This window comes from Camelus ferus, chromosome 31, assembly GCF_009834535.1.
Source record: "Camelus ferus isolate YT-003-E chromosome 31, BCGSAC_Cfer_1.0, whole genome shotgun sequence".
In the NCBI taxonomy this organism is placed as follows: Eukaryota; Metazoa; Chordata; class Mammalia; order Artiodactyla; family Camelidae; genus Camelus; species Camelus ferus.
This window is the reverse complement of record NC_045726.1, coordinates 11,226,979-11,332,607: the sequence shown is the minus strand read 5'-3', so window position 1 is coordinate 11,332,607 and position 105,629 is coordinate 11,226,979. Positions and strand designations below refer to the sequence as shown.

The 105,629-nt window shown below is 39.1% G+C and overlaps 1 protein-coding gene across 5 annotated transcripts; it reads left to right on the top strand.

Annotated features, from left to right (window-relative positions):
- Nucleotides 1-29,283: 29,283 nt before the first annotated feature.
- On the top strand, nucleotides 29,284-105,002 carry PPP2R2A (protein phosphatase 2 regulatory subunit Balpha). 5 transcript variants are annotated; one of them, XM_032471062.1, is made up of 10 exons: nucleotides 29,284-29,582; nucleotides 31,430-31,504; nucleotides 76,096-76,193; nucleotides 89,318-89,483; nucleotides 94,801-94,913; nucleotides 95,603-95,780; nucleotides 97,896-98,060; nucleotides 98,942-99,111; nucleotides 101,297-101,388; nucleotides 104,002-105,002. In XM_032471062.1, the coding sequence occupies exons 1-10, from the start codon at nucleotides 29,576-29,578 to the stop codon at nucleotides 104,279-104,281; spliced, it is 1,344 nt and encodes a 447-aa protein (XP_032326953.1). In that variant the 5' UTR covers nucleotides 29,284-29,575; the 3' UTR covers nucleotides 104,282-105,002. The 5 variants fall into 5 exon arrangements, with proteins under 5 accessions (XP_032326953.1, XP_032326952.1, XP_032326954.1 ...); XM_032471061.1 differs by lacking the exon at nucleotides 29,284-29,582 and adding an exon at nucleotides 30,976-31,032; XM_032471063.1 differs by lacking the exons at nucleotides 29,284-29,582; nucleotides 104,002-105,002 and adding exons at nucleotides 30,981-31,032; nucleotides 102,577-102,763.
- The last annotated feature ends 627 nt before the right edge of the window (nucleotides 105,003-105,629 follow it).

Genomic DNA, 105,629 nt, shown 5'->3' with positions numbered 1-105,629 from the left:
ACACGGGAATGTACGGTGAGGGCCTGTCTATTCATTTCCTCTCCTTTATGAACGAGGTAGAAAGTATTATTTGCCATGTTCTAGAGGGAGCGTGAAACAAAGGTGCAGAGAGACTGGGAACTTTCTCAAGGTCACAGGATGAGTCAGCTGGAAAGAAACCCTAGAACAAGGGCTGCACCTCTCCAAAGGAAGCCACAGAGGCACGTCCGTGTGAGGGCACGGCGTGTTCCCACCCAGCTCCCTCGGCATCTGTGCTGTGCCTTTCCCTAGGAGCTCAGCATGCATGGCAGACACAACACGACTTCAACCTCTCGGCACCCATTCTTTCCTCAAATAGACAAATGACAAGTCCCCAGGGGATCCTAAGTGGTCTATCTGAGAGCAGGTAATATGTTGAGTGAAGCCGGCCATTGACCCAAGAGCAGTGTCTTTTTTGACTCTTGTCTTGGGACGTAGGGCCAGTTAGAGAGGAGGTGGGCTAAAGGCTGAAAAGTGGGCCAGTCCATTTAAAACCTGAGGGCTGACCCCAGCTCTGCCTCTCGCCTGCTGTTTGATCTGCAGCAATCGCTCAACCTCACTGAACCTAGTTTCCTCATCTGTAAGATGGAAATGTCATGATACATTTATCTCTCTCCTCAACACATGCTTGTAAATGCTAAGAAAAACACCTGGGAGAATTAACCACAAATCCACTGAAAATGGTTACTTTAGAGGAAAAGGATGGTACCGATGGGTTTCTGTCTGTACCCAGGGTGCTTCTATTGCATTTGGAATTGCTTAAAATGACCTAGGCAAACAAAGCATAAAAATAATAATGCTCTCATAAATTACTGTATAAAAAGCACGCAGCATAGTGATTGCCAAATACCACCCCCTCGATCAAAGTCAGTTTTACACTTCAAAATGAATCATTACGTCCTGGGGTGAAAAAGAGGTAGAATTAAGGCAGGAAATCAAGGAATCAAGAATAAAACGATAACACAAAGTTTCTAATCAAGAGCTAGATTTTTCGGGAGACAATGAATGGAGAAGAAAGAGTACAAGCCGTGGGTTTGAAAAAAAGACCCGGTTTTGAATTCAGTCACAGCCACAGCTGCATTCGATGCCACTGGAGAAGTTCCAGCCTCTCTGGGCCTCAGTTTCCTTATCTGTAAATGGACATCAACATTCTCCCCTCAGAGACTGACAGTGAGAGTTCTATGGGACAAATGTGAGACATGGCGGGGGAGGGTATAGCTCAGTGGTAGAGCTCATGCTTAGCATACACAAGGTCCTGGGTTCAATCCCCAGCCCCTCTTCTAAAAATTTATAAGTAAACCTAACTACCTCCCTCCCCACCAACAACAAAAACATTTTTTTAATTAAAAAAAAAAAACCACATGAGATGCTTTAGAAGGCACTGAATGCTATTACAGAGGGTGCGGGCCACAGAAATAAAAACTTTGTTTGCACACACGGAGCTCCTGTTTTACCTGTTTCCAGCAGGTAGAATGTTCCTGAAGGGTATTCCAGGATCCTGTCACCAGGGATTGCCTCAACTGTTTAAGCCACAAATTATTCTTTTAAAAATATTTTGTGTTGTATCCTTGAAAGTTGTGATAAGGGTAGAGCTTTAATGGTCTCACCATAACAGCAATAAAATGGTAAAGATGTGAGGGAAAGGATGTCGGAACTAGCCTGACTGTGGAAACCATTTTGCAATACCCACGTGTATCCAGCCCTCACATGCTACACCTTAAACTTACGCAATAGTATGTGTCAATGATAACTCAATAAAGCCGGGGAAAACGGCTTAACAAAAATACGCTAAAGCCAAGAGAACACCTTGAACACCAGCCAAAGTGGATCTACCTTTCAATCTTTCCGATCTGGACCGGCTTTCCAAGGATCGGATGCTGACCTCGGTGACCCTGGGGCTTCCTGGACTAACTGCAACCTTTACTAACAGATGTCTTTGAAGAGCGAGGACTCAGCAACGGTAGTTGGAAACGTGCTCGCTTTCCTCCGGGCTTCTTGTTCTGATTCCAAGAGTTGCTCCTGGGGAGGAATCTGGCCAGCGTGCTTGCTTGGTGTACCTGAGAGATCTTTCTAGAGGTAATTCAAAATCAGGATGGTTTTTGTCCACTTCAAATCAGAGCCATTGGTTTTCTGTTTCTTCACCTGTGAAACGGAGCCGCCTCGTTGTAGTGACAGCGTAAAATCACAGCTTGCTGTGAGATGTGAGATGCCCTATGTGACAGGGTTTTGCAAACTGGGGACAGTAAGCCATCCAGGAGAAAACGCCCACGGCGAGCTGAGGTCCCAGCGCTAGAACTGAGGGGTCTATTCCCTTGTCTGAGGAGAGGCTCAATGAAGACTTTCCCTAAAACCCAGAGGAGTGTTTCTGCTTTTGAACTTTATTTATTATTATTATTATTTTTTTGCCCCAAATGTCCCATTCCTTCTGACCTTAATCTCAATTGCGGGCTTTCAATTTTGATTCAGGCGTTCCACCTGTGTTTGCGTGGTTCCATCATCTCTGCCACCTTTCTTCCTCTTCTCTTTGCTGCCATGGGCGTTTCCAGGCAGCACGGGAGAGGGCATTTGCTTCTGACCCGTGGGGGTGGGGGAGCCGAATTTCTCAGAGGAGGCAGAGGGGGACGGGGACTGGCGGGTGCACCCAGCCTCTCTTGCTAATTTCACCTCTTAGTGATACCACGAAGGGTGACAACCATTTCCTAAAAATTTGTCTTTTCTCATTCATCGAGTGCTTCCAGCTTGCCAGACTCCGTGCTAGGTGCTTTCCCCCCACCCCACTTCTTGCTTACAATCCTCCCAACAGCCCATCGGAGGAAATGTCTACTTATTTCACACAGGAGGAAAGCAAGGGTCTAAGTGAGAACTTCAGTCACTTGTTTGAAGTTACACAGCTAATTAATGGCAGAAGTGGGATTCAAATTCAGGTGCATCTGATATCAAATCTTCCTACCAAGCCTGCTAAAACTCTTACGCGACTCTAAACTCTTAAATCTGACCCCACCTCCCTACCATCGGCAGGGCTATCATTCATCAAGCCTGGGACATCCTTTTCCCTGGAGAGAGAACCCCAGCTGACTCCTGCCTGTCCTTCAAGACTCAGTCCAGGAGATGCCTTTGCTGTGAAACCCTCGCCAGTATCCCCAGAGTGACTTTAAGACTCCCTCTAGGTTCCCACAGCCCTAACTCTGTGAATTTTTATGTTTCAGTTGCTGGTTTACTTGTGTGTCTCCCTCACAATGTGACCAGCAACCAAAAGGCACTGTGACACTTTCTGTGCATGTCCGGTGCTTAACCAGTGCCTGGCACCGGAACGTAGTTGGCCCTCGGTACTTGTCTGTTGAGTCAATAAATGGATTAATATATAATCAATACATGCACGGCAACAAAAGCTACAACAAAGAACAAGCCAAAGCTGCTCCTTACTTCTTGTACCCTCATCTGTATCGACGCCACCAACCAAGTAGCATTAAATCAGTTCAACAGATTTATTGAGCCGTGGGGCGGTGGAGCTGCGTGCTGGCACTCTGCATCAGAACGTCTCAGATGCGAGGACCCTGGGCTCAGATTTCCTGTCTGTAAAAGGAGTATAATCAACATACCGTTATCACAGGGTTGCCATGGGGTCAAATCGCAGGATGGCTGCAAAAGCACTTTGGAAACCTCAAAGGGGTACGCAAACCTGGGCGGTCGCTATTTTGTTGTTACTGTGTACAAGGCACTGTGTCAGCTCCCAGGGGATGGCTTAGAGGCGAGTCAGCTACTGCCCACAGGACACCCGCCCATAATGATGCACTCAGAGGACTGTGAAATAAGGCAGAAAATAATAAAAGAAGTTCACAGGCCTAGAGGGGTTCAAAGGAGGGAGAAATGAGGGGTCGGGGTCAGGGTCAGGATGGGCATCGTCTAAGCGGTGGGAGCTGACAGAGGCTTAGTAGCAAGGTCCCCCCTCGCGATTTCCAGTCATAGGCGGTGTCAGGTACCGCTGAAATGCATGATGTTTGGACGTAGGGAGCTTTTCCAGCGTGTGGTCAGTGAAGGCATCAGAGACCTACGCTGGATCTCAGAGTGGGCTGGAAAGGAGGAAAGGGAGGAGGATGGAAACGGCAGGACTGCGCTCAGAGGGCCTGGGAAATGCCGAGAAGACCAGGGCAGAGGCGTCTGTGCTCCAGCGCATCCTCCTTCCATGACCCCAGGCAAGGCACCAAAATCGTATGAAGTGTCACACTAGGTCAGATCAATAGCCCATTCAGCATGCTATATTTGGACTGTAGCTCCAGGGGATACTTTGGGAGAGCCTCTGGTTGTCTTATTTGGATAATCACTATCTTTAGTGATTAGGAAGATAAATTATATACTAACCCATTATGAAGCAGTCATTCATGAATTTTTATTAACCCTATCTGCCTCTATAGGCAAACATCCCCCAGAAAGATCATCTTAAAGGAATGTTCTATAATACAAAGCTGCTTCCATGAGTTCTCAGATGACTGATAGAGGAAAAAAAATTTTTTTAACATAAAAAGCAACCCTAAAAAAAAAAATTCCCAAAACTATAGAGACAGAAAGCAGATCAGTGTTAGCCTGGAGCTAGGGGTGGGACTGGGGAATGACTGCAAATTGGCACAAGCCAAGTTTCGGGGGGAAGGAAGCGTTTGAAATTTATCTTACAATTGTTGGATTTTATGAGATGTAATGTAAGTGCTTAAAACCTATGTAAGTGCTTTCTCCAGTCCATACCCATAAAACATTATTCTTTATGAAGAAAGATATAACAAGGGCAGAAATGAGAATAGGAGGAAACTCAAAATAATCATGTCACAGGAGAAATGTTTCAGGGACCTGGGGGTGTTCAACCAGGGAAGGTGAGGGGGAAAGAGGAAAGAAAACCTGGGGGCACCTGGCGGTGTGTGGGGAAGGGATAAGAGGTTGAACCAGCTAAAACAGATAAAGGTTGTAGCTTGCTCTGCGAAGTAGGGAGCCCCCCGACACGGGGAGGGATCAAGCCTAGACCAGATGCCTTGTTGTTGGATGTTGCAGGTTTTTAAACAATTGGTGAGGTCATGGAGTACCAGGACTCGAAGGCCCTTTCTCACCCTCCAAGTCTCTGATTCTGTAAATGGGCTGAAATGTGGGTTTGCCCCTTACACTGGGAGGACTGAATGAACATACCAGGCTTCTACGTCTACAGAATTGTGTAAAATGTCCCCACAATGAGGCTGGGGAACCAAGATGTCAGCAGTCAGTGCTACCTTCCTTCCCCTAGTGTTTTATTTCTTTTTTCTTTTTTTGTCCAACTATTTTTTTTAGGGGGGGGATATAATTAAGTTAATTCATTTATTTATTTATTTTAATGAAGGTACTGGGGTTTGAACCTAGGACCTTGTGCATGCTAAGCACATGCTCTACCTCTGAGCTATACCCTCCCCTCTCCAGTGTCTTATTTCTTTACAGTACCTAGTGGTTGAGGGTCAGCTCTGTTGTGTCTTTGAGTCTTAAAGGCCTTGACTTGGCATCCAGAAGTTTCCGTCCGTAGAATTCTGAGGTCCCTTTCCAGACTCACTTCAACATTCCCCACTGCAAACCACCTGTTCTGGGCAAACCGAGCGACACACAGCCCCCCAGACACCTTTCACATTTTCCATTTTTCGTCTTTCTTCAGATCATCGCCCCTGCATGAAATGCCCTCCTCTGACCCCAACACTTGCTGAAGTGTCCTAAGCTGCCCACAAGGCCGAGGTCTGGCTGCTTCCGGCCTCTGCCCCGCAGGTGAGATGATGGTGGAGGTGTGTCCCGGGCGGGCCTCATGGGGAGCCGTCCACCAGCAAAGGCCAAAGCTGGTCATTGGAGGTTGAGGCTACAACAGGCCCAGGGTGAACACAGTCGTGGAGACGGGGAATCCAAAATAGGTCAAGATCCAAGGGATGATGCCTTTGGGACAGAATTGGGGGATCCAAACAGAACACTGATCCAGTTGGCTTATTTTTCTTTCAAAGCTTTAACTTACATATACTTTATATGTAATATTAAGAAAGTTCAAAACAGAATAAAATTATATTATCACCACTTAAATCGTTTACTTACGTAATTACCATTTTTCTTTAAGTTCTAAGGTGTATTCTGATTTCATTCTTAATTAAAATGATGCCCTTGTTGGAAATGTAATGGTCACTGAAACATCATTTCGTAATTTTAGGCAAACCGGAGACGGGTAATTATAATTTCCCAGTCTGAGGATTTCAGGAACCAACTTATTGAGTATTCTCCAAAAGGCATCCTCTTGGCCTTTGAGGGTTTCTATTTTCAAACTTAAGAGGAAAACTTGAAAATGAGGAGACTATATCCCGGAGGGTTTCAAAATTAGAAAATGTTATAAAAATTCAGTTTATATTTTTATAATTATTCATCTATGACCTCTATAAAAATTTTACCTTCTTATTTTAAGATACCATTATATAAAGGCATGTCAGGCACAAACCCCATGTGCATAAGTATCTAATAAGTGAAGTAAAATAGTAAACGCAGTTACACTATTCCTGACAACCAAACCCACTTTTGCTTTCCAGCCTTTGGTGACACAGTTGGATAGCTTGTCAAGTTCAAGTTAATTACATCCTTGGAAGAAAAAGTATCTTTGGTAGCAGAAGACTGCATCAATTTTAGGTCCAATTCCTGGAAATTTCTCAATAATCAATATGGGATAACCAAGATCCGTGTATATCATCTTCTCTCATCTCAACTCTGATGCTGTTTATCCTCAGAGAGGTAGCCTTGTAGACGAGTGGATTACCAACAGCAGCATCAATCTTGTCACAGTCAGGGAAGCCCAGACAATGTGCACGCTTGGCATAGGTTGGCTGTGGTTTGAAATCACTGATTAACCAGCACTCAGCATCTTTAAAAAGAAAAACATGACTCCTGGCTCCAACCTCATACGTGGTTTAATAGCTCTTTAAAGAGATTTTTTTTTCCTCCAATTGTAGCGATAGTATTAATAGTCAAATTGGGGCCACACGTGGCTGGTTCCATAGTGTAAGGATGTGATATAGGTGACAAGGTGCGTTTGTGAGTCTCCATAGAGAGACTGAATGTCACAGATGTTATCAGTGGACAGGCAGAATCTGTCAAGGCCAACGTAATGTAGAGGGGAACGTAATAGCTGGTGGATGTTGGAAATGGCCATGGACAGCAACAAGAGACAAATGTGTGCCTTTGCAGTGTTTAATCCAAATTTCAGCCTCATCAAAGGGCAAGCCTCCTCCAATACCAGCTCCAGATCCGTTAGCATGGGAGATGGGTCCAGCTCTGCCATCAAAAGGATGTGAGTCCCTATGAGCTCCTGTGTCAAACACATGATACTGGCAGCCTCATCAGGGTTCCTCTGTCTGAATGGCAGGGGTCACATCACTCCATACTTCAAAAGCTTTGTGGGTGGCGTGGTCAGCATCCTTCCACACCATGGCAGGAGTGTAAATCTGTAGGGGACATGACCATGTCCAGACTGGATTCCCCATCATTGTGCTGGAACTGGTGACTACTGGGTACTCCGCAGCCAGGTGTGGACATCATTGCCAGAGGAGATGCAGCCAACAGCCCAGTCACACTTTGCCCCAAGAGCTGCCGTGTTTCCTGGATTTTGCATGACCACCGTGAAGTTGCTAATGACTCACTTTGAGCACTGGAGTTCTTCCCATCTGGAGAAGATGCTAGGGTATCTTTGTGCAAACACCACATCGTTTTCTCCTGGACTTGTGCTGCAAGGCAGAGCAGCAGCTCCAAAAGCAGCAGCTTGAAGGACCAGAATTAAGAAAAGAAACTTCATTTTAAATGTCTCTTGAAGTGTTTAACCCAATGTACTCTGCTCCTTTTCAGTCTTCAGCTTTTGTTCCTGTCTTATACATATGCAGGCATTTCCACCCCCGGCGTCCCTGAATGTCTCTGACACCAGATCTCAGGGAACACTCCCTCCCCTGGTTTCCTTATTATCTGCAATTCATACTTAATGATACCTTATATTATTACTTAAATTTTCGTAAAAATGATCTGATTTACCAGCTGGATTGCGAGACCCTTGAGGGCACAACAGGCCAACCTGAATTTCCAGATGTATTATTATTGTTGTTGTTTCTTTGTTATTTTTTCATTTTATAGGCTGACATCTCCCTTCCACCTCTCACTCTCTCCTTTGACTTTAAACCTCCAACTTTAGACCAAAAAGGTTTTCATGGGTGCATTCAGATGGACAATCAGGTAAGGAACAAAGAAATACTGTTCAGCCAGAGGGAAGGCAGCCCCCACACTGGGGATCAATGTCCGCAAATAATGGCATCGTAAGTATCTCAGGTCAAACCTGATTTTTAAAATCAGGGCTCTGATGGGAGGGTGTAGCTCAGTGGTGGTGAACATGCTTAGCATGGCCAAGGTCCTGGGTTCAATCCCCAGTCCCCCCATCAAAAAATAAATAAACCTAATTACCTCCCCTCCAAAAAACAAAATAAAACAACAACAACAAAAAATTAGGGCCCTGTGTATCTACAAATGTATATTCAGAGCTTTTAGGCTTTACGGAGCATTTAGTTCTTGTTGTTATTAAAGCAAATAAATTCTGTTGTGAGGGGTCCAGCCTACAGGTTCCTTCAGCATAAAAGGACTTAATTCAAACATTTTACTGGAAGTCACTCCATACTCTACTACGGCTGTTATTGGTCTTGCCCACTAAGTGGGCAGCCGTCGAACTTTTCCTGCACCCCCTTTACCCGTAGGAGGCCCACAGACATGCTTATAAGTAACCCCAGTACAAGTGGAGGTGGTTAGCACCCCAACACACACCACCTGCCATGGAAGTCCTAGAGAGGCGCCACTGCTTTATCTTTTTTTTTTTTTCAAATTTTCCAAATAATTTTACTTGAAATTGTGTGAAATAAATATAGAAATTGGAAGAGCTATTAACAGTCTGCTTTACAAAGACGTTTCCGCATGTAGCACAGCTAATCTCTTCCCATTCCGCCGGCCCTTTTGGCACATTTTTACTGTAGTTCCAAGGAGTTGGTCCAAAGTAGCCTGCCTGGACCCCTCACCTCCTGGCTGCTCCCTTTTCTCTCCGTGGAAGGAGCCATCTTCATTGAATACCCAGAAGGAGCGGTTTTATTATATTTTTTTCAATTTTTTCGTTTTATTTTTAAATCTATGAAATCCCCAAAGTTGTATCATCACAATTGGAATAGCAAGACTGCTTTATCTTTTATTCAGGTGACTCACTCTTGCTTTGGGTATGGAATTGTGTTTAAAAGTGTCAATTAAAATAAAATAAAATAAAATAAAATAATTAAAAAAAAAAAAAAAGGGCCCTTAGAGGTTATTTAGCTCAAACTCCCAACAAATCCTGGGATTCTCATGTATATCTGGCCCCTGACCACTCCCAGTGTTGGCGGGTCACTAGTGTGTGAGGCCGTCCTGCCCGGTGCTGCATGGCCAGGGTGGTCAGGAAACTTCCCATAGCACGGGTGAGACAGGCCTTCCCAATGTTTGTCTGAAATTCCCCCCCGTCTGCTTTCTTCACTGAGTGTAATGTGTCCACCTGCCAAGGCAGATCCAGCCCTGGGGGCACAGGACGCACGTGGTGGTGTACCGCTGACTATCAAAACCCAGTGTAGACTCTGTTGGAATTTGCACTGCAGCATAACCTTTTTCTCCTTCCTTCTTCCTTTATTTCAGATAAGTCAGACTTACAGAGAGTTATACAATCGTTCAACTTCTAGGGGACTTTGGAGGTCATCTGGATCATGAGTTCTCAACATAGGCAAAAAAAAAATTACTATTTTTGTATGCAAAGCAGAAATGTACACACAGTTCATAAACAGACATACAGTATATCTGGTGGTATAAAATTTTTATGGGAAAGGGCGATTAGGGAAAATGTATCTTTAAAAGGGCTCCTTAGGGGTGAAATAATGGGGAAAAAAATTGAGAAACACTGACAGATCAGTGTCTTTAGAACAATTAAATCAGAGTCTAGGCAGGGAGGGTATGGCTCAGCGATAGAGTTCCTGGTTAGTATACACAAGGTCCTGGGTTTGATTCCTAGTACCTTCGCTAAAAAAATAAATCTAAGAGGGGCGGGATCCAAGGAACACTCTTTTAAACTATTTTTCTACTACAGTACAGCCAGGACTGAGAACCACTGACCCAGACTAACCCTCTTCTCTTTCACAGGGCAACCGAGGACCAAAAAAGAGAAATAATCAAACTAGACAGGAGTCCCTTGGGTCTGCTATGTCAATGTTGTTTCCACCCTACTTTGGTGTCTTTTCCAACTTTTATTCTACACAGTTTTACTACGTATTAGCCTGCTGACAGTTTGGTCCACATTTTTAGACCAAACTTTATCCTGACAGTTTGCATGATGACTTACGGCTCTCTTGTAAAAGTTGAAAATGTACTACGTGCACATGGTTTTGAAAAATTCAAATATAAAAAAGTACATTCTGAAAACTAAGTTTCTGTTTCTCAACCCCAACTCCAGTCTCCCTGTCACCAACCCCCTTCGCCAGAGGCAGGCTCTGTGCCAAGTGTCTTGAGAACCCATCCAACAACTCCTGGGCCTCCTTCTATTGCTTTTAAATAATGAAAGCACTTGATAATAACACAGACGAGAATAATGCTCAGATCAGGGCTCCCGAGTGTCTTCACTCCTACTTCACTGTATCCTTCTCAGGGTTTGGTAATGACAAGTTCACATCCTTCTCTAGGAGTGAGAATAGCATCATTTTGCACAGCGCTACGATTATACTTTCATTTTGTACCGAATCTGCCTGCACCGGAAATGTCCCGGCTATAAAACAGGGCTACAACAGGCTGTCTCATTGTCCTGCTCTAAGGCAGCAGGCGTGCTAAGTTTTCCAGCATTTCACAGAACAATCGACTTAGAGGAAAAACAAAACAAAACAAAACAAAACAAAACAAAACAAAACAAAACAAAACAAAACAAACCTTGCCTATCACAGAGTTCCTTTCCTTTCTTTTCTTTTCATTTTTTGCTTTTGTCTTGAAAGCAACTTATGGTGAAAAAGAATATGAAAAGAAATGTATGTATGTTCATGTATGACTGAAGCATTGTGCTGTACAGCAGAAATTGACACAACATTGTAAACTGACTATACTTCAATAAATATATATATACAAAAATATATATACCAATTTAAAAAAAGGCAAATTGATCCAAATCCTGTGTAACTGATACAGTTAGTAAACTGCAAAAAACCTGGTGATCTTTCAAATGCATACAAGCATCTATTATCTTTGTTGGATAATTTGGATAGTTGGACTATTGGTTCCTCGTTTTTGTAATGAGATTTTTTAAAATAGAGCACCTGTCTTCCTTCACCAAGATATTCCTGATGTCCCCAAAAGTGACCTGGGGCAGTGACAAACAATCATCTATAGACTCTTATTCTAGGCTGATGACTAATCTCCAAAACTCTGCGACTTTTCTCTGCCCAACCCCCAACTCCAAAGTGTTACCCCAAGGAGAAAAACAATTTTATTTTGCTGGGAAGATAAATTTTAAAAACTGTTCTCTTGGAATTTATCCCTACACAGAACATGCTGACATAGAAGTGATAACAGTTAAATTTAGAAAGTTCTCTCTCGAATCAAAGAATACTCCAGTTGAGAGGAAAAACAGAGCTCATTCTAGCCTGTTATTTCATTTTACAGACAAGGAAATCGAAGACAAGGGAGGTTAACTGGTTTGTCCAAGGTCATGTGGGAAAAATCACTTCTTTTTCTTAATACGTAGTTACCAGGCGCTGACCATGTGCCCTGCATGTTCCAAGCACTGGGGCACAGCAGGGACTGGGTTCCATCAGGGACAGGAGTGGCGATGCCGGGGCCAGAATTCAGGTTCTGACCTCTCCCATCCTTCACCACAGTCCCCTCGGGGGACTTCTGGCTTTGCCTCCTCAGAGGATCAGCGTTCAGAGTGATAAAAATAAGACAATTTCCAGGAAGATGGAGCCTCATTTTTCTCAGTCCCTTCTGGCAGGAATCAAAGGACATTTGGGAGGAAGCCAGGGACACAAATGCGTCCTTATTTGTAGTGACAACACCACAGTCCCAGGGCCCATAGGACATAGGCCTTGGGTGATTTTATGGAGAGCCCTCCTGTGGTCATGCACCCCTCCATGTGAATCAAGACGGAGTCAGGGAGAGAAGTGGACACGGTGCCCGCAGAACACACAGCAGGAGCACGCTGACCCACTCAGGGATTACAGCCAAGGCTCCGTCTCCCCTGAAAAGTGCTGGAGACATTTCACCCACAAACAGACCAGCCCTGCAATCCGACTTTCAACCAACGACTCACTGGTTTCTGAAATGTCTATTTATTTTCACTTCATGACTTAACAGGAATAGTGTGAGTTAAGATGACACGAATCACTTAGAGCCTTTCAGATGGTGAAGCACCAGCCTAGACAAAAATAATAAAACAAATCATTCAGGCAGGCACAAGGCATGCACATAAGCGTATGCAGACACACATGTGCACGCACACACACACGCACACACGCTGTAGCTAAAGCTCATCCTTGCAAAAATAAAATCTGACTGTAGGAAACCTCTAGGACACTGACTCTAGACTATCTCTATGAATGATGATTCATTTTGTTAAACATTTTTTTTTTCAGATAAATGAATAAACCTTAAGGACCTCATGCTAAGAAAAAGAAGCCAGTCACAAAAAGACAACTAGCGTATGATTCATTTATATGAAGTCTCTAGATTATTCAAATTCATAGAAACAGAAAGTAGAATGGCAGTTGTCAGGGGCTGGGGAACAGGCAAATGGGGAGTTGTTTAATGGGTGCAGAGTTTCGGTTTTGCTGGGCAAAGAAGTTCTGGGGATTGATTACACAACAACGTGAAAGTACTTAATAATATTAAATGGTACTCTGAAACATGGTTACAAAAGTAAATTTTACGTTGTGTGCATTTCACTACAATTAAAAAATTTTTTTCAAATAGAAAAGCCATAATACTTGCTCTCCATCAAGGGTTTTTACACAAATGAACTTGTTTACAGAACAAAAACAGACTCACATAGAAAAACAAACTTACCAGGGGGGAAAAGGGTGGGAAGGGATAAATTGGGAATTCAAGATTTGCAGATACTAACTACTATATATAAAATAAACAACAAGTTTCTTCTGTATAGCACAGGGAGCCACACTCAATATCTTGTAGTAACCTATAATAAAAAAGAATATGAAAACGAATTATATGTATCACTGAAACATTACGCTGTACACCAGAAATTGACACAACATTGCAAACCAACTATACTTCAATTAAGAAAAAAAGATGTTTTCTATCATATATGAGGTACTGAAAATAGGTGTCAGGGAGGTAAGTTAAGTCCTTGAGGGCCTGTGAATTAAGCTGACAAAAGCTAGAATTGCAAGAGAAGAGACAATGTTTATTCACATAGGCACTCAGGAGCTCACAAAGAAAGTAGTTCAGTTTAATGCCTAACGTTAGCAGTTTACATACTTGATTTAATAGAGGAAAAGGAGGGGAGAGAAAAGGGTTCCCATGGAAAGAACACGTGGGTTTCTTTAGGAAAAACAAAGGGGCTTTTAGGAGAACAAAATGAGAGAGAAGGTAGTTTTAATAACGTTCGCTTGTGCAGGTATGAGTGGTCCTCCGCATCTTTGGAGCATGAAATGCCCTTGGAGACAGGATTCCTGGGAGCTTCATTCTAGGTCCCCCTGCAAGTGGAACCGCCCAGAAGAGGGGAGTTAACACAGTCTCACTCCCAGAATTTCCTTTCAGTCGAACAAGGGGGGTGGGGGGCACTGGGGTCAGACAAAGCCTCTTTCTGCATCTGTTCATTCTCAGATGTCTCTTCAACTCAAAATAATTTTTTAGGTCACTATGGTATCATTTGAATTGCTTTGTAGGTGTGCTTCCAAATACTAAAGGAGGAGCTGTTTATAATATTTCCCCAAACTTGAATCATTATGTACACCAAATGAACCTCTTCCCTCCTGGCAATGGGTTCCAATAAATACACACACACACACACGTAACATACATGCATATACACACACGCATACATACCTATATACACACATATATACATATATATGTATTTGTGAGACTCTTAATTGTTTGTTCAATTTTAGCCCACAAAAACCTGAAGCTGAAAGTTCAAAAGATCTTTTGAAATCAGTTGTCACTGGCGAGGAGCGGTGAAGTGAAAAACTTAGGAGAAAATACAGTTTTACATCTGGGATGCATCAGCTGGGTGACACAGAGAATTTGATTTTCGCTCTAGATTCTAGAGCCCAGAAGAAATGAAATTTGAAGATCATGCCCTCCTTGAGGAGATGTCCATTAATTCTCAGGACCAGAACAGGTCTGAGATGCTTTTAGAAAGAATGTTTGTCTACTTAAGGGCATTTTTCAGTATTGTTCTGGTTCTTAGAATTCCGTGCGCTTCAGTACTGCACTGCAGGTATTTGGAATAGGCCGCCATTTTCTAAGGTGTTTCCCAGGCAGAGCTAGAAATTTTCAAAGCCTCGCCCCTCAAAGTATGGTCCTGGACCAGCACCACGTGGGAATGGGTTAGCAATGCAGAACCTCAGGCCCCACCTCCGACTTACTGAGTCAGAATCTGCATTTCAACAAGATCCCCAAGGGATTCCTGTGTCCCTGAAAGGCTGGTGAGAAATGTGGAGTCCTGGGTTCCACCTCAGTGAATCTTCCCGAGAGTCTGAAGCCCACCTGGCCTGGAAGTCTCCAGTTACTTTAAACGTTTCGTGTAAAAATAGGAAATTTCATATCAGTTCCTACGTTAACACTGACTGCTTCTGGAGGAAAGAACGAGGAGAGAAACTTCTGCATTATAGCTTTTACATGGCTTGAATTTTTTTAAATTATGTGTCAAGATTATCTTTACCATGGTAGAGTAATCCTGAGCCGTTTCTAAGCAGCACATTCCTCAGACCATTACGATGTACCAACTACTTTCCTCTCCATGATTTCCCAAATACACTGAACAGCCTTACTAAGAAGTGACACATCGAGATGTCCCTATATTACAGACGGAGATGCTGAAGGAAAGAAATAAAGGCCATGAAGAAACACTGAAAATTAGAGCCCAAAATAGGATCCAAGTGTTTAAAATACTTTTATTATGAAAAATGTCAAACATTACAAAATAAACAATACTATAATGGACCTTCATGTACCCATCACTCCTCACCACCTACTCCCCGTATTATATATATATATATTTTTTTTTAAAGTAAAATATACATACATTGAAATGCATAAATCTTATCAGGATCTTTTTCCCCCTTAATTCCAATCTTGTTTGGCAAAAATCTGGTTCTGTTGCTTCCCAGATGTAAATGCTATTGACGGATTTCCTGCTGTTTCCTACACAGAGTTGAATCATCCTTCCCTCGATTTAGGTTTAGTTGGAGAAGAGGAATGCTTTTGTTTTCAGTCGGAAAGCGTGTGGGGTGCCGAGTCCGGCCACTGCATTGCCACCCGTGCACAAGTGAGACCCAGGCATGCACCTTTACACAGTCCTCTTGGCCAACAGGCAAAAGGCTCCCTTCAAGATGGAAGCTCAGAGCGCCTTGGCCGTGTTCCACCCCGAGCAAGCCTCACACCACCCTGAGTCAGCTACGTGGGCCACCATAAATCCACTCAACAGTGCTCATTTATTCAGTCCTACTACGTGCCAGGCGCTGCCTGCACAGGACCCCATCTCGAAGAGGTCCAAACTTGTAAGACTCCCTTTTCCCTTTAAAAGCTGGGAAAGAGAATATCAGCTTGTCTTCCATCTCGTTGCAGGAGATGAGTCAGCAGAACAGGAAATTCTCCTCGCACAGATCCCGTGGGCTGGGTGTGTGTGGTATCGAGCGAGGGCTGGGAAGGGAACCGGCTTCTCTGCTGGAAGCACTTTGAAAGGTGAACAATGCAAGTTGACCGGTGAATTTAGAAGTGTTGACACACACACCTCGCCAATTAGAATGGTCCCAACACGTCTGAGGGAAGAGCTCAGCTGCTTCCAAATAAGGAACAGGGCAAATAAGGAAACTGGTTGTTGCCAAAGTCTAGGTGGCTGCAGAGTGAGCGGCTGGAGGAGTTACCTCCCTGTGAAACTCAAGAGGCACCTGAGCAGTAAGCCCGGCTTTCAGGATGTTTGAGGAAGGAGCGAGTTAAGGTGGGGTTCAAGGAAAGCCCTGACACTCCAGGGAAGCCCCAGTGGTGCAATTTTGCACACGAAGTGAATGACAGAAGGAAGAAGAGCTGTGAGCATTGGAAACGCCTGCGTGACAAGGCCACCGCTGGCCTGAGCTCTAGCGACAGAGCGAAGTCCACCGTGGGAACCCCAGCTGCAGCCTGGGCTCCGCTCCTCACCAGCTGTGAGCTTGCAAATAAGTCATTTAATCTCGGCGGGCCCCAGTATTCTCCTCTGCAGAAAGTTAAAATGCCATAAGCTCTTCCATTTCTAAATCCTGTGGCTCCTTTACAAACTCAAAACTGGTTTAGCATTAACCCCACTTTTTCCCTTCCCTTCCATTCCTTTTCCAGTGAGACAGGGACAGAGAAATAGCTGAGTGTGACTGGGGGCAACACCAGGACTCTAAAACAGCTATTCCGTGGGAATCAGGCCCTGGGTGCTGTGTGTGTGTGTGTGTGTGTGTGTGTGTGTGTGTGTGTGTGTGTGTGTGTGTACACATTTCTATTGGGTGAGGCCCTGGAGAGCCGGCGGGGTGGGGAGGGCACGAAGCCAGCGCCAAAGGTTTCAGCTTTGTGGAAAAAGAAATACAGCAAAGATTGAGGAGGGAGATTTTGCATTGGAGAAGGAGGTGGGGGAGGAGTAAGTGTGCTGAGATTCCAGCAGGGAATTAAAAAAAGGATGAGGACGCAGTTAGGAAGGGTAGGCTGCCAGCGAGCCAAGAAGTAAAAATATGCCGGGGCTTTTAAATAGGGTGTAGCCGGAGCCGGTTAAATCCTACTCTTCCACTCCGACTGGCCTTCCCCTCACCCCACCCGGCCCCATTCTAAATTCTTTCAAGGCTCGGCTCCCTCCCCCGCCTCCCCCGCAGAGAAATGATATAGGAGCCGGGAGGAAGTGACACATTTTCCTGCTTGAATGGAGCAGGCCCTGCAGCCGCCTCTCGGCGATCGTCAGCGAGCTTATCTCGCCCCGGCCATCGCAGGCGCCCGGTTCCTCAAACAATGCTTTCCTCTGGCTGAACCCTGGGTGATGACTCCAACGCCTAGGAAAGCTCCGTGCTTAGAGGTTCAGGGCACCCCGTGCATGGTTCAAGTTCCTTTTGAGTGCAACTTCCAAGTCAATAATCGAGCACGGAAGATGGTGCCTAGAGCTTTGTCAGACCAGTGGAGGGGACTTGGGCAAATGCGGGACCCTTGGAAGGTGGAATAGGAGAATCCAAGGGTTGGGAGTCCTGGAGACCTGAGTTTGCAAGCCAGCTCTCTCGCTTACTAACTAGCTGTGTGACTTTGGGCAAGTTTCTCAGCCTCTCTGAATCTCTGTATCTTCCTCTATAAGAGGAAGGGGGATTGGTAATAATAACTGCCTCAAAGGGTTGAATGAGCCTTTAATAAGGCAGTTGGTGTGACCTGCTCAGAGCATTGTAGCTGTGTGAAGAAGCCCATCAGCTTCCCCTCCCATCTTGGACACCCCCCACCCACTGCTCCAACCCGCATTATTCACCTACTCCTTAACGGCACTTTTGTTTTAGTATTTTACCCGCTTAGCAATTAATTTCACACAGTTGTGTTGTAGTTTAATCTCATAGATCTCGTTCCCTCAGCGACACCGAAAACTTAAATCAGCATTTCAGTCTAATGTCTCATAACTAGCTCTCAAACGACGAAGTAAACGCTATCCTAACAGAATAACAAAACTACATAAAAACGGAAAGTGATGGGGGAAGGAATAGTTCAAGTGGTAGAGCACATGCTTAGCAAGCATGAGGTCCTGGGTTCAATCCCCAGTACCTTCTCTAACAAATAAAAACCTAATTACCTCTCCCCACCAAAAAAAAAAAAAAAAAAAAAGGAAAGTGACATGAAAAGCATCCCAGTGTGAATGGCCCCTAGTTCTCCCTGTTCCCACTTCTGTTTTTGTCCTGCCACAAAAGAATCTCTCCAACAGAGAATTTATCTTACCCTGTTGGTGCTGACAGCCGAGTGGAGACGGGACAGTGAAGGGGCTGTGATCATCCATTGACTTATACCAGTGTGTTTATAGTTACTCTTCATTTTTTGTTTCTATTCTGATGAAAAATTTTGCAGTTTTTACATTGTTACTGAATAACAAAAAACCTGTGACATTTCACCACGCTTAAGCCATTCAGTCAACTTTGGACAGTTCTATTGTGTTTCGGACACTTGTAGAAACATGTTTGACTCCTCTGGGATGGTGAGGATGTCACATGTCTGCCTTTCCATTCCTCCATGCTTCGTTTATGTCACTGTGTGACTTCCAGTGCCAACGCAGGCAGACAAGATCAGGAACATGACTGCATGGTCTCCCTAGGATATTCTGTTTGGTGACAGAGGAGAGCGTGTTCTCTAGGAGTACTGGAAAGAGGCTTCCTAGTGAGTCACTGGTAAAGGAAGTACATGCCACTGAGTTGCAGAAGAAAGTTCAGGATTTCACAGTGAAATTCCAAATTGCAAAGCTTTGGCTGATCAAAAAAAAAAAAAAAGAATGTGACCTGCATAAATATCACAGCACTTTGCATCAGTTTTTAGGAGCTGGAGGTCACAGATATTTTGGCTTTGGCCGCAGAGTTCATTTTTCTGGAAGGACCTGAGGCTTTCCCTGAAGGACATCCAAGTTCTTCCTCCTTTGAGCTCCAAAGCTGTGAAGCACATCTCTAAGCATGACCTGGAGGAGGTAGAATCTTTGGGAACGAGTATGAACTGTATTTCCTGTGGAATCATGTATGGAATGCCAGCTGATGGAAGTGGCATAAAATGGCACATTTTTCATGACTGTGGTTTCAGACTTTCTGCAGAGGAATTCAGCTAGTGACAAAGAAGTGTGGGGATGGCTCTTCCACGCCAAACCAAAGCAGCCTGCTTGTTGTCTTCAAGGTTTGGAGCTATCTGTCTGCCTTTCTTCCCAAACATGTCTCCTGTGAGCACTTAGGAAAAAGGTCACATTCTCAACCAACTGTTGTCTAGAAACTCTTGGTAAATAAATAGAAAGAGAGCACATTTCATTGCCTCATACTCCAGTTCCCTCAACTATGAGATAGTGTCATCCTGGTTGTATTTTTGTTCCCCTAATAGTGTCATCCTGGTTGTATTTTTGTTCCCCTAAATCTCTTACCCAGTAATGATGGTAATGAGGCTGAAAACCATTACTTGCTTTACAGCAGTTCAAAATATTTGTTCCTAGTTGTCCAATCAGTCATCTCCCTTCTGCAACACGTAGGTAAGGACTAAGGACGGACCCTGGAGTCAGACTGCCTACGTTTGAATCACAGTTCTGCCACTCGTTAGCTGAGGGACCCTGTCGAATTATACTCTCCGCGCTTCTGTTTTCTTACCTATAAAATGAGTATGATGGTCCCTGCCTTCTGGGGCTGTTGTGAGGTGCAAATGGGTTAATACACGTCAAGGGCTTGGATCAGTGTCTGGCAGTGCTGGTAAGTGCAAGGCAAATATTTGCTGCTTCCGTTACCGTTGTCACTCCCTTCTGAAAGCACTTAGTCAGTACCAAGAACAAAAACTGGCCAGGCTGATTCTTCCCACAATGTACCTGTGGGCCAAAATGGGCAGCATTAACCCCATTTCATCAGGGAATAGGGCCTAATAAAAACACATTACCTTATTGGGAGTTGTCCGTTTGTAACCCAGAGCACGGACTCCTGGGGACTTATCTTAAAGGGCCAGTATTCTACCAACATAAGAATATTTGCTATCCCAAATGAATCATCTCATATCATCTTTTTCTTTCCAATAAATCAGTGGTTTTTAATATTTTGGATCACGATCTCCTTTAAAAATCTGCTACAATCTATGGGCCCACTGCTCAGAACAATGCACATTCACATATGCATAGAACATTTTGCATGTAATATTATGGGGTTCACTGACTTCAAGTTAGGATTCCCCTGCTATAGACCCAGGAGGATGAGAAAGAGAAACTTCTGGAATAGATCTTTCCAAAATTCTCTGAAGCCAGTCTCCATGGTGACTGTTTCAAATGCCGAATTCCAAGGCTACACCTTTATAAGATGCACTTTGGTATCCCACGATATTCACCATTATTTGCAACTTCCCTTCGTGCAGTGGTTCTTAGTCTTGACTGTATGTTATGTTAAAATCACATGGAGAGCTTTTAAAAAATCCCAGTGTGTGTCCGAAGCCACAACTTAGATCAATTAAATCAGAATTTCTGGAGGACAGGGGCAAAGCATTGTGAGTGTTTCAAGTTCCCAGACCAAGGCTGAGAACCACTGTTCTACTGCCTGCCCGTAATTAAGAGAATAATTCTGTTAATCTGGGCATTCCCGCCCCTTACAAACCCGTGTCTTCTGTCTTCCCGTGACACTCCTGTGTGGGGTATGACGATTTCCTCTTTAAGCCAATAATTGGCTTTCACCACATGTTTACTGAGTATGTCACTAAGAAATATATTATTCAACTACCATGTAAGGAAGACTTTATTTGACTCAGAGGTTATAATGGAGAGAAAAAGAAGCAGAAGAAAACAAGAGCTGCCTTCGGTAATTAAACTCCATCCAGTCTCCTGAGTCTGCTTTACCAAAAGAGCAAAAGACAAAGAGGAGGTGGTGGCCAAAAAAAGTTTTTTTTTTTAATTTTAAAGCTGACTTCAAAGAGGTAGATGACTCAGTGCATAAGGGAAGACGTCCAGAGACGAGGCAGAAGCATCTAAGGAGTGATGTTCCTTTCATCGTGGGAGGTGAGGAGTAAGGTGAAGACTGCGTAGGTGGGACTGAAGAGGCAGAAAACAAAAGCTTTTTCTACAGTCACACCTTTAGAACTAGGAGAGACCACTGAAAGCCTCAAGCACTATTTCTTTCATGTTATGGAAGAGAAAGCAACCCAAGTTGGTGATGTCCCTGCCTGAGGTCTTGGCTAAAAGTGGCTGGGTCAAGTGTGGGTCCAGATCTGCTGAATTCAGAGGCTTCTCTCACCCTCTGTGATGTCAGACTGATTGGGGCTCCCGGGGCCAAGACCAGGTGAGCAGAGAAAGTGAATGTAGCTCACTAATAACCTGACCATACCCCTTATTGTCTAAACCGAGACACTTTCAAGGGTACAAAAGGACAACAGGCTACCCTGGACTTATTTCTCCCCAACACTTGTATGTTATCTTTCTTGTTTCACATTATCTGTCACCATAGCAATAATTCCACCATCAGTAATCCTTTGTAGAGAGTGACTATCAGTAGCTTTTCGATGCCCTTCAACTCATCTGCCAGCTCTTCCAGTTGAGAACGCTGAGCTGTCAATCAAAAGAGAATTTGGTTCTAACTTCTGTTACTGCTCTTTTTCCTTCTTCCATCTGGATCCTAGCTTTCCTGTGTGGAAACACATGGACTCTAGATAGAATGGTCTCACGAACACGCCTTCAGTGGTAGTAAGCTCTCAGATGTGTGTCCTGAACCTCATTCTCCTCTTCCTTCCTTGTGGAGTTTCTGGGTATGAAACCTGCCCTCTGTAGGACGCCTCTCTGAGTTGACATCTCTGTTTCCCAGAGAAGCAGTGTTCTCCTTCCCTCCATAGGATTCCTTTTTGAGGAGACAGTGCTTTGATTTCTGCGACTTTTTTGCTTGCTAAAGGAGAGACCAGCCGTCTTTCCAAATTAGGCTCTATTTGCTTCGGGCTGGATTTTAATATCTGCCAAATCTTGGTCAGTGACATCAGTGGTACCTCTCGTCAGTTTTTTGTAGGTGATGCTCTTCGGATTTACTCTGTTAAAATTTTATCTTTGGGGACTTTCCAAGAACAGAGTACCATCCTCCTTATCTGAGAGGAATGCTATTTCCAAACGGGCTAATTATACATCTCTCCTGCACCACCTGGGTTTTTCCCCAAGGCGGTCCAAGGTAGTTACCAGATTCTGAGATATTTGGTAAGCACTTTATGATCTCTCTGCACTGATGCAGAGTGAATTTCTAACATAAAACTCTTGGGATTGGCTTTTGGGAATTCATTTCTAATCAAGATCAGGACAGGACAAGCCGAGGCTACTCACTCCTTATAAAGTATGCAGATCTCAGTTATCAGTACTTCAACGTCCACCCAAGATGTTGGTCTAGGTCTACCTGAAGATGTTGCTGTCTCATCTTCAGATTTCCTAACGAAGCACCTGGTTAATTCAATTATCTGAAATCAGTGACTTACCAAGCTCTGGCACGCTTCAGTTACTTTGCTCTTACTGTAGACTTTGGCTAAATTAAAGTAGCTTAAGCCCATTTATTCTTGGATGTGTCCAGACATTAGCTGTGGCACTGTCTCCCAACTGGGTTGGAGCTGTTACTACCTTATCATGTTGTCTTGATTTTGACGAGCCTCTGTCGCCGACACAAAGCAGCGTTTTCCCCTGGATGAGCTGTTTGGGGCCATAAAATCTACAGCGATAAAAGAGGCTGAATCGTTGAGGTGGGTACCTGTGCTGGAGGGAAATCTTCTTAGGTTGGAAAGGACTGTGGCAGGGAACGGAGGTGGGACTGTCAATAGCATCCTTATGTGACCTTCAAAAGAACCACAGATTTTTCCTTCTGCAACTTGGTTGGGACTGTGAACTTTGCTGTGGTGGAGGAGGTTAGATAGTGGAGGTGGGTGCTTCAAATAGCATTTGCAGAGTGGTGCCTCATCTAATTTCCCTGGCTGAAAGCAATTTTGAAGTTTAACTTTTGTCATTGCTTTATTGCCTTCCAAATTAAGAAGTTATTAAATTTAAATTTTTATTGCAAAGCTACCAACACACCATGTCAGAGAGGTTTTTGCAGGTCTATTAAGTGTAAGCCAGATTTGATTCATTAAGCTTTCCATTTTCTCTAAAGCCATCTTCAAGTGTTTGTAGAAGCATTCATAACCTTTCTTTGGGGTTGGGGGAGGAGGGGTCTGTTCTAAAGATGAGGGGTACACTCGTACCAGGCCATATTTTGGAGCCTCGTAGATTAGTTTACATGTTTTAGCCCCCAAGGAATTTTTATTCGGCACATTATGGTTTGATTGTTTTTCAAATGTGTGTGCTTGGGAATGTATCTTCTGTAAATCCTCTGGACCAAGGTAAACAGTTGAGACATAAGCAGCTGGGTAGGATAATGGAAGGAACAGAAAGAGGGGCTCCCAGCTCCCAGCCTTTCTACTAACCAGCTAGGTGACCTCGAGCAAGCCACCCACATTTAATAACAAATGCCTTAATCTCTTAGAACCCGTCATTTATCTTATGACTGTCTTTGAGATAATATACCTCACAAAGCTAATGTACTGTCCGAATGCAGAATATTATTGTTGATTTTGTTGTCATGAATAATAATATGAGATTTGAAACCTGAATTATGGTAAAAACTGAAATGATCAAGGCTTTGGCTCACTCAAAAATCTGGAAGGTGGCCACAGGAAGCCTGGCTTAGGGTATCCCCTTCCCCCACAGCCGTCAGGGGCTTTTAGTGCTTAAGGCAGACTCAGTGTTGGACCAGAGTTTGAATTCAGCAGTCCTGTTGCTGAGGTAGGTATTGTGAAGTCTGTGTCGACATCAAAGGCTATTTTCCGGATGGTTAAGTGACAAACTGTTGCTGAGGGGGTGGAAGCAACAGGGACTGAACTTGGATCCAGTAATCAGGGTCTTGCATATATCAGACTCAATAGCTTATCCAAGTAGTTAGTGTAAAACTGATGAGTAGAAAGTCTGATGGAAGCACACAAAGGATATAGCATTTGGGGCTGAATGTCCCTTGGGTAAGAATGTGTGTAAGTAAGGAAATGTGCGTAAGTAAGAATTCGTGGAAATGCTGTTTTATCAATGTTGTCGATGAGTCCAGCGGAATAATGAAGGACAGTGCAGAATCGCCAGTCATATATTTTTCAATATATAATAAATACGATATTATCAACTATGGTCATCACACTGTCCATTAGAGCTCCAGATCTCACTCATCCTACATAATGGCAACTCTGTACCCTTTGACCAACGTCTCCCCACTTCTCCCTCCCCCCAGCCCCTGGCAACCACCATTCTACTCTTTGCTTCCACGAGTTTGACCTTTTTAAAGTTAAGTATAAGTGAAATCATGCAGTATTTTCTTTCCGTGTCTGGCTTATTTCACTTAGTATAACATCCACCAGGTTCATCCATGTTGCTGCAAATGGGAGTGTCTCCTTCTTTCTTAAGACTGAATAATATTCCTGCATCTACATCAAAAAATTTTTTTATTCATTCTGCCGTTGACAGACTCTTATATTTGTTTCCATATCTTGGCTATTGTGAGAATCGGGCCAGTTAGTGTCTGAAGTTCCCTCCGACTTGGAGCCTACACATTTCTGTTATTTAGACACAAAACATATACTGGTGTCATAGCTAAACTCAAATGCCACTTTGAAAATCTACAACATGAAGTAGACATACTTCAAACAAATAAGCCTTTTGAATAATACTTTGTATACATCACAGATCATTTATGATCATTTATAAGCAACACTGAAAACAGATTTCAGAGATAATGTTTAATTTCATAAAGTTTGCATTGTATACCAAAGAGACATTCAGGTTGTACACAGTTATACAGTGTACCTCCCATGAAAGCATAAAAGATTTTTGGTTGCAATTTACAAACAGAAGGTAATGACATGAATTTAATAATCTTGAAATACATGTACTGTTAAAAGACCAAAACAAAATGTTTCTTTATTTTATGGTAAAACCATGGATTAAATCACTTCTGTGTATAATGGACCACCACCTTCACTTTAATGTGGAAAATCTGTAACATAGAATTTATCCTCATGCTCTTCTACCAGCATTAGACTTGACCTTAAAAATTAAGTTTATTCTTCTCCCTGATATATGTTGATTATAGAATATTTGGAGAAAAGCAAATGTCAAAGGAGAAAAAATCACCCATTGTGCCACCGCCCAGATACATTTCCCTGAACACCTTGTGCCACTCCTTCCTGTATTCTCCACTCTACACATTTTAGGTATGTTTGCTGTACCTACTCGCGATCATGTATTGTATCTGCATTTTGTGTCCTGTTCCTAAAGCACAAGCAATTTCCTCTGTTACCGCAAACATTTGACAACTGATAATCCTCCTGGTGGATTTACTATCGTTTTCCTTAAACACTTGCTAGTGTAGGATATTTTGGTGATTTGATAGTGAGTTCTACACCTTGAACATTGTGGGATGAATTGTCGTTATATCAGACGCTGCAGAGTTTGGGGAAACTGCCTTCCAAGTCGAATTTGCAGATATTAAAAAGGTATGTAAAAAGCTGACATCTGCCTATAATTTTCCCTGTAAAGTCCTTGAATCTGTTCCATGTCAGAAAGCATGGCTCTGGTGGGTTTGCCAGAATTTTAAACCGCATCATTGTCTAATCAGGGACCTCTCTTTTTACCCTTGAGTTGATGGCTTTTCCTAGACACCCCGAGTTCTAACGGCCTAGAGGAGAGATCTAAATCATGTCATTCCTGTTTACTGTGGAGGAAGTTTGCGTTATTAACTCCAAGGGAAAGAACAACTTTCAAGGGCTTCTCCTCCGATAGTGTAATATTCTTTCAAAAGCCATCTTGCAGAAACCCATGGGTGAGTCCCATTAGCTCCATCCTGCTGGTGACATTGTGGGTGTCCTTAGTGCCTCTCAGCTCAGGTTGGAAGCAAACCGTCTCCGGGCCTTACAGACTCTGCAGGACCTCACTGGGAAAACCCAGAGGGAGTTTTCCTCCGGGTGTGCCTAAGTTGAACTCAGTTCTGCTGAGAACTCTTCCTTTGTGCACCTCGCATGTGGTCAGGTGCTGAAGTTCTGGCTCAGGCTTATGTGAAAAAAAGGCTTTCATGCATGCATGTGTCTCAGGTGGATGAGGGAATGGTGTCCTATGGGATTCTCTTGGATAATATATATTCAGGAACAAAGGATCAGCTGGAAGTAGTGGGGACGATTCGATCTATAAACAACTTACATATTTAGCTAACTATTGCCTAACAAATGTAGATCGGAATGACCAAGATAATTTGTAAAATGTCTCTTTCTTCCAGGATTAAGAAGGGTGAGTGAAAACATTTATGGGAAGCTTTAAGGAGCCAACATGTCAGTGGTTTTCTTCCCAAGCCAGAGAGATTTATTCGTTCATCCATTAACCCAACAAATTATGTGGCGGTTGATATGGAAGTGAATAAGACATACTTCCTACCCTCAGAGAACTCAGTCTAGTAACAGACACATATTTAGATAATTCTAACATGATCTGGTAAGAGAGAAGTGCATTTGATTTTATGAGGACATCTTGGAAAGGCACCTAACACAGCTTCAGGTGGGTAGGGAGTGGGGGAAAATATCAGAGAAGTCTTCCTGGAGGTAGTTACATCTGCATTGGTTTTTAAACAACCAGAAAGAGTTTCCTTGGCTGAGGAAGGAAAGAGTGATGGGCCTGTGGGAATGTTGGGATGGGGGTAGGGTAAGTGGATTGTGACATTCCAGGGAAAAAGACAGCATCTGCCAAGGTAAGGAGGGGATGTGGCGTCAAGACATATGGTGTGACAGTGCTTGTTTTGAAATGTCTATTGGACATCTGTAGAAACATCAAGTAGGCAGGGAGAGGTGCGTGTCTGCAGTTCCAGGATGAGGACAGAGCTGGAGGGCTAGATTTGACAGTCAGTGGTAAATACATGGTATTTCCATCTGTAAATTCCCCTAAATACTGAGGCTGCCTGGGAGAGTGCACAGTTAGAGAAGAGGACCCAGTGAGACAGAGCACCCTAAGATTTAGAGGGTGGTCTGGGAGGAGGAGCCAGCAAAGGAAATTGAAAAGGCTGGCTAGAAAGTTGGAGGGGAACCGATAGTGTGTCAAGAAAAAAAAAAAGGTTCTCAATAAGCATGGTGATCAGCAGTTTCAAACGCTTTTGAGACGTAGAGAAAGAGACCTCCAAAGAAGTAACCATTGGATTTGGTAACATGGAGAGGATTAATGACCTTGACAGAAACTGTTTACGTGAAGGGGTAGGGACACAGCCCTCCTGCAGAGGATGGGAGATAGAATGTAAGATAAGGAAGGGGAGATGAATAAGAGTAACCCTTGTCTTTGTGCTAATGGGTTTCCTGGCCTCTCTTCTTAAGTGCCATTCAGAAGAAAGAGAGGCAGCTTGTGGTCCACTGAAATGACTGTCCAGGGTCAAAAAGTGCCAGGTCACTCACACCAGGGCTCCAGGGGGCACTGAGCCTTCCTTATTAGGCCCATCTCAGCTTCCATAGGCAGAGAGCACTTTCAAGACTCTATATAATATTCCTAGAATCAGCACATTGTCAGTGCTATATGAAACTTTGTTAAACTTATCCCAGTTTCCAGGCAAGCATCTAAGAAGAACAAATCATTTATGTAGACCAAATCACTTTTCAGGAAGTGTGAAGATACAAATCTAACACACGGCAAAAACTGAAGGATAAAAAAGAAAAATGACTTGTGTATAGAGGTGCCAGTCCTCTTGTTTAATGATCCATTCTCTCTTTCTTTCTCTGAGCTCTGGTTAAGCTTTTCCAGAGTCTAGGATCGAATTATCAAACAAGGGCAGAGAAAATAAAAAGGAAAACGAATGATACAGACATATCCAGAGAAATACATTAAGGAAATCAACCAGAATAGAAGTCAGCACAGCACACAGTGCTGTTTTCTAACTGTTTGCACAGGTAGCTGAAGGATGACAGATACAGGATACATTTTTAGTTTTGGTTTGTTAATCGGTCAAGTGAGAAATGTTAATGTAGGAAAAATACAATGGTGCAGCTGTTCCTTGCGGAGAAATTTTGAAACTTGTTTTTATAGTCAAACTGCTCTGCAGATCAAGAATAAGGCAAACAAAAATTTAAAAAAGGAAGAATAAAGTAGAAAGTGGAGCTAATGGGGAGGAGGTATACAATAATCATGAAGTTCTCCTTGGCCTCTGAATGCCTTATACACCTTTCTGCCATAAGGTCAAATTTTGGATGTTTTTACAGGTGTCTGTCACGTGGGAAATGTGGTTATCTATCTCTCAGAGGTATTGCGGAGACTGAGATACGTCAACTGTACAGTATGTTGTGACTGCATCTTCAGTGCATCTTTGAATGAAGTACACATCCCTTCTTGGCTGATGACTGGTGTTTCCAGTTTCTTTTTTCCCTTATACCTTTTAACTCCATTGAAGGTGCTTTCAATACAAATCTAGTCATAACCGCAGCCAACGTTTATCATGTACTCAAAATAAGACATTTAATCTTCAAGACGATCCTGTAAGGTAGGATTGTGCCCTCGTCTCGCGCGTGGAGTCAGCATTCGGCAGCCTGGCTTCAGAGCCCAGCTCTTAACTGTTTCTCCACTTTCAGATGGACAGACCTGGGCCACTTCCTGGGCCACATTCTGCTACTAGCAAACTCAGCCTTCTTTTTTGAAACCACTCTTAACTGCCTTCAGTTGCCAAGGGCTCTCTCGCCTCAGTTCCCAGGGCCCATGAGAAGGTAATTTAATTCACCCGGATGGCACCAGCCCAGCTACGTCCTCCTCAGAACCGCGAACTTTCACCTCGGCTGAGCAGCGAGTCTGCACCACCGTCGCTGTATCTCATTGGCCTCGGGGCTGCCCCGAGGGGGTCACTATTTTAAGTAGCAATACGGGTATTCTCTAAAAAGACACAGGACCCCACCAATCCCTACAGCGAGCACGTTAACTGGACCACTGAGCCGACACGGCGCGAGGGTGTGGGTACCGACGTGCAGCAGGATCTCGGACTGGGACGGGCGAAGTGGACACAGGAGACGCAGCTGGAGACCCGCAGCGCGCGGGCCAAAGCGCCGCGCAGGCCAGGCCGGCGGGGACGCAGAGGGCGGGGCGGGGCGGGAAGGAGCGGGGCCAGGAGCCCGCCCGGCCGCTCCCCGCCCCTTCCCCTCTGCTCCCCGCCCCAGCCCTCGCCCCGCCCCGCCCCTTCGGCCCAGCCCGTCGGCTCCGCCCACCGGGTGACGTCACTGGCCAGGCCAGCCGGCGCCATTTTGAAAGTGGAGTCGCCTGCCCTGCCGCTGCCGCCGCCGTCGCTGTCGTAGCCGCCGCCGCCGCTGCCGGAGAAAGAGCAAGAGCGGGGAAGCCCCAGAGTGAAATCCACCATCCTGCCGGCTGGTCTGCCCGCCCCTCCTTCCTTCTCCCCCGACCCCCGCCCCCTCCCCCCACAGGTGCCATCCGCCGCCATCCGCCCTCTCTACCCCCCCATCCCCAGGTGAGGGGGGTGAGTTCAGGAAGCGGAGACCCCGAGGAACCCAGCAGGGTCACCATTTGCAGCGCAACATGGCAGGTAAAGGAGAAATCACCCTCTCCACTGACAAGGCACCGCTTCCTTCCTCCTCCCTCCATCACCCCCTAGCGACCGCCTGTGCCTCTCGGAGAGCCGCGGGGCGCCCCTCGGATTTCAGGGAATTGGTCCTGTGGGGTGGGGTGGGGGCAGGGAGGGTTCTGGGGAGGCGAGGGGTCGCTGTGGCATCGAAAAGGCTTTTAAAATGAGGGCTGGAGCCTTGGCATGGGTGGGGGTGGGGTGTGTGCCGGCGAGCGAAGGGGTAAGGCGTGGGTGGGGCGGGGTGGGGGCGAGTGCGGATCTGTCCCCGCCGCTTGGGAGCCCGGTGTAACCTCCGCCCCCACCCCCGGGGCTTTTTTTTGCGGCTCTTCCTTCATTTAATGCCTATTTTCCCCCCTGCCGCAAGCCTTGGATGTTTATACAAATAAATACATTTTGCAACGAGAAGGAAGAGTGCTTTTTACAAGTTAAAATACAATGGGGACGTATGTGTATTTCTTTCCACTGTGGATACGTTTATTTTTTGAGACTGTAAGTCTGAATTTTTTTGTCTTAAGCCATTTTCCCTGTCGTTTCTTACCCTTCACGTCCAAAGAGTGCAAGGCCTCTAATCCAGCAAGTTGCATGAAAAAATGTAATTTAAACTTTCCGTTTTGCATGCTAGCTTTTGTGCAGATGTCCTTTTCCCAAAAGGGTTTCTGGGAGTTAGTTAAAATAGTTGTGTGGAGTTCAGTGATATAAATAGCCTAGGGGGGGAGAGATTTAGGTAAAGGCTTGGAGATGGTGGGGGGAGGATGCAGAGAGAAAACCAGGATGGAATATTTAGCCAGGAATGGAGGTGAAGGAAGAGAAAAGTAATTGCTTTGAGGATTATTTTCGTCTGTTTTGGTGTTGCTGACTCTCTGCCTTCATCCACTAGAATCAATTTTAGATCCAGAGTCGGTTTCTTTCTTCATAGATCCAGGACGTTTCCTCCTCCGTGCTTGGAAGTGAAATTGAAACATTCGGGGGCTAAACCCGTTTTCCGTGCTTTTATCAATGTTTAGATGGATAATTTATCCTGTAAAAAAGTTAACGTGTCGGTTGACTTACAGTTTGCTATAAACAAGTTGCTTTTTAGCCTTGTTGAATACTTAAGTGAAATTAAAATTGCTTTGCACAGGATGATGACAAATGAGCAAAATTCATTCTTTGCGGGGTCCTTTGGATTGTGAGGGATTAGGGTGAAGGGAGGCAGAACAGTCTTCCTTTGGCAATCTCTTCACCAGCTTTCCGTTCAGTTTCTTTTCCTCTCTGTCTGGAGCCAGTGATTTGCTGGTAATGAAATGCAAAGAAATGGGTGGTGAGGTCGTGTTTGCTGTGTGTGCTCTGTGGTGATAGGGTTCATATGAATCATTGCTCCTCACCCAGGCAGTAATGTTCCTGAAGTTTTCTCTTCGTTCCGTGTTTAATGGTAACTTTACTAACTCTTCTGCAGGCTTTTGTACCCTTAAAGGAAAACTCTCTTAACTCTGGTATTTACTTTTTTCTGGTAGGTCTTGCTTGAATGTAAGGCTTTTTACTGTATTTGAGGGGAAGGGAAAATGGAAGGGGAGTTTTGAACATATGTACAATGTTAACGATAGTACATGGCCTTTAAATATTTGAGACCTGGAATATCTCTCTCTTTTTTAAAATCGGTACTAACTGTTGGGTACTAACCTTCTTCCAAGTTGGTGCTCTGGGGTGGTGGTTGTATGTGTGGGCAGTACCAGGCTATTAGTGTCATGCCAACCATGGATACCATCCCTGTGTTTACGAGAGTAAACACGAACAGAACTCAGTTTTAATTGGTATGTTTTCTTTTTCAGGAGCTGGAGGAGGGAATGATATTCAGTGGTGTTTTTCTCAGGTGAAAGGAGCAGTAGATGATGATGTAGCAGAAGGTAAGAAGGCGTTTAATATTGCAACATTTGGATAAAGAATCTTCAAAATCTCGATTGCTGAAGGATTTCGTTGCAGCCAAGTCTTAAAGTTTAAAAACGTTTTATGTTTGTTGTCCAAGGAGTGGAAAGACAGTTTTTAAAGTCGCCTTTCTGGGAAATAGTCTTAAGTCTTTCATTATCTATGCCTTATTTTATTGTTATTTTTCCCTGAATAAACTAAGGAACCCTAGATGATGATCTGTATAAAACTGACACAAGAAAAATCTAAGGTCCATGTGGAAAAGGGGACCTTGCTGTGTAAATTCCTGTATACAGATAAATGGTGATGCATTTCATGGTTGTCCATTGTGTTTAGATAATTGAGTTAAATAGGTGCCATCAACGTTTAGCTCAGAAATATTCTTGATAGCATCTTTCACTTTTGAGGGAAGATTTTTAGGGTTTTTTTTTTTTTTTTTTTTTTTCAACTTGCCTACTTTGAGAGCGTGGTGTTGATTGGCATATTCTGTGAAGAAGTGCTGATTCAAATGATGCATTTAGTTGTCTTCTAAAGGTTAATTTAGGTGGATAAGAAAAGGTTATTATGGATAGATAACATGCTTCTGGGAGCTTACTGTGCAGTTGGAAGCTGTATTTGATCAGTTGAAATACTTAGTGTCTTTATTTTTCCCCTACATTTATTAGTGTATTTCAAAATTTCAAAATTTTGAAACTTTAGGATTTTGCGCTCATTTGAGATGGTTTTAGGTGGAGGTGGTCTTGAGATGGAGGAGGCATTATTTCCCATAAGGTCATTGGATTATTTCATTGTTCAGAAACACTAAAGTTTGAATTTTAATAGTATTCTTTGTCTTGAGTTACAGTAGGAATTTTCTAACAAAACTTAGATAAATTAAAACATGTAGTTTTGATTTTCAAAAATTCATCTAGTGAAAATTTATAAATCATCTTTAGATTGTATTGTCCTCAGATTAAGATCCTATTTCTGACCTGTCAGTGTACTGTTTGTCTTGAGGATTTTTCCCAGCGATGGTAGGGTGGTGGCCTTGTGTGGAGCCAGCTGAATGCTTGAATTTGCTTGTGTTAGTGTCATTCTTGATGAAGTGTCTGATCAGAGTTTGTTGAGTCCTGTGGGGAACCAACTGGCATATGTTGTTCTTCTGAATCAGAGGACTTTCACATTTCTTTCTCTTGAACCCTCATCTGTTTTAGAGATGAGAAACTGGAAGCTTAAAGAAGTTGAGGCTCATTGTTGGCCATACAAATAGTGCAAATCAAGGTTTTCTGGTGAAGCCTTTGGCGCTTGACTTGTTCAGAGAAATAAATCCTAATTCAAGGGAGGAGTCAAGTGTTACTCATTTTGTAACTGCATTACCTGTTGAACAGTAGGTACTCAGATACTGGATCATTAGTTCTGTGCTGTTGTGTAATGCTCACCAAGTTATGAAAGTGCTGAATACTTGAAAAACATTCCTTGGTTGATCTCCACTTACTGTTAGGGGCCTCCTAGACACTGAGCACCAGGGGCTGCAAGGTGTCTAGAATATAACCCTGCCCTGAGGGGCTCACGGTTTACTTGTGAAACAGGCGGAAAGACTGAGTGCGTGTTACCGAATCAGAAGAAATTGATGATTCCAAACTTACCTAACTGAACCAAACAATAGTTTGTGATACGCGTGATGGATAGTTGTAGTTTTCTGCTGGTCCCAAGTAGCTGCATTTTGCTACTGATTCATTAAATAATTTTAACCTGAGGTTGTTAAATACTACTTTTAACATACAGTGCATTCCTAGAATCTTAACATGCTAAAGCTCGGTATGTCTGTTTTAATAAAAACGTAACTTGTTCTTGTATCTATGTCTATACAAATGTATTGAGTATAAAAAGCATCCAAATTTCAAATGACACAGCTTTAATTTGGGGATTTTTGCATGCTATAGTTTGTATATCATAGTCCAGTTATGTTTATGTTACCAAGGGAAGTTTTACTTTTCTGAAATAAAATAAGATTAGTACATTTTCCCCTTGGTTTAGACAATAAGCTCTAAACGGGTTACATCTGACTCAACCTTTAGTTTAGCTTGCCTGTGTTTTCTGTTAATGATACATCCCAAGTTCTTTTCCATGGAAGGCTCCAAATTGTGTTTCCCCTCCTGTATGCAGCAGCTGTCATGGCATACATACCCTTTTTACTTCCGTAAGGCTTTAACCTTCTTCCCATGCCCACTGTCACCTTGGTTGAGGTTCTCAGTACCTCTTATCAGGATTGCAGTGACTTCCTAAATTATTCCTGCTACTTGTCCTATGTTTTGCTTCTAAGTTAATCTTAAGTGCAGTCCCAGTTTTATTTTCCTTATTAATCTTTAGTGTTCACTGTATCCACAGGATTATGAATTACATTCAAACACTGTAGCCTAGAACGTGCGACTTCTTCCCTGTGCGGCCCCTGCTTCTCTCAGTGCATTTGCTGGTCTGATTTTGATCCAGCTAGATGGATACTGCTCTTCAAACAGTCCTGTATCCTCTTACTTGTGGGTCTTTTTTTTTCTGTTGTTCCCACCTTGGAATGCCTGACACTCCTTCCACAGTTCTCTTATCAGAGTTGTATTCATCCTTCAAGTCACATCTGTAACCCTTTTACTCATCTCTCTTTTTTGGAAATATTTTAAAAATCTTCCTTCATAGCACTTTGTATCCATAATATTTAGTACCCCGGTTGTGCTGTCAGCTGAGTGCAGGACTGCTGTGTCTTTGTGCTCTGTATGGGACATTCTATATATAAACTGCTATGCTTAGAACAAAGCCTGGAACACAGTAGGTGTTCACTACTTACTGAGTGAGGGAATAAAATTTTACTGTTACGAGGTTATGAAGGAGGCCAAGAACGGGTGAAAGGTAGGGTGGCGGAGACATACTTCTGGTAATCATGGATTTGTTTACTTGACAGCTTTGTAACTGAATCGATGATACCCAGCTGTATAACAGAAAAAGAAAGAAGTCAGGAGACCTTGGGGTTTTATCCCAGTGACAAACTAGGATATGTCACCTTGGATAAGCACTCCTCTGGGTTCCAGTGTGCTTAGCCTTAAGGTAACAGAACTGGATTAGGTGATTTCTGTTGTTCCTTATACTCTAATCTGGTTAATTCTCAAAGATGTCTTAGAAAAGAAACAGCCCCGCATTATTACTACTGGTAAATTGTTTGAGATGTTGGACTCTCTGGAGGCCTTAATTTAAAAATGACTTCACTGGACTTAGTAAGTTCAGGCTCAGCATTTTTCCCTCAGTGTATTACAAAACTAAGGCAGAATTTTGACATTTGACCCGATACTCTCATTGTCCTTCAAGGACACTTGCAGCCTGTGTTGGGATACACTGTGCACCGGGCTCTTCAGGCACTTTGAGTGGTTTACCTTTGGTGTAGTTACTTGCCTGGGACAAGGATGAGGCACCAAAATCGCTATCACTGGGATATTCTCATATCATGTAGTTTTTATTTTAACCTTCATGGTAGCAGTAATGACATTTGTATCATATTTTGTACTTTACATTTTCCCTTTATTAACAGCTGTTCTCTCATGAGACAGCAGGTCAGAGCAGACTCTGGTGCTAGGCCACATGGTTTGACTCCTACCCAGTCACCTGCTAAGCTGTGTGATCTTGGGCAAGTTAAGTCAAACTCTTTGTGCCTGTTTTCCCCCTCTGTAAAATGAGGGTTGCAATAAAATCTGTCTTGTAATGTTGTTTTGATGATTAAATGAGTTAATATACCTAAGACAGAAACCCAGCACATAAGGGTTCAGCTATTGTTGTCACGTGAACATTTATGACAAGTAAGGGAGAGTAAGAGAATGAGGAAATTGGGCAGTTGTCTGTAAAGGCCACTAACAACTTCTCATCGGCCAAGGTGAAGAAAATGGTATGTGTATGTTTTATACATATTCTTTGATTCCACTAATGTAAAGTTCAAAAACATTGAAAAGTAAGCCTTAATTTTAGAGACACATTTGAAGCTGATAAAATTCTAAAGAATAGCAATGAAGTAATTACTACAAAAGCCAAGATAGTGGTTGCCTTTAAGCAGTGGGAAGGAGTTGTGAATGCGAGGGTGTCTGGGAGGCTTGTGCGATGGCCAGTTGACCTGGATGGTGATTGTTCAGATGTTTGTAGTAACTGACTAACTTAAACATTTTTGTTTGGATTTTCTGTGTTTGTTTGTCACAATAAAAAAAATTTTTTTTAAGTCCAATACTGTACTAAAGGGTTTAGAATGACAATGGCAGTCCCTTCCACACCCACTCCATAATCTTCCCTAGTCCTTCTAAAGACAGTTATGTGAAACTCTTCAAGCTGTATTCCCTTGTGCTTAATTCCATTTTTTTGTGAGTAAGATATTTCTATTTTTCCTCAGTTTTAGACATTTCCAATTGACTTCCTTCCCTAACAGATGGAGATTAAGCTGTTCACATTGTTACTGCCCCCATGCCCAGCGCTCCATCGCGTGTATGGTTAAATAAAAAGTCAGTGCGTAGATTGTTATGACCGTGCTCACAGTTCACAACTGAACCAGTACCACTCCAGGGTTGCTCATTTCTTTAGTATCACTTCATTTTCCTGAAGCTAATGATTACCTGTTTTTTAATTTGCCTAGTTCTTTTAGCATTTAAAAAAAAATTTCATTATGGGGATTTTGAACGTTACAGGAAGTAGATGGAATAGTATAATGAACCCCCATCACCCAACATCATCAACCTGTGGCCAGTGCTGCCCTATGTATATCTGTATCACCTGACCCCTTTCCAGTTCTTTGTTACTTAGTAACATAAGTATTATTGGTTTTGTTTTTAAAAGCTAGATTCAACAAACTAGAAAACCAAGTTCATCATTTTAAAATGAAACAGTAAGGAATTTTTCCTCAATTTTTTTGCAGTAGCAATTTTGGTTATGTTAATTTGTTCAGATTTTACTTGTAGAAATAAATTATTAAAAATTCAAATACACATAGATAATATGAAGTGTGTAATTCTGGGTAAAAAGTAAGGAACAACCATTAAACATGGTTATTTTAATTTAATGCAAAGTTTTATTATTTAATGTATAATATAATTAGCATTAAATCATAAATATTTTCATTATTATAATGTAAGTATAATTTTCCTCATCTCCATATTTGACAAATTTAAGCTTTCTTACAAAGGAAATAATTTTAGGATATCACTTTGTTACAGAAAGCCTGTGAAACTTGGATCCAAATGCATTGAATCTTTTCAGCACTTTGCTTCCTGTTTATTTTTGGTAGGATTTAGGCTTGTGGACTGGTTCTTGGAAAAAAATTTTCAGTGGGAGAGTCTAAATACTTCCTGAATAAGGACATAAATAAAATTTGAGAAACAAATAATCTTTGGGATAACACATAAAATATGATGGTTTTAAATCCATTCAGTATGTCTAATGAGACAATATAAGCAGAATTTAAAATCATTTGTGTTCTGTGTTTCTTAGGTAGTATGCATGTTAGATTTAGGTAGTAGGGTTGATTAGTAGAAAAAAAATAGTAGAGCCCTGTTTGCAGATTTCAGAATATTGGCACATCAGTTATATTCCAAAACCTAATGACTCATAGCAAAAGTGTTACTTAATCTAATCACTGGCATCACTACTGACAGAAGTCTGGTATAAGGCAGTACAGTCACTTAAAAGTCGTGAGCATTTGCCCATTAAATAACATGAATGGCCGTATTTATCTCGTGTTGGGCAGTGTCCTTGTTTTCTTTTAAGATACTGAAATTCTTTTTATTCCTTTATTGGCTAAGAAAAATAAGAGATAATGACTTTGAAAGAGCATTAGCTGACATTTTGTCTCAGGTTATTAAAATAAACCAACAATTAAACTTAGGTATTTCTTAGTACTTTCTTTTAGTGAAGTAAATTTTAAAATTCTTGAAAATTGTGGAATAAGCAGAATGATGAGAGATTGTTTGAAGCAAAGAATTTATTAAATCAGTAAAAAAAGATTCCCACATACTTTGTATTTGCACATCTATATTTGCCTAGTTTAGTTGAGCTGCAGAAGAAAGGTAAACCTCATTTTAAGCTGCTTTTGCTGTTGAATAGGAAAGTTGAAGGGTTGGAGATAGATGTTTTAGCTAATATCCTCAACTATAATCCCTTTGATAATGGAGATTAAAATTGAGTAATCAGAGGTCTGCAAGTTGCTTTCTTAGTAGAAAGAAAGACAAGTAAAGGCCTGGTAATATATAATGTAGATTTTTTGACTATGTGCCAGCTACTGTTTTAGGTGCTTTTTATATATTAATTTACTAATCTTTACAAAAACTCTGTGAAATAAGTAGATGCTGTTTTTCCATGCAGATGAGGAAACTAGGCTAGGAAAGTTAATTTACTGTGTATCCTTGAGCAGGTGGAGCTAGAATTCTTACTTCAAACTTTTATTAAACTTCCCTAATGTAATTTTATTTATTTCAAAACTTGAGCTACTTCTTTTACTTTAGGTGAAGCTGTTTGAGGTTGTTGGAATGTGACTTGTTTAGAGTTTATTCGTAATGCCTAGTAGATTACAAGTAAACTCTAATTGTTGTTTTGAACTAATTAAATCCAACTTGGAGATTTACTGAACTTTCTGCTAGTGGAATTTTTAAGACGTGAGATAAGGGATTTTTGAACCTTCGTAAGTGTGTATGTAAAGCTGTAATGTGTTTGCTTGTAATGTTTCTGGACAGAGGTGGTCCATAACCATCATGAAAACAGCAGTCATTTACTCCATTTTGAAGTGGGGCCTCGCAACCCCTCAGCTCTTTCAAAAGGTCTCTGAAGTTCAAACTTTTCATCATAATACTGAGACAATAGTTACCTTTTTCACTGTGTTGACATTTGCACCAGTGGTACAAAAGCAATGGTGGGCAAATATGCTGGCATCTTAGTGTGCGTGTATCAAGGCCTTGGCACTAGACGGTACCAGTAGTCAGAGTAGACTTCATTGCCATGTACCAGCAGTTTTAAAATGTCAGTTTTACTTAGGAATGTCTTTGAAGCCATAAAAATTAGTTTCGTTAAGTCTTGACTCTTAGAAATACTGACTCTTGAGTACATGTGTGTTGAACATTGTGTGTGACAGAATGGAAAGTACACCTGAAGCACTTCTATCACAGGCCTAAGTACAGTGGTTGTCTGGAGGAAAAGCATTGGTGCATTTATTTGAGTCTCAAGCTAAACTAGCTGCTCTTTTCATGGAACATTATTTTTACTAGAAAGAGCTACTGACAAACTATAGTTATTCAGGCTTGGCAGACATTTTCTCAGATGAACAGTGAATCTGTTGCCTTGATGGATGGATGGTATTTGTTGCCCACGATAGAATTTGAGCTTTTGAGGAAAAATCAAAATTTTGGAAAACGTGTATCTGTCATCCTAAGCTTGATAACTTCCAAATACTTGATTTTTCAGATGAGATTACTAGTAATATTAATGACTGATTTTTGATATTGTGTAATGAAATCTGTCAACATTTGGAAGATTGCATAACTGAATCAGTATTTCACAAATGGTCAGTGCCTGTGATGTGAAAAAATTATGCATATATAGGATATTGGATTTTAATGTAACAGATAGCTGGTACAGTTTCAGATTCCACAAACCTTTAAGAAACTTGAGTTTTGTTTGGTGTAGTATCGAAGGGATATTCGTAACTACCTGAAAAGCGTATTAAACTATTCCTCCCTTCCCAACCGCATACCTGAGTAATTACATACTTCATATATAATTAACCTACACAACACAGTGTAGTATATTGAATGCAGAAACAGGAGAATCCAGTCATCTGTTAAGCCAAACATTAAAGAGACTTGCAACAATGTAAAACAGTGCCATTCTTCTCACTGACTTTTTTGGAGGGATGGGGTGGGACATAGTTTTTTTAAATTAACTTTTTGGTTGATGTGTAGGGCTGCTTATTACATTTTTAAATGAATAAATATTTTAAAATTTTAAGTCTTTGGGGTCTTCAGATTTTAATAGTGTAAGGAAGTTATGCCATCCGGAAATAATCTGACAACTGTAGGTTATGCTATTAATTTCATTGTACTATACCTGAGTCTCACGAACCACAGATGAGTGATCAGAAAGAATCATTAAGTGCTGCTTTTGTGTATGAACATTTAAAGCTTTCTTACAGAAACTTTCCTTGACCTCAGGTTATTTCAGCCTACTCCCTTGCTGTTGTTTAGGTACCAAATCAAGTCTACCTTGAGCTCTGTCATCTGGTGATTTTGGTGAAGGATGCATACCTTTGGGACTTTAAAATAATCTTATTTTTAAATGTATCTTTCCCTTATGGAGATTAAATACTAGGACATATTTGCCAAAATACTTTAGCCCTAAAAGTTTTTTAGGACTTTTCCCACTGTATCTGCTGAGGTCCAACTATCATTAATACTTAATGTAGGATTACTGAATTCCTTAAACCCTAGTCTAGTACCGTTTCTGGGTTGACTACCTAGTCATCAGAAATGGGTTGGTGCTTCCCATTCTTAAGAATGCAGTATCAACTATTTATTGCTTTTTTATTTGCAGTGTTTTTGTGGCTATTTTTATACTCTTTTTAAAAACATTTGCCAAAGTATAAAGGAGTTTTAAAACTAGCTTCACCAATTTTCCACCCATGTTTAAACATTGAATTTATTAAAAAATAAACAGCTAGTTTTTTATTAATATGAATATTTTTAGATAATGTTAACTGTAGTTGATTCAAATGTCATCTAGATTTTTGCCTGTGGCATATGTGGAGTTGCTGGGAATTCATTATTGAATGCTTCTGCGTGCCACTATACGAGGGTCAGACTCTTGTAATTTTAGTTTCTATAGGTTGACTTTCTCTTTGAATGTTTAAATATCAGCTGGGATTTTCTCTTCTGAAGTCCTTAAATGGTCTCTTTTATCCAGTTTAAGGGGGTTCATGGACCAATGACCCTGTTTAAGAACCTCTGCTTTAATCTAAAATTTTGTCTATGGTTATATGTCTGTATGGTTAATTGGAGGAATCAATGATATTTTATATGGTAATGATAATTTTTAGACTATTACAAGGGTATTCTTTCTTAGGAATCTTCTTAGTACTTACTGTTTCTGATACATATTAGAGGGATGCAGTCTTCTAAGATACTGGACTTGACAGCTTTAGTGTATTTCCGTAATAAAAAAACTGTTGTCTCCTTAACCATGGGTAAAAATATTAGAGGAATATATTGGGTTTTGAACCAGTTGCTTATTTATATTTCATTCAGAAGAAGAATACTGAATTCTTCATTAGCCAGTATTAAGAGAGAATCCAAAGTAGGTAAAAGGGATTGGTGGGAAGTTTTTTTTTAACTGCTTGACGATCTGGAGCAGTGTTACTTTTTAGAACTTGGCATTGTGGAATTTCAGGTCTGCCCTGTGTGAAAGTGGACACAGAACCTTTTTGGTGTTACTCTGTGTGTCTGTCTGTCTCTCTCTCGCTCTCTTTTTTTTTTTTTTTTTCCAGCTTACCACAAAGAGTTTTTGTGGGCCTGGAGTAGATGTGTTCTTACGATTGCATAAGAGGAATCTTTGATATTTTCTGTTGACTAATAGATGGGGAAGGCTCTGTTTCAAGAGAAATAAGCTATTGTAGACAATAAATAATTCTTGTCAAATTCCTTACTGAGGGATACAACATTAAAAATGGTTACTATAGGAATTGGTATGTAAAGACGGGATTGCTCCTAGTCTTTTTTCTCCCTGACATAGAGAATTATCTTTTTCTAGCAGCAGAATCACTTCATTAAGTGAAGTATTTTTTAGCTCTCTAATATTTTAATGTATTTTTTATGATAAAAACACAAACATAACGTTTACCATCTTAACCATTTTTAACTGTACAGTTCATTAGTGCTAACTGTATTCACATTATTGTGAAACAGATCTCCAAAACTTTTTCATCTTCCAAAACTGATACTGGATCCATTAAACAACTCCCCCTTCTCTGCTGCCTTCAGCCATGGTATCCACCTGTCTGTTTTTTGTTTCTATGAATTTGACTACTTCAGATACCTCATACAAGTGGAATCATACAGTATTTGTCTTTTTGTGACTGGCTTATTTCATATCCTCAAGGTTCATCCATATTGTAGCATGTGACAGAATTCCCTTCCTTTTGAAGGCGCTGAATAATATTCCATTGTATGTATACTACGTTCAGTTTTTCCATTCGTCTTTTAGTGTACACTTAGGTTGTTTCCACCTCTTAGCTATTGTGCATTCCTAGCCTTTTTATGTTCAGCTAGGGTTCTGTGGAGAGGACCATCATAAGTACTTTCTGTAAGTGATTAGAGGTGGTCAGGAAGGAAGAGCCCTGGGCAGAGCATGAAAGTATCAGATTAGAGAATATTAAAAGAAAACAGATCGGAACTGCTGTAATACAGATTTGTTACCCAGATTAACAGTTTAAATGAAGACAAGAACTGGGTTACTTTATTTTGTAGGCTATTTCAGGATAAGATTAGGCAAAGTCTAAAATTTTGACCAGAGTTAAACCTCATTTTTTTTCAGTTTCTGGTTTAAAAGTAGAAAATCCCACGGATTTTATAAGTCACATTTCATTACTATGAAACTAAGAATAGAGATAGTCAGTACATTGTTTCATGTGTGTTTTAATTAGGCAGAGTCTTCAGCGTAATAGGAAACTTTGATAACTGCACTGCATTTCTTAACAATAGTCTTTGAGATGGACATTATTGTCATTTTGTACACAAGCTCAAAGAAGTTGAGCAATGTTAATGTAAGATTATGAGTTAGTAAAACTATTCTGTCTGCTTTTTAGGCTTCCACATTGCTTCTGTCAAGTTCAATTAATAAAAAAAAAACTATTTAATTAAATCTAAGTCTCTGGTTCTCATAAGGTGTGGAGCTGAAGTGAGACCCTAAGTATATTCATCTGCAAGTCAACCAGTATACATTGAGTGCCCAGTATTGTGGGAAATTTGAGGGAAGTAGAGAAGACATGGTTCCTTTAGTTTAGATATATTAAAAAAGTCAATTTTGTTAAAATAAGCATTTTCCATAACACGTTGTGGCCTTTGTTATTAACCTGTTCACATTACTAGGTGATGCTGAAATGTGAGTTATAAATTATTTCTCTCTTTGCAGGCTGACATTGTCCTGCTTGATATTGGGATGCTATTGTAGTACAAACACTTACTTGTTCCAGGGAGTGTTAAATGAAAGAATCACATATGTCCCAAGTCTTTTTAAGATAGAAGTATATCTTCTGGTGGTTTCAAATGGTTGTGAGATGAATGTATTAATGAATATTATTGGAGATTGCTCCAGGCTTGTGATAGCTTACAAGCCTTTTTCTCTCTTTCCTCTGTATCCTGTGTTTTAAAATCTTCATTTTAAGTTTCTCAGTTTTTTAAAAAGTTCAACACAGATATACTGTGTAACCCAGCAGTTCTACTCCTAGGTATGTACCCAAGAGAATTGAAAACTATGTTCACAGAAACTTGTATGTAAATGTTTATAGCAACATTATTCATAATAGCCAAAAAGTGGAAACAAACCAAATGTCTGTCAACTGATGATGCATACAGAATAGGTAAGGTACAGTGGAATATTACACAACCATAGAAGGGAATAGAGCACTGATAAATGCTGCAATGTGGATAGACTTTGAAAACAAGCTAAGATTAAATGAGATGATGCACGCAAAGTGCTTACACTAATAGCCAATTAGCTATGTTTCTTGAGCACTTATTTTATAAAATAGATCAGACATACTTGTTTTTGACAGGCAAAGGAAGGCCAGAGGGTAAGGAGACAAACAGTTGAAAACTACTGTGTGTTTTCTTATCTGTGAGTGAGGATAATAGTACTTGAATTGTTATTCAGAGGATTAAACGTACATACGTGCTTAGTTTTGACACCTACGGAGTACTCAGAAAATTCAGTAGGTGCAGTTATTTAGTTACTTAATGCATGATTAACAGAAATAACAGATTAACAGTTAACAGAAGAGTAAAAGCATATTTGAAGTCTGCAGATCAAGATCAGCCAGTTGTTTTTACGATTTGGGGCAGGTTATATGCATTTTCAATAGGTATATGTTGCATTAATGAATACAACGTTAGTTTGGTTGGGGAGGAGTTTGGGAAATCCAAAGAGAGAAGTGGAAAGATCAGTTTCATCATAATTGGGGTTAGGCTGGGGTCTGGCATTTTGTCTATTAATTTGACTAATGTAAAATTAATGTGTGGCAACAGAAGTTCAAGCTTTTCTTTTTCCCCCCTTATTTTCCAGTTTTTCTCAAGTTCCGCCAGTGTTTTGTTCTTCCCCATGATTGCTTACTCCATATCTTCTCTCAAGAATAATATAATTTGGGAGTGAGGGGGGCTTGAAACAGGTGGTAGAGTCCAAAGCATCCTTCACTGTTAGTTTCATTTTCCCTTAGTAGGTAAGAGTGGAATTTGGGACACCTCGATGTGCAATACCAGGAAAATGCCGGTGTGACTATTGACCCTTCTGCTGAGGGTCTAAAAAGCCCCATTCACCCCCTACCCACTTGTCTAAGGCAACGGTTTATCATAAGTGCTTTATCCTTTTACATTATAACTGTTTTCTCACTACTCTTACCTCCACTCCTCAGCTGTTTCTGTGATCTGAATCCTTTACCAAACCTTGAGTAGCCTGACAAAGAGATGTAGAGCTCATAAAAAATTCTGTAGGGGTCTGAAGAGAAAGCAGGTTTTATTGTACCAATGAGCACCCTTATTTCTCTCCTCCATTCCTTATTCAGAAGTGCGCTGTTTTATTGTCAGAGGAATGGTATTAGCCCAAAACAAGTACTTCTCAAGCTTTACGTGCTTGTGAATTTCCTGGGAATCTTGTTAAAATGCATGTTATGATTCTGCATATAGGTCTCAGGTGGAGCCTGTGATTTTTGCATTTCTGACCAGCTCTGGTGCTGGCCGTGCTGCTGCCACTCGGGCAGCCCGCAGGCTGCATCTGAGCGGCCACGCAGCTCAGAGTCTTTTGTAGAGGAAGGGGCACAGGTAGGGTAATGTCTTAGTTCTTTAACTCAGTATTTCTGACAGGCTGAATAGATCCATTGTGCTGTTCTCACATCAGTCAACATTTGTTCAATAAATGAGTAAACACCTCCTGGGGAGCTTTGTACTAGTTGTTAAAAGAACAGCTTGTGTCATAGTGCTACATGTTAGCCATCCCTAATTGTTAGATTAAATTTGTGTTTGTATTTCAGTTTAGCTCAGGCTAAGCGCTTACTATACTTACTAGGTTTGCTTTCACTAATAATTTGCTTTTATAAGTAGATTGGCCCCGAGTACTGTGAAAAGGATAAATTTAAGAAGTGAAATCTTAACTTCTTAATTGGTTGTTTCATAACCTCTGACACAGGTTTTTAATAAGTATAAATGGTAACCTTTTAATTTTTCTGTTTTTGATTTTCCTGTTTGCTTTATTAGCCTTGAGAAGGTACCTTTTCAGTCTCCAGTCAGGATTTCTCCCTCCCCAGCCACCTAATAATCTTAGTTTTAAGGTTGATTTTTATTTTATCCATATAGCTCATGCACACAGTTTAACAAGTCAGTAGTTTCAAAACACTTTTGAGGAAAATTAACAGTTTTCTGTCCCTCCTCACCTATCCTCATCTTGACTCCCCTTCCTCAGACTCTTCTAGCAGTTTCTTCTGGTGTTTATTTTCCTGTTTTTAAACAGTGTGCTCGTAGAGCTGTTGCTTTATCAATTTTAGACATCCTCACATGTAAATGGTAGCTAAGAATTGAGCTCTCTTCTGCCCTCTTACTGCTGCTCCCTCAGGATTGTTGTATCATTATTGTTTAAACCAATGTTCAGAGTTGTAGCAGGCTAATTAATGCCCCCTTCCACTCCCTTCCCACAAGATACCCACTTACTAATCTAAAAGTGAATATTGTATGGCAAAGGGATTTAAGATGTGATTAACCTGAGGATTTTCAGGTAGTTTATTTTGATATATCCTCCTAGGCCCTAAATGTATTCACAAGGGTCCTTGTAAGGAGAAGAGGAGGAGATGAGATCTAAGGAGGTAGTAGATATGATACCAGAAGCAAGAAGAGTGATGCAAGGAAAGGGTTTGCGAGCCAAGGAATGCAAGTAGCCTCCAGAACTTCAAAAAGGTGAGAAATGTATTCTTTCCTAGAGCCTCTGTGACGAGCTAGCCTAGCCAGTAGCTTTAGTGGGGTGAATCTGATTTTGGACTTCTGACTTCCCAAACTGTCAGAAAATAAGTTTGTGTTGTGTTAAGCCATCAAATTTATGGTGATTTATTACAGTAGTCATAGGAAACAAATACAAGAGTGGACAATATTATGTCCATGTAAATACTATTCACTGCTGCCGGGTAGTGAATTATGATTCTTTCTGCGATAATGGTGTTTTCTCTAGAATTAATTACCAGTTAACTTTTTAAAAATTAAAAAAAACCAACTTATTTTGTGGGGGGAGGAGGGTAATTAGGTTATTCATTTATTTTTTTAATGGAAGTGCTGGGCATCCAACCCAGGACCCTATGCATGCCAGCATGTGCTCTCCCACTATACCCTCACCCAATAATTACCATGTTTTTTTCCGTTTTTTTTTTGTTTGTTTGTTTTAATCTACCATCATTGTTTTCTTTCTAAACCTTTCTATAGCCTTTCAATGTAATTTTCTACATAGTCAAAGGAATCATAGTCTTTAATCTTCTGTGAATCACCCTCAAATCCTCTGACAGGAGACGAGATCTCCTGACAGTATTTTGAAGCACATCTCATGTTCTGCCAGTTTCACTCACGCCTTGAGCTCTATCCCTCTGATGCTCCTGGGTGTTTTCTAAGTTTATTGCGCAGCCTTGGGAATTACCTTTTGTTCTTAACCTTTTCACGTCACCATCGTGGGACTTCCTTGTGCCTTTTCTGTCTTGGGTCCCCTTGTTCCTGGCTGCCATGTTTTTTTCTTTTCTTGGTTTACTCTCTCATCTTATTAGTATACAGCATTCAGGATTTCATGAGAAAGATTTCATGAGTGATAGTTCTTGAGATCTTACCTGCCTGGGAAAGATGTCTTTATTCTGCTCCCACTTTCCTGGGTGTGACTGTTAATTGGAAATCATTTTTCCTCGGAGTTTGGAAGACATTTCTTCTGTCTGCTAGTGTCCAGTGTTGCATTTGAGAAGCCTGGTGCCGTTCTGTTCACTATTTCCTCTCACACTGTCCAGATGTGCCGTGGTGTGAGTCTTTTTTATTAGTTGGGCTGGTGCTCATTGGGCCCTTTGAACCTGTAGATTCATTTCCTTCAGCTTTTTCTTCTGCTTTGATTCGTTCTTTCTGAAACTCCTGATAGGTGAATCTTGGGCTTTCTGCATTGATCCTCTAGGTTTTTTGTTTTGCTTTTTCTTCTCCTATTTTCCATCATCTTTGCGTTTTGTTCTTTCTGGGAGAGTTCCTCAATTTTGTTTTCAACTCTATCACTGATTTTTACAGTTCCAGTTACTATATTTTTAAAAGCTTTTTTTTTTTTTTTGAGTATTCCTTTGTCAGCAGCCTGTGTTTTGTAAATGGAGTATCTTTGAGAAGATGTATCTAGTTGGCATTCCATTTCCTTTGAGTTCCTTTTTTTCTTGTTTGTTTAGTAGACTGCAGTTTCTGGGGATCCTTAGTTGTGAGGTGCTCAGAGTGGATTGCAAACACGGTGTTTACTGGCGGAACTAATCACCTGATGGGCTTTGCTGTAAAGCAGTGAGCCCAGGACTGGTTCATTGAGAAGGAAATCCCAGTCCTGCCTCAGAGGGACATGCGCATCGGTGTGGAGAGGTGGGTGAGGGCCTGTCATATCTTAAGCCTGGTGGCTCTGAGAGCCAGGACCATCAGCTCGTTGGTATGCATCCTTTCACCTTGTCTTCTTTTCAGTTTGGTGCTTCGCCTTCAGCCTCAGCTCCAATTGATTGTCTTCTTTGCTCAGTTTCTCCAGCACTCAAGTAGTAGGCCTCTCTGCGTCTTATTTAGATGTTTCAGCCAGGGGCCCTGTTTTGAGCCCCGTGTCTCACTGTGGTCCTTTCCTGACCCCTTGTAGGGTCTGCCAGGGGGATCTGCTTGCCTTTCTTTGGCACCCCTTCCACGTACTCTTAGGTTTCAGTTTCCTTTATTTTGCTAGGTTACCTACTTTCTTTTCTCCAGCACATTTGTTGTTGTCTTCTGCTGTTTCCCTGCATGATCCTTTGTTCTTACTGTCTTAAAACTGTTTTTATTCATTTATTGTCATTTTGGGGGGACCTAAAGGGGAGAGATAAATGAAGTGCTTTGAATCTCCACGTTTAACATGTTTCTTTCACGTGCTGAAACGCTTGGTAATCCCTTTCTCTGCCGTGAAACAGAAGAATTCACAGAATTCGTAGTTCTAATTTTTTGAAACATAAAGGTAGATTGGGTTGTTTTCTCAGATATAAATGCTAATGTTATGTACTATTATTCTTAATATACTAAATCTTCGGAAATTGTGTAATTATTTTCCTCAATTACAGCAAAAATGAAAGAAATTAAGATACTTTCATTTTCAAACCTTAAGGAGTCAGCCAAAAGGAGTGAGTTTTAAAAATTTATTCTCATTTTTGAACTTTGAAATGTATTCTGATACATTCAACTCTACAAGGACCAGGTCTTTATTTACTGCTATTACCTTCAACACCTGCAGCGGTGTCTGGTGTACACCGTATGTGCTCATGAAATATTTGTTGACTGGATGCATATGTGAAATTTGTTCACATTTAAAATGTCAGAGAAAGCCTTAGCTTTATTAGATATGAATGACTTTTAAGGTTTTTTTTTTTTTCTGCTCCTGAATCCACTTCTAATTAATTGAAACATTTGTCCCAAAGTAAATAGAATAAGATTATAGTCAGTTTCTGATTGCAGGGCAGCTAAAATCATTATTTTCTTTTGGGAACATTATTTGTTCTTGTAACCAAGGTGTAGAATTAGAGAGAAATAGTTTTTCTCTATTTTTTATCAGGAGCACTTGTCCCCTGACATTAGTACTGTAACTTTGTACAGTTAATACCAGGCTGCCTCTGCCCACCTCTGAGATCTTTTCTGTCATCTCCCCCTTGCTCACTAGTAGCTGCAGCCACAGGAGCTTTCTTGGTGGTCCATGAGCATACACAGTCTTGTTCCTGCTGAAGGCTTTGAACCTTCCTTTTTCAGCCTGGAATGTACTTTGTCCACGTTTTGCATGTTCTTCCTTAATACCTGTGCAGATTAACTGATTCCCCTCTCAACCCCCCAGTGCACACAGTGTTACCTGTTTTTTGCCCTCTTTTCCATTTGTATTGGCATTTGAAATAATCTTGTGTGATTGCTTATTGCAGACTTCCTCTCAGATGTAAAGTTTTCACGCATGAGAGAATGAACTCTTTCTTTTGTTCTGCCACTGTATTCTTAGCATCTTGAATAGTCTCAGACACACAGCGATTGTCTGTTGACAACATAACAGTTGAGTGGTTAGATATATTGTGCAGGGTGTTTTCAGAGATCATCCCATTTAAAAATACTTAAAACTTCAATTTTTTATTTTACTAAACGTATATACTTTTTTTTAACAAAATAAAATATAGTAAGCTAAAGAAGTTAGTAACATTCACGTCATTCTTCTCAGTTTTGTGTACTAGTAAAAAGAGGCCAGAGAACTAGTCACACAAGCTATTATAGACCAAACTGCTGTAAAAGACCCATATGCGCAGTGGTTCCCAAAACTGGAAGCTTATTTCTCTCACGTAACCCACCAGTGGTAGAGAGGAGTCGCAAGTGGATAAGCTGCTTCTGCCAGAGATGATCCAGCATCCCAGGTTTCTCCTGTCTTGTCTTTACCCTTCCAGGGTGTACTGCTCTTACTGCATGGCCAGATCTGGCTCACATCTGGCTCACATCTGTGTTCAGCCCTTGGGAGGGAGGTAAAAAGAGGAGGACAAGGAGCTTCTTTTTTAGGATGTGACATGAAAATTTTGCACTCATATCTCATTGTTCAGAACTTGGTCATGTGGCCTTAGGAGAGCCCAATAAATAAAACCTCTACTTTCCTGTTAAAACTCTGTGTGGTTAGCTGGGGGCAGGGGGTGGCAGGGTGGTGGGGAGTACCAGGGTGTCTAGAACTAAAGGGAAAAAGGGGGAAATGGCCGCTTATAGGGCCAGTGAGTCTCTGCTATAGCTAGTAGTTCTTACAACTTGTACTTACGCCTCTTTACTTCTTAGTTCAGTGCTCTTTCCTTCTTACTACTTCTGTACCTAACATTAGATATTTTCTTCAAGAAATTAAAAATGTTAAAAAATGTGACTGTAACTTTCATTGTCAGATAAAATGTTGGTCAATGCAGAATGGAATATTCTGGGGAAGTAACAGAATAGTAACAAAATTTTTAACCTTGATTGTGTCTTGATGAAAGGGGGATGGAATGTAGGCCTACATCTCCTTTTTAAGAGGCATGAGTCCCCTTCCCCCAGTCACGAGTGCCCTATATAGCCTGGTCAGAATAGGGGAGATTATCTGGCTTAGTGATGGTTTTGGAGGAACATGCCAGTTTAGATCTTGGTTTTCATACTGGCTATGTAGGAAAAGGCTGGTCTGGCATTTTTTCTTTATAGATGGCTTCATAGTTTTAGGCCTAACTAAATATGAAAGGAGGTCAGACAGAAAATATTAGATCTATACAATGAAATATGAAGAGAGATCTGCTGGGGGCAGGAACCAGAGGGTTGGTTCTGTGAAAGGCTTCACAGCCCCTTAAAAAGACACCCAAAGAAGAGAGCTGCTGGTTTGGGGCTTTTTTTTTCACTACAGTGTATGGGAGTGTACCTGGAGCTGCTGTATTCCCTCTCTCTACTCCCTTCCTTCTCCAACTTTTTATTTTGAAAAATTTTAAGCCTACAAAGAAGTTAAAAAATAAATACGAAGGTAACTATCTGTTATTTTCCTTATGTTCACCAGTTGTGAACATTTTGCCACATTTGCTTTATTTACACCTGCATTCCTGCCCCTAACTTTTTTGAAAGTACATTGGAAACAGTGTGATGCTTTACCCCTGAAAAACTCAGGATTTATCTCTTGAGAACAAGAATATTCTCTTATACAACCACAATACCATTATGACGCCCAAGAAATTTAGCATTAATTCAGAAATGTTCTGTTACACAACCCATATTTAAGCTTCCCTGAGTGACTCAAAAACTGTCCTTAAATTTTTCTTTTTCAGTCCAAGATCTAGTCAAAGCATTCTGATAATTTTGAGGAGTCAAAGCTTGTTATGAAATACCTCACTTTCTAGATTTTACCAGTTTGCTCATAATTAAATCCAGGTTAAACATTTTTGGTAAGACATATTGCATAGGTGTACATAAAGTGTACTTCCTAGCGCATCAAATCATGTAAATTTGTCCCATTATTGATGACTCTTAGTTTGATCACTTGGTCACGTAGTGTTTGCCAGATCTATCAAAAAAGAACCTTTAATCCCTGTGTAATTAATAAGCAATTCATTAATGGTCCTTGCCTGAGACAGTTATTAGATTGGTGGGTGCAGAGTGGTGATTTTCTAATTTCCTATCCTTTCTCCTTTTTGGTTTCAGTGTGCACTTGTCCTTTTTTTATTATATGTATTAACAGTCTGTTAATGCTGCCCAGTGTGTTAATGCTGCCCAGTGTGTTAATGCCACTATTTCTTTTGATCCTCAAATTGTCCTAAATTTGGCCAGTGAGAGACCCATCAAGTATCTTTCCTTTTACATTCCCAGTCAGCCTTTGATAGTTCCTTTTTTTTTTTTTTTTGACGCAAGATGTTTCCAGTTGTACTTTTTTTGTGTGTCCCCAAACTGGAATTATTTTTCTCAGGAGCTTTGTGTTCTTTTAGTAGGGAATGGTATTTAGAAACTATCATGTGTACTAAGTGTATTCTTTACCACTGGAATGTCTTTATTCCTAGGCCCTGTCATTTTTTCTAGACAGAGCTAGAGAATTAAAAGGATTTTGGGGTTTTGTTTTTAAATCACAAGTTCATATAGGATAAAGTATGTAGTACCTTGTTTTTTTCAAGAGATAATTTGCAAGTTTAAAAAAATAGAGAGGGAACCTATAGATTTAAAAAAACTTAAAGGATATATCAGTCAGTTGTAATTTGAAAATTATTGGATCATAATTTAAATAGGTAAACTATTTTTTTTGACCTAAGGCAATTGGAAATTTGAATGTGTGCTGGATATTTTATACTTGTCCTATTGATTTTTTCAGGTGTGGTAAAGTACTGTCGACTTTTTTCAGGCATGGTGTTTGGTTGTATTAAAAGTGGTGGTCTTAGCTTTTAGATAAAACTTCTGAAATATTTACGGGTAAAATAATTTGATATTCTGGGATGTGCATGAAATAATATGGGATGACTTTAGAGATGAAGCAAGACTGGCCCTGAGTTTGTAATCGCTGTAGCTGGTGCTGGGTGCTGGGGATTCGTTGTGCTGTGCTCTTCTACCTGCTTTCATATATGATTGAAATGCTCTGTAATAAAATTTTTAAAACACCAGTTTATTTAAACTGATCCTGCCAGTTTAAATTGACTACCACAGAACTCTTCCTTACCCCGCTATTCTATATTTATATCTTTTTCTCCCATGATAGGAACCCTGGATCCCAACCCCGTTACTCTCTTTTGACAGAGTGTAAAGAGGAAAAGAACCTGGATCTGCAATTAAATAAGCCAGTGGATTTACTAACACTGGTTTTAATTGCCCTACCTTAGGGCTTCTTGTGGCAGATAACAAGTAATTTTTTAATTCTGATAAAATATACGTAAAATGTACTATTTTAACCATTTTTGTGTGTACCGTTCAGTGTCATTAAGTACATAACATATTATTGTGCAGCCTTCACCACCATCCATCTCCAGAACTTTTTTCATCTTCCCAAACTGAAACTCCATACCCATTAAACGGTAGCTCCCCAGTTGTCCACTTTCTTTTCCCCTGGCAGCTCCCATTCTACTTTCTGTCTCTATGTATCTGACTACTCTAGGTACCTAATAAAAGTAGAATTATATAGTATTTGTCCCTTTGTGACTAGCTTATTTCACTTAGTATGATATCCTTTGTATCAGTCTATTCAGGCTGCCGTAGCAAACCACTGCAGCCTGGATGGCTTAAGCAATAGTTTATTTCTCAGAGTTCTGGGAAGTCCAAGATGCAGGAACTGGTGGATTCTGTAAGGGCCTGCTTCTTGGTTCACAGACTGCTGTCTTCTCACTGTGTCCTCACATGGCAGAAGGGGTAAAAGAGCTCTTTGGGGCCTCTTTACAAGGACACGCTAATCCCATTCATGAAGGCTATGCCCTCATGACCTAATCACCTCTCAGAGGCCCCACTGAAGGTTAGGATTTCAACATATAAATTTGGGGGAAACACAAACAGTCAGTTCATAAAGTGCTCAAAACTCATCCATGTTGTATATAGCATGTGTCAGAATTTCCTTCCTTTTTGAAGGTTGAATAGTCCATTTATGTATATACCGTTCTGTTTATCCATTCATCTATTGATGTACATTTGAGTTGCTTCTACCTTTTGGCTATTGTGAATAATGCTGCTCTGAACATTGATGTTCAAATATCTGATCAGGTCTCTGCTTTGAATTCACTTTGATGTATGTCCAGACATGCAGTTGCTGAATCCTAGGATAATTTTGTGTTTAAGTTTTGAGGAATTACCGTACTATTTTCCACAGTGGCTGCACCATCTTACATTCCCAACAGCAGCAATGTACAAGGGCTTCAGCTTCTCCATGTCCTCACCTACACTAGTTATTTTCTGTTTTTGTATTTGGTAATAGCCATTCTAATGGATGTCATGTGGTATCTCATTATGGTTTTGATTTACATTTCCCTGATGGTTAGTTGCACTGAGCATCTTTTCATGTGTTTTCTGGCCTTGTGTATCTTCATAGAAATGGCTTTTCAAGTCCTTTACCTATTTTAAAGTGGGGAATTTTTTTTGTTGTTTGTATGAGTTCTTTATATATTCTGGATATTAATCCCTTATATGATTATGATTTGTACATATTTTCTCTGTTTTATGGGTTTTCTCATTCTGTTGTGTCCTTTGATGCACCAAAATTTTTACTTTTGATGCTCAATTTATGTATTGTTTTTGCCTGTTTTTCCACTGTCATAGTCAAGAAATCATTGCCAAATCCAATGCCATGATGCTTTTCCCCTGAGTTTAAGAGTTACAGTTTTAGGTCTCATGTTTAGGGCTTGGGTCTGTTTTAAGTTAATTTTTGTAAATGGTGTAGTGTAAGAGTCCAACATCGTTCTTTCACATTTGGATGTCCAGTTTTTCCAACACCGTGGGTTGGAAAGACCTTGTCAAGAAGCATTTGACCATATGTAGAAGGGTCAGATGTGACTCTATATGCTGTAGAATAGTGTCTATTTCTGGACTCTGTTCCGTTGGGCTATGTATCTGCCTGTATTCCAGTCTCACACTGCTTTCATTTCTTAGCTTCATAGTAAATTTTGAAATCAGGAAGTGTGTGAGATTTCCAACTTGGTTCTTTTTCAGGATTGTTTTAGCTGTTCAGGTCCCTTGAGATTCTATATGAATTTTAGGATGGATTTTTCTATTTCTACAAAAAACACCATCAGGTTATTGATAGGAATCACATTGAATCTGTAGACCACTTTGGGTAGTATTAAACAATAATATTAACAATATTAAATCTTTCAGTCAGTGAACACAGATGTCTTTCCATTTATGCTTTTATTTTGTTACAGTAGCGTTTTGTAGTTTTCATTGTATAAGTATTTCACCTCATTAAGTTTATTAAATATTTTATTCTTTTTGATACTATTGTAAGAATAATTGCTTAATAATTTCCTTTTCATATTGTTCGTTTCTAATGAACAGAAATACCACTGATTTTTGTGCTAATTTTGTACCCTACAACTTTGCTAAGATTACAGGTAACTTTATTCCTTAAGTGAAGTGCTAAAATGTTTGAAAATACTATTTCTTTGACTTAGAATATATCATCTAGAAATCTGATGAGATCAGACCCAGGGTTTAACCCTCAGGCACTGTGCCTTTTGTATCTGTACAAGGTGGCTGGTTGTGTAGGTTAGATCCCAGCAGCAGTATGTAGTGGCCTTGTGTCACTTGATGTTTTTGTGTTAAGTACTTTCTTAATTCTGTTTCCCACGTATTCATAAGGAGAAGACAAAGAACCTGAATTCTGATTATCCAGTACCAGAGTATCAGAAAATTTGTTGACATCTGATTGAGTTTTTGTTGATTCTCTTCCTCCCCTCTTTGTTCGTATTACGAAGAAATAAGGTGAATAAATTATCTTAAGAGGCATGAGGATGGAGTAGAGGAATAATATGGCATAGGAAAATATTTTTTATTGTTAAACCAAAAATGGATATTTTAGTTTGTGAGTTAAAATACTGTTGGTATTTTGACTTAAGATTTGTCTTTAAAGTGTTATGTCATCCCATAGTGCTAGGTGCCCCCTGCTGGACATAAAGTTGTAGGGGCTTCTTTACAAACCTCTCTGATGAGTTCATCCTGCTGAGCAGCTGTGTCTGATTCGTTGTAAGATACTGTTAAAGTGTGTCTATGCTTACTGAGTTTTCTGATCATATCAGACTGAACTAAGTTTGATGACTCTGCAGTTTTTAGAAATCAGCAAAATGTAATTGCTTAAATAATGACCATGGTAGAGTATATCATGAGAATTGGTATAGATTGAAGTGTCTTTGTTTTATCCAACAGCAAGACTGATTTATGTATATATATATGAATAGGAAAACCAACAAGCATTTCCTGTCACGCTTAGCAAAACAGTCCTTGAAAGAATGTGTAAAGTGCTTGAACAAATAACTGTGTTGACTTTCAGTGGCGGATGATGATCTAAGCCCTTGTGTTAAAGCAAACAGATGAACACATACTGAAAAGACCAACAAGCATAATGTGGAGAGTCCAGTCTCTTTAACCCTGGAAGAGTGCTGTAGCTAAAGTAAAATGAATTTTGGCAGGAAACGGCAGAAATGAGAAACATAGCGAGGGAAGTCCTTCCTGGCTGACTTGGTTCATTTATGTAGTTGAGAATCCCCCCTGGGGTGTGAGTAAAGGAACCTACTTTGAGCAGGCAGAGCTAGAATTGAAGGGGGTCCACAGGCAGTTGGTTGGTGAGATATTTTGTACTTTAAAGCAGGGATTAAAAACTGAATGCCTCAGAGTGGTTCTTACCACAAGGATTATGACCAGTGGAGAGGGTCTGGCTACCCATCGTTGGCAGGAGAGAAGCCAGCCGTGAAGCACAGTGTTGAAACTCCCTGCTCTGAAGCTGCCTTCTTCGACTTGCAGCTCTGCTACCTGACCACCTACTGCTGAATGGATAAGCTGGCGAAGGATAAAGTGTGGCAGGCAGCCTCTGAGATGGCCCCCAGTGACCCCTGCCTCCTGGTACTCTGTCTTTTATGTTATTCCCTCCCTTTGAGTGTGGACCTGGTGACTTGCTTCTTCAAGTATGGCATGAGTGGTGGGATGTCACTTTCAAGGTTGGCTGCAGAAGGGCTTTGGCTTCCGTGTTGAGCTGCCCTCTCATTTGCTCTGAGGGAAACCAACTCTTTTGTGAGGTTCCCTGTGTAGCTCATGTGGACAAGGAGCTGGTGTTTCTGGCCAACAAGCCAGTGAAGACCTGACACCTGCCAGCAGCCATGTGGGTGGCATGGTTTGCAAGCAGATCCTCTTTCTCTCTGTCAAGTTTTGTAATGACAGAGGCCCTGGCTGACACACTGACTCCTGCCTTTTGAGTGATCCTGAGCGAGATGCGCCCAGCTAAGCCACATGCAGATTCCTGATCACAGAAACTATGAGGTGGTACTTGTTTGTTGTTTCAGTGGCTGAATTTGGGGTAATTTGTTAGGCAGCAGTTGAGAATGAATACAGGAAGTAACAACGTATACATCTCCCTGTCCGCAAAGAATTGATCTTAGTTCTAAATATTTTTTAGTTGAACCCAGCACAGTTCCCAATATTGCATAAACACAGACTTTTTGAAGTTGAATACACAAAAAGACAGACAGACTTCGTAGTCTGAAAAGTGAGAGACTTACTGCGAAAAGTAAGAGGAAAATGTTGAAATTTAAAGAACAACTAATTAGTATTCTCAAGGAGACTAATGAGCATTTCAAGAAAAAGTATCAGAAATAGGAGAAGGAGTCGTAAGTGAAATAATGTGATTCTTAACTGTTGGCTCTTTCGAGGCAGATAGCAGCAGGGCTCTAGAAATATTCCCACAGTTCAGAGGAAAAAAACAAGGTGACAATTACAGATAAAAATTTAAGAAACACAAATAATAGGTTCAGTGTAGAATACAAGTTCAGAATGAGAGAACAGACCAAAAGTGCCCAGGGAATATATCTGACATTTATTGAGCACTTACTGTGTGCCAAATGTTTGGCAAGTTGAAACCTATTTAAAGTTCTCTACAACTTCCTTGTGGTAGGGCTGGTTAATGTTATTTTCTTATCAGGTAACTAAAGTGTCTGCCAAGCAAAATGGGGTCCACACCTAGAAATAGCCTAATGATTCCTTCCTTCCTTCCTTCCTTCCTTCCTTCCTTCCTTCCTTCCTTTCTTGTCTGTCTTCCTGTCTTCCTTCCTATCTATTTTTAAGTAGGAACCTAGTGAATTTTTAAATTCTAGGATGTAGAAATAAATAATACAAGTATTGAGACAAGAAACAGATTACCTGCAAAGGAAGATCTATCAGGCTGTCGTTGCATTTGTCCTCTGTGTGCTAGAACTGTGCTGTCCAGCTAGTGGTAGCCACATGCCATGTATAGCTATTAAATTTAATTGAAATAAATTCATTTTCTCAGTATCACTGCTCACAGTTCAAGTGCTCAATGAATAGCTACATGTGGCTAGTGGCTACCACGTTGAACAGTGCAGAATAGACCATTTCTGTGATCACAAAAAGTTTTGTTGGACCATGCTGTGCTAAAAGACAGCAGAGTGGCATATAGAAAACTCTGAAGAAAACCTAAGAATTTTAAATTGGTGAAACTGTCCTTCACATAGGGCAACAAAATAGCATTTTTCAAGCTTGAAGTGACTCAAAGTATATCACTCAAGTGCTTTTCTTGAAAAAAATACTACTCTCAGTGCACCCAGCCAGCTGAGAAGTCAGCAGCTCTGGAACATGATGAGTCAGCCCCAGAGTCCTGTCTGGTTAACTCTTTGTTTCCCAGAATAACCCAAGTCATATAAAAGTAAGGGGACATCTTCATCAGTGGCAGGCATAAAGAGGATGCCCTTCATGGGTCACATTTCAGACTGTTAAAGCAGTGATTTCAATCCTAGACAGCGTAGCGCCAGAGCTGTTTCTCCTTCTGGCAGCTGTAAAATAAAGCCACAGAAAACAAATTTTAAGGATGCTAACCCACTGAAACCACTTTTGTCAAAATCACTCAAAAATATCTGTATCAGCAAATCCAAGTTTAATTCTCAACCTTCTCTTGATCTCTGTGCACTTTTTGACACAGTTTATTACTGCCTCCTTTTAGAAAGACCAGCTTTGCCTGACTTCCAGATAAGTTCTTCCTACCTCCCCAGTAAGTAGTTCCTGTGCAGCCTCCCTTCCCGACTGGTTCCTCCTCTTTTGTCCTCCTTGTGAGAGAGCCTGAAGGCTCAGTCCTCAGACCAGGCCTCTTGTTTTCTTATCTGTACTTGCTCACTAGGAAATCAGATTTAGTCTTTAAATGCCTCTGTTAGCTGATGATACCCTAATTGGTATCTCCTCTTCCCTAAACTGGCACATCTGTCTGGCTGCCTGGATGACATTTCTACTTGCTTATCAGGTCTAAGTCAACGCCAAAGATGTGAAAATGGAATGTTTGGCTCCTTTCTTACCCCAAACCTGCTCTTCCCTGGTGTGTCTCTCCCTCATAAATAGCACTGACTTTCCTCCATTGGACTTGGTTCTGAAACTGTGGACTCATCATTTGACACCTCTGTCCATCAGCAAGTTCTGGCAAGGCTATCCTCAGAATGTATTATGAATTCATTCATTTCTCTATGGCTGCCACCGACTTCAGACCATCATTGTGCTTCGGCTAATGCAGTAATTTATGAACCATTCCTCTTCTTTTTTTTTTTTTTTTTTTTTTACTGTATTAACACAATAGATAAGCACTTTGAAACGTAAGTTAGAAACTTTCCAGGGACTTACGACTCTTACAACAAATTCACAGTCCTACCGTGGCTTACAAGGATGAATATGGTTTGGCCTGTTAAATGCTCTATCTCTTCTACCACCTTATTTTGCATTAGTCTTATCAATGAAATAAAATGAACCGACTCATTTCTACTTAGGCCCTCTACTTGGAATGCTTTCCTTTATAAGTTTGGATAACTAATTCCTTATTCATTTGGATTTCTGCCTAAGTCATCTCAGAGAGGCTTTCTCTGACTACCCTACTATATTTTTATAGTACTTAGCACTACTCATTGTGTTTTATACTTATCATTTACTTGCTTATAATATGCCCCCATCACTAGAATGTATGATACATGAGGGCAGGGATTTTTTTTAATCTGTCTTATGAAGTCCTATATCCCTGGCACCTAGAAATGCTGGCACGGCCTGGAGTGTCTAATGTGTGTTAGATGCTCAGAAAAATATTTGTCGAAGGAATGACTCTTCAGAATTTGTTGAAAGAATGAGTAAAACAAAAATATACATGATTTATGAAAAATAAGATCAGTTATCAGAATTAGAGGAATAAACCTTTAGTTCAAATAAAAGGACTTTCAGTTCTCTTTCAGTGAGATTCATGAAAGAAACGGCATCTTTGAAATAGAATCATGTGAAAATAATTTCAAATTACTTGAAAAACATGACTACAATTGTTTAAAAAGTTTAGCAGAGACAATGAATTGCATTGTAAATTCAATTGAAAACAAGGTCCGGAAATTACCACCTTGAGCCAAACTAACCTACCAGAACCAAGAAGGAAAGAATAAAAAAGGGGAAGATGAGCAAAAAATTTTCAGAACTAAATTTCCTGTTTTTGTAATAATATGTGTTCCTTTTGGTGAAGAGTTTTGGTGAAATTATTCTTGACATAATCTTAATTTTTCCAATGGAGCCTAACTTTTTTCTTTAACCTGAAGTTAGACCTGCCTTTTAGATACTGTTAAATAATATTTAGTGTGAGGTAACTGTCTACTGATGGTGATAGTTAGCCAGCATGAGAACCTGGACATAAATTATCAGTTGTCAGGCCTTGCTTTATTTACTTTATAAATGAATTTTAAAGTCTATACACTTTTGTCCCCTCTTTTGCCTCTATGCTTTAGTTTCTTCGTCTGTTAAATGGGTGTATTAAGACAACCAGCTTCACAGGTTTGTTGTGAAGGTTAAATACCTAACGTACTGTAAGTGAATTTTAAATGTTGGGTAGACACAACATTATAAAATGACTATAACTCAAAAAATGTTTAAAAAATAATAAATGTTGGGTACTTATAATACTATTATTACTGTAATAATGCTGATTCACTCAGATCACTGTCATTGCTTGCCAGGATTTCTGGAGTAACTAGATTGGTTTCCTCTACTTACCCTTCTCCCAGTTCCCAGTCCACTACAGCCTAAGTAGTCTAAGGTGCACAGCTAGTTGGATTACTTGTATTTAAAACTCCCCAAGGGGCTCCCTTTTGCCATTGGAATAAAGTCTATAGCACTTTTTTGTATCATATATTAAGGTTCTCTAACCTTTTTCTCTAAATATTCTGCCCCATTTTACTCGGTTTGTAGGTGAGCTGGAGGAATTCTACCAGAAAAATTTGCGTTGGATGTGAGTCTACTAAGACGTGCTCAACAAAGTGCTTTCTGATTTTTACAGCATGACCATCATAATCCTAGTTTGTAAAGATTTTAGGCAGGTATTAATAACTAGTTACCCGTTCTGGTTATAAAAATAGTAAGGCATGCAGAGATGCAGGAGCTTTGTGCAGTCCTGCTTGTGTGTATAATCTCCACAAGAAACTCTTTGCATTGCATTTTGATAAGGCAACTTCATAAGGTGAGTTGCTTTGTGGACTTAATTATGAGTCAGTTAAAAGTTTGTGAACATCTATGAAGATGGTAGCTAGGTTTAGAATGGTCAATTTATAGCTCTTTCTAACAGTATATATAACATTAATATACCAAGGCTGGTTTGTTAAGATCACACCTGTAGACTAAATGGATTAGCAACCGTTTATCTTTTTGTTCTTTATTGCAGGAGGGTATGGTTCCATTACATTTTATCCAAACATGATATCAGATTATCCAGGAACAAGTTAAAAAGAAGGGAGACTGGTTCCAGAACACATCTCTGGAAATTACCCTCTGGACCCTCATGGCAACTCTCATGGCAACATTGCAATGTAGGTTCTGTATGAGCATCAGCAGCCAGTGGTCTTTGTTGAGCTTATCTCATAACGTGATCCTGCTCACTGAGTCAGAGGTTGAGAAAGGTTATTATAAAGGCCGTAAGCAACTTAATTTCTTCTTGGGAGTCATGGTGTAAACAAGGTGATGTTTTGACCAGGACACAAGAGCACAGGATCCTCTCCTCAACCAGTTGTGCTTCCGTCTGAGGCCTCTTGAGCGCATCTGCCGGGCAGCAGCTCACGGGGCAGCCGTGACACTTGGTGCCTAGTTTGGGCTTTCGCCTCGGGCTCCTAGGAGCTAAACCTGACCAGTTGGAGAACTTTTTTCCCTACGCTAGATTGACTGACCTGAATGGTCTAGAAGTAGATGAGGGTAAATGCTTGTTTCTGCTTCATGCAACAAAGCCCAGACCTCAGCCCACACCTTGTTTACCAGTGTGCCTGCCGTGGGCCTCATTCAAGGCTCATTTCTCTGCATTTATTATTTATTTAGCCCTGAAAGCAGCTCTGACATAGGTATTTAAAGATGAGGAAACTGAGTTTTTAAGGGGCCGAATTACTTCCTTGGGTCATACAGACAGAAGTGGTGATTTGACAGTGGGGAAATGACCAGGCTGACTTCCGGTCGTTTCCTACACAAGCTCCCTGCAGATGTGGCCCCAAGACTGTGGTACAGGTGTGCTGAGGTAATGATCCCCAGTCCTCGGTGGTGGGTGCCTGAGAGGGGCTCAGCTGACTGGCGTTCCTGCGCAGACATGAGCGGCCTCCCCTCCCCTTGTTACTAATGTGTGCACAAGTAAGGTCTTCCCTCCCGGGAAGGAGGTGGAGATGCACTGGCCTGCTCCGCTGATGTAATGCATCGGCAGGAGCGCTCACAGCCGCCCTCCCTGCAGCCTTACAGCCCACAGTAGTTTGCCCTAGTCAGTGCCAAGTAGGAGAGGAGGAGTCCAGAAGGGAGAGAGGAAAGGTCGGGGCCTCCTCACCCTAGGAGCAGGTGAGCAGGTCAAGTATTACTCAGTTCTTGGGGGCAGGAAGTTCCTAAGGGATGACACACACTTGACTTGCTCTTCAGGGTGCCGGAATGAAATGTTTTTAAGTTTTGAACACACCAAATTTGTGGGAGGAGTGTCCTGACCTTTGGGAAAAAGTAACAAGAACTTTGAGCTCCCTCTAGAGGTCAGCAGTGATAAAGGAGCATCAATAGTGGCCTGTAAGGAAACAGTGATAAAGCGTGCCTATCCTTTATCAGGAAGCTCGCATTTCATAGCTGCATTGCCCAGTAAAGTACTGGGGAGTAAGTACTTACCTTTGAGGAGAAATTTGGGTGAATCATATTCTGATAAGTATTGGGGTCAATCCTGAAGTCCAGTGTTTGCTACATAAGCATATTAAATGAATAGAGGAGGGAGGTTCGTGCAAATGGGTCGTGTGTCCAAACAAAATAACATGCTGCTAAATGAGAGCTCTTAGTGTTGAAACAGGCCAGATCAAAATGAGAATTAATTTCTGTGCTGTTACGCACCAGACTATTTTGACAGAGTGTTTTGACTGTAACAGAGTAGTTTGCCTGCTCACCCCTGCCTGCCCGGCATTTGAAAAAAGAAGAGCAGTGAGTACTGGAAGATTAGTATTAGGAAATCCAAGTTGTAGACATGTGCTGAAACTTCTAAGCAGGATGACACATACAGCTTCCTAACTTTTAGAACCTCGGCCGACCAAATGAGAGTCTGTTCCGGGATAGAAATCTTAGTCGTGGTCAGATGTGCCAAGGATGAGAGCCAGTTATGTTGCTGAGCTTTGCTCTAGTCACTCCTCTTGTTCTCAGATATTCACACTTCTCTTTAGAACTTACTGAGAGTTCAGTTCTTAAAACCTAGCATGTAACTGTGTTACTATAGAATGAAAGAGAAGTCATCTATAATTTGTGGTAATGTTAAGAATATATGAAAATTACACATTTTAAGAAAAATTCCAGAAATTCTCAGAAAAACAGAAGGATGGGAGTATGTCAGAGGGATTCAGGAGCCAGCTTGAAAGAGTTCTCAGTGGCCAAATCTGGAGCAGTTGAGCAACACAGTAAATTACATAGTATTAGATTATAACCCAAAATACGAAATTAGTATCTGTGAATTCCTACTGATAAATGATTGATTGGATAAATAAGTGAAGGATGAGACAAATTTCCCATTTGGAAGAGTTCCAAGTAATTTACATAGATAGTCTTCTTCAAAGGTGTGGTGGTTAACACACACGCGCGCACACACACACACACACACACACACACACACACACACACACGTTTTTCCTTACCGAGTACCTTGTTGGGGACTGAGTGACTGTGGTGGAGAAACCTGGCAAACGTGGCCAAGTATTCTCAGTTATCATCAATAAGTCATAGTGGTAGGATGACCCCTTGATGTGATGTGGTAAGAATGACACTTCATCTTTATGACCTTCTTGCCAGTCACTCATAATTGCAGTCCGGCCAGGAGGAAAGCGCATTACTATCCCAGATTGAGGGGCATGCTGCAGAGTACCTGATCAGTACTCCTCAAAACTGTTAAGGTCATCAAAACCACGAGAAAGTCTGAGAAACTGTCACAGACCAGAGGAAGCTAAAGAGAAATGATGGCTAAATGTAGTGTGGTATCCTGGCCATGAAAAAGAAGGCTAGGGAAAAACTGGTGAAATCTGAACAAGTGTGGAGTTCAGTTAATACTGTTGTTCGAGTGTTAATTCATTGGTTGTGACTAACGTACCATAGTAATGTTAGGTGTAAACACTAGGAGAAACTAGGTGAGAGTGGATCGGAACTCTCTGTACAGCTCTTCTGTAAATATAAAATTAGGCTAAAATAAACGTATAGAAGACAAAAGGATCCAGCTCAGTTAACTCTTCTGCCATGTAGCTTTTGTTCTGTGATATTTGAAAAATGGGAGAACTTTTCTGTTACGTGTTTGTGTATTATCACTTGCAGTTAAGTAGTTTCAGACTTGATGTATGAAGGTGAGGACAAGCCCACCTCATGAAGGTGTGAGAGTCAGGACGGTGACCCGGGAGTCTCCGGGCTGTGCCCTCCTGCTGCAGCAGGGGTCCGAATTGAGCAGAGCAGAAAGCATCCTGCTTCATGATCATGGTTCCATTCCGACTTCACCGCTGAGGAACTTGTAACTAACTGGAAGTAACATTCATTAAATCACTACTGTTGATAAATTCCACGTTCAAAAGGAAAGAAATCTGGGATCCGTTTTTGTCAGAGTGAGATCTCTAGCAGGTCCGTGGTCAGTGGATAGAGTTATGCAGCTTTTGCAGATGTGTTTTCCTTTTAGGTCTTTAATTTCCACGTTAGAAGTTTCCTTTTTCTCCAGCCATTATTCCTTTTTTTTCCTTAGATGTGTCTGAGTGTATGTTGTATATATGCTCTGTGAAAGGTAAATCCTCTGAGGAGATCATCCATGTTTCTTTGCAGATGAGAAACTTGAAGTTCATAAAGTTTAACTGACTTATTCATGGTAAAATTATTACTTACCAGCAGAGCTGAGACTTTTCCCAGGCATCTTGTTAGTCTTGCTTAATGGTTAAGGGAGAGCCAGGACTTGCAGGGAAAGGTGGAAAATGGAGGAAGGTTTAAGGAAAAATTAAAGGAAAATGTGGGAGGTTATTGGCAGAATAAGAACATTTGATGTTTCTCTTATATTCACTAACACTTTGATTTGAAGACAATAGTGAGTATCTTTATACATTAAAAACTTTTTTTGGATTATTTCTGTAGGATGACTTCTGGAACTGACTGCTCTAAGGGAATGAATGCTTTGCGGCTTCTGAGATAAATTATGAAATAGTTTTCCACAGTAATAATATATACTTTATCTACAATGTAGGCAAATACCAGCCTTTTGAACAATTTGTATTTTCTCTCTAGGAGATGGAAAATGGTGTCTTACTGAAAATTTTATTTAATTTGATTTGACTGGATATTTCTTTATGTTTTTACTAGTGAATTGTTTTCCGATATTGTATGAATTATTTTTAGAAATAAAGTATTTTTCCTAGTCCACTTCTATTTAGTTATTGTGTAAAAAAAAGTATCGTTTCTTTGATTACATCTGTAGGCGTTTTCTGTTGTATTTCTACCTCTCTGGAGATCTCATATGAATTAATTTTTTTCTTTTTTCTGCCAGTGGGGCACATACAGAAGGGCTCAAGGAATGGGGAGAGGAAAGAAAGTGCTTCAGGCAAGGTAGACAGTATACCTAAGCTAAAGCAGTAGTGAGCGTGGGCATGAGTATGTATGTGGGAGGTGTGAAACCATCAGCTTCACTAGAGAATTCGGTGACTGCTCTGGTACTAGAAGGTAGGATGGTGCACTTAAGGGAAGTGCTCATATTATGGAGGAGACTGAATGCCAGGCAGTACTTCAAAAGATCTTGTGGTAATCCTTAGAGGACTCTGAAGGTTTTAGAGCAGGAAAGCATTTTGTAACCAGTAAGTAAAACGTAAGAGACAGATTTTGCAGTGTCTGGGATGAGATTCTGGTATCTGGATTTTGTTCTTGTTTTCTTATTGTATGTATAGTTTACATATAGTGAAATTTATCCTTTTTATGTGTAGTTCTTCAAGCTTTGATTTAAAAAGAAAAAATACAGTCACTACCATAGTCAAGATAAAAAGCAGCCCCATTACTCCAAGAAGTTCCATGTCCCCTTGTAGTGAACTCTGCCACACCCCCATCCCCTAGCAACCACTGATCTCATCTCTGTCCCTCCAGTAGTGCCCTTTCCAGAACGTCAGATAAGTGGGATCATATAACATGCAGCCTTTTGAATCTGGCTTCTTTCGCTTAGCATAATGCATTTTGAATTTTATCCATGTTACCACTTGTATCAGTTTGTTCCTCTTTATTGCTGAGTGGTAGTTCATTGTGTGGATATTTTGTTTATTCATTCACCAGTCGGATCATTTGGGTTGTGTCCAGTTTTTAGTGATTACAAGTAAAACTATGAACATTTGCATTCAGATTTTTGTGTGAACATGTTTTCATTTGGTTTGGATAAACCTAGTAATGCGATTGTTGGATTACATGGTGTTTGCTTTTAGCTTTATGAGAAACTGCCAAACATTTTCCCCCCAAGTGGGTGTGCCATTCCCCCAAATTGGGTTACATTATTCCTACTAGTTAAATGTGAGAATTACAGTTGTTCAATACCAGCATCAGCCGTCATCGATTTTTAAATAAAAGTTTAGTCATTTGAATGGTGGATAGTGCTATCACATTACTTTTGTTGTGTTTTAACCTTGTAGAGTTTCATCTGTTGTCAGTTTCTATCTTACTTTTATGCTAATTCTGTCATGTATCTGTTACCTGGTCTCCCTGTCTAAATAAGCTCTGGTCACCAATTCCATAATACTGTTTTATTTATGTTACACAAGTAGAATCAACCATGATTTGTAGCTTTTTTTTTTAAAACTCAGTAGTATAATGTTGATAACATTCTTTCTCAATATAAGTAGTTGTTTTTTTTTCTTGTACTGAGCTTGTGAAGTACATACGGACAGCCTTTGGAAGCATGTACTATATTAAAATTCTCTCAGAAGTGGGGGTTAAGAGTGATGATTATCTTCTTTTACAAAGTAGTTATATTTGTGTGATTAGAAAAAGAGTAAAGTTAATTTTAATTATAATTCCATTACTGAAACTGGTCTTACAGAAATCATAGTATATACAAATATGTCTGATACCTATTTTGCAATTTGCATGAATTTGCTAGAAGATTGTTATTATCCATGGTTATGTCTTGTGGAATTTCAAGTTTTTTATTCTTTCAGTTTTTGTAAGTTGGTTAGTTTTATAGCGATCATTGTAATTTTTTTAAGCAAAATATTTATATACTTAGTTTCCTGAAAGTCTTTTAAAATATCTTCATTGCACTACTGATTTTTATCTTTGCCCTTAGGATTTTAAGGTTACCAAGTGGTTGATAGAACCAGTGGTTATTAATCTTTCCCTGATTTTATTGTGGTTAGAGAATGTGGCCTTTAAAATTAGAAAACTTTAAGGAACTCCCTGTGGCTAAGTGTGTGAGGTGGTTGGGTTTTTTTAATTGTATAGCTTTTGGGATGAAATATGTATTTTTATATTGGTATAAAGCTCTCTGTGTATCAGTTACGTTTTCAAGTGTCTAGCCCTTCTTCCTTCCTTGTCCCCCCTCTTTTTTTAGTCTGTCATGCATGGAAAGGGATATGTCTGGCTTCTGTTACTATTGTCAACTCTTCTGTTCCTAATAACCCTGAAATATATAAAGTGTAAAAGTAAAAATCTTTGGCCGTAAAGATTGATGACCATTACATCTTCATATCTTTTATCAAATGTGTGCATATCATAAACTCTTGTCCTATTGAGTTCTTTTTTTTTTACCTAATTTTACCAATGATAGGAGGCATTATGGGCATTTACTATGCACCGGCCAAGTGTGGTAGCTATTTGGCAGTTTGCAAGACAATCTTGAACGAGAAAAAGTTGTTCCGTGCTCTACATGATTTAGAATATTCTGCCAAGTGTTCTAGTGTTGGAAAAAACTTTATTTTCAAACCCTAAAACCCAACTCTCTTTTATTAAGTGTTTTTTCCATGTGTTTAATGGGCATACTAAAGTTTACTTAGTAAATCAGGGAAAGATTATGCTTTGAAAAGTTGGAATTTTGCAAAGAATTCTTCATGATTTTGCAATCACATCACTAATGCAAGACTATTGATCGCTATTGAGTTGCCACTACTATGTACTTTAATAAATTTGTGTTTATAACTGATCCCTTGGTTTGACTGTAAAATAATTGGTGTCATCATGCTTGAGCATTTACATACTGGTCATTTTGTCACATATTCCCCACCTGATTTTCCTGGACTGCAGTGATGATTTGTTAGAACACTTGATACTATTCTACAAGTCAAGTCTTTATTCTTTTTTCCCCCCTCTTTGCTTCATTTTGTTTTGATTCTATTAATAGGCCTTCAGTTTTTTTTTATCTTTTATACTGTGGCATCCAACCTGTTGACCCCATCCAGTATGTCTTTCATTTCAGACAGTATACGTTTCATCTTCAGATGTTCCTTCTTTGTCTTTTGCCTTTTGTTTCTCACAATGTTTATTCTATTATTCTTTGTTCTTGAGCATATGGGGCATATTTACAACAGCTATTTAAGGTCCTTATTTTAAGGTCCTTGTCTGCTGGAACCTTAATTGCTTCTTTCTTGTCACTTCCGGTTCTGTTTCCATTGGTTTGTTTTTCTTTTGGTTATGGGTCATATTTCCCGCTGCTTTACATTCCTGGTGGTTTTACGTGCTAGACATTGAATTTACATTGTTGAATGCTGGATTTTGTTCTAGCATATAGTTAAGTTACTTGAGATCAATTTTTGAACATTTGCTAGTAGGCATCGTCAGGACAGATTCAGTCTTGTGCTGAGTTAGTCTCATCCCTCAGGTGATACTCTTCTGAAGACTCTGATGCCTTATTAATTAGGTTGCTCTGCTCTGGCTGAGTGGGAGCCCTATTTATTCTGAGCTCTTGTAAGCTTTCTGGTGGTTCTCTCCTAGGCCTTGTGGAGTGTCACACCACACATCCTCAGATCAGTATTAAACCAAAGATTCCAAGTGATCTCTCTGTAAATCCCTTGTGCTTTCTCTGTGTTCTGCTCACAAAGTCTAGCTGCTTCAGCTTTCCCTAACCCCCAGTTACTGACTCCACAGTCCAGTGAGTTTGCTGGTGTGTGTTTGGATTCCTCCTGACTCACCACGCTGTCCAGGCAGTAAGCTGGGGCAAATACAGGGCTTGCAGTTCTAAATTCCATGCTGTCTGTAGTCTGAAAACAATTGTTTCATGTATTTTGTTCCATTTTCTAGTCGTTCACAGCTAGAGGATGAAGCCAGATTGTCTTATTCCGCCATGGCCAGAAGCAGAAGACCAGTTAGATTTTTTAATTTTGACTTTGTCTTTCACTTCAGTCATTTAAAAAAGGAAGTACTAAAAAGAAAAGGAGGCTGATTACCTGGTAGAGTTTTGCGGGAAATTAAATATTACTTGTAAAATGTACAATTCAGTATAGCCAACTTGCTAATAAGTTCATAGTCTTCTGGGCATGAAAGTTTCATTTCACATCTAGTATACCACGCTGGCAGCTGCTCTTGGAACAAGTCTTTGCAGACACTTGCTTTTTCCCCCCCAGGGCAATCTCTTTTGAGATAATATTCACAATGCAGAATTTTAAGGGACAATCGTTATTCATAGGATTTTTGTGAACCTCATGATTTTTTGTGTGAACTTTTGTGAACCTCTTGCCTTGAGATTTATGCTGTCTTGTGTTGCATAAGGCAGATATGCTTGAGTTTTTAGAGTTGTTTTTTTGTTGCAGCAATGTTTATAGTATTTTATGAATTTCAACCTTTTAAATTTTCTTCTTTGTTATTTAGCTTTAAAGCCTGATCATATTGAGAAAAATAATAGGATCGGTTTTGTCAGCATTCAGTAGATGCTGTGTTAATTGTTTCAAGTGAAACTTTTGGGAATCTATAATCTAGATGGTTAAAAATACGTAAGCACTTCCTTTCGGTTGATCCTTCCCCCTTTATTTTTAAAAGGAAGGGAACATCTTTATATATTTATTCAGTCTTTATGTCTTGGAATTCATTTTATAATAGTTTATTTTGCCTTATGATATTCCTTCTTTGGTTCTCTTAAACATTTACTAAATCTTTTCTTGGTTAACTGTTTATCTGTTGTGATTACATTCTGTTTATAAGCCTCTTTGGAGGGTAGAATTTACATTGTGGGTAACCTAGAATAGCAAGTGCTGAAAAAAATACTTAGTTTTATTGTAGGGACAGACAAGTAATTATAATGTGGTTATTAGTAAATAATATAAAGTCAGTGTAGTTTGACTTTAAATGTTTTTTTGAACACAGTCATTTTGGCAATGAAAAAGAAGCAGTAAACTGAACACTTACACATACTCCTTTATTCATCACGCAGTGATTTGTAGGATTCTGTGCTGCCACCGTGTCCATATGGTTGTTCACACCTGCTGAATTTGATTCCTGGCTCTGACACTTGACAGAGGTGTGATAGACAAGTTACTTAATCTCTCAGTGCTTCTCTACACTCTCCTATTAATTGTAAATGATACCTAATATTATTGTGGTAGTATAAAGATTAAATGAGAAAAAATATATGTAAATGCTCAGTACAGTGCTTGGCACATTTTAGTTGCACGTATCCGTGTACAGTGTGTGCTTTGACATTACTTTGTTATGTCTTTGTATCCACATAAATCATATTTGTTCTTTTAATGTCAAGCATTTATGTCAAGCAGGGGGTGACAAGCATTTCCTGTAAAGGGCCAGATAGTAAATGTTTTCAGTCTGTCCCAGCTATTCAACCCTGCTGTTGTCAAGTAATAGCAGCCAGAGACATATAAACAAATGGCACGACTGGGTTCCAATAAAACATTATTTACAAAAACAACTGTGTGCCAGAGATTACTTTATATTTTCTCATTATTGAATGTTTGCAATACATTTAGCTTATTTCATTACAGGCACATCTCAGATGCTGAGGGTTTGGCCCTAGATGACTGCAGTAAACAGAAGTGCATGATTTTTTTGGTTTCCCAGCTCATATAAAAGTTGTTTACAGTATGCTATAGTTAAGTGTGCAATAGCATCATGTCTACAAAAAGTACGTATTTTAATTGAAAATATATTTTATTGCTAAAAAAAAATACTGACCACCACCTGAGTCTTCAGCAAATGGTAATATAAAAGATGGCCAACCACAGATCACCATGAAAAATAGAGTAATAATGATGGTGTAAAAGTTTGATATATCAAGAGAATTACCAAAATGTGACAGAGACACGAAGTGAGCAAATGCTCTTGGAAAAACAGTGCTGATAGAGTTGGTCACACAGGTCTGTCACAGACCTCCAATTTGTAAAAAGTTCAGTATCTGCAAATCACAGTAAAGGGAAGTGCAGTAAAATGAGGTCTGCCTGTACATAGATAATTCACCTATAACCACGTTGGTACTAACTTTAATTGGTTTCTCCCAATTTGTTTATTTGAACCATAGTCCTCAAATGGAATTATAAAATCAGTGATTAACCCCGTAAAGCGTCTTACAGTGCGAGAGTTGATTTAGAGGATGTCAGAGCTAGTAATAATTTGGTCACTTAATACATAGTAATTACTGTTAACTGCTACCATTTATATATACTATTAATTTTCCCTCAGCTGATTTTTATGCTGAGTGTGTTACATTTTTGAACCTTTGGCTGTCTGATTGTGTCCTGTTCTGCTTATTATAGGGCACGTGAAATAGAGACAGTAGGTAACAAGGGACCGGTGTAGCGTGCCTGACGAAGTGAAATCAGACCAGTACAGTAATACTGCTGTTGTCATTCCCACTGCCGCTACCGAGTACCACTCCACCCTCAAAAGAAAGCAATGATTTCACCTTCTTAGGATGAAACCTGGGTGCTGATGGTTTAGAAAGAAGAGGTTGTAAGAAATTATAGAGTTCCATAATATCATAAATCCCTTGGTTTTTATTAATAGTATATATAATTTCATAACAAAGTTCAAAAATAGTGTTAAATTTTTTCATCAAAAATTTTCACCTTTTAAATCTTGCCTTTATGTTGCACAATTTGAAAGTCAGTGTGTGCCTAAAATGACTGTTAACTTTAGTGCACGGTAGGGCAGTTGACTGGTGTTCTGAAAGGGAGTCCTTCCTTATTAAACTATATTAAAATGTTCTTTTATATGATTGACAAACGCATTGTTTTCATTGTGAAATAACATTTTTATTGGTCATAGGAAAGATTCTTCTTTTTCTCTTTAGAAGAGAAAGTTTTTCCTTCTTTGATTTTTGTAGTTGGTTTATGGGAACAGACCTAGTTGATGTGTTACACTGGACCACGCCTTGAGTTCAGCAATATGGCGCGAACAGTGAGGTTAATATTGTTGCCTTTTTAAAAGCACGTGATGGTTACTTTAATCTCAAGAATGAAGTGTTCTCAAGTTTTTGAAGCTTTATTCGTTAATAGCATCCAGGAATCTAAATTTTCATGAAACACATTTATATCTTCAGCCTCCTCTTCTGTGGGTCAGCTGTGTGAGAGAGAGAAAGTGTAAGGTAGCCACTAGCCACATATGGCTTAAGTTGAAAATTGAGGAGCCACATGTGGCTAGTGGTTACTGTACTTGGGCAGTGCAGATATAGGACACTTCCACTGTAACAGAGTTCTGTTGAACAGTGCTGTTGTAGACTTTCTGCAGTCATCTTCTCTGTAATTTTTTAAATGTTTCAGAAGTCTGAACATTAGAAGAATATTTCCTAGGAATAGAGTTGTTATTTTTCAAAAACATAGATGGCATTATTTGACCAACCTCTTGGGTACAGCGTGACATGGGAGACTGTTTTTAGATTCATACTTCCTCGCCTTTTGCGCAGGATGACACACTTGAAAACAGTGATGTTTTGCATGGCACACTGAGTTAAAGAGCGTGCTCACAACTGGAGGTTACAGATTTGGGTACTTGCAGTATCCGGGCAAACCCATATCTGCTTCTTGGCACACCAGTATGCAGAGGCACGTACAGCTCAAAGCTCAGTTTCATAGCATACTCTCTAATGGATTCCTGGATGTTTTTCTTGAGCTATAAGCAGAATTTTGTTTTATTCTCCCTTTTATTCATCCTTTTTATAGGTCATATTCCCAGTGAGACCTTGTGAAATCTAGGCATTTTACAACTCAGGATCTAACTTTAAAAGCATCATTCATACACGTGGAGATTTAATAGGTGCTTATATATATGGTGGCTCTCACACACGGACAGATGGCCATGCATCAAGAAACTGCGGTGTTTCTTTTCTCCCCGTTTTTGGGAGAGGAGGGGAAGGAACATCATGGCAGGTGCCTATTTAATTTTATCATACAAACTAGGAAAATAATTTACCTATCTGAATATGGCTATATTAAATATATACAGTACAAAATCACAGCAGGAGGCCACGAGTCTGTCTACCCACTACTCCCCCAAATGAAATTCATCTATACTATTTAAATGAACAGCAGTGGCTTGGTTAACTATTCCTAAAATTATCTGTTTGTTGGCTTTTGTCAAGATAAATAGTCACAAACACTAGGGTCTTAAGACTATCTATAAAATGAGGACATTGTATGCCTTTTACTCAGTATTTCTCTCTCTCAAGGATTTAAAGTCAGTTGTCTCTTATGGTGTAAATCTTTGGTTCTTGTTGTTTCCTGACGTTCAGCCCCTCTCTTGGTAGGTCAGTTGTTTCTAGAGTTCCTCAGCCCATCTCAGATGTACCTCTTAAAGTTTTGTGCCTTTGCTGCAAAGCTACAGAGCTGGTTCGATGCTAAGCCCATATCACATCCCTTTACTGTGGAATTCAGTTGTCGTAAAATAACCATTCCTGGCTTAGGAAGTGTCATATTGTAAGAGCAGATGTCTTATTATTCCTGTTGTATTTTGTAATACATTGTTGGTCTTTTTCTCTTCTCTGATCTCCCCCTCCCATGCATGTGCACTCACACACAGAATTTCTCCTTTCTTCCCCTCCCCACCACGTGTTCAGTGACCTCTCTGTAACTGGCTCTGTGAGTCAGTAATATCTTCGGCACTTTGGGGTATTGTGCCTGCTGCTTTAATACTTGATTCTTGTTCTGTCTTCTGAGAATAATATAGATGTGGGATCCCACCCACCACCAGCCCCATTCCAGATCTCCGCAGTCCTCTTATAATGCTCTCCTTTCTGACTTAGTTACTTCTAGATCTTCCCCTGTCCAATTCACCTAAGGGAGATGGAGGTTTCTCGCCTGTTGGAAATGGGGCACACCCTGCAGCACAGCTCTCCTCCCTGCCTTTCACTGCTGCTCAGCAGAGAGGCCTCCCAGGCTCCTCATACTGTGATCACTGACATGTCCCCTGGCAAATGTTAGCTGACAGCCCATCTACCTGATAAGGGGTTGTAATTTCTTTAATTTAGGTGAATGCAACAATTTGGACCTGGGGAAAGATGAAATCATTTAAATACTGAGCCAGCTTTTCCTGCTATTCCATTGGGTGAACAGGAGAATGAATCTGGAGTTGGTGTCAGGTGTGAGTATTTCCCCAAGCCAAGAGCATATTCTGGAACTCAGAGGTTAGATATTTCTGGTACAGCATGACTTTATATTCAGATTAACTAGTTTGTTTGACGGATTAGCCAAAAAAACTCAAACTGTCAATGCTGTAGAAAAAATTGGCTGAATTGGACTTAAAAGAATAAGAGTTTGCATCTCCAAGTGGTGTCTGTCTGAGGGATTTGAATTTGAAAATAATTTTTAATATGTATGGTTTTTACCTTATTCCCTGATTTTAGAACCTAACCTTCAAATAAGAGGTAACTCTGTTTGCTGTTAGCTCTTAGCTCCTGCTTATTTCCTGTCTGCAACTGTAATGTGCTTTAAGTGCGGGGACTATGTATGTTTCGAATTCTTTATTATATTCACTACAGAAGTAAATACAGTACAGAGCACCTAATAGAATGGCTTTTAAGTACTTATTGATGTTCAACATTACAAAGAAGTACAGTATATTCAGTTTTACACCATGGTGTTACATACGCATGCAGGGCAAACACTAGATTTATCCTTTTCTCCTGATACACCAACCATGGTGCGCTGTCCAGGCTAAAGTTTTTAACCTGGAGGTGGAGTGCTGTCCAAACCCTATGAAATTATATGCAAATTTTTGTGTGCTCTCAAATACGTACTATTCCTTGGGGAGAACATGTGTAACTTTCAGTGGGTTCTCAGAGAGTTCCAAAAAGATTAAGTGCCTTGGATCTAGACAATGGCAGAAGCAAGGAAAGCTTCCCCCAAATCAAGCTCGACTTGGAAAAATTACTAAAATGAAGATAAAGTGTAGTGGTGGACAGGTTATTGATATATAATAGATTGGTCAGTAAGGTTTTTAATTTAAGGTATATAGTGTTCTTTCTTATATAAAGTCACATTCTTAAATTCTTACAGTAAGCTGATGTAGACAAGAAAATGACTCAACTTTTGTGGTACAAGTTTGCTTATTTATTTAAAACACATATAATGGAGTTTTTCCTAATTTGGCATAATGCTTTATAGTCAAGAACTTGTAGTGATGGTGAATTGGTGAAATAGTGAATTGTATGGTGTAATTGCTTTCTCTTAATGCCCAATTCTGTAACTTAGATTTTTCTCCTTAGGAAAATGGCTCTGGTGTCAAAGAGCAAGGAAAAAAACCCTGATATTTAATTTGAACTTGACTGTGAAGTTACCACCCACTTTGGGTGTAACATGACTGATTCTAGTAGCCCCTGCTGTGTTTGGGAACCACAAGAAGAGCTGAGCATATTGAAGGTGCACAGCACAAAGCATTTCTGGTATAAGTGTGTTCTGTTTGCAAACATTTGTTTAAGTGGCCATAGTTTGAATTTATTTATCTATGACTGTTAAAATTCCAGCTGAAATTATTTTTACATTTAAAAAAATTTCCCATTTTAGTTATATCTGTCTTAATTTTATAGACCATCTTTGGGTTTGGCTAAAGAAGTTTATCATAAGTATATAAGAAAGAAAATTAGCACAGTAATTGTTAATGTTTAATGGTGCTGTCATAGAATGATTCACAACTTGATTTCTTTACATTCATGAATTTAGTGAAATATTAATAAAGCAGTAGTATTTATTATTTGTTGTGTTCCTGTTTGTTAAAATAGTGTCATACTGGTTTATTCTGGGGAGTTTTCTTTTTTTTTTTTTTTTTCTTTCCTTTTTTTGGTGTGAACCAAAATATTCATAAGAGAACTTTAGAATTACTTTATTTCTGATATCAGGTTGATATATAGACTTGAAATATATTAGGAGAAACATGCTATGTTCTCACTAAGAAACTGTAGTAAGTTGGGAAAGAAGAACTAATGTATTTTTTTCATTTTTGTTTCAATTATACAGCAGATATAATTTCTACAGTAGAATTTAATCATTCTGGGGAATTACTAGCAACCGGAGATAAAGGTGGTAGAGTTGTCATCTTTCAACAGGAGCAGGAGGTAAGTGTTTAAAGTTTAATACCTAAATTTCAGTTTGCTCTTGGGACTGAAGCTTATGCTGGAGAATCTCATCAGAGGATGTTGGTAAAAAAAAAATTTTAAGAAAATGTGTTTATCAAGCAGAATATCCAATGTGTAGATAGCTTTGGTTCTCTTTAGTTTTATATCTGTGTGTGTGCTGTTTTGATTTAATTGTAAAGATATTTGGCTAGAGAAAGGGGTGGGAAGTGTGGAATAAAAGATTTTAACTGATTTTGAAGCCTTAGCCCTCCTCTTTTTCCTCTTAAAATTCCATAAAGCAAAATTGCTTTGACGTCTTCGCAATGCATAGTTTTCTTTGTGTAATTGAGGGTGGGAGGCTAGTTTAAAGAAAAAGAGCTGCTCAATTATTTTGACATCAGTTCATACTAATACTGTTACTGTGATTTAAGTATAAAGGTTTTGTGTTGCGTGTTTATGCATGCAATGTAATTTATAAGCTCAGTAACCCTCTTACAGTAGAGTTGATTTGAAAATTGTTTCCCTTTCTCTTTGAAGAAAGGAATTTCTCATTGCAGAATCTGTGTTTAAAGTGAGTTTGGTTTTGTTTTGGGTACAGCTTAGGCCCACTTCTAATTCTGACTGACAAGATTTCTCACTGAAATTTTATGCAAAACAAAATGTTCACACTAGATTTTTCCCTTACTCTCTCCCTCCATTTGTAGGGCAAAGTTACACCTTTAGAATTATGTTTCCAAACATCCTGCACCTGTCTGTCTACAGTTTATTTTAAAAGAGTTTAAAAGTAATGTGGGTAAATGCAGGATTTTACAAATAGATGTCTAAATCATAACACAGAGTTAGCTTTTAAAGGATTGTGAAATTCCTTAAATAAGCAAGAATCTAGTAATAATACTACTACTTTGCACTTCTATAGCGCCTTTGACCTGAGGATCTCAAAGTGCTTTACAAACACTAATGAATTAATCCTCACAACACCCAGTGAGGTAGGTAATTTAATTTTAAAAGAAATGATTAATAGTGTCTGATTAGAAGATGCACAAACACTAAATATGTCTCCTTTTATTTATTATTTTTTCAGTTGGAAGAAAATATGAAAATAAGACTCAAGCTTTTCTTGACAAAGAATGTTCTTTTGGGAAGAGGGGGCAAAATCAGTTTTCTATTCCTATTTTCAAGCAGCTAAAAACTTGACCATAAGAATCTTGAAATACTTAGAGATATAATGGAACCTTACAGATCATTACAGTTTCTCTTTATTTACAAATGAGAAAGTCAGGATATTAAGAGATGACCTGATTACTTAATGGCAGAATTAACAACCAGAGCCCAGAACTTCCAACATGTCATCTTTCAGTGTGCTCTGATGCCTTCCGTGTCAGATAACCAAAATGTGAGTGTTAATTTTGTCATTCAGAATTTAGAGCTGACTTTCCCATAGGCATTCTCTGCCTGACAGTGCTTTTTTTTTTAACTTAAAATTAATGGCTTTCTACACTTTCTGTTTTAAAGAAACGTGTTTGAAGAAAAACATATAAAATTAATTTTCCGTCCTAAGCAGTCCCATCTTGAAGGGCTTACGTTGAGGGTTTCTGAGCAAGCCTACATTTTTAATGGGAGCTTTACATTGTTTAAAAATATAAATTGTCATTCTTAATTGTATTTAGGAGTTCAAGACAGAAATTCATTATCTAGAACCTCAGATTAGTAGCATGTCTTTTGAGAATTACTTAGTGTAAATGTCAGTGTATTTTTTAAGTGATAGATTAAATAACAATGGTGGTAATTACTGATTTTTCCTTTCTGAAACTTGATTTTGTCATAATATTGATGCATTTTACCTAATTTATTTTCCACATTTTTAAGCCCTGTCTTATAGTGGAACTTCTAACATAGTGCTGTCTTCAGGACATTCAGTGTGGGTGTCATTGATTATAAATGTCTGTACCTTACACCTGGAGGCGCCTTTATTTCAGTACCTAACATTTTAGATTAGATTTTCTGAATTCATAATTATATGTCTTTAAAACAGTGTTACAGTTTGAAAAGTGGAAGAGAAGTTAGAGATAGTCTTTTCCTAACATTAGATAAATTCCAGCAAAAGTTTATATAATACAGTTATATTGCATAGCGTAATAGCAGAGCCCTGGGATTAGAACTTGGATCTCTAAATTTCAGTCCAGCCTTTTCTAATAGCCACAGCTATTATACACACATTCCAGGGTACACTGGCACTTAAGTGAGTGTTTCTTAGACCGTGATGGTGATTCTAGCTCTCTCTACAAAACACGGTGGCATTTGAACTATTGTAGCTTTATCCTCTCACCCAGTGGCAGGGTTCCTTGCTAAACTTCACTTGACTAGAGACCAAATATTTCCACTCACTCTTTATTGTCCTTAGTTAAGAAGAAAAAGTCATACTGTAGCAGGAGTGAACCTGACACATCAAATTTGCCATCTTTAACCCACCCTTCTATCTCACTTCTTTACCCTTCAGATGTGGCAAACCCCCTTCCTGTCATCTTGTCGGGTACCTTTTACTGCCTGTTCTGTGTATATTCCCCAGTCAAAGAAACAGTGGTCATTTACAGGATCTTCATTCAGTTCAAGTATATTTCAGCCTGGTGATCCTGTAACATTTTTTGCTGTCATTTAATATTTTTGTAAGTAACACGTTTGAACAGTTTTCTTTTTAATAGAATCTCTGTGATAGAAACAGAGTCTGAAGGGAAATTGAGGCACAAGGTGAATTGATTTCCATGAGGCATCACATCCATCACGTACGTGGTCAGTAAAGAGTCCAAAATTTTGACGTCTAGTCCAGTGTTATTTATAGCATTTCCTGAAATAGGTGACCCATTTTACTAATTTTCACAGCTTATATCTGATAACTTTTGACAGCAAGGTAGCTGGTGCATTATATTGTTTTTGATACTAAAAATATGGGGGAGAGTCCAGTCAACTGTTAGATTGTGGTGCTCTTCAGTTTTTAAAAGATCTTTGTTTCCTTGGATGCTTGAGTTAGGTGATAAGCAGTTGTTGAAGTAGTTGGTTTTCTGTTGGCTTTGGATTGCTCAGAGCTTCAGCTTCTCTGAGGCTTTTTGATGTACATGAATAGCTTATGTGGGTGGAGGGTTGATATTTTTAGGGGACAGTTAAGGAGAAAGGAAGTGGGGGGTATTTGTTTTTTGATTTCTAGGTTGTTTTGCAGCCTTTGTTTACTGTTTTCTACAACTGCTGGCAACTTTCTAGGATTTCTTTCTCATTGTTTTTGTTCTTGATGTCATATTCCCCAAACCCCTTAACAGAATATATAAGAAACCTCAGCATGCTCATCTCCAAAGATCCATAGTGTTGATAGTATGGTTACATTTTCTAAATTATTTGGAAAGACTAGAATGGGGCTCAAAATCAACAGGTTTTAACAGAATTCGGTCTCATTTATAGAAAGGAGTTGGTTTAGTTTGATGTTTGTTTAAATGAAGGAACAGAATCTACTGTTTCAGGGTGATGTGGCAGCATTCACTTAATGCGGTACTTACTGTGTGCCAAGCGGAATAGCAAATTTAGAAACGTCAGTGAGGAATGGTTGAAGGGATCAAGGCTGTATAGCCAGATGAAGAGCCTGGGAAGAGTCTTGATATTTAGGGATTCACGTGGAAGAAGAGAGTAGTTTATTTTGTGTATAGAAATAAATAACAGCACAGGAGCTGGATGCCCATCTGTCAGGAATATTTGTGGCAAGAATACAAGAAGTTCAAGAAAATACCACTGTGGTTTCTTCCAAATCAAAGTATCTATAAAATGAGGTTCCTTTTCTAAGCTACCCAGCCTTAACTATCTTCATTTTTCGTTCAATTTTTGATCAAAGTTTGTGCTTTCAGAGTAAAAAATGTTAGAATCACCTAAAAATGCACCTAATCATCTAAAATTTTTAACCAAAATGTTATGATGCAGATTCCTAGATTGCAGTTCAAAACCACTAAATCACAATTTTTGGAGGCCTGAGATGCCCATGACCTTTTTTTTTTTTTTTTAAAGTCCTCCGGAGACTTCACCTAAGAGAAAATTGTAAAATTAAAATTGACTGCATTCTAATACGAGAATAATGATAAAAGCTCTGAAATACAGCTTCAGGTTTATATTATCTAAAAATACATTTAAACAGTTTCCCAAGATAGATCATGTATATCGAAAAATGCATGGAATCAGAAGTGTTCAGTTATTGTTCCATGAATTTCCACAACAAATATACTTGTGTAACTATCCCCTGGGTGAAAAAATGGGATATTACTGGCACTTCAAAAGCTTTCTCTACTCTCTCTGTCGCTAGTACCCTCCTCTCCCCAAATAACTGTGAATTTGTCTTGCCTGTTTTAAACATTATATGTATATGATGTGATCATAGAAATTAAAGAGCTAAAGTTTATGGGGTTTCCAAGAGTTCTTAATCTTTTTTATGCCATAGATTCCTTCAGTAGTTTGGTCAATTCTGTGGACTTCTCAGGAATGTTTTAATTGTATAAAATACATAGGGTCACAAAGGAAGCTATATTGAAATACATTTTTCAAAGTATTGAAAAAACTTACTATTTGTGGTTTTTGTGGATAACAGCTGAAGTGTGATTTAAAAACGTCATTTCTACAGTGACAAGGTCACAGGTATTGCTGATACTGTGGTCTGTTGCTAAATGCAAAATTGAAAGAAATGCTGAATTTTAGCTAGAAGTTAGTAAAAATAAATATGTACATTTTTTCCACATTCAGGTTCACAAAACCCCACAGACCACCGGAAGTGTTGAGTGGGTCCCAAATTTACAACCCCTGGTAATGCAGTCTCCCTTTACAAATAAAAAAACTGGGGGACTCAGACATCAGCTTTACTCATCTAAATTCATACCATTAACAAAGACATTAACCCTTACTCTAGAAACCCACGCGTCCCAGTTCCTTTCCCCGTCCTGACCCGGGCACAGCGGCGGCGGTATCTGTGCCGGACCCTCTGCCAAGCTCCCTGAGTCTTACTAATCTTCACAGTAAAATAACGAAGATGTGTACACACTTCCTGTGTCTCAGTTTATTACAAATTTATAAATGAATTGAGACTTAGAGAAGAGTATCTTTTCGAAGGTCACACATCTAGTCAAGTGGGTAAAAAAAAGCTAATTCTGCATAAATTGAGATAAATATCCACGATACTGGATATCGTTTAACAATGAAAAAATTGATTTTCGAAATGCACCTTTATCAGACAGGATATAATTTTATGGAGTTGTGTTTAGTCTTCACTGTATTTTACTTTTTCAGTGCTTTAAGGATGTTGAACTAATTATTTCTTCCATATTGTGACTGAGTTGTATAGACAGGTTTTGAAATTTATTGAAAATGTGTTCTTTCTTAGATACCTCTTTATGCTCTTTCAAAGTAAACACGGTTAGAATAGAGGTTGTTTAAGGTTCCCTAATTTGAGACACTAAAATTAGGCTCCTTGAGTTCCAGGCCATTGTATACTTAGCTACATCATGTTGTCTCTTAAATGGCATAATGTGGATTGATTAGACTTGGTCCCTGTCTGGAAGGGAAACTAATATTTGAACATGAATTTACTGTCTCACTTAATTCTCAAAGCTATCCTGACCAAAAGTAGTGAGGATAAATTCTATTCACACATGAGGAAATTGAGGTCCAGAGGATTATTACTATATTTTATGAACCTGTAAAGTAAAAGTAGGCAGTTAGTAAGAAGAAACACTCCTCCCTTCCCCCCTTAAATCTAAGACCAAATTAGATTCATTTGCTGAATGTTGTATCACCGAGAAACCAACTCATTAAGGGTCTAAGTTGAAATTCTTATTTGAGAGAAGCATGGTGACTGAACCTTGAGATCTACCCTTTCTTAGTGATAAATAATGGGAGGAAAGCTGGTCTGAGAAGGCAGAGTGTGTGCGTGCGCGTGTGCACAGGTATGTGTGGGTTTTTGTTCAGCAGCATGCAAAACTTCTTCCTATGTAACGTTATTTATCTCTTATTCTGTGTCATAGTTTAGAACTAAATTATTCTGGTTAGTTAGATAATGTGAATAATAGCACATTAACTGCTTTGGATTATATAGCATTTTCAAGCATTACAGCTGACCCTTGAACAGCATGGCAGTGAATTCATGTACCATCTGTAGTCATCCCTTCGCATCTGCTGGTTTGTAGTGCTGCAGTATTTACTGTTGAAAAATACACACATATGAAAGGTCCTGCTCTGTTCAAACCCACATTTTTCAAGGATCAACTGTATGTTAATTATAACTTATACATTTTCTTTAAAGTTTATTTGAATATTATAGGCATGGAATAATACTGCTTGATTTGATTTTTCAAATTGGTTCAACCAGGTATCCTTATCTGTCCCACTATCTTGCAGTTTTGTGGGTAGGAAATTATGACTGATACTCTTCCAAATTGGATACTGATTGGTTTAGTACGTGATAGACACTCAGTGAAAGAGCATTAGTTTATTACTACTGAACGTAACTTAATAGGATCCTGCAAAATCTTCAAGTATTTCCGCTACCATCATTGTGATCAGTTTAGGAAAAGTGTGAGTTTTCTTTCTGTTTTCTGTTTACATCTTCATGTTGTATTTTGCTTTATTCTAGAACATTCCCCTCATTTGTTGAATGCATTGATAGTGGTTTGTTGTTTGATACAAATTGATTTTGTCTTGTACCATTTCTGTCACTGTCCCTGCTGAATTGCCATTTCACAAGACTATTTAGAAAGAGTCTTTTAGTTGACCCTTGAATAACAGATTCGAACTGCATGGGTTCAAACTCAGATTTTTTTTCAGTAGTAAATACTGCAATACTACATGATCTGAGGTTGGTTGAATCCGCAGATGGGGAGCCACAGTGTGGAGGGCCAACTACACATTATGTGTGGATTTCTGACTGTGCAGAGGCTCAGTACCCATAACCCTCATGTTTTTCAAGGGTTAACTGTATTTTGAAGTATAAAACAAGTGATTGCCTGTGACAAATAAAGGATTAAAGGAGCATTAAAAAACAGTAACTGAGTTTTAGTAGTGTTCTATTTGGAGGCTTTAAATTTTTCCATTTACTCATTTTTATAAGACGATCAAAGTAAAATACATTTAATGTTTTCTAAAATTTTTAATGTTTTGTTCAAGGAGCAAAGTAAATATTTTCTATATTTTCACAAAGTTTTATTAAGGCAGAAGGAAGTTTTTTTTTTTAAAGCACAGTGCATTTACTTATATTTAGAACCGGCATAGAAAAATGAAAACTGTATATTGTTTCTACAGAGAATAAGATAAAAATCCAAAATCATCCCATGACATGACTAAATTAAAGATCAATTTATGTATCTGTGTTTATTCTGAGGCTGTATTTTGCAGAAATGGCATCATGCTGCGTATGTATCACTCTGACTTTTAGTTTTATATCTGTTGGTGTTTTCTCCAGTTAATCTCAGTTTCAACTAGGGAAGAGAAGAGACCGTTAGAACCATTGGGTGGAAGGAAGTGCATGTGTAGTTTGAAAGAGCATAGTCTGTCTTTAAAACTTAAATGACAAAAGTTTAATAAACTTGTAGCTTGCAGGGTCTGCAGAAGATAGGAGCAGGAAGCATTGCACGTAAATGACTGTGGTTGAGAAAGCTGGATCTGCCATATGAATTTAATTGGCTCTACAGCATTTCATAATGTACTTGACTCGATGGACATTTAGGTTGTTTGTGTATTGAGTTGTTCATACATCTTTGTATACATTCTTTTTCATTAGCTTATACTTTTAAGTGGAATTATTGAGTTCATTTTTAAGTCTTTCAATAAGTATTGACAAATTATCCTCCAGAAAAGTATAAATTTATACTTCTGGTAGTGTATGACTTTGTCCGTATTCTCATCACTAAAAGAGTGGTCATTATCATGGTTTTTATTCTTCATCAGTTTAAGGGCAAAATATTACTACTTAATTTTGAATACTAATAATGAGCAATTATGCATATATTTGCTGACTATTTCTTATGTAAATTACCAACTTTTGAGGGTGTTCGTATTTTTCCTAATTATGTGTGAGGACCTTTTACACATGAAAGATGTGTGAAACAGAAGGACCTGTTGTCTTAAGATGCACTTTTCTACCTGGTGTATTTTTTCTTCTTACCTAGTCAGGTGTCAGCCTTTCTCTGCTCTTTGCTTTTGTTTTTATACTTAGAAGCTCTTTTCATTTCAGAATTATATATAGAAAGTTTGCCATTTTCCTTTCTTTTAGCGGCTCTTATTTATTTTTAAACATTTAATTATTCCCTCTAATTTATTTTTTGTGTACGAAATAAAGTTACAGTTTTCTTTCCAAATGTTTGCTTGGTTCTAACACCATTGGATTTTGCTGCTGTTTTGGTTTGTTTGAACCTCAGGGACATACTTGAGTTCGTGACATACTACAATTGTAGACCATAGAGACAAACATGTGCACATAGTTGTGTAGTCACACATGCATAAACTATTATTTGCATAACGTGCTCCTATTCACCTTTCCCTTTGTAGATAACAGTTTGAATGTGTTCTTGTAATTTGTATTTTGTTTTTGTGTGCTGCATTGTTATTTAATTGTGGCAAAATATCACATAATGTTCCAGCCTCCCAACAATTTCCATGTGTGCAATACAATTTTGCCAACCCAGTCATACATGACAAACTGTACCTACTGAACAGCAACTTCCCGCCTTCTTCCTTCTCCAGTCCCTGACAGTCACCATCTGTTTTCTGTTTTTGTGAATTTGACTACTTTTGATAGCCGAAATAAGTGGAATCATGCAGTGTTTGTCATTTTGTGACTGGCCTCATTCACTTAACAGAATGTCCTCAAGTTTCCTCCATCTTGTAGCATATGGCAGGAGTTCCTTTTTTAAGGCCGACACTCCATTGTATATGTGCACACCACATTTTCCTTACTCATTTATTTATCAGCTGATGGACATTTAGGTTGCTTCCACATCTTGGATATTTTGAATACTTTCTTTGAGAGCCTGTTTTGAGTTATTTTGGGTATATACCCCAGAGTGGGATTGCCAGATCATACGGTAATAAGGTCTGTTTTTATTTTTTTTTTTTGAGGAACCTCCATACTGTTTTTAAAGCAGCTGCACAGTTTGTATGCTGTGGTTTTTTTTAACTTTGTTGAAATATACACAGAAAAGCACACAAAATGCTAATGGATTATCACACAACAGGCTTCTAGGTCAAGAAATAGAACTTCCCACCCTTCCATCAACCCTTCGCATCCCCCATCCCAGTCACTCCTTTCTCCTTCCTCCCCTGATAAGCCTATCTGCTAACACTTAATTTGGCCTGTAGATTTAGAACTTTTTATAATGTAATCACGTGGCAAGTATTTTGCTTGACAGTTTTGCTCAGTAATATAATTTGCTCACTTTCATTGCTGTATGATGTTCTTTTGTATTACTTACCACAGTTCATCCTCTCTTACTGAGGACATTTTGGTTGTTTCAGTTTATGGCTGTTAAGAATAAGGCTGCTGTGAACGTTCTTGATGTTTTGTGGTGCACACGCGTAAAGTGATGTCATGGGGTGGGCATTTAGTCTTTGTAGACGACACAGTGAAAAGTGGTTCTGCCAATTTTATTCTCATAAGCAATAATGAAGGTTCTGGCTGTTCCACACCTTGCCAGTGCTTTGTATTGTCAGTTGTTTTAAAATTTAAACATCTTGGAAGTTATGAGTGTATCTTACTGTGGTTTTAATTTGTACTTTCTTGATTAACAATGAAGTTCATCTTTAATGGGCTTATTGGCTATTTGGATATCATCTTTTGAGAAGTGCCTACAGAAATCTCCTGCACGTGTTTTCTGCTGAGTTGTCTGTCATTTTTCTTATTGATTTGGAGGCTTTACACTTTCTGAATATGAACCCTTTGTCACAGTTATATTTGTTGAAAGTATCTTCCATTCTGTGTTTGATTTTTCTGAATAGTGTATTTTGAAAAATAGAGGTTCCTAATATTAATATAATTCAGTTTATCAGCGTTTTCATTTTATCATCGTTTTCTCTAGGCTTACTGCTTTTTTCTGTCCCGTGTAAGAACTGCTTCTCTACCTTAGGAAGAGGTATTTTCCCGCTGTCTTGTAGACAGATATGTGCTCTCTAGTAGGGTGGTTATTAGCTCCATGTGGGTATTTAAATTTTAATTAGTTAAAATTAAATAAAATTTAAAGTTCATTTCCTTAGTCACAGTAACTATATTTCAGGTGCTCAGTAACGACATTTGGCTAGTGGCTACCACACTGTCTTTATTACTTTGCTTTAAAACTTGGTCATGATATAGTATCCTTTGTATACTTATGGATTCTGTTTGTGTCTGTGTTGAAATAAGTGATTTCGTTTTTGTGGACTGTGTTTCTTAATGTATGTGAAGAATACTATGTCTTGCCTCTCATTCTGTGCCCTACTTTTATCACTAAGAGCTATGTTTTCAAGAACCTTCTGTCTTGCTGTGTGTGCATCTAACCTATCCTTCCTAATTTCTGCAGCATTCTCCATTTGCCAGTTAACTCCAACCTCCGTTTACCATACTGGCACCATGTTTTAGTCATTCTTTTTGTTTTTACCTTTGTTCCTGTAGAAATTTTTTATTCAATTGCCTGTTATATGCCAGGCACAATTATAGGTGTTGGATTGAAGCACTTATAAATTTATTATAGAAAATTTCACATAAATAGATTGTCTAGTTAAGAAAATAGATTATCTCTTAGTGATGATAACAGCAAGCTAAGAAAAAGAGGCAGGTGCAGAAAGCTATGCAAGAAAAACCCAAATATGAGGCATTCTGGAATGTATCATGATTGTTCATGATTGTAGGAGAGTTTTTAAAACAAAAATAAAATAGCCTTCTTTGACTTTGATTTATTCTTGTTCAAATGGCACAGTTTGAAGACATGGGATTATGTTCCTTTTTCTTCCTATTTGCTAACTGTACTTTAGCTCTTTTGGAGAACAGTGTTGATGTGATCATTATAATGTAAATATCCCTCCCCACATTTTAGGGAAAATTCCACTGCTAGCTAAGGAAGGGTCTGGGTCTCTGCAGTTTGCAAGTCAGTCACCACTCATGCATCTGTTTTATGGCATCTTTCATTTGTTACTGCTGCTGTCATCTCTGCTGTTATTTTTTTGTTCTTATCTATTACCTTTAAAAATTTTCACTGTGATTTTTGCAGAATTTCAGGAGAGATTGCACACTGATACATGAGCCCAGTCTGGCATCTCTAATTTTTCAGCCAGAACTTTCTCCTTATATGATACATTTTTTTTCCTGTTGCAGAGAAACAGTACTTCTTGCAGTCCGATGAGACCGCCAAACCCCTCTGAGATTTTGTGTTTGGATCATGTAATAGATCATGTTTAGACCCGTGTGGTTATTGAGGCTTTAGGATGATGTTCTTTTTCTGTTTATTTTTATATGGTTGTGCTTTTCTTTTTACTTACCACTTTTTTTCTTATCACTAAATATAGCGTGACCCAAATAGATCCAGTTTTTTATATAAAACAGTGTGTCCTTATCCTTGGCTCTTTATGTTGCTTACCTGAATTATATGGACCTTAATTTCAACTTTTGACTGAAGTTTCACATACACAGGTGACCTAAAGGCAGAGATTCTTTGTTAAATCTCTCTATACCTCTAGGACCTAATGTACATAGTACTTAGCGCATAGCACTCTGCACTTACTCTATTGCTTAAGTGAAAAACACGGCATTTATATTAAAAATTGAATTGCCATTTATTGTAGTTTTCTTGGAGAGTAACATGACAAACATATGGAGACTTGAGTAAGTAATTTTTAGTAGATTTCAGTAGAAGAGAAGAAGGAATTTCTTCTCAAGTGATAATAGCTTATACGTAATAAATGGATTGGGTTGTTATCCAAGTTGATTTAAAAGTGTGGTAATGAGACCAAGATTCTGAGCTTGATCTTTACCCCTTGTGTGTCTCCAGTGTGGATTATGTTCTGTGGTGTGCTCTGTGTTCTCAGCACTGGCAAACCCATTTAGTCATAACTGACACTGCTGTTAGAGGGGCTAGTATGACCGTCACCATGAGGGATCAGTCCAGATAATCAAGCTACTGAAAAAAGAACCCAAAACACATGATGATTCAATAAGGTTTTCTTTTTTGTAAGGAGAATAATAACTACTAGTGGACGATTCTTTTTTTATCAAGTAATCTTAAACACTTCATTTGATAATGCACTTTTACCTAAAGTAGTTGATTATCAGTAATATCTTTCTTTTAAACTTTTTCCATTGGTTCTTTGAACTAGATATTTACTGGTTATGATGTAAAAGATTTTTAATTCTGTGATGATGAGTTAAAAGATGTAATTCTGAATGCGATTATAATTCTCATTTTTGCTAAGGTATTAGTAGTGTTAACTGGAAAAGTTCACAAGTAGTCTCTTTATCCAGTAGCTTAAACTGTATTCACTCACACTGGTACTAAGTGAAATAAGTCATCGGTGTGTTCTAGGCTCATATAATATAAGAAGGATTAATTAAGGAGGTTAAACAGTTGTTGATGGGGCCATAGGGTGAGGTTTGCTGGGTAGTGCTGAATGTGGACTTACGAAGTAATAGAGCTTATAACAGTGGTCTTGTGGGGAACAGGGGTCAGGGGTCTAACGTGCTGTTGCATTTATGAGAGCTCTTCTCTTAAATAAGTTTTTTCCACAGTGAAATGACTGAAAGGCAGGCATGAGAAAGGGAAAGGAAGAGGACAGTACATCATGCTAAATAATGGATAAAGAATTGACCCTTAGAACAATGGGCAGATAAGGTGTGTCCCAACCAGCTGTTTCTGACAAGCTTTACCTGATGAATTGGGCCTATTACTAGGCTTTATGTAGCTTTTCCTCTTTTTCTTTTAAGCATTTGCATTTATTCCTTGAAAGCCTTGAAGTATAAAAAATAATATAATTGTATACAAGATGCAGGTAATGAATTAACCAGAATTTGCAGGGTCTGTTGGAATTGATTGCATGTTTGATTAATTTGAAGTATTTCTCAACTGGTCCAAATATTTTTGTTTCCATTTTAGAACAAAATCCAGTCTCATAGCAGAGGAGAATATAATGTTTACAGCACCTTTCAGAGCCATGAACCAGAGTTTGACTACTTGAAAAGTTTAGAAATAGAAGAAAAGATCAACAAAATTAGGTGGTTACCCCAGAAAAATGCTGCTCAGTTTTTGTTGTCTACCAATGGTAAGTGTAAGCTTTTCCTTTTCACGTGCCCACCATGTACAGATCTCTTGTAAAATACTTTCTTATTTTGAAAGAGGAATAGTTGTTAAGAGACCTCTGCAGATAGACACTTGGAAATATTTCTTCTCTGTATAGAATGTAAACTCTTTTTTGTCTTCCCTTTTTTATTCTCTTAGTTTTTAACTTCTGTGGAAGAGATCCTCAGGTGTCCGTTTTCTTTTAGTACACACACAGTTTGTAGTGAAAAGAATGAGCTTTACTATTGGATTTTGGTCAGATCCTGTTTTTGCGACTTCTTGGCTTAGTAGCCTTGGACAGGTTAACTAACCCTGAATCACATTTTCCTCATCTGCAAACTGAGGATGGTAATATCTATATTTCAGTATGGTGAGTGCTCAGTAAATCCTAATTTCCCTTCCTCCTCCTTTTTAAGTGTGCCTGACTCCAAAGAGTGTTTCAAACTATAAATACAAAATAGTCTGTCAAGGGACAGTCCCCATTCCAGGATACTCTCTAGGAGAACACTCTTCTTACTTGATCCTCGTCCAACGAGGACACAAAGGAGTTGACTTCCTGCCTTCTTCCCAGGAGGCCTTATGGCTGGAAGAAGGGTCTTCTTATACTGTTCTGTTTGCTCAGGAAAAGCAACAAATAAGGGTTAGAATTGTCTAATGACCCTACCAGAATTTAAAGTCCTTTATGACAAGTTAAGAATTGGGCCATTTCTTTTTGTTGTAAATTTTCTTTCACATAAGTTGTTGTGACTTGTTTTATCCTTTTGGGTTTAGGTCTAAAGAGAATCATTAGAGTGATTGTGGGATACTTCAGCTGTTCTGGGTAGCCATGGTCTGCAAAAATATAGATTAAAAAATTCTCTGAGGCTGACACAAAGGTTGGGGAAAACCTCTCATTTTCTCATCCCCTCACTAGTAATAAAATCAGTTTTTAGCACTTAGACCTTACCATTCTTTAGCACTTGAAGAATGTCAACTCAGGTGACTTCTGGGGTGACATAGTAGAGAATACTGAGTGCTGGTCTCATTTGCCTTAGGCCTTATCACCCACTGTATCGAATTCTTGGAAATACATTCCACAGGATGACGCCACTAGCTGACGACATAAATGTGTGCTTGCTCTGGGGTGCCTAGCTTTGTGATTGTCAAAGCTCTCCCCAGCCAGCCCCTTGAACTTTGTACCATCTACCTGCTTTCATTTCACATAAACTGTATTCCTCTGTCTTCTCCTTATTAAAAGAAAAATAAATAGAAATAATGATTTAAAGCTCATAGCTTACAGCATCATAGATGGAAGAAAAGCATTTACTCATGTCATATGTTGGCTTCTAATCTTCGTTCAGTTTTAATTCACATAGTTAACTAAGTTATTTCAAATGGCACTTGAGATACTGCTCTTTGACATCAAATAGCATGTAATTATACCATTAATGTAGTTTCTGGTTTGGAAGTAGGTGTCCCAGGAAGTGTGTTTGCTCTTAATAATTTTGGCAATTCACTTCTTATGGGCTACTTTATTTTACTTTTTATAAAGGAGGATTTAAAAAATACAGGCTGAACTAGAATAATGAAGCCCCGTATACCCAGCACCCATTTTCGGCAGTTCCTTGTTCTTCACCGGTGTTTGTCAGGTGCTTCTCCTTCCCTCCTTCTCGGTACTGTTTGGAAGCAAATCCCATTTCAGTTCGTTTATAAATTAAATCTTAAAAGCCTTTTAGATCTCATTTATATCCACGTGTGTCTTCCATGTGCTCCTCTGTGATTTGAAATAAGCAAGGCATCGTGTAACCAGACGAGCCTTTCTGGACACTGAAACTCTACAGAAGCTCAAGGGAAGGAGAGATCACTGGGAATTTCAGTGGTTGGGTCAGGGGTTATGTGAATAATCCATGTAGTATTTTTCTGTAGACAGAGTCATTGGTGTTTCCCAAATAGGTTTACTGTGTAAATTTGAAAAATCATTGGTTAATAATACAAATTATTTTTAAGGGCACTACACAATGCATTGTAGGTTTTTTGTCTTTTTGTTGTTACTGTGTTTAATGAATACTAAGTAAAATACAACTTTGATGGGGCCTCTGTTTTGTGCTAGAAATAGAGTCCAATGTGGAAGGACAGAACACATGCAGGTGGGGAGGGGATGGGAGGAGTAAGACTTGAGCCGGATCTGAAAAGCTTTTTTCATTCAAAAGAGAGCAATTGTGGGAAAATGTCAACATCTGTTAAATCTGAGCAGTATCTTTGTATTAGGTATCGTTTTCTCTGTGCGATAGAGCATAATAATACCTCCTCTTCTTCAAATGTAATGGATCTTTATACTCAAAAAAGATTAGAAACCACTGGGGAGAAAGGTGGAAAATAGAACCAAGCGTTCCAGCTTTGAATAACCAAAATTAATCTTACTTTCATCCTTGAATTGGCTTTCCATGATCATCATGAACTTTTGAATGTTTCCAAAATTGTTTCTACTTAAATAACTTCATAGTCATCTTCTTATAACTTTATTCATTTAATGTTTCTTCAAGTGATATTATTCTTTCTCTTTAATCTTCTTTTGCCTTTTTAATATCTTTACATTGCAAAAACATCCAACTCTTAATCTGTTGACCATGGTCTTTAAATATCTGAATAATACAGGTTTACTTGTAAGTAGGTTGTGTTTTAACAGCTTATTAATGATGAAGCTGTTTGGATTTTATATGAGAGCTGCATCCCCACAAAGGAAACTTGGTAGCTTGGGTTTCCCTGTCCCAGCCCTCTGTGGTGAGGGGAACACTTGGACTTGAGGACTTCTGGAGCACACCTTTAGTTACTACGTTCAGATGTAGAGAAGCACTGTACAGCAGTGGTCCTTAACCTTTTTGGAAGTAACATATCTCTTTGAGAAATCCCCTGCACAGAAAATAAGTACATTCACATAAGCATGCGTGCAGCTTTATAGAGTCTGATTGTTCTTCTCTTCCTCCACCTGTGGGCCAGAAACGCCAGACAGGGCACCTCTGTAGAGATAAGAATTTTGATTTTTAAATTTCTGACCTGCCTTGTTCTCAAGCACTGCAGTGAAATTGGGTAGCACTTCTGTATCCTTTTCATCATTAAATTTTTTTAATCTCTTAAATCACACACATTTTATCACGTTAAGATTTTTGCTTTGAAGTTTAATTTGTTTTAAAAATCTGTTTACCCAGTTTTTCTTACTGGAAATGTTTGATAAGTGTATTGTATTTCTTTATCTGGATCTTTAATAAGATGAACAATTTGAACAAGCCATAAAATAACTATGGAGGTTGGGGTGTGGGTTTCACCGTACCATCTTAGACTGTCATTTCTCCCAAAATGTAACATTTAGGCTGGACTCATTTAAATGACAGATTTTGGGACAAGTTATTCTAAAGCATACCATTCTTTACCTAAATTATATAAATACATATAAACTGGCCATAGAAAACACATATAACTTAACAGTAAGGTAACTATAAAGAAGATTATGTAGGATTCAGATGAAATACTAGGTTACAAATTAGTCCCATTAGCAGTTCTTCTCTGTGTACACATCATCTCTGCCAAGGGCACCCCCAAGGGCAGCTTGGCTGGTGCCTCTCCACCAGGCAGAGGCCTTGCTCCTTCTCCGTATGACAGAGTTTTACCAAGTGCTTTCATACACTATTTTTTCAAATTTTGTTATACCTGTTTGCTTATGAAGGACCATTAAGAATGTGATACTTTGATATGCATGCACCTTTAGGATCATAACACAAAGTATTAAGCAAACATGCATGAGTCCATAGCAATATAAATAAATGTTTGATTGAATAAATAAAGTGGGGAGAAGGGATGCTTTTTACAGAAGAGAATTCCAGGTAATATGTGGGTAGGTACTCCTCCCTGCGGGGACTGTAACTTAATTGTCCCTCTAAGTGTGGCCTGGACTTAGTGACTCATTTCCAAAGAATAGAGTATGGCCAGGGGGAATTCAGTGACTGCACCTGGCCGTTACTTCCTTAACCGAGTGATCAGATCCAGCATCAGCCGTGGAAGAGTCATGCTGGTACTGTGTGTGCCCTCTCTTCACCTCTGGTGCTCTTCCGGAAACCCCATGAGCCCAGCCTCATCGTGAGGAGGCAGCAGACACACCCAGTTGAGGGACATTTTATACACTTCCTCACCACTGCTGCTCAGAACTGTCAGGATGATGAAAAATAAGGAAAGTTGGAGAAATTTTTAAAGAGAGACTAAGGAGATTTGACAACTAAATATAGTGTTGTTTGGATCCTAGAAGAGAGAAGTGGCATTAATGGAAAAACCTGGTGAAATCAAAGTCAAGTCTGGAGTTAATTTCTTAGTTTTAACAAACGTACCGTGCTTGCATAAGATGCTGACATCAGAAAAAACTGAGTGCAGGGTATATGGAAAAACTCAGTGCCCTTCGTGCCTTTTCTGTAACTCTAAACTTACTCCAAAATTAAAGCTATTTTTAAAAACGCTGTTTTATATATTCTTTGTTTTTTGTTTGGGGTTTTTTGGGAGTGTGGTAATAATTAGTGTTTATTTGTAATGGAGGTACTAGGGATTGAACCCACGACCTCATGCACGCTAAGTATACACTCTACCACTGGGCTCTACTCACCACCCCTCTATATATTCTTGATACCTAAGAATTTTGTCTTGAAGGACTTGGGAACTGTATGCTTTTAATCAGTCAATTTTTTTCAGGCTCTATTACCTACTTGAGTTGAATCTCTAATGCAGCCGGGAAAAAGGAAGATTTTAAACAGAGCTATCCAGGCCTATGAAGGAATTTGTGAAGTCTTTGATAGCATCTGCTAGGAAGTACAGGACCATGGAAGATAGATATTCCTTATCATTTCTATTCTATAAGAGTTAGGCTGTCTTAACTGACTTTGTTGTTTGTTCTGTTCTAAAAATTAAATATTGAGCATATATGTATATGTTTGTATATATGTATAGACATATATGTGTTTATATAGACATACATATACAGTTTTTTTCCCCTCTGGCTTTATTTTTGAAGGATAAGGACCTGGCTGTGACTTGATCTTAATATCATATGGATTTTTTGAGTGCCGTTAATGTAAATTTGTGATTTCTGCAGTGTATTTCTATGAGTATGTGTTTTTATTCACCTGGTAATGGGAAATTTGTTTTTTATTAAGTCAGGTCAGGGATTTTATTCTTGGTATCTTTGGGGGTGAAATGCAAAATGGAATGTTTAAAAATGTTTTTCTTCTATCAGATTTTAATCTTTGTTTTTTTTTTGAGGACTTTCTTTATTTTCTCCCCAGATAAAACAATAAAATTATGGAAAATTAGTGAAAGGGACAAAAGACCAGAAGGGTATAACTTGAAAGAAGAAGATGGACGGTATAGAGATCCTACTACAGTCACTACACTTCGCGTAAGTACATAAGAAAAAAATGATCCTAATTTTGATGGCTAGTTTCCATGTTCATATTGTATCTTCCAGATCCTCAGCAGAACTTGAATAGGAATAATTAGTCTGCCCCTTCCCAAGGATTCTGTACTCAGAAAGAACGTTAAAAGCTCAATTTTAAGCAGACCCTGACCTACAGAGAGGTCTCACCATGGTCAGGGCTGAATCAGGACCCAACACAAAGAACTTGTTTTATACTATGCCACATTCTTTTCCTCTCATGGTTTGAATTTCAGCTATTAGAAGGTTAAATTTCAAGATTAATTTTCTTTTGAGACCAAAAACATAGAAATGGACCAAATCTTCTAGTTGAATTTAAAAAATACCAAGAATTAGACTCTCTGGGTCAATTTCCTTTTTAGCCACTTTAAACCACAAACATTTCTTAGCTTTGCAAGTTTTTAAGCAAAGGATTGAAACCAGGAAAAACTGCAAATTCTAATAGTATTGCTATCTATAAAAGAAGAGATATTTCATTTTTCTTCCTATTTCAACACTTTAAAGAATCAGCATTAGTTGCTGTATAAAACTAAATCTATTATGTTGTTTTATGTTCCCTCAAAAACTGGAGTATTGAAGTATTCTGGACCTTCAGTGCTATTGTAGACAGTGAACATTTTGTAACGGCTGTTTTCCATGTGTTTTATTGACAGGTGCCGGTCTTTAGGCCCATGGATCTAATGGTTGAGGCTAGTCCACGAAGAATATTTGCCAATGCTCATACATATCACATCAATTCAATTTCTATTAATAGTGATTATGAAACATATTTATCTGCAGATGATTTGCGGATTAATCTTTGGCATCTGGAAATTACAGACAGGAGTTTTAGTATCCATTTGGTTTCTTTTTTTTTGGTGTTTGGTAAAGAAGGCATGTTATACCCATATTAGGTTTATTTTCCTTACTCTTCTTAGTGTATTTTGATTCCTTCTTTTTATAGTGGCTTCTTATTTTATAACACTTTTTCTTTGTGTGTAAGTGATTGAACACTGAGGGAAGTTATTTGATAAAGGGCATAATGTATCAATTTAAAAATTAGATTCTTAGGTGCTCACTTTGGCAGCACATATACTAAAAATTAGATTCTTGAAATTTTAAGGAATATGTTGTACCTATGAAAATAGGAAATTTTTTAATAGTTGAAATTCTTGTAACAAAAACAAATAATGTTGAGTAGTATTTTTAAACAATGTTTTTAATTATAAAAATATTCCCATTAAGGTTGGAAAAAAATTCATATGTCATAATGCTGTGTGGTGGTATAAATACTTCTCCAGACTCCATTTTCATTGTTACCCTCCGGAAATTTTTCTGTGCATGTACAAGTGTGTGATAGACATATATATAGACACGAAGTGTGTGATATGTGAGCGATACACACATATGCACATATAAATGGAAATGTATGTATATGTACATCTGTAAGTTCTTGATAAATGATAGTTATTACAACTACTATTAATGTATGTATTTCCAAATAGGTATCATTTGAGAAATTAACACTTTACTATATAAGTCATACTCTACCGATACAGACATACCTTGGAGATACTGCAGATTTGGTTCCAGACCACCACAATAAAGTGAATACCGCAGTAAAGCAAGTCACATGAATCGTTTATAATTTTACAGTGCCTGTAAAAGTTATGTTTACACTATACCATAGTTGTTAAGTGTGCAGTAGCATTATGTCTTTAAAAAGCAATGTATATACATTAAGTTTAAAATATTTTATTGCCAAAAAATGCTAACCATCACCTGAGCCTTCAACTAGTCTTAATCTTTCTGTTGGTGGAGGGTCTTGCCTCGATGTTGAAGGCTGCTGAACGATCAGCGTGGGGGTTTCTTGAAATAAGATGACAATAAAGTTTGCCACATCAGTGACTGTTCCTTTCAAGAATGATTTCTTTGTAGTCTGCAGTGCTGTTTGACAGCATTTTACCCACAGTAGAACGTCTTTGAAAACTGGAGTCAGTACTCTTAAACCCTGCCACTGCTTTATCGACTGAATTTGTATAATATTCTAAATTTTTTGTTGTCCTTCAACAATTGACTAAATTCGCCACCTTATATGGGGCATAGTTCACGGTACCCCAGAACAATTACAATAGTAACATCAGAGATGGCTGATCACAGACCACTATAACACGTAGAATAATGAAAATGTTTGAAATACTGTGACAGTTACCAGATTTTACACAGAGACACAAAGTGAATAAATGCTGTTGGAAAAATGGTACCAATAGACTTGCTCAACACAGGGTTGCTACAGAGCTTCAATTTGTAAGAAATGAAGTATCTGTGAGGTGCACAGTGACCCGAGGTCTGTCTGTATTGTGTAGAAGAGCCTGTTGTCCTGTACCCTACCTGTCCAGTCAGTGAAAAGCTCTTGTTTTATTATGCATTTTTTTATCTTGAGTAGACGAGCATTTTTTCATATTTGTCAACCATTTGTATTTTTGCTCTTTTCCAGTTTTTCCATTGAATTTGCATATATTCTTTTGGGGGTTTTTTTGGTTTGTTTTTAAAGCACCTTTTTTATATCAAGTAAATCAGCTCCATTATCTGTGTAAACAGTTTCCTCCTTTTGCCCCCTTCTGGATTTTTGCTTTGTTTTGTATAAAATGTATACTAGGTTCTTAATATTTAGAAAGATAACTTACCAAAATCTTCTTTATGGCTTCTGGGATTTGTATCATACTCAGTAAAAAAGACCTCTACATTCTAAAATGATTTAAAATTTGCTCATGTTTTCTCCTAATTTTTTTTTTTTTAAGAATTAAAAGGTTTGATCCCTCTGGGATTTATATTCATATGAGGAGTCATACACAATTCAGAATTAATACTTGTGCTAAATCTATGAATGGATTTTAGATTTGAGAACTATAAAATTATACTTGCCCTTTTTTCTAAGTGGAAATTCCTTAATAAAATGCTATCCAGATATTGTGGATATCAAGCCTGCCAATATGGAGGAGCTGACAGAGGTGATTACAGCAGCAGAATTCCATCCAAACAGCTGTAACACATTTGTATACAGCAGCAGTAAAGGCACTATCCGGTTATGTGACATGAGGGCGTCTGCCCTCTGTGATAGGCATTCTAAACGTAAGTTTGTCACATCTGTTTGTTAGATAATATTTTTTATGTCTTCAGACATAGTAGCCAAAGTTACATAGGTTTACAAGTCTCAAACCTGTACCCTCTGGTAAGCTGCCTGACTCCACAGGAGGCGTTATGGTTTATTCTCCTGGGAGAGCATCGGAGGCTCTCAGGAGCTTGTCTGTTGAGTCCTAGTGGGTATATCTTTAATGGGATGCTATTCTTTGGGAATTTGGGGTTGGAATTTTCCAACCCTGTATTCAAGTAGAGCAGCTACTTTCTTTTCTTTCCTCTCTCCCTTCTCTCTTTCCCTCCCTTCCTTTCTGTTTTGAGCTTTCTAGGAAGATTTCTTCTGAGAAGGAGTTCCTTTGGGTTGAGGGAGGAAAAAGTACCAGCTTAAAAAATTAAGGGGATGTGTTATTCTTACCTTCATGTTATTGAAAATTTTTAAGACTCATGAAGATTGGTCCATGTCTGGTATCAAAATAATTTTACCTGGCCACAAAAAAAAATGCCAGTATGAATTGGAATGGTGAGGATACTTTGTTTCTCATGGTGACGATGCAAAGTCAGTAAGATACCTGTAGGACCTCACACCTGGGGCAGTGATGTCAGGCGTCCGGATTGAGTCTGCCTCTGCTGAATTAGCTGCTTGACCCTGGAAGGTGCTACATGCATACTTTTGCATCTTCAACTTCAGTATGAAGTCATTCTCATCCTCTTAAACTTTCAGGGAGACTTTGTTCTTACAGCCAGAGAAACGTTTACTAGCCTGTCATTTTTAGCTCACTCTTTAAAAAAAAGTTTGTGAATGGTTGGTTAAGCAAATGCTTTATCCGAGCCAGAATATTTACAAATTGCCCTGCCCCCTTTTTGTTTGTTTTTAGTGTTTGAAGAACCTGAAGACCCCAGTAACAGGTCTTTTTTCTCTGAAATCATCTCCTCTATTTCTGATGTAAAATTCAGCCATAGTGGTCGATATATGATGACCAGAGACTATTTGTCAGTCAAAATTTGGGACTTAAATATGGAAAACAGGCCTGTGGAAACATACCAGGTATGCAGTTTTTTTCTTTCAGCGAGTATATAACCCGTTTATTTAGTTTCCAGTGTTCACAGAGAAGGACTTTGTGCTGTGTGTTATCCCAGTACAGTGTGTGTTCACCATCAGGCTTTTTCCTTCAGAGACACGTGAGTGTGCCGCTTCTCCCTGTGTTTAATTTACAAATGCTTCTGTAGGTTGTGTGGTTCAGTCGGTTTGGTTCAATAATGACTGCTGCTTTTTTTTACCCCCGCTGTTACCTACATTTAAGGTGAGGATAGCAGAGCACCATTTATTAAGGCCTGGGGGGAGAGGACCAGGGAGAGTGGCCAGTCCTGGGAGAGCTGTCTTGGGCGGAGCACGCGCAGTAGTTGAGCTAGAGCCTAGCTTCAGTGTGCTGGGTCAAATGGACTGGCCACTGCCTCTAGGCCAGTAACTGGTATCTTAAGCTAAAGGAGAAGGGCTGGTAAAAGCCCAGCGGGCAGCTTTAGGAGCTGCCTGTCTGTTGTGGGACGTCAGTTCTGGATTCTCTTCTTGTCAGCCAAGCCTCTACAGTGGATCTCTGCCCCTTTCTTCTGGAGACAGGAATGAAGATGCCCACAGCTGGAAAGAGGGTGGCAGGGGTGGCGGGGGGAGGGGCAGCAGAAACCCTAAGCTACGGTGTAGAAAACACTTAACTCTGTTTTAGGAGCACAGAGTTTATAAAACGGGTTCTCAAAATTAGAAAGGCGTTTCTCAGACTTTTTAATCCTCTGACAAACATAAACTACTTAAGGTTCTCCTTGATGGTATTTGAAATATCAAAATGAATGCTACGTTAAAACAAAAGCAAAAGGATACAATACTGCTTTGTTTTTCAATTACATTTGTGCAACTGCTGACATTCTGATCTGGCTCCTGGTGACCCTCATCACCGCCCATTCCCACTGAGAATAATTGGTCTGAACCTCACCTTCATACTCCTAAATTGTTGGGTGAGAAGCCTGTACATGCATTCCAAAACATGGCTGAATTATGATTTACCTAATTTTAGCCGGTTTGCGGTTTTTCTGCCTATGCTGAATTAGATGAGTGATTGAGGGTAGAGTCACCTCACACTCAGCTGGAGCGTGTGCAATCCAGCTGTTCTTGTTGGACTTGGATAGGCATCTGGCTGAGCTGTATGCGAGTGAAGGGTAATTTTTTGCCTTACACATTCACTGTGGATCCTAACCCCATGTGAGCTGCAGTTCCTCTGTTAACAGATTTTCACTTAATGTCACATAGATGTGGTGTGAATCATCCCATTATTAAAGTAGAAATGGACACTGAAAATGACTTTAGGTTGTTTCATAGAAAATACAGAAAAAATTCTATTTAGAAGGTACCTACTCTTCTCTATCATTACTTCTTTTTAAGGGTCTCTTTAAGTTAAAAAGGATAGTGATATAGACTCCCTTTTCCCCATCTTCTGATCACAAATACTTTGCAACTTTTCTCTGTAATTTTTGTAGTATTAATACAGAAATATATCATTTCTCAATAATTTTTATATAACAAGTTTTTTTTTAGTTGATCCCTTTGTGAAATACTAATGATTAAATATAGAATTATACTTCAAAAAACAGCTACATTTTCATTAGCTTTGGTTATTGTATAAGTAATATCCGTTATATCAAATATTTCCATGACACATACTTGGAGTAACCATGTAACTTATCACCAGGACATGGTCATGTGATGCATAGCATATGCACTTAATGATGCTGTAGGCTCCAGTTATTTATGCCCCAAAAATGGTAGTTAGAAAGGAAGTAAAGCCACAGTGTTACATATTTTCTAATCAACAGTTAATGGGTTGAAAGCCAAGTGTTAGCGTATTCAAACATTGGTATAATATTCTTTAATTAGTCTCTAGTCTGTGCCATCTTCAGATGTTTTCTGGCCTAAAATATTTTAGTCAAGCTTATAAAGAGTACATGTGCCAGGCCCAGAAGGGTATTGTCTCTCCTGTGCAGTAGGAAAATGGGTGTTCATGGAAGGGGGTCAGATGTTTGTAGAAGGATAAAATGCCTTTATTGTTTCTAAGAGAATTGAGTTTCAGTAAGATTAAAAGGTATATGTGTCTTTTAAAACATGGAGACTTAAAATATTTTCCAATTTCAAGAGCAGTAGGTTTTAAGATATAAACTAAGTATGTATATATATGTTTTTTCTTCAGGTGCATGAATACCTCAGAAGTAAACTTTGTTCACTGTATGAAAATGACTGCATATTTGACAAATTTGAATGTTGTTGGAATGGATCTGACAGGTAAATTGATTTTAATTTGAACCCCTTGTTCAAATGTGATTTTTTTTTACTAGAGGAAATTTACTGTTTCACTTCTAGTATGGTTGCCCCATTACTAAAAATATGGCCAACATTGTTTTAAATTGACAAATCCTAACTTCATTTTCCCCCAGGGTTTTCTTGAAATAAGTTTAGTAATCTTACAGCAGTATTGGCAAATAAAAATTAAACGTTGTGTTTTACTAGTAAATGTGAAAGAAAACACATGCAAAAATTCTAGTCATCATAAATTATGATATAAGTATCTTTAAGCTTTTTCCTTTTATGAACCAGGTCAGTCACATTTTTGACACGCACTGGTTAAAATGGTGAAATCTCAGTTTGATTGTTACTTTGCTGTTAAATTGTTCTTAGAAATATTTAGGCAGCAGATACTACATTTGGAGTGTTACACACCAGTTTTTCCAGATACTATATTAATACCTTATAAAAGAGGTAATTACTATGTATTCTTTTAACCATATTACCATGAGCGATTAGGCTTTTATAATCCACAGCTTTGCTGTAATATGATTACTTTTTACTATGTCATCAAAATATGTACCATTATTTCGAAGGATAAATAAGTCTTAATGTTTACATTTTTAGTTGTCAGCATTTATTTACCATTTATCACGTTCTAATAAAGCAAAAAAATAGTAAAAGGAAACATAATTTTGAAAGTATTAAACTCACCTTCAAGGTACTCATGAGTCATTTATTGAGCAGTAGTTTTATCACTGAAGGTTGGTGTGTTTCAAGTTTCATGGAGTCATAGAACATAACAGAACTTGGATCATTTATCTTTTGTCTTATTTTTAAATTATTCTTATCTGATTATAATATGCGGTCCTATAATAGGCTGGCCACAGTAAGCCTAGAGGAATAAGCAGGCTTCGCCCTTGCATGTCACAGCCCTACCTAGGGTGTCGAGGAGGAAACGGGAGGGAAGAAGATACTGACAGTAGGAAATGTCGCACTTACCGCCAGCGCTTCCTCATAGTGTTTCAACATCATGTTAGCAGCTTTAGATTGTGTTCCATTACCGGAAGAATTGTTTATTTCCCTTAACATTAAAATTTTTTTGAAAGACACTCTCCTGCATCATGATGGTCAAGCATCTGAAGCAGGAAAATTGTCATTGATGCACTTCTGCCATCTAATCCACAGATCACACGAAAATGTCACCACTTCTCAGTCTCATCCTTTCTAGCAGAGAAGAAAAAATCCGGTCCAGTATCCACTCCAAAAGTATTTGTTCCCTTGAATTGTCACATCTTGTTCGTCTCCTCTAATCTGGAGCAGTTCTTCATTTGTTCCTTGTCTTCCGTGACCTTGGCAGTTTTGAAAAACACAGGCCAGTTATTTTATAGAATCTTTCTTAATTTGAGTGTTGTCTAATATTCCCTTATGATTAGATTCAGGTTATACATTTTCAGCAAGAATACTGCAGAAATGCTGGCTAACAACACCTTTTAAAACAGCCATAGACCAGGCGTCCCAGTCCATTTAAAACCTCACAGATTCAACATGGGTGTGCCAGTCTAAATTATGTAAATTATTTTAAAAGGAATACAATTTTATTACCTTCAGGTATATGCACCACGTTCGATTAAAATGTTATGAAGTATCCCTTGGGAGAATTGAGATTACTGAATAGATGATAGTCATTTGTATTTAATGTATGACCTGTATAATATTTGTAAACACGCAGAGATGTTTTCAGGCATTATTTTAAATAGGTCCGGTAACCTATACTCTTACTTACAATAATACTTTAAACCCGTAAAGGAAGGATGTGGTAAGTAATTGTAGCACCAGACCCTTTTCAAAGTAGTAATGGTTTCAGACATGTTAAGTTTTCTTATTAGGACACTTAGCAAATGCTGAGCAGCCGTGGACTGCAAGTAGACCTGACCAACAGAGTGTCTTAGGGAGGGGAGAATTTGGCACCCCTTAAACTGATATTAACAGTATTTGTCAAAAAATACATGCTTAAAATGTATTCAGTGTTATAGGTTAAATGATTTTCTTTTAATAATAATTGTATATGCTACTTTCTTAATATTCTCAGGAGCAGATTTCTTGCAACATACTTAAGATGTTATTGTCAGAACCAGACAATGTCCTGGGGACAAGTTTAATAGCTTATAGTGTAAATCGTAAAATAAAGAAAGCATTGGTTTCATATGGACAGCTGTATACCATGCTTTTTGTTTGTTTGTTTGTTTTTCCCTGGTTGGTACTTCAAGAAGCTGCCTGGTCTGGTTGATTGCATAGCCTGAGTTGCAAAAAATACTCAACCAAGATAATTCAGTACTACTGAGAAGCCTTACTTGAGGATGCTTTCAACTTTGCTGGTAGTTTTGTTCGTCATGAGAGGGAGTCATTCATAGGAAATCGGGTTAAGTAATGCTGTATTCCTAGCTTATTCCAGTGACTGGTCCCTGGGTAGGTGTCTGCAGCCCTCTTCCTAAATCCACATTTGCTTTAAGAAGCAATTTCTAAGGAGTATTAGGGAAGGTTTCATCACTGAGTCATTTCACTGGAAACTGATGTTCATTATTTGACTGAGTGCTCTGTCTACTTTTGCAGTGTTGTCATGACTGGATCTTACAATAATTTCTTCAGAATGTTTGACAGGAACACAAAGCGAGACATAACCCTAGAAGCATCACGGGAAAACAATAAACCTCGCACGGTTCTGAAGCCACGCAAAGTGTGTGCAAGTGGCAAGCGAAAGAAAGATGAAATAAGTGTTGACAGCCTAGACTTCAACAAGAAAATACTTCATACAGCCTGGCACCCCAAGGAGAATATCATTGCTGTAGCTACTACAAACAATCTGTATATATTTCAAGACAAAGTGAATTAGGGTTGGCATTCCTAGCAGAAGAGCCCACTTCCTGCTTAGTTGAGATAGTTGAATCTAGCATTCGTACCTAAAAGAGAGAGAGGTCCATTGTGGCGCCCCTTTCCCAGTGTTTGACAATGTGCCATTCGACAACACATTTTTTATAGCTACATGGAGAAAGCTCTGTGGATTCATCACTGTGGTGTTCTCCATGTCTGCTAGCCATTTAGGTAAGGGTAGGGCACTTTTAATTTAAATGACTTCTTGCACCATCTTGCCTAATGGACTAGATTGGACTGTATCAACATTGATTTACTCCACTTTTTATGCCTTCCATTGTGATGACGTCAAACACAGTGAAAGCCTTCAGTCATGCTTATGGGATTTAATTGTGTATCCTCATTACTGTATCATTTGTGGGGTACACCCCCTCCCCCCTTTTTTAAATTAAATACAGCTCATTCTTACTGTGGCTTGTAGCATTCCTCCTCTTCTGGCCTCCTGGACTCTTCCCTTCATCTCTCTTACCCTTGCCCCTCCACCCAGTCTTGGTGGTGGTATGTTAAAAAAAGAAAGAACGAAAGCACACAAAATGAGTCAGTTTGGGGTCAGTGGTAAAGGGGGTATATGTTGCGAACAAATGTTTTAATAACAGTTGGCTGTAATCACTCCTTGCCGTGTCTGGCACTGAAAATAAGGAAAAAAAAACTACTACTGAATAAAAGTGACAAAGAATGGAGAATCTGGTTTTCTTTTTCTTTTTAATCTACCTCTTTAAGCAAGTATTTTGTGTCATGCCTTTGGGGTGCAGTGAAATGAAATGAGGATCCATTGTTTTATTGGTATTTTTGTTAATCGCTTTTAACAAGTGTTCTTTTACGTGGAGAAGCAGAGGTATTGGTTCTGTATGAACATGTTCTGAATATATATCGGTGTTACTAAGGGTATCACGATCTATAAATGCTACTAGTTATAAGGATATTAGATACATTGTATCTACACTTAATTCATTATCTGTTAATGAAACTGTTGTAACTCGGAACCAAATTTGTAGAACTTCATTTTTAAAGACTTTTTATAGTGCTTAATTTCATTTTTGCCTTACTAAATATTAAATCAAAGACTTAAAACTTTTTAACAAGTTAAAACTTTTTTTGTCATTCAGTCATAAACCATAACATAAAACTATCCTTAAGCGATTTACATAGATAAAATTGACAGTGCACTAAATACGTTTTTTTGTATTTTACTGCTGTCAGATCTGAATGAAATGTACTTTGCCATAGACGTTTTTCTTCTATTTTTGATTTTCCAAAGCTATTAATATTAAAGACAAACTTTAAAGGTACAGTGGTCCAAAAGTGCTTAA

What these genes read in the sequence shown, in the direction of transcription:
- PPP2R2A (XM_032471061.1), top strand. Translation starts at nt 30,996, where the DNA reads ATGTTCCTGAAGTTTTCTCTTCGTTCCGTGTTTAATG. An exon ending in GTTTTTGTTGTCTACCAATG is followed by an intron (nt 89,484 to 94,800) that starts GTAAGTGTAAGC and finishes TTTTCTCCCCAG; the next exon opens with ATAAAACAATAAAATTATGG. An exon ending in AATTACAGACAGGAGTTTTA is followed by an intron (nt 95,781 to 97,895) that starts GTATCCATTTGG and finishes AATGCTATCCAG; the next exon opens with ATATTGTGGATATCAAGCCT.